A 144,179-nucleotide genomic window follows, 5' to 3' on the forward strand; every position below is an offset into this window, starting at 1 on the left:
TAGGTAAGCAGTAAATATAGTCCGAAAAGCAAGTATATTGGAAATTTGTACAAAATGAGCAGCATTCTGACTAAAGCTATAAATTTAAACGCAACAGTGGACATTCATGTCAAAAAAAATTAGTATTCTAAATTTTTTTAATTGCTTTAAGGCTGTATTGCAGACTGAATAACAAAACTGCAAAAATACTTAGTTTTCGATGTTTTAATTTATCTGAAATAGATCTAAAAAGTGATTATAAAGTCATAAAACAAAAAAAAATATATAAAATAACCGAACTACCAGAAAAAAATCAAAAAAAGTTACATACGAAAAATTCGATTAGTTACCTACCCCACGGCGGTCATTTTGACGTAGATCAGATGTTTTTTCAGATAGCTGTGATTTGATGTTGATTTGACAGGATAGTGAAGTGTTACCAACTTTCTATGACACAATTTCCCTGTTTATTAAGTTCTAATTGTATTTTATTTTATTAGTTGACTATAAAAATTACTAAAAATGCCGTCGACGTCTTCATGACTTTTATATTTTTTACAATGAACAATCTTTAGTAACCTTTTCAAGTTGGTGTCATAAATTTAAGGTTAGATTAAGTTACACAAAAGAATTAGGGCGAATTTCGTGGGGTAATTTGTTAAAATAAAAAGACGTTTATAAAAAAATGTATATTGTAATTATAGCCTTATTATTAAAAATAATTTTATAAAGTATTATAAAAAATATATAAATAATTGTTAATGTGTAATTCGTTGTATATACCTACTACAAAATCGATAAAGTACAGTCACTTTTTATACAGTATATTATTTAATTTAAGTGTTAATCTAAACATATTTCTATATACAAAATATTGTACAGTGTCAACTCAAAAGTAGTCCAAGTTTTAAATAACTGAATACTTTTGAAGAGCCCTGTAGCATCAATAATGTAGATTATAATCATATTATTTAAAAAAACTAGTTATAATGTGATTTTGGGGTAATTTCTTCATTATTTGGGAAAAAATTTACATCGTAATTAATAAAATTTATCAAAAATTTCCATATAATTATAAATTGGATAATTTCTTCAATTTTTTTATTACATAACAATATGTAAAAACGAAAGAAAAACCATTTAATATATCTTTTATTACCAAAAATATGGAAATAGAAAACTATAGAAAAAAATTACACTAAACGGTAAAATATTTTTACCCTGAGCACTCCTATAACAATATTAAGGCAATTTTTCGCGAGTTGTACCTTTAAATCTGACATATGATGCAAGAGAGGACAGAATTCAATGTATGTAATATTGACAAGCAGCCACTGAACACAATGTGAATATAGAAAGTGTAGGTAAAATCATTATTCGTATAAACCATTGACAGCCGTGTCATGTCGATCTTCGGTGTTGTCATATTTATTTCTTTGTCGGAATTTATAATTTTTTATGCTTCAAATTTAAATTCAGAATAAATAATTTTAATAATCCTCACTCGCGAAAATCACCTGTCATACGAAAAGTTGTCAATTATTATTTCGATAAAAGAAACAGGTAATTTGAAGACATCAGTCTCTTATAATTGTTCGTTTAGCTATTGTTGATTTGTTTTAATAATTGTATGGACCATATGCTGAACCTGTCGTGTAGTACGGTCCTGTATAAGGCTGTGGAACGGGATAACCTCCATAAGCGTACTGTTGTTTCTGAGGATACACTAAGGAAAGAAAATAATTCTTCAGTTAAATATATTTAAATAAAATCAATTTTTTTTTAAACCTTTTTAAATATTTTTCGTTATTATTCATTTCGACCTAGAATAAGTTTACAACTTTTAGGGAAATTACGTTGTAAACATTGGCAACCGTGCCGTATCGATATTCGTTGTTGTCAAATTCGTTGTAAAAATCAGTAAATTGTGTCAGAAAATAGATAATCAGTAATTTTCGTAACTATATTAATGGAATACTGTCTCAATGGATTCAAATTTGGAATTTTTTTTAAATAAATACCATTCACAAAATTCAACTTTTCATCGGTTGTATTAAATAAAATCGATTCATGTCATTCAATAATCGGAAACAAATTACAACGTGGCAACTGTGTAAAATATCTGTTTTATAGTCTCTAAAAGTGTGTGAGGTGGCGTGACACGACTCGTACACGTGATGCGCATATTGAAACACGCACTTTCAAATAGGAAACGGTGGGGTTTTAATTGGCATTTCGTAACTAGCCGACATTTTCGACAATTATTGTTATTATTGAACTCAAGTTCTGAATTGGAATCATTTGCAATATCCGTGTTTTTCTTAAAAAAATTAAGGAATTGCTTGATAGTCACCTAGACGTGTGGCACGGCAAACTGTGTCTGAACTACACGGGACATGTCCGTGAGCTCACGCGTGTCATGTCATGTATTACCTCACACGTGCTATACGTGTCTCAATCCCAATATCCACTCACTGATTTTAATAATTATTTTTTTCTTTTCACTCGAACAATAGATAAAAATTACATACCACTGGTTAATAAACAGAAAATTATTGTTATTTACAGGTGGGTTGTAAGGTAAGTAGTAAAAGTTATAACGTTGTTCAAGGCTTTCAACTAAATAATTAATTCAATTAATAAAAAGCAATTAGATAGTTCATAATAAAATAATTAGCATTATGTAATGTTCATAGCTATATACGATGTTTGTCAAGCCATTAAAAAAATAAACTTTTTCAATACGTATCAATAAAGAAGAATCATTCATAAAAGTAGTTGATAGGAACGCGGAACTTTTTGCATTGATGCACGCCATAGAACGAGTCTAAAAAACTAATAAAAACACTGACAGCTGATAAAAAAGAAGAAAACACTTTTATTCGACGTTGCCGGCTTTACAAAATAATACGTAGACAAAGGAAATGTGAAACAAATACTATGACTTGAATACGAATTCTAGTTAATTAATCAATTAATAAATGAGAAATATTAAAATTAATAATAAATTATATATTTTTTTAAAAAATGAGTATAAATTTGATTTGATTTTCAATGTATGTGAAAATTATGAGAAATAAACAGCCGTTACTAAAAGTTCTTAAAACTGCATGAGAGATAATTTACATAGTTGCCACGTTGTAATTTTTTTCCGATTGTTCAATGATATTGTGAATTGATTATATTCAATATAACCAACGGAAAGTTAAATTTTGTGAGTGGTATTTATTTAAAAATGTCCAAATTTGAAGCCATTGATTTATAAAACAAGATTCCATTGAAATAGTTACGAAAATTACTGATTATTTATTTTCTGACATAATTTACTTATTTTTACAATGAATTTGACAATAACGAATATCGATACAGCACGGTTGCCAATATTTACAACGTAATTTCCCCAAAAATTGTAAACTTGGCGTGAAATATTACGCTTTTATCGATAAATAGTATTAGGAGAATCAGTAAATAATAAAAAACTTTGAAAAATGTCATTTTTGACGTGCGTCAATTTTTTGAATTTATGACAGACGAACCATGTGTTGAAAAATGTTGTTCTAGCAACAAAGTTTGAAATTTGAGGTTAGTTTGAAGACAAAACTGTCATTTTTGACGTGCATCAAATTTTTGAAGCTATAATAGACGAACCGTGTTTGGAAAATTATTTACCAAAAAGAAAGTTTGAAATTTGAGGTTAGTTTGAGGAGAAAATTTGAACAGTCACCTTTTAGGTTCATAATACCTTTTTATGTACACTGAGAAATTAGAAATGTTAAATTTGATTAATTATTTAATAGTAAAAAAAGCAATAAAGCGTTTATTTCGGAAATATATTTACAAAAACGGAAAGTTATAATGAATAAGAGCTACTGAAACAAGATTTTTTTCTTTAAAAAATCAGATTTTTATACAATTATTAATATTTCTACTTTATTTGAATATATATATAACAGATAACGTGCAACTTTCATTTCAACTCGATGATTCTTCTTCTTTTTTATGACATTGGATATAAAAATAGTAAATAAACTATAAAATTTCGATGTTATTAATATGAATATTTTTTACGTATTTAGGGGCGATAGGGGTAAATGTGAACTTCAAATGTTTGTTATGGTATCAAAATATATTAAGTATTTAGGGGCGATAGGGTTAAATGAAAACTTCAAATATTTGTTATAGTATCGAATTATTTCACGTATTTAGGGTCGATCGGGGAAATGTAAATTTCACATGTTACTTTTTCGAAAAATTTTACGTATTTAGGGGCGATAGGGGTAAATGAAAACGTCAAATATTTGTTATTGTAACGAATTATTTCACGTATTTAGGGTCGATCGGGGAAATGTAAATTTCACATGTTACTTTTTCGAAAAATTTTACGTATTTAGGGGCGATAGGGGTAAATGAAAACTTCAAATATTTGTTATTGTAACGAAATATTTTACGTATTTAGGGTCGATCGGGGAAATGTAAATTTCACATGTTACTTTTTCGAAAAATTTTACGTATTTAAAGGCGATAGGGGTAAATGAAAACTTCAAATATTTGTTATCGTATCGAAATATTTTAAGTATGTAGGTCGATCGGAGTGAATTTAAACTTCAAATGTTTGTTATAGTATCCAAATATTTTCGTATTTAGGGTCGATCGGGGAAATGTAAATTTCACATGTTACTTTTTCGAAAAATTTTACGTATTTAGGAGCGATAGGGGTAAATGAAAACTTCAAATATTTGTTATTGTAACGAATTATTTCACGTATTTAGGGTCGATCGGGGAAATGTAAATTTCACATGTTACTTTTTCGAAAAATTTTACGTATTTAGGGGCGATAGGGGTAAATGAAAACTTCAAATATTTGTTATCGTATCGATTTATTTTAAGTATGTAGGGTCGATCGGAGTGAATTTAAACTTCAAATGTTTGTTATAGTATCCAAATATTTTACGTATTTAGGGTCGATCGGGGAAATGTAAATTTCACATGTTACTTTTTCGAAAAATTTTACGTATTTAAAGGCGATAGGGGTAAATGAAAACTTGAAATATTTGTTATCGTATCGAAATATTTCAAGTATGTAGGGTTGATCGGGGTAAATGTAAACTTCAAATATTTGTTATTGTAACGAAATATTTTATGTATTTAGGGTCGATCGGGGAAATGTAAATTTCACATGTTAGTTTTTCGAAAAATTTTACGTATTTAAAGGCGATAGGGGTAAATGAAAACTTGAAATATTTGTTATCGTATCGAAATATTTCAAGTATGTAGGGTTGATCGGGGTAAATGTAAACTTCAAATATTTGTTATTGTAACGAAATATTTTATGTATTTAGGGTCGATCGGGGAAATGTAAATTTCACATGTTAGTTTTTCGAAAAATTTTACGTATTTAAAGGCGATAGGGGTAAATGAAAACTTGAAATATTTGTTATCGTATCGAAATATTTCAAGTATGTAGGGTTGATCGGGGTAAATGTAAACTTCAAATATTTGTTATTGTAACGAAATATTTTATGTATTTAGGGTCGATCGGGGAAATGTAAATTTCACATGTTACTTTTTCGAAAAATTTTACGTATTTAAAGGCGATAGGGGTAAATGAAAACTTCAAATATTTGTTATCGTATCGAAATATTTCAAGTATGTAGGGTTGATCGGGGTAAATGTAAACTTCAAATATTTGTTATTGTAACGAAATATTTTACGTATTTAGGGGCGATAGGGGAAATGTTACTATTTCGAAAAAAAGCAATAAAGCGTTTATTTCGGAAATATATTTACAAAAAAGAAAAGTTATTATGAAGAAGAGCTACTGAAACAAGATTTCTTTAAAAAATCAGATTTTTACACAATTATTAATATTTCTACTTTATTTGAATATATATACAACAGAGAACGTGCAGCTTTCATTTCAATTCGATGATTCTTCTTCTTTTTTATGACATTGGATATAAAAATAGTCCAGGAATAATTATAGTACAGTAAATAAACTATAAAATTTCGCTGTTCTTAATATGAATATTTTTTTCAAAAAAAAAAAAATTATATAAAATCGTTTTTAATACTTAAATTATTATTTTTACCACATAACTTAACTTTTCCAATGAATTTTCGATGCTACAATAAAGATAAACCCTATTTTTTCGAAATTATTAAAAGTATCGAAGATTTCGTTACTTTTACTCGTTAACGAATGGCAGTGTTGCCAGTTTAGTAGTTTATCCGCAAAACTAATTATATTAAATAATTTAAAAAGGTTTTAATAAACTCGTATCAGTGCTCTTATGAAAAGAAAAATGATCCCATCGCCATATTAAGTTACCAGGCATTAGATACTGCATGTTGATAGCCTCCTCGCGTTCCCGTTCCCCTCGCAGGCACATGGCAGCTCCGGAAAATAAAATGGCCGCGACCAGCGACCACCCGACACCAACCCACGCTACCATATAACTCCAATCGTAGTTGACGCGCGTGTTGTCGCGCAAAACCTAGAATTTCAGAAAAAAAATTTGTTTTAAAACCAACCTGGCATTAGATATTGGATATTGTTGATATCTTCTTTTTCTTTTTCGTTGCCCAAGCAACAGGACGCGAAGAAGAAGAGTAGGGAAGCGCCCAAACAGCTGAAGACTCCCAACCAACTTAGAACGAAGCTCCAATCGTAATACACTTCCGTGTTTTCTTGAAGAATCTAGTTTTCGAAACAAAAAGTAAAAGAAAATAGAGGGAATGTGAAAGGGATCGGGTTAATATTGAAAAGCCAAAAAAATCGATTAAATATTACGTGCAAAATTACGTACTATAATTAAAATTCATGTTTATAATTGACGTTCATCATATTTGAGGTTAGGTTATAAATAATAATATATATAGTAACTCATTAATTATTTTTTTAGTGCGGGAATCGAAAAAACAAAAACTTACGCTATTCCACTGTTGGTAATATTCTTCCCCTACTTGTTTTTCCTTTTCGTAGTACTCAACACCGTGCCAAAGACCCATGGCACCGGCACTTAAAAGGCCTAAATGAAAAATTTATATCGAAATTAAAATATTTTCGTCGATTTATAAGGATTTCTCAAACCATTTATCACTTAAATAGATTATTTTATGCGTGGTTTTGAATCAATTTGCTTTTTTTTTTAATTTTTACATCACAGGAATATCTATTTTCGTCTTTTGAATTAATTTTCTAATTTATTGTTGAAAACTTTAAATTTGCCCCGATCGACCCTACTTTATACGTCACCGAACGTTCATTTTAGTCACAGTTCTAATTCTATCAGTATTATAATAGATAATCTTTTTTTTTATATTGTCTTTAATGTTTTTTTTAGATAATCTTTTTTTTTATATCGTCTGTAATGTTTTTTTACCAAAAATTTACTGCAAATATCACAAGAATGTTTTTAGAAACGTGAGTAGAAATTGTAGGATATGTATAGAAACGTCAAAGTACTGTATACTTGCTACCCGTCTAATGTCATAGAATATTTATATCATAATCGATACATTTCATTCGATATACTAAATATCGTTAAAACTCGAGTAAAAATAAAACGTAAAACTCCGAATTGTTAACGGAATATCGAAAATTTCGTCATTACACACACATATCTAACATATTATGTATATTTGCCTCTCAAATAAAGTCCCTATTTTATTTTATAATAATTTTTAAATTGTATTCGATTATGAGAAATCATTCGATTATGGCTACAAATTTCATAATGAACTGTCAATAAGTACAAAGAAATACAGAAATGTTTTTAACGATATTTCATGAAAGTGAGGTTAGTTTAAGATCAAAGAAAACATCGCTTGTTAAGACGAATTATTTTTAAATATAAAATGTGTTTTAGCATCCATTCCACCAAATGGTAAGTTATGCAACTTTTTAAGTATCATATTTAGTTTCAGCATCGATATTTTCGATACAGTTTTTCAATTTGTTATTTATGATAGTTGTTTTCAAGGTCAATAATTATAACTTATTCAAATTTCGATGGTTTGACATAAAAAAAATGATTGTTTTATTAGTATGGTAGAATCTGTGAATGAATAATTTTATGTTCTTGTAATGGCGGATAAACAAAACACTTAACGTCATGTCTCGTCGGTTCTCGCAGTGTTGCCGTCACGTTTCAACAATTTCGTAACCACACAACAATTTTTACAAAAAAGTAATCGAGTTAATTTTTGTTATTTTGTGTACTTACGCAAAAAAGAAAAAGTGTACCACACAATTATATACTTCAATAAATATGTTAATAATAGAGTGAATTATTGTTAGAAAGTAAACGATTCCTTTAATTATTGAATTTATTTGTCAATTATCCAGTTTGTGTTCAGTGGTTTCTTTACAAGAAAAAGTACTTTCGAACGACATATTTACTTACCATCAACTGGCTCTTTGGAAAATAATCATTCTTATATTTACTATTTTTTCAAATGTTTGATTTCGTAACAAAATATTTTATGTCTGTGGAGTCGATGTAAACTTCAAATGTTTGTTATAGTTTCGAAATATTTCAAGTTTGTAGGGTTGATCGGAGTAAATTTAAACTTCAAATGTTTGTTATAGTATCGAAATATTTCAAGTTTGTAGGGTTGATCGGAGTAAATTTAAGCTTCAAATGTTTGTTAAGTATCGAAATATTTTACGTATTTAGGGTCGATCGGGGAAAAGTAAATTTCAAATGTTACTATTTCGAAATATTTTACGTATGTAGGATTGATCGGGGTAAATGTAAACTTCAAATATTTGTTATTTATTGTATCGAAATATTTCAAGTTTGTAGGGTCGATCGGAGTAAATTTAAACTTCAAATGTTTGTTATTGTATCGAAATATTTGACGTATTTAGGGTCGATCGGTGAAAAGTAAACTTCAAATGTTACTATTTCGAAAAATTTTATGTATTTAGGGGCGATAGGGGTAAACGTAAACTTCAAATGTTTGTTGTTGTATCTAAATATTTTACGTATGTAGGGTTGATCGGGGTAAATGTAAACTTCAAATGTTTGTTATTGTATCGAAATATTTCAACTTTGTAGGGTTGATCGGAGTAAATTTAAATTTCAAATGTTTGTTATAGTATCGAAATATTTGACGTATTTAGGGTCGATCGGTGAAAAGTAAATTTCAAATGTTACTATTTCGAAAAATTTTATGTATTTAGGGGCGATAGGGGTAAACGTAAAGTTCAAATGTTTGTTATTGTATCTAAATATTTCAACTTTGTAGGGTTGATCGGAGTAAATTTAAACTTCAAATGTTTGTTATTGTATCGAAATATTTTACGTATGTAGGGTTGATCGGGGTAAATGTAAACTTCAAATATTTGTTATTTATTGTATCGAAATATTTCAAGTTTGTAGGGTCGATCGGAGTAAATTTAAACTTCAAATGTTTGTTATAGTATCGAAATATTTTACGTATTTAGGGTCGATCGGTGAAAAGTAAATTTCAAATGTTACTATTTCGAAAAATTTTATGTATTTAGGGGCGATAGGGGTAAACGTAAACTTCAAATGTTTGTTGTTGTATCTAAATATTTTACGTATGTAGGGTTGATCGGGGTAAATGTAAACTTCAAATGTTTGTTATTGTATCGAAATATTTCAACTTTGTAGGGTTGATCGGAGTAAATTTAAATTTCAAATGTTTGTTATAGTATCGAAATATTTGACGTATTTAGGGTCGATCGGTGAAAAGTAAATTTCAAATGTTACTATTTCGAAAAATTTTATGTATTTAGGGGCGATAGGGGTAAACGTAAAGTTCAAATGTTTGTTATTGTATCTAAATATTTCAACTTTGTAGGGTCGATCGGAGTAAATTTAAACTTCAAATGTTATAGTATCGAAATATTTGACGTATTTAGGGTCGATCGGTGAAAAGTAAACTTCAAATGTTACTATTTCGAAAAATTTTATGTATTTAGGGGCGATAGGGGTAAACGTAAACTTCAAATGTTTGTTGTTGTATCTAAATATTTTACGTATGTAGGGTTGATCGGGGTAAATGTAAACTTCAAATGTTTGTTATTGTATCGAAATATTTCAACTTTGTAGGGTTGATCGGAGTAAATTTAAATTTCAAATGTTTGTTATAGTATCGAAATATTTGACGTATTTAGGGTCGATCGGTGAAAAGTAAATTTCAAATGTTACTATTTCGAAAAATTTTATGTATTTAGGGGCGATAGGGGTAAACGTAAAGTTCAAATGTTTGTTATTGTATCTAAATATTTCAACTTTGTAGGGTTGATCGGAGTAAATTTAAACTTCAAATGTTTGTTATTGTATCGAAATATTTTACGTATGTAGGGTTGATCGGGGTAAATGTAAACTTCAAATATTTGTTATTTATTGTATCGAAATATTTCAAGTTTGTAGGGTCGATCGGAGTAAATTTAAACTTCAAATGTTTGTTATAGTATCGAAATATTTTACGTATTTAGGGTCGATCGGTGAAAAGTAAATTTCAAATGTTACTATTTCGAAAAATTTTATGTATTTAGGGGCGATAGGGGTAAACGTAAACTTCAAATGTTTGTTATTGTATCTAAATATTTTACGTATGTAGGGTCGATCGGGGGAAATGTAAACTTCAAATGTTTGTTATAGTATCGAAATATTTCAAGTTTGTAGGGTCGATCGGAGTAAATTTAAACTTCAAATGTTTGTTATAGTATCGAAATATTTTACGTATTTAGGGTCGATCGGTGAAAAGTAAATTTCAAATGTTACTATTTCGATAAATTTTATGTATTTAGGGGCGATAGGGGTAAACGTAAACTTCAAATGTTTGTTATTGTATCTAAATATTTTACGTATGTAGGGTCGATCGGTGAAAAGTAAATTTCAAATGTTACTATTTCGAAAAATTTTATGTATTTAGGGGCGATAGGGGTAAACGTAAACTTCAAATGTTTGTTATTGTATCTAAATATTTTACGTATGTAGGGTCGATCGGGGGAAATGTAAACTTCAAATGTTTGTTATAGTATCGAAATATTTCAAGTTTGTAGGGTCGATCGGAGTAAATTTAAACTTCAAATGTTTGTTATAGTATCGAAATATTTTACGTATTTAGGGTCGATCGGTGAAAAGTAAATTTCAAATGTTACTATTTCGATAAATTTTATGTATTTAGGGGCGATAGGGGTAAACGTAAACTTCAAATGTTTGTTATTGTATCTAAATATTTTACGTATGTAGGGTCGATCGGTGAAAAGTAAATTTCAAATGTTACTATTTCGAAAAATTTTATGTATTTAGGGGCGATAGGGGTAAACGTAAACTTCAAATGTTTGTTATTGTATCTAAATATTTTACGTATGTAGGGTCGATCGGGGGAAATGTAAACTTCAAATGTTTGTTATAGTATCGAAATATTTCAAGTTTGTAGGGTCGATCGGAGTAAATTTAAACTTCAAATGTTTGTTATAGTATCGAAATATTTTACGTATTTAGGGTCGATCGGGGAAAAGTAAATTTCAAATGTTACTATTTCGAAAATTTTTATGTATTTAGGGGCGATAGGGGTAAACGTAAACTTCAAATGTTTGTTATTGTATCTAAATATTTTACGTGTGTAGGGTCGATCGGGGTAAATGTAAATTGTAAAAGTTTTGTCGTTCATTTTTTTCGATTTTGTTTGATGATTTTACACGCAGCTCGGTAAATAAATAGTTTTTATATTACGGCGGCTGAAAACGAGGTTTAGTACGACTCAGTATCTTTTTTTCGAGTACATTTACCCCGATAATAATATTCCCAAGGTGATACGAAGTCGATCATTTTTGACAAAATAATAACGAAATACGTATCGGTATCTAATAATTCAAAAAAAGTATTTTTCGAGAAAAAATTGCTGAAAAAGTAAATTGTGTAAATAAATGTTTACTAATAATCGTTAGATAGTTAATATTTTATACATGTGTTCGTTTCTTCCTGCTCGAATTGAATTGTAAAAGACTGTACCAAAGGTCGACGAACCGAAAAATAAAACTGTTAATTCTCGTCAAGGTCGTATCAAGAAATTTTCCAAAGGAACACACTTTTAGCACAAAAATTTATCAATATTCCAAAACCAAAATTTGATTACAAATATTTTGATCGCATTTACACGTTTCGTCGACCAAATTACCACCTTCAGTCTCTCTATTTCAAATCATTTAATGATTTAATCGTACAGTTTAGATTTATGTATTTAAAAAGGGGTCATAACCTCAAACTTACACGCTAATAGCATGAGTATGGCAGTAGCCGTAATATTCCCGGGCGAACGTTTCCAACATCCCGTGACACCTGTACAAAAAGCCGCAAAAACTGCTACAAACGAAAGGATGAATAAAGCTATCATGGAACGACCCATATCTAGAAGAAAAATTAATAAATCACACTTACCAAACAGAAAAAAGAAGAAAATCGTCCACTAATATAGACCGTGAAGCCGGTACCGTTATAAAATCGAAACTGTTTCTAACAATGGATTTCTATGATTAAAATTACATGAGTTATCGGTACTTACGTAATCTAGTCCAAGCGTCTTCAGTAAAATCTCTCGTATCATTATTTTCATCGGGAATGTAGTAGTTAACATTATTGCAATGGGTTTCTAGCGGACTCAAATACGTTTTTACTGAAAATTATGATAAAAAAACGAATCAAAAAGATGTAGAAAAACACATAACATACTCCAAGAAGAAATACAAGCAAAGTGTTCAAATATTGTACAGACACCGATGATGGTGAACGTTCTGGTCGTCCAATTGAGGTGTTTGAGAAAGCCGTGGGTGCCGTGTTGATGATTCAGAACAGTTTTTCGCTCTGATTCATCAACTCTGGAATCGAAACGATCATGATCTGAGTGGACTGCAGTCGGTGAACCGGGTTCGAAGCCTCCAATTCGGCTGGGAAGGTTATGGCTTCGGTTTTTGCGATTTACATGAAATATTATTTATGTACTATCTCCAAAAGGTAGAGAATCGTTTGAATTCGGAAAACTGTTTCACCAATACCACGTACCTATTCACAAGTCGTTGGAAGTTATGGTTAAATTACACGAATTGATTTCTCGTCCACCGTATAGTCCAGATTCGGCTCGCAGTGACTACTGGCTATTCGCTGATTTCGAAAAAATGCCCGTGGATAAGAAATTCACCTCAAATGAAGAAGGAAACAAAAAACTATGAAAGTTTTAGGTTAGGTTAGTGATATTTTGCGCCGTAACTGCCGAAAAAATAGGTTTACGTAAAAAATGTATACGACCTTTTCAATAGAGTTTTTTATGAGCTTCATATTTTGTCCGAAACTTTTTTCTCTAAAATCAATATTTTCGGAGATATTTTCATTTCTCTTAAAAATTTTTCGATTAGTTTTGATTTTTGGATTTTTCGCTAAAAATATTTTTCGATAATTTTTTTAATCAATACCGCCTCATATGAGAATAATACAACTGCTAATCTTATTCAACCGGATGCTGGTACGACTTCAATCTTCAAACAGCGTAACGTGATCATTTTGTAATTACGTTTTGGAGTAACGATTACATTCTCTCTGCAATTTTACGTTGATTCATATATGAATTTATGTAACACTTCAATAAATTATCCGTGAATAAATCTGAACAAGAATTAGACCAAAAATGGCAAATCCAGTCCTGTAACAACTTTAACTCCAACAAACCTCTCTCTCTCTCTCTCTCTCTCTCTCCAATAGAACACACAATAAACAATATTGTAGGAAAAGAAATCGTTTCATAATTACACGTTGTCACATCTCTTAACTATATTTAAGACACGACAAGGTACCGTGAGACTTTTAGCATGTACACTGTATGCTAATTATTTCCTATTTCATTTGAAATTTTATTAATCTGTAAAAAAATTGTTTCATTTCTGATATTAATCTTGATTTGCAAACTCTCATCGCGATATACGAATTGGCGATATGGCAACACTGATTATGTCTACTCATCTTCAGTGGCGTAGGTAATAATATATTTAAAAATAAAATTAATACGTTCATACTTTTTTATATCAATCAATTAACTAATGTCTGTTATATAAATGTAAAATTATATGATTTTTCGTAGGAAAAACTAATTATTTATCTCATAAAACAATGTTTAAATACCAGTTTGTTAACACTCGGCGTTTATCTATGGTTTTATTAAATATATCATAACTATAATATTTTTGACAGCTGTCACTTGTCTTATGTACCAAATAAAAGTGTTTATTAATTGGTTACTCACCCAATGGTGGCCTCTCTTTTGGATAACATATCCTGAAAAGTCCTTTTGTTCTGGTGTAATAGAAATATTTGGAATTTACGCTTTCTAGAAGAGCTTGACTTTGAACATCTGAATGTTTACTCAGAAAAGCCTGCAAATAATTAAAAAAAGTAAATATATTGGTTTAATAGTGAAACTTAAATATCTTTACATTTTATAATATACCATAAGTAGATTTTTTCTTGAGATATTGATCAATTTCGATTCTAATAACTCTCAAAGAATGAAACGTGCGTCCAGCTTGCGTAATATCATTATAGTTTGAAGTACGTCAAAGCGATTAGTACTACGTGATATTAATCCGAATAAAACGAAAAAATTCTCACAGTATAAATACGATATTTTCACATTTTACACAATTCCTGTCATGAATATTAATATTTAAAACTTTCTATGTTTGTAAATGTTACGAAATATCTAGTGAAAATTGTATTTAATATGAATATTCACAATTTTTATCATGCTAATTTCAAATAGGAATTTCTAATTCAAAATGTACCTAAATAACTGTCAAATGTCAACCTTATAAACATTGACGGTAGCTTTATTCGAGTGTTGAATTCCAAATCACTTTAGGGTCCACACGCATGCGCGTTATCATATTACTGCTAGAGAAATAAAAGTTCATCAACATTCTAAATTTTTGGTCAAGCATGCGCATAAATTGTTACATTATATAGTTAACTGTAATTTTATCTTACCTGGAATAAATAATATAATAATTTAGTTGATATAAAACATTTTGTATATAAATATCCAATCAAAAAATTAGACGTACACTATTGACATTGAAATAATCAGACGTTCTCGCTAGCAAATGTTCAAGCGGGTTTGTCATCGAAAGGCGGGAAAGCATCCCAGTCGATCAACTTTATTTTTACAGAAGTGATAGGATAGAGTGGAGCATTTAAATAAATTTTTTTTAAGAAATATTAAATTCTATATTGAAGATAACAGTATTTTACTATTAAACGTTACAATTTTTATTAAAAATTCTTATTGACCTTATGGCTTGTTCGCATTCTTGATAAACTCAAACTATGCCAGGAGGTATATGCATAAATAATTTACGTGAACCGGTGTGGATTTAACCGCTATATAAGATAGTATCTTCAACATACGTTTTACATAACATACTTTATTTCCTTTACTGATAATTGTGTATCGATATCAATTAGAATAGGTTCTAAATATACAGAGTGACCAAAAAAAATTTATATTCATATTAATGACTAGGCAACATTCATTTTAAAGAAAAAGTCATATATACTCCAGAAACATTATTTGGACGTGATTAATGTGTTACAATAAAATAATTTTCATTAGAAAATCTAACTTTTGTTCCATATGAAAATGTATCGCTTAAAATTGATTAAATCGTGCAACACCGCTTAGTCATGTGTTTTCGTCTCTCTCGTTCGCGGAATTGTTCGAGTTTTTACTTCTTCTTTTTTGTAGACACGCGCGAATAAACTTTTGTTTCTACGTAATAAAAAAAAATAAACTCGTGATTTAACCCGACTTTTCTTTAAAATTACAAGAATATAAGCTTGTTGTACCCAAAAACGGAAAGGAATTAAACGACATAATACAGATGTCTAGTGTGGCGGGCGGAAGTTTCGTATTACAAATTTTTGTCTGGAACTTTTTAATATCTATCGTCAGTTGTTTAAAATATCATTTTTTTTTTCAAAATATATTTAAAAATTGATTTTCTGAACGGTTTTGATGATATTTGTACCGAACTTGATGCAAACGACGAAAAAATTATTATCAAATCTAATAGTCCAGTCAAAGTGGTTTACATATTTTTATTTATTGTATAATATTGAATTGGCGAGTAGAAATTGAAATGGGGTCGTTAAAATAGAGTAGGAATTTATTAATTTAAACAACGTCAAAGTATTTTAAATTTTTTTAAATAAATCAACAATGTAAACAAAGAAAAAACAATTCGATTGTTCAAATCAATCAAATTATTTTTATAAATTAAACTTGTTTTTCGTTTTCAAGGTTTCCTACTAATTGTTGTACGTATAAACACGTATTTTATTTGATAAAATAATATTTAAGTTTATAAACATCGAGGCGAAACAATGATCGGTGTCAGTGACCTAAATTTTTGAAATACGACGTTTTCATCTGAACAATCTCTTCTTCGACGCGATGAAAGTTATCGAATCGCTTTTCTCCCTTCCCAATTTTATAGTTTTTTTTTCAGTAATTTCCAACTATAATCATTGGCGTAACATAAAATTTTTTATACGATTTTTTTGGTATTAAAAAAATCATCGAATTGGGTACCAAACAAAATCCTTCAATTCCATGTTTTGATTGAACAAAAACTCGCATTTTTGTGGCGAAAAATCATTCGTCTGCTCCGATTGGTGTCCGGGACACATCTAGCAAACAAAATATTCAAAATGGACCGTCCCGCGTTGCTCTAATTGAACTGAGACGACGTGTCCATTAATTCGGAAAAACCAATTTGTTTCGAAAACCTTCTTATAAGCAAAATTTAAGACTTACCAACATTTATAAACCTCACACGGAACACTAGAGACATACAAACGCATTGGGGGTGCTATAAACTGATTTTAGAATGCTATAAGACGAAAAAATTTAAAAGAAACGAGGAAATTAACCCTGGAAAAGTCTAAATCTATTGTAGATAGTTTTTGTCGCGGAAAAAATCGCTCAGATACGAATTAGTCGCAATTTTTCAAACGCCCCCGGTATTTTCATTACTCCTCGTATATTTTAGAAAAAATTAAACACTTGTTAGTTTACGTAAGCTTCCTATTAGAAAAAATCGCGAAGGTCACTGTATATATACTAATACCACGCCTGTATATAACAGCATTCATTATACAGGGAGCGTCCATAATTTGGTATCATTTAAAATTTGTAACGGAAATTTTTCACATACGATAATAGTGTTTACGGTGTTATTATGAAACACCACCGACCAATCTTGATCGCAAGGGATGAATTTCGTCGAAAAATGATCGTCATGTGACATATACGAACGTTTGGCTGTCGAAACGGGTCGCGTGGTTTGGCAACGGCTCAAAAAAAGCTGGCGCTTCAAAATATTTCGCCGAAAAATCAAGTAAACCAATCGAAGAAGATAAATCATTATCCACCAGTTTTTGAACTGTCGAAACATCGAATTTAACGGTTAAAGGTTAAAGGTCTGGACTTTGCGTTAACCATAAATAAACCGCAAGGCCAGTCGTTGGAAGTTTGCGGAGTTTCCCTGTATCGCGCATGGACAATTTGTTTCAAGTTTATTTTATAAGAAAATTAAAGTCTTTTATTTACAGATTGAAACAGTACGAAGTCTACAGGGTTAGCCAGAATTTTATATAATTCAAAACTAAAATTATTACATGATATTGTAAAATTACAAATTTCTTGGTGATTATTTATTTTTTTTTTTTCATCGCTAGTTTTTGTAGTTTGAGTAATCGTGCCCGCTGAATGTAACGAAACTAAATATTTATTATACAGTTTTAACAACGTATCCTTGGCATGAATTACCAATTCGTCACGCCAAACATAAATAAGCAATAATTCGTTTTACATATAAACAGATAATAATTCACAGTTTCAATGATTAAATTCCTTAAGGAAGCTTGATGTTTAGCAAAAGTACCGTCGCCAGGTACACAGACCGTTCCGGGATGAATGATTTGGTCGGATCCAACTATTGACAAGTCATTATCAAGTTGGCAAGCCCACTTATAGAAAAAATCATTCCTTACTCGGACTAAACAGCAGGAGTCACTGCAAAGACAGAATTAGTTAAGGGCTCGATATTGTACAATGCAAAAAAAATGCACAATCATTTGCCAATTGAAATCAAATTGATATCAACTTTGTTGGGACTATGATTTAATAATTGAAATGTAAAGTTTTAATGTCAGAAATACATAAATCATGCACGATATGGAATTATTTTGTCGTAAACGAAGCTCAATTATTGTTAAAAGTTACAATGAAGTTAAAAAGTGTTTTATATTGCTTATTACGAACACGGAGCACGACTTTTACCTACTCACTCCACGTTCAGAATTAGTTAAGGGCTCGATATTGTACAATACAAAAAAAATGCATAATCATTTGCCAATTGTAATCAAATCGATATCAACTTTGTTGGGACTACGATTTAATAATTGAAATGTAAAGTTTTAGTGTCAAAAATACGTAAATCATGCACGATATGGAATTATTTTGTCGTAAAAGAAGCTCAATTATTGTTAAAAGTTACAATGAAGTTTAAAAGTGTTTTATATTGCTTATTACGAACTCGGAGCACGACCTTTACCTACCCACTCCACGTTCAGATTTAGTTAAGGGCTCGATATTGTACAATACAAAAAAAATGCACAATCATTTGCCAATTGAAATCAAATTGATATCAACTTTGTTGGGAGTATGATTTAATAATTGAAATGTAAAGTTTTAGTGTCAAAAATACATAAATCATGCACGATATGGAATTATTTTGTCGTAAAAGAAGCTCAATTATTGTTAAAAGTTACAATGAAGTTAAAAAGTGTTTTATATTGCTTATTACGAACACGGAGCACGACTTTTACCTACCCACTTCTCGTTTAGAATCAGTTAAGGGCTCGATATTGTACAATACAAAAAAAATGCATAATCATTTGCCAATTGTAATCAAATCGATATCAACTTTGTTGGGACTATGATTTAATAATTGAAATGTAAAGTTTTAGTGTCAAAAATACGTAAATCATGCACGATATGGAATTATTTTGTCGTAAACGAAGCTCAATTATTGTTAAAAGTTACAATGAAGTTAAAAAGTGTTTTATATTGCTTATTACGAACACGGAGCACGACTTTTACCTACTCACTCCACGTTCAGAATTAGTTAAGGGCTCGATATTGTACAATACAAAAAAAATGCATAATCATTTGCCAATTGTAATCAAATCGATATCAACTTTGTTGGAATTGTGATTTAATAATTGAAATGTAAAGTTTTAATGTCAGAAATACATGAATCATGCACGATATGGAATTATTTTGTCGTAAACGAAGCTCAATTATTGTTAAAAGTTACAATGAAGTTAAAAAGTGTTTTATATTGCTTATTACGAACACGGAGCACGACTTTTACCTACTCACTCCACGTTCAGAATTAGTTAAGGGCTCGATATTGTACAATACAAAAAAAATGCACAATCATTTGCCAATTGAAATCAAATTGATATCAACTTTGTTGGGACTATGATTTAATAATTGAAATGTAAAGTTTTAATGTCAGAAATACATAAATCATGCACGATATGGAATTATTTTGTCGTAAACGAAGCTCAATTATTGTTAAAAGTTACAATGAAGTTAAAAAGTGTTTTATATTGCTTATTACGAACACGGAGCACGACTTTTACCTACTCACTCCACGTTCAGAATTAGTTAAGGGCTCGATATTGTACAATACAAAAAAAATGCATAATCATTTGCCAATTGTAATCAAATCGATATCAACTTTGTTGGGACTACGATTTAATAATTGAAATGTAAAGTTTTAGTGTCAAAAATACGTAAATCATGCACGATATGGAATTATTTTGTCGTAAAAGAAGCTCAATTATTGTTAAAAGTTACAATGAAGTTTAAAAGTGTTTTATATTGCTTATTACGAACTCGGAGCACGACCTTTACCTACCCACTCCACGTTCAGATTTAGTTAAGGGCTCGATATTGTACAATACAAAAAAAATGCACAATCATTTGCCAATTGAAATCAAATTGATATCAACTTTGTTGGGAGTATGATTTAATAATTGAAATGTAAAGTTTTAGTGTCAAAAATACATAAATCATGCACGATATGGAATTATTTTGTCGTAAAAGAAGCTCAATTATTGTTAAAAGTTACAATGAAGTTAAAAAGTGTTTTATATTGCTTATTACGAACACGGAGCACGACTTTTACCTACCCACTTCTCGTTTAGAATCAGTTAAGGGCTCGATATTGTACAATACAAAAAAAATGCATAATCATTTGCCAATTGTAATCAAATCGATATCAACTTTGTTGGGACTATGATTTAATAATTGAAATGTAAAGTTTTAGTGTCAAAAATACGTAAATCATGCACGATATGGAATTATTTTGTCGTAAACGAAGCTCAATTATTGTTAAAAGTTACAATGAAGTTAAAAAGTGTTTTATATTGCTTATTACGAACACGGAGCACGACTTTTACCTACTCACTCCACGTTCAGAATTAGTTAAGGGCTCGATATTGTACAATACAAAAAAAATGCATAATCATTTGCCAATTGTAATCAAATCGATATCAACTTTGTTGGAATTGTGATTTAATAATTGAAATGTAAAGTTTTAATGTCAGAAATACATGAATCATGCACGATATGGAATTATTTTGTCGTAAACGAAGCTCAATTATTGTTAAAAGTTACAATGAAGTTAAAAAGTGTTTTATATTGCTTATTACGAACACGGAGCACGACTTTTACCTACTCACTCCACGTTCAGAATTAGTTAAGGGCTCGATATTGTACAATACAAAAAAAATGCACAATCATTTGCCAATTGAAATCAAATTGATATCAACTTTGTTGGGAGTATGATTTAATAATTGAAATGTAAAGTTTTAGTGTCAAAAATACGTAAATCATGTACGATATGGAATTATTTTGTCGTAAAAGAAGCTCAATTATTGTTAAAAGTTACAATGAAGTTTAAAAGTGTTTTATATTGCTTATTACGAACACGGAGCACGACTTTTACCTACCCACTTCTCGTTTAGAATCAGTTAAGGGCTCGATATTGTACAATACAAAAAAAATGCATAATCATTTGCCAATTGTAATCAAATCGATATCAACTTTGTTGGGACTATGATTTAATAATTGAAATGTAAAGTTTTAGTGTCAAAAATACGTAAATCATGCACGATATGGAATTATTTTGTCGTAAACGAAGCTCAATTATTGTTAAAAGTTACAATGAAGTTAAAAAGTGTTTTATATTGCTTATTACGAACACGGAGCACGACTTTTACCTACTCACTCCACGTTCAGAATTAGTTAAGGGCTCGATATTGTACAATACAAAAAAAATGCATAATCATTTGCCAATTGTAATCAAATCGATATCAACTTTGTTGGAATTGTGATTTAATAATTGAAATGTAAAGTTTTAATGTCAGAAATACATGAATCATGCACGATATGGAATTATTTTGTCGTAAACGAAGCTCAATTATTGTTAAAAGTTACAATGAAGTTAAAAAGTGTTTTATATTGCTTATTACGAACACGGAGCACGACTTTTACCTACTCACTCCACGTTCAGAATTAGTTAAGGGCTCGATATTGTACAATACAAAAAAAATGCACAATCATTTGCCAATTGAAATCAAATTGATATCAACTTTGTTGGGAGTATGATTTAATAATTGAAATGTAAAGTTTTAGTGTCAAAAATACGTAAATCATGTACGATATGGAATTATTTTGTCGTAAAAGAAGCTCAATTATTGTTAAAAGTTACAATGAAGTTTAAAAGTGTTTTATATTGCTTATTACGAACACGGAGCACGACTTTTACCTACCCACTTCTCGTTTAGAATCAGTTAAGGGCTCGATATTGTACAATACAAAAAAAATGCATAATCATTTGCCAATTGTAATCAAATCGATATCAACTTTGTTGGGACTATGATTTAATAATTGAAATGTAAAGTTTTAGTGTCAAAAATACGTAAATCATGCACGATATGGAATTATTTTGTCGTAAACGAAGCTCAATTATTGTTAAAAGTTACAATGAAGTTAAAAAGTGTTTTATATTGCTTATTACGAACACGGAGTACGACTTTTACCTACTCACTCCACGTTCAGAATTAGTTAAGGGCTCGATATTGTACAATGCAAAAAAAATGCACAATCATTTGCCAATTGTAATCAAATCGATATCAACTTTGTTGGGACTATGATTTAATAATTGCAATGTAAAGTTTTAGTGTCAAAAATACGTAAATCATGCACGATATGGAATTATTTTGTCGTAAACGAAGCTGAATTATCGTTAAAAGTTAACAATGAAGTTAAAAAGTGTTTTATATTGCTTATTACGAACTCGGAGCACGATTTTTACCTACCCACTCCACGTTCAGAATTAGTTAAGGGCTCGATATTGTACAATACAAAAAAATGCACAATCATTTGCCAGCGTTTTTTATTAATTATTTAGTTTAATTAATTTTATCACCAAATAATAAAATCTTGCTTTCATCTTCAATTTTATTTTATTTATGTCCTCACTTCCGATACCAATATCTTCACATAGCGATCGATGTAAAATAATGCGAAAAAGTTTGCAACGAAGAATGTTACTTTCAAATCCATGTTCGTATTCGTTGGGTAAAGTCGACATTCCTTTCTATTGAGCCACGAATGTGGCAATTACTCACAATAAAATCAGTAGCGTCTACGACGATAATAATAACAAGGTTGATAATATTAAAAAAAAAAAAATTCTAAAAATTGACCTAGAAATTGGAAACGTTAATGCTGCGCTTCCAATGGAATTCCCCGTAGAATTTAAGCCAATAACGATTGGCAAATCAAAGAAACTTCGCTGATTCGCGGGCTGCAGGTCACTGCAGTTGGATTACCGTACAGCACGTGCCGATTTACATCCATCAGGGGTTATTAGAGTTCAAGTTTAGCCCCAGCCATTGCCAAGGTCATGGAAAAAGTCGTTAACCAACAAACCAAACGGTTTAAAGCATAATGTCCAACGTAATCCCACCTAGAGTTAATTTATCGGAATTCCTTCCTTTGAAGTAGTGCCCGTCTTTCCCGGACATTACATGAAATTTAATATCTATACATTCATCGGAAAATGGGCTTAGCAGCTGTCCAGAAACTTCCACGAAGCTCCGATCGTTCCAACCGAGGGGCGTGGTGAATAATCGAGAAACAACGCAAGATGGCGCCGGTAGCTACTGTGTTATAATTCGACTCTTTGAATTTATTTCTGTGCCGACGCTGTTTAAATAAACAGTTTTATTTTAAGTAGGTGAAACAGTTACGTCGTCATATATTCACGAAGCATACTCCTTTTGTACTCGACCATTTTCGATTCAGTGGAAATGAGACTGTAATTATTAATTAGTTATATCGAAAAAAAAAAAAAAAATTACTTTACCTAATAAGTACGATAATCGAAAACTTTCTCTAATATTCGACTACAGAGTAATAAAACTTAATTTATAATGCAAAACTGCAAATACAGTCATTTTAACTAAAATATAATCAAGATATTTTCTAAAATTTTCATATAGATGGCGCTGTTGGAAAAGTACACGTTTCACGTCTGTCCCAATTAATTTCCATTTTATTTTGCGAGGCAAATAGTAAAAGTGAAACTTTCATATATCCCCTGTGATCTTTTAAAAAAACTACTGCGAATTTTGCCAATAATTGTCGATTTCACAGTAATTTCTTCAGGTATTGTCTTTTATAGTCGATTTCGCAACATCGCAAAATGTAGTGATGGTCGATTTTACTGTATTGTGATTTGGAATCTGTTCTTTGCGCTACTGTCAGTGATGGTCGATTTGAAATACCGTGATTTAATCACAGTTAGTTACTATCGCTTTTTAATACTGTCATTTTTAATAATTTCCACGGTATTGTCATTTGGAATTTGTTAGTGTTGGTCGACTTCAAACAACTGTGATTTAGACACTATTAGAGATGTTTCGATAAAAGTTTTAGTCGATTTTACGAGGGTGTTACGACTTTTTCACTTATTTTTTCTTATATAATCTATTATCTTATAATCTAAGTCGTATTCCTTGACATCCAAGTCTTTTTACGGAAATTTTAATTGACATAAACTTATTTTGAGGTTATTTCAAAATATTCCTATAGAAAGTAATTCATATTTCAAAAAATATCGATCTTCATAGCATTTGTTGTTAATTTATAATAAAATTAATAAACATACAGACTTCGGAATATTTCAGAATTTATTCAAACATTTCCTAAATTTCTTTTTGTTGCAAACACGTTCAAGGTCATCAAACGAAGACGAGAATAATAAAAGTTTTATCATATTTATATATAAAATTGACTAATAATCCTCACAATTTCAATTTCATAGTTTACAGAAAATATTGAGAGAGAAATAATTCAAAAAATAAACATTAAATTAAATTTCGATTAGACTAAACGAAAATTACCTGTATATTGGATCTTTTAACTTCGATATACAACCAATTATCCGTTGTAAAAGCAATCGCTAGAAGAGCTACGGCGATGATGGAGGTAATAGTAGCCAAACTGAGAGTAACAGCTGAACAAGGCATCGTTAAATATATTTTTCACTAAAAAAGTTCCACAAAAACACATAAAATTCAACACTGGCCACTCGGTTAAGTTTATTCGGGTGTCTGGTGACCCGGGGGCATGATATTCGACGGAGAAGAGGTCCACCAAATTATTTTTTTACCTACGAGAAGTATTCACGGTAGTGCTTGCCACGGAATGTTCGAAAGTAGTTCTTCGTATTTCAGATGACACTCCAAGTCGAGTCAAGGAAACCGAAGGCAGGGAACAGGTTTCTCGTTGTTGAGTACCTGCGCAAGACTCCGACAGGGTCGGTTAAATATTTATTTTCATATAATATACATTTGTAATATATTATTTTACAATAAATAATTAAAATGAAATATTTAACATCCGATATACAAATTATAATACATTTAATGAAATATTTCATATTATTATTTAAATTAAAATAAATTCAGTCGATTATAAATGTAAAAGTAATGAAATTTGTTTAATATTGATCAAATGTTATAAATAAAAAACAATAAACTATCGATTGTTATTTCTACTGATCTAAAAATTATTACTAATTTAGATTTCGTTATAACGAATACAAACTAACCTGGATACGGTCCTGTATACATAAATGTATAGAAAGTTGAAATGCATTGAAATTTAAATAATAGAAGTTTGTTCCCCACAATTCACATTCTTTAGTGTAATGATGGTTGTCTGCTACTATAAAATATTAATCACTCGATTTATAATCCAAGCAAAAATAACGTTAATTACATTAAAATATTCAGCTATTCAAATTTTTAGTTTCTTTTATACAAAAAATTAATAGTTACAAAAACGGTACCGGAATTTTAATCTATACAACCGACGCTTGTAAATCGAACCAGTTTTATGCGGCATTGCCAAGACTGAGATAGAATAATTGTAAAACTAACCTTGTTTTTATAATACACATACTTGATTCAATTATCAAAATTCCAATGTACTTATATAGAATACTTCATTTCATATGTTTCAAATTGACACAATTTTTTATTATATATAAATTTCCACTACTGCCAATCCGCAATGTCCATTTCTGTATTGATTCTATTTTATCGGGAAGTTTGGCAACGTATTAAAACGTACCACAAAGCAAAAGAAAATGTCGGACACGTTTGTCCACAGCTGAAAATTGTCGCGTAGTAACTCTTATATTTCGTATTGGAGTCGTATTTTAAAGGTGATAATTATAGAAAAAATGAACGGTGAAAGTGGCGAAGATAATTGGTTAACCAGTTGGGAACAACAGTGTGCGGATTCACTGGAAGAACAACCAAATTTCGAACAAAATCTAATATCCGAAACCAATAATTTTCAAACAAAAATATGGTCTTCCTTTCAAGATTCCGCGGCAGCCGTGGCCCAACTTTATCGAGGTACGTTTCATAAACGTGGGGTTGTATGAAAAAAAATTTAATTGTATTAAAAGGTGGGCGTTCTAATTATTTCTCCCGACATTTTGTTGACATTGCAATTATTTATCAAATTTTCCAATTTAGTCGGTAAATAAATTGAAATTCTTTTAATAAATATTCTGAAAAGTGATTATTGAATGTCTTGAAATAAATATGACATCGTAATTTATAATGCAGTAGTCTAAACGTGACCTTGTGTTGTAAAGGAAGTTCAAATAATTTTAAGGCTAATTTTTAAACTATAACATATAAATTAGATAATAGTTGATGTACCCTACGATATTAATTAAAATACGTGTTTTAATATTAACGAACACAAAGTTAAGTAATATATTGGTACAGATAAATTCGTATTCCTAGTTAGTTATATTCAAAATTGAATAATTCGTGTTCAAAATAATTTCTTATATATACAATAAATGTTATTATATTATTAATCTATTGTTAATATTATAATTAATATCATCATATATAATTTTTTATGGGTTCAATTTTTTTATAACGTTATTACGATTTTCCTAGTGGCGTAGATTGTTCTAAATGAATCCCGTGACGAAATTTGTTAGGGGGGTTTCTTAACTAAACTACAGAGAAGCTCAAATGAAGGGTAAATTTTTTTTTTCAAAGAAACAAAAGCACTGATATTGGATAATATAAAAACTTTGTCACTAAATTTCACTTTAGGAGGTATTTAGAAAAAGAATTGGAATCAAATAAACAATTAACTTCTTTTTATTTGTCGAATTTATTAATTGAATCATCATTAGCTTTAGGAAGATTCCAGTTTTTCAAGATGTTTGGTATCTATAGATAATAGGTAGAAATTTGGAATCAGTTTTTTTTGTTTTGATATAGCAAAACTTTTTTTAGCTCTTGTAGTTATGAAACCGGAAAGGTTAATATAGAAAAACCATTTTTACCTTAGAAACTTTTATTATTTAAGGATTTTAAGCATGGATTTTATGTTTGTTTTAAAATCGAGAGGTTTATGATTAATATAAATTTAAAATCATCCCCAACACAACCTCTAATTCATCGAGAACATATGGTTTGTAACCTAACCTAACCTAACCTAACCTGCATGCTTTATTAGTTTTTTTTTTTGATTTCTTATCAAAATCTTTTCTATATCGTGTAATATTGACTTCGATTATGAATTTTATCTTACATATAGGGCGCCTGTAATTCAAGGGCGCTGGAAATTGTTATGACACATGGTAGTAGTGCCACTAGGTTTGCCAATATCGGTTGTACCGATTTGAAACATTATTTCCTTTATAATAAAGTTAATTTTCAATTTTTGCATATTCTTTTTCACATTTTAATATATGTTGTAATATTTAACTGAGTTTAATAACAGTTTTAATCAGTTTTTATTAAATAAATGTTATAGAATCATATTACCTTGTTGGATATCCATATTCTTGTGCATATCTTGAAGTAAGCCGTTGTTGTTAATATAACTTCCAATATTGATTAATTTACTAGATTAAATTGAAATTAAAAAGTTTTTTTTCAAGTATTTAGACGGAAAAAGATGAATTATGTTTCCTGTAGCTAAATTATCTAAAATAGTTTGATGGAATATAGAAAAATCTGGTTTGTTTTTCAGATAGGTATTCGGGCGAACCAGCAGCTATATGGTTACAATTTCAAACAGCAGCCGGCACTGTTACATCCTTATATAGAGGTATAACTACCTAATTTCGTAACTAAATCATAATTTAACATCATATTTTAACAGATTCTAGCGAAAGTCTAAGAAGAACGGGAGAATTAGCTAAACAGAGCGGTTACCAGAAGAGGAATATCGAAATATTCAATTGGGCCAAAAGGAAAAAGCGTTTAATACGTAGGGAAGATCTGTTAGCATATTTAGCCGGAAAACATCCTCCGCCACCTAGTCGCCAACATCATCACCATTCTCATCACAGGTTATCGCCGAGGCCACGAAACTTATCACCACCTCCGAACGTTGCAAATCAAGATATTGTAGATCCGAATTTACGCACCTTTAGGGAAGCCTTAGTCACTTCCCCGTTGTGTGCCTTTATTACTGGAGAAATGGCGCGCCATACCAAGAGACCGGCGAGTCCTTCGGATGTCACCATGGGTAGTCCCACTCAAAAACGAGCTCGATTTATGTGAAAGTTAACGTTGGATTATTTTGATATTGTAAGGGGGACGTGCTCGTTGTCTTGCTCTTATGAGGTATTTAACATTTTCAAAATTAAATTTTATTATTTTTCTCTCAAGTCTTAAAGATCATGTTCCATTTCACAACATTGTAAAGTGTAGAGATGCTCGACTTTGCAATATTGTGATTTAATCACTGTTAGTTAAGTTTGATTTAAAAATACTGTTATTCAGTCACCATTTCACGTCATAGTCATTTGGTATTTGTTAGTGATGGTGGGCGTTACAATACTGTGATTTAATCACTCTTTATGATGGTCGACTTTATAACACTGTGATTTAATAACCGTTAGTGATTGGCAATATCGCGATACTGTGATTTTGTATCTGTTATTGATAGTCGATTTCGCAAAACTGTGATTTAATCACTGTTTATGATGGTCGATCCCGTAACATTGTGATTTAATCACTGTTAGTTTCGATCGATCTCGCAATACTGTTATTCGGTCACTATTTCACGATATTGTAATTTTTTAGTGATGATGGGCGTTACAATATTGTGACGTAACACTGTGATTTAATCACTGCCAGCGACGGTCGATTTCACGATTTTAAAATTGTTAGTGATGGGTGACTTTGTAATACTGTGATTTAATCACTGATTTCGTCATTTGGTCTTTATTGGTGATACTGGAGGTTACAATACTGTGATGTCGTCGTTGTAATATCATGATTATCAAACATCGATCTTTTTTTATATTTAATTCTCAATCTGGCATCACTGTGATATTCTGTTACTTGGTATTAGCAGAACATTACGTTACGTTCCTAAAATATCGACCCATCTCTAATTATCATAACCTCAATACTTGTATATAAAATCTGACAACTAGCACGTGTAATTTGTACATACTGTAATTGTTTTTGAATAATTTAAAACAAAGATTAATATTTGGTATAAGATTATTAAAAAAATGTGTACATAATCTTTCGTTTAATTTTACATACACATAATGGTTAAAGTTGAACAAAGTTCGAGGGTATGGATGTTGTTTTGTTATTACGGATTAGCATCCCTTCATCATCTCGCGACATTGGGTATTCTAATTATCAAAATACTAGAAATGATTCATTTGGAATAAAAAAAAACTCAAAAAGCCTGAAATTCTTGAAAAAAAGTGGCCAAAAATAAAAATCTGGAAACATTTGATGATCGAGTGATGCTTCGATTTAACCTACTTTTCATTGAACTTTGTTCAACTGATGCAAATAGTTGGGAATCGAAACTTTTTGATATTTATAAAATAATTATTGTTTCCCAAAGAAGAACGGTTTAGTAGTTTTCTTAATTTATATTTCGATATATCATATCTAACAGTCGATACTAGAATTTCACTAGCACCAACCACCCCACGAGACGTGTCTAATATATGTGCAAATGTTTTTCCATCCCACGTGGGACGATTCGAAATTTTCTGATATAACCTACACGAGTTAAGAAACTGTCTCAATGCTCCTCTTTTGCTTTTACGGAAGTACATATGATACCAACTAGGATCTGATTGTAGTTATGGAATTAATTCATGGAAATCATCATGTTTTTAACGACTTTTTTTGATTTTAGAAACTCAAAATCTTTTTCTATTGCTATGCAAAACCGTAGTTGCAGAAGCTCATTTTTCTAAATATTCTAGGTCTCCGTAACGTACTCAAAGCGTATTACAAAAGTGTACCACCTGAACCGATGTGTTGCTAGTGGGTGTCGATCTTTATCCTTTTTTCCACCTTTAGGTATGTTTTAAGTACTTATAACTTTCTACCATTTTTTTCCTAATTCGTTATCAAAATGTAAAATGTAAGAAATTTTTTAGTATCTAGGAAATAATGAGAATTGGCTGTTAGATTTGATCTGTAATTTCTTTGGCTCCAAAAATCGCTGTTGAAACTTATTTGTTTTCATTGTTGTAAATTTTTTGATAATTAGAACTATTTAAAATTTATAAATTATTAATCTAAAATAAACAATTATTTAAATTATAAAGTAGTGGTTTTATTTCAAATCAAGCACTTCGACAACTTTACCAAACTACACAGTTATATCTCGATGTAAGTTTCGACGAGATTTAGGTAAATAAGTAGCTCTAATTATGGTGCTAGTAGAATTTAGGTACTAAAATGGAATGGAATTTCGGGTAAAAATAAAAAATCTTGTATATGTTCATGTATCCTTTAAGGATTTTATTATTTCAAAACGAAAAAGTCATAAAGTCTTAATCACACAGCATGCATTTTACTTTCAGCTCATTTGCAGCCCCAAGTAAGCGACAAAGTGTTTATTAAAGAAGTAAAAATAAACAGTAAAAAAATAAATACTAGAAGATACAAAAAGACGTCAACAAATATAAATATGGCAAAAATAACTTAAACGCATCTTGTTGAAAAACAAAGTTTCCAACTGTGACATATCAAACTATAATTTTTACAAATATAACAAAACCCGAAAACCGTTCAATCTAATCACAGTTGGGAAACTTTCCGATAACTTTTACAACCATTGGTAGAGAACTTAACCCCAAAAAAATTACCCCAAATAAAGTTTTTGTTTAGAACAAAATCTTATCAATACATTTTATTTTAATTTAAGTACAATGCTTAAAATATCAAAAATTAATATAATTTGTCAAATTAATACAAAAAAAAATATATTTTCACCAAAAAATGTATTTACAACCCGCAATAACGAAACGAAAATATATAAATTCCAAAAACTTTTTATTAACAAAAAAAAATAATTTTTTTATACCAACCTAACAATTTTTCTTTAAAACAAATATTGTTAAATTATCGATAAAAATGCAATAAACGTTAAAATATTGTTTACAAGTACATTGTTGAGATATTTGGGGGGTTACTAGGAGCTAAACTCCTGGGGCTGTATGGGGTGTAAACGTCTATATCTCCCTAACTAAAGATCTTACAGAAAATTTGTAACTACATAATTTGTAGAAAATTGCATTTTCTATCATTTTGTTTATATAAATTTTTTTCATAAAATTAGAAATAAAGAAGATATTAACAAAAATAATTTTATTTTTTCATTTTACAATAAAACGATTGTAGTAAATTCAATTCTCTAGAAAGTATAAAAGTAATAACAAAAAATTTATTCAGTTTTTTATCTTTTCCTCCAACCCATGATGCAGCCCCTTTTCAACACTCTTCAATTGTATTACGATACTCAATCTGAAAACAACCCTGAAGATTGTTGTTAGATAAAGTATAAAAACATTTGAATGTCAATTCAAACCTGTAGCAACATCAAAATCAATGAAAAAAAAATGGATTAGAAGATGATCTACCAACCATGACTCTTATTTTAATTCCCATTGTATCTAAAACCTCCACTTTTGATACAGAATTAGATCCTGAACCGAAGCTGGGACCATCGAAGAATTAATCATTCAGTTGTTCGTGGATAAGGCCCTACAGAGATTACCTCAAGGGTAACGTGGGAAAGAGTCAATAAATAAGTTATAGCGTAGTTACTAGGGGTAGAAACATTTAATATGAAAATAAAGAAAAACACTTAATTTTCACTGTATACTTATGAATATTGATAAACTTTGGAACGCTCTAAATGTACAAAATATTCGTTAAAAGATCACATACAAAATTGGTTTGCAAAAGTTTATAACAAAAAAATTTCTCTTAATTTTGTTAATAAAATCTTTACTTTTGATTATATGGAAAAAATTTATATAAACATAATTGTAGACAATGCAATTTGCTGTAAATTATGTCCTATCAAAATTTCTGTGAGATTGTTAGTTACAGAGATATAACGAAAAAAGGGTTTGCACCCCGTTTTGCAAGATGGCTACCACGGGACAAGAATTATCATCCCAAAAACTTGAAAATTATCTTTTACTTAACCTTCTAAACCCAATAATAAAATTGCATCTTGACAAACACAAGAAAATAATCCAGAATCCTGCTCATTTTTCAGAAGTATATATACTTTTCAAACTGTATTTCCACCTCTAACTTTAGAGAAATTTCTTACTAATGCAAGTAATAAACCATTTCTCAATAAAACTTGAAATAATAAAGTCTGAAATCGAATAAATTAGTTCACAAACCACGAAGTATCTTAGGACAACTGTATTTGTTTACCGCATAGCGGCCATTTTTAAATGAGTGACTTTGTCATTTCGTTAGATTGCTTGGATGAAAATATAAACAACGTTAAACCACAGAATACGTGAGTTGGCGCTCCTTATGTCAATTCTTCTTTTTTATTTTCAGTCTTGATTTTGTATTTACATCAGCACAAGATTTGACAGTTGTAAGTTATTATTAACTGAATATTTCACTATATGAAGGTTGTATTGCATCTTCTTGCGTGTTTATACTTTTGTGGAACGAATTATTTATTAAAAATGGTTTCCGCACATTAATTTATTATCAAATTAGTATATTTCAGAATGGTATATATACAGGGTATGTTGGATAAAAACATATTTTTAATTTTTTCGATTTTTTTAGCGTAAATAACTAAAATGACTGTTTTAACGTTTATTTCATTTTTTTTTCGATACTAACAACCAAAATAAATTCCAAATAAGCGAACGCAATTTTTTTAAGATCCTTAATTTTTATAGAGATCATAACGAATCAGCCAATAGCAAAATCAGTACCAATACGCTTATATATACAACAAAAAAAAATTTAGTCGTTTATTATCGACCCCCCAGTACCTTAGTCATAAATTGAGGGAGAGGAATTTCGTGCTATTCTCCCACGGTATGTTTCCTAATTTAAACAAAATAATTTTTCGAATTAATATAATAAAAATAAGTGAAAATATAAATGACAAATGACACATGCTAGCAGGTGTGAGTTATTCTTCTGTTTTTTGTTGTTTCAAAATGGCCTCGATCTTCTAAGTTACACATACCTCGTCAGCCATAGTGTAATTTAATAGCTGTACAACCCACTAAACAACGGCTATAAACTTTTTGCATTGACTGATAATTATGACACTTTGTCGCCTACCATATTAACCAATAATGACGTCACTAAATGTTTCGAAATAAAAAGACAGGATCGTCGTTAAAAATTTATTTGAATAAATTTCTCCCGAGTCGCTCGAAATATGCAAAATAAAAAATAAAAAAAATAAATTTATATAATGGGAGATATTTCAAAACATACGACAGGAGAATAACACAGGAACTCAAAAACGTAACAAATAATTCAGCACCGCAAGCTGGTATTCAGTTCGAGAGGGAAAAAAAGAAAAAAAAAAAAAGAAAATTTTTTTTTTCAAAACAAAACATCGTAATCAAAATAATTGTACGTTTAAGTGAAATTTTTCCAAAAAAATAAACGAACCTATCGAATTTTTGACGTACACTGTATATAAGATTAAAAATGAATCGTTTAATGTTGAAATTACCAACGTTATAATATATTATACAGAAGATAAGTTTTAAGCCGGGTCTCTACCGTACGGCAATTGCCGGATAAAGTAAATAAAATATAACCTACGAATTTTTGACGCACACTGTATAAATTAATCGTCTAATGTGGGAATTATCTACATTTTAATATGGTAGTGTTAATTGTAGGTACAAAAATCTAAAGCCTGGTTTCTACCGTACGGCATTCGCCGGATAACAGCCACACAGAGCGAAAAAAAAAATCATTCCAATAGACTTTTTGGCATACACTGTACTATTAAGATCAAGAATCAATCGTTTAATGTGGGAATTAAAGGCATTACAATATATTACAGTTTACGATAAAAATAAATGTCTTAAGCCGGGTCTCTACCGTACGGCGTTCGCCGGAAAAGGTAAAAAGAATGGAATCTATTGAATTTTTGACGTACACTGTACTATTAAAACCAAGAATCAATCGTTTAATGTGGGAATTAAAGGCATTACAATATATTACAGTTTATGATGAAAATAAATGTCTTAAGCCGGGTCTCTACCGTACGGCGTTCGCCGGAAAAGGTAAAAAGAATGGAATCTATTGAATTTTTGACGTACACTGTACTATTAAAACCAAGAATCAATCGTTTAATGTGGGAATTAAAGGCATTACAATATATTACAGTTTATGATGAAAATAAATGTCTTAAGCCGGGTCTCTACCGTACGGCGTTCGCCGGAAAAGGTAAAAAGAATGGAATCTATCGAATTTTTGACGTACACTGTACTATTAAAACCAAGAATCAATCGTTTAATGTGGGAATTAAAGGCATTACAATATATTACAGTTTACGATAAAAATAAATGTCTTAAGCCGGGTCTCTACCGTACGGCGTTCGCCGGAAAAGGTAAAAAGAATGGAATCTATCGAATTTTTGACGTACACTGTACTATTAAAACCAAGAATCAATCGTTTAATGTGGGAATTAAAGGCATTACAATATATTACAGTTTACGATAAAAATAAATGTCTTAAGCCGGGTCTCTACCGTACGGCGTTCGCCGGAAAAGGTAAAAAGAATAGAATCTATCGAATTTTTGACGTACACTGTACTATTAAAACCAAAATCAATCGTTTAATGTGGGAATTAAAGGCATTACAATATATTACAGTTTACGATAAAAATAAATGTCTTAAGCCGGGTCTCTACCGTACGGCGTTCGCCGGAAAAGGTAAAAAGAATAGAATCTATCGAATTTTTGACGTACACTGTACTATTAAAACCAAAATCAATCGTTTAATGTGGGAATTAAAGGCATTACAATATATTACAGTTTACGATAAAAATAAATGTCTTAAGCCGGGTCTCTACCGTACGGCGTTCGCCGGAAAAGGTAAAAAGAATGGAATCTATCGAATTTTTGACGTACACTGTACTATTAAAACCAAGAATCAATCGTTTAATGTGGGAATTAAAGGCATTACAATATATTACAGTTTATGATGAAAATAAATGTCTTAAGCCGGGTCTCTACCGTACGGCGTTCGCCGGAAAAGGTAAAAAGAATAGAATCTATCGAATTTTTGACGTACACTGTACTATTAAAACCAAAATCAATCGTTTAATGTGGGAATTAAAGGCATTACAATATATTACAGTTTACGATAAAAATAAATGTCTTAAGCCGGGTCTCTACCGTACGGCGTTCGCCGGAAAAGGTAAAAAGAATAGAATCTATCGAATTTTTGACGTACACTGTACTATTAAAACCAAAATCAATCGTTTAATGTGGGAATTAAAGGCATTACAATATATTACAGTTTACGATAAAAATAAATGTCTTAAGCCGGGTCTCTACCGTACGGCGTTCGCCGGAAAAGGTAAAAAGAATGGAATCTATTGAATTTTTGACGTACACTGTACTATTAAAACCAAGAATCAATCGTTTAATGTGGGAATTAAAGGCATTACAATATATTACAGTTTATGATGAAAATAAATGTCTTAAGCCGGGTCTCTACCGTACGGCGTTCGCCGGAAAAGGTAAAAAGAATGGAATCTATCGAATTTTTGACGTACACTGTACTATTAAAACCAAGAATCAATCGTTTAATGTGGGAATTAAAGGCATTACAATATATTACAGTTTACGATAAAAATAAATGTCTTAAGCCGGGTCTCTACCGTACGGCGTTCGCCGGAAAAGGTAAAAAGAATGGAATCTATCGAATTTTTGACGTACACTGTACTATTAAAACCAAGAATCAATCGTTTAATGTGGGAATTAAAGGCATTACAATATATTACAGTTTATGATGAAAATAAATGTCTTAAGCCGGGTCTCTACCGTACGGCGTTCGCCGGAAAAGGTAAAAAGAATGGAATCTATTGAATTTTTGACGTACACTGTACTATTAAAACCAAGAATCAATCGTTTAATGTGGGAATTAAAGGCATTACAATATATTACAGTTTATGATGAAAATAAATGTCTTAAGCCGGGTCTCTACCGTACGGCGTTCGCCGGAAAAGGTAAAAAGAATGGAATCTATCGAATTTTTGACGTACACTGTACTATTAAAACCAAGAATCAATCGTTTAATGTGGGAATTAAAGGCATTACAATATATTACAGTTTACGATAAAAATAAATGTCTTAAGCCGGGTCTCTACCGTACGGCGTTCGCCGGAAAAGGTAAAAAGAATGGAATCTATCGAATTTTTGACGTACACTGTACTATTAAAACCAAGAATCAATCGTTTAATGTGGGAATTAAAGGCATTACAATATATTACAGTTTACGATAAAAATAAATGTCTTAAGCCGGGTCTCTACCGTACGGCGTTCGCCGGAAAAGGTAAAAAGAATGGAATCTATTGAATTTTTGACGTACACTGTACTATTAAAACCAAGAATCAATCGTTTAATGTGGGAATTAAAGGCATTACAATATATTACAGTTTACGATAAAAATAAATGTCTTAAGCCGGGTCTCTACCGTACGGCGTTCGCCGGAAAAGGTAAAAAGAATGGAATCTATTGAATTTTTGACGTACACTGTACTATTAAAACCAAGAATCAATCGTTTAATGTGGGAATTAAAGGCATTACAATATATTACAGTTTACGATAAAAATAAATGTCTTAAGCCGGGTCTCTACCGTACGGCGTTCGCCGGAAAAGGTAAAAAGAATGGAATCTATTGAATTTTTGACGTACACTGTACTATTAAAACCAAGAATCAATCGTTTAATGTGGGAATTAAAGGCATTACAATATATTACAGTTTACGATAAAAATAAATGTCTTAAGCCGGGTCTCTACCGTACGGCGTTCGCCGGAAAAGGTAAAAAGAATGGAATCTATTGAATTTTTGACGTACACTGTACTATTAAAACCAAGAATCAATCGTTTAATGTGGGAATTAAAGGCATTACAATATATTACAGTTTATGATGAAAATAAATGTCTTAAGCCGGGTCTCTACCGTACGGCGTTCGCCGGAAAAGGTAAAAAGAATAGAATCTATCGAATTTTTGACGTACACTGTACTATTAAAACCAAAATCAATCGTTTAATGTGGGAATTAAAGGCATTACAATATATTACAGTTTACGATAAAAATAAATGTCTTAAGCCGGGTCTCTACCGTACGGCGTTCGCCGGAAAAGGTAAAAAGAATGGAATCTATTGAATTTTTGACGTACACTGTACTATTAAAACCAAGAATCAATCGTTTAATGTGGGAATTAAAGGCATTACAATATATTACAGTTTATGATGAAAATAAATGTCTTAAGCCGGGTCTCTTAGCTAAAAAAATCTTTCTAATCGAATTTTTGACGTACACTGTACAATTAAAACCAAGAATCAATCGTTTAACGTAGGAATTAAAGGCATTACAATATATTACAGTTTATGATGAAAATAAATGTCTTAAGCCGGGTCTCTACCGTGCGGCGTTCGCCGGATTGGCTAAAAGAATCTTTCCAATCGAATTTTTGACATTTGTTTACGATGTTTTGTATACAATCAAATTATTTTTCAAACCGATGGGCATAAAAAACGAATTTGTTTACAGAAAATGGCGTATTTCGAAAATTCGTTCATCCAAAGTTCCAAGAAGAAGAAAAAAATGGCGCAAATCGCATACAAAAATGGATATTCCACAAAATTAAATAGAAAAATCTGTTTTTCGAGGTTAGAAACAAATACGCCATCTACTGTGAAGTGAAAAAACGAAAAAAAAGGTAATTGGGGGTGCGCCGAATCGGAGGACAGATTAATTAGGCTTCCGTAGAAGCGACAAGGGAATTTTTGGGCGTGTAGGCCGTAGCATTAGGATCGAGGTTCGACAAAGGACTTTCGGCTAAACGGACTCTGGAAATATTTGTAGCCGACGTCGGCGAACCGAATGTATCTGTAGGCATCACAGCCAATACTTGCGCTATCTTACTCTTCAGCTCTTCGATTTCTTTCTCGTGTGCTCGGTTAGCGTCTGAAAATCACACATTACCTAGTTACAGAGGGGCCTCACTTCATATAACTATACAAAAAAAATAAAACCAGCGACCGTCTTCTAATATCTACCGATACCTAATACGTAAACGTAATGGAAGATCAGAATGAGTACAGAAGCAGTATTCTTCTGGAATAACCAAAAAGACAACGTAGAAGACTAAAAAAAAACAATAACCTGGTACCGGAGGATATCCAAGACCATTATGAACGATACAAGATGGTGCTGAAGACCGAGCTCCTTATCTGGAACAATTATAGCAAGTTCCAGGTCAAATGGAACACAGTTGATCTACTGGAAAGATTTGGGGGCCCTTAAAGGTCGAGAAAGAAGAAGAAATAATGACGCAATCAACTCTATATATCAAGTAGTTTTGTATTTTTTAAAAGAAAATATTAGACGGGCCATTTTTGAATTCATTACATGAAGAAAATTTTTTGTTTCATTATTTTTTTTAATTCAATTAAAAGTTGGGTTGATTTTGAGTCACACTGTATAATAACAACATTTTTATACTCAATTAGTTGGCAAATGTAAGAAAAATTGAAAATAAAAGTGAAATTGTACGGGAAAATAACAAAATGAATCCACCATTATAGTTTTTTTACGAAATAATAGACAAAACGTTCAGAAAATTTCATAAATGAATCGAATATCCATTGATAATGTTGCCAGATTTAGCAAAATGTAGTAAAACTCTTGAAATTGAACAAACGACATAAACAAACAGTTACTACCACATTCTACCATCAAATTTCAGTTATTTTGAGATCACACCGTATATTAAAACATCATTTTACACTCAATTAGTTAAAAAACGCATTAATAACAAAAATAAAAATGAAATTGCACGAGAAATTGTTGTAATCAAAGAAATAATCATAAACACAAATGTTTCGAATTCAAATAGACAAATCGATAACAAAATTAATCCACTATTATAGTTTTAAAACAAAATCGTAGACAAAACGATCAGAAAATTTCATAAATGAATCGAATATCCATTGATAACGTTGCCAGATTTACCAAAACGTAGTAAAACTCTTGAAATTGAACAAACGACATAAACAAACAGTTACTACCACATTCTACCATCAAATTTCAGTTATTTTGAGATCACACCGTATATTAAAACATCATTTTACACTCAATTAGTTAAAAAACGCATTAATAACAAAAATAAAAATGAAATTGCACGAGAAATTGTTGTAATCAAAGAAATAATCATAAACACAAATGTTTCGAATTCAAATAGACAAATCGATAACAAAATTAATCCACTATTATAGTTTTAAAACAAAATCGTAGACAAAACGATCAAAAAATTTCATAAATGAATCGAATATCCATTGATAACGTTGCCAGATTTACCAAAACGTAGTAAAACTCTTGAAATTGAACAAACGACATAAACTAAAAGGTTTTACTTAGTTCTACCTTCTAAGGTCGGTTATTTTAAGATCACACTGTACAATAACAACATTATATACTTAATCAGTTAGTAAATGTACGAAAAAGTGAAAATAAAAATGTAATTGCACGAAAAATTGTTATAATCAAATAAAAAATCACCAAAAAGAATTTTTTTATGTCAAACACCCCCATCGTTCAAAAAATCGATCCTTCGTTATAGTTTTTCAACAAAATCATAGACAAAGCGTACAGAAAATTCCATAATTAGATCAAATATATAAAGATAATGTTGCCAGATTAACCAAAACTCTTGAGACCAAAGAAACTACACCATTAAAAGGGTTAATCTTTCCATATCGTTTCGACAACTCTCAGCAAAGGAAAATGACAATTAAAATCCACAGAAACAACCGAATTACCCCAAAAACAAAAATAATACAGTTTCCAGACCTTTTTTTTTTAAAAAAAACCAATAGAAACAATGTTCGATAACTTTTGTATAATTATTATAAAAACGAAACTCACTTTCTCTGATTTCGAGCTGCCTCTTGGCTTCACCCAAAGCGCTGAACAGATCCAATTTGATTCTATTCTCCGCCGAAAGTGAATTCTCCAAGTGGGTATTCTTTTCTTGCATGGCCGATAACGCAGACATCAATAAATCGGTATCGCGTATTTGTTCGCTCAACGCGCTACTTTCCCTTTCGAGCACCTGCAAACGATCCTCCTGCCAATGTTTGGAAGCTCGAAGATCCGCTATCTCCGATTCCAATTCTCGTCGACGGGCTTTACACGATTCAGTGCATTCACCACGTGACGATTGTTGAGCTGCCACCTGTTAGAATTTTAACATTTAGTTATCACCCTGTAAATATTTTTATAAGACCACTTGATTTGTTATATATATATATATATATATATATATATATATATATATATATATATATATATTTATGATAAACGAGTCAACTTTAATAGTAATAGTAGATTAGAATTAGAATTTGTAATGAAGAGTGAAAAGAAATTAAGGAAACTTTCGGTTGATATCAATTTAAATATGTATTTTCAAAATAATGTTATAAATTTGATATAATAATTATATATGAAAGTTTATAATGATATTCGATAGAATTTAGTTTAATATAAACTAGATAAGAGCTTCAGGAGACTGATTTTTGTCACTGAGTCATGTCAAATGTCAAGTTCATAAAGAACAAACCAACTTCCCCCTGTATGTCAATAAAAATACTATTTCTATAAAAAAGTCGTATTTTGATTGAAAATGTAAGATAAAAATATGAGAATTGAAAATTTTCAGTAGATATTTAACTAAAATATTAATTAAATACATTAATAAGTATATGCAGTTATCGTAAAGTTTTTGATTATTTTTATCAATACTTAGTCATTTATGTAAATTACTTTCACTTGTTGAAATAAATATTTGATTAAAATTATTTTTGTTTAATTAAATAATCTTTTCAAGTGTAAAAAAAACGATAATTATTGATTCCATTAAATTGTATATGAAATTTGTAGGTTATGTTGACGTACTTGTTAATACAAATGGTTTTTTATTGTATTTAAGTAAACTATTACACAAATTTAAATATTTTCACTTGTTTATTAATATAAAAATTAAGAAAATGATACTTATAATATATAAATGTGTGCAAAAAGAGTATATCAATTAACGTATAAATTTTTTCGTAATGTTGTTTAATCTTATACTGATAACTACCTTTTAGATTGTAATGAATGATTTTTTACTGCTTTTCATTGTATTTTTCAATAATTTCTATAATTATTGTACTAATATAATCAAAATACCTGCATTTGGTTATCAATAAAAAAGTTTAGCATATACATATTTATTCACCTTGATTTTTAATAAGAACAGTTCAAAAAAACACTGAGCTAAGGTATAGGTTTATAAACCTCTATAGGCATAGGAGAAATAACAATAAAAAGCACAAGAAAATCCACGAAAACGAAAGGATACAAAGTAAACAACACAAACATAACCTCAATACGAAATTCGACTGCCATCCTGAATTTAACCGATTTGCCATGTTGCCTATTTCAATTCTATGTCAGTGATGATTATATAATACAGTAAATATTGATTTCAACCTCGAAAAAATTGCTTTAAAATTATTTTGGAGGAATGAAACTGCTATTTTTGATCGAAATTATGGGTTTTTGGACTCGTTTGTACAAAAAGTATTGACATCACTTTTATAGATAATGAATATTTCCTAAGTGTTTGATTTCCAGGATATACGACAAAAAATATTTTTTTTTGTTTTTTGAACATTTTCAAATTTAAAAAAATGGGATTTGGTAATTAAAACTTTGTGAACGTTTAACAAGATTTCCTTAACTTAATCAAATTTCTGACCCTTATTTACAGGACTACATAAATATTATCATTAATTTGACGTTTTACGATGTTGCCTATATGCAAATCAGAGAAATTTATACATATTTCACAAGATTGAGATGAAATTGTTTCAATTGCAATTTTTAATGTATTTTTTTATAGATATAGAGCTCGAAAATTTTTTAGATTTTTGTTTCCTGGACTATATGAACGTCGCCATCAATTTAACGATTTGCAACGTTGCCTATTTTAACTGTAAATCGGAGATATTCATACATATTTTGGAAAATGAAAATAAAATGGTATTTTTTTTATATATTTTTAAATCTAGATACAAAAAAGGAGGGAAAATTCAATATTTCACTATAAATAAATCAAAAATTTTTAATAATAATTATGAAAGGGGATTATTTCTAAGAAATTAGGGATCAATTATTGAATTTATCAGAAAAAAAATACACTAATTAAAATTTCGCCTTACCTGCGCCGCTCTGGCTTCCTCTTGTTTCCTGTTCTTCCTTTCCTGGTTGAGTTGCGATTCCAGACTAGATCTGAGCCGTCTCTCTTCGGCCAAGCGTCGTTCTAAATTACTAATTGTTTGTTTATCGGAAGATTTTGTACTTTGGGCGCTCTGCAACCGTTGCTGCAATTCTTCTACCTCCCTTTGCAACAAAGATATCTCGCCTTTAGACACTTTTTCTGAAGTCGTCAAAGACGCCACCTGAATAAACGAAAAAAAGAAAAAATCAAATTAAACGTCAACACTAAATGAATAATATTTACCTGCAACCTCAGATCTTGTTCGCTAGCTCTGCTTAAATGCAAATCGGACCTCAACTTCTTACAGTCGGTCTCTAACCTTTGCAAATACTCCGCAGCTTCTCGTTCTTTATCCTGTTCTTTCTTTTCCCTCCTTCGCACCGGTTTCATTTCTGTCTCGTGTCCGTTTCCTTCTTCCATCGACGTATTTACCACCGAACCATTTGTGTGTGCGTGGTTCACTTTCTGTCGGTCTATATGTCGATCCGAATGTTTCCTAAAAATAATTATATGAAACAAAACTTCATTCGACTTACTATAAACTTACGTATTGTGATCGTTCCCGTGTTGATCTTGATCTTTACATTTCTCCACCGATTTTCTGTGATGTGATTTTGTATTATGTACGCCGTTGGCTATCGCCCCGTTCGGAATGTGGCCATTCTTCTCATGGGACTGCCTACTACAAAATAATAAACGCATTTACATCATCCCGAAGGACCAGACCAGAAAATTTTATAATTACCTGTTTTGTATTTTACTATGATTCAGCACGGGCTGAACAGGTACGACGGCATTTGAGACAGGTTCGACCTGCTCTGGCGCAACAGCGCACGTTTCTATCGGCAACGCCTGTTGCATCAGCTGCATATAAAACTGATTCTCTTTGGCCACTACTTGTTGTTTGCGCTGCCTCATCCTATACCCTACATAAGATTTGAAGCCGAAGCCCAAAGTTACCACGGGATAACCTATACAATGTGCTGCAAACGGTCTAAAATAATAAACGATAAGATTCCAAAATGTGAATGGTAAAATTGACAAATTCACCTGCACAGGTCCAAATGTCCTGGCATATGTTTGATATCCCTTAACCTGACAGCTGCCTCCAGATATACAAACAAAACCCAGAGGATGATCGTGGGGGCGCAGATACCTTTGTCTGTGTGCCAAACGTACTGCACCCATACGTAAGTACTTGCCGCGAAGAATAACCAGTGAACTGGTATGAAAAAATAGCACAGCATGTCTGAAGTTAACGCTATGCATACAAAGAATATCGAAAAGGCCAAGCCTTGATATTTGAATGAGTCGTAAACTGAACGTAGGAGTAAGTAGAATGGCCACAAGAATTCAAAACGGAATTCCAATATGAAGTCTGCCAATATTACCAAGACCCATAGAATTACAAATTTCAAATACAGAAGTGTGCTGGAATGAAAATCATACCTATTACATTAAAATAGGAAATTTCATCTTCTAAATTCAAAAATTAAAGGTTTTTATAATCAAATTTGACATTCGAATGTAGTTTACTTCAAAATATTTATTTATTTTTGAAATTGCTTCCATTTACTGATAATTTTGAAGCTTCCAGATAATAAAACACTCAAAAAAACTGAGTGGGTTTGGTTTTTGTATAATTATTATAAAATTACAATAATTTGATCTTTTATTATATCTAATTACATGAATAGAAATTATTTCTTTCTTGTGGGGTTGTTTAAGCACAAAAAACCCACTCTCAAACTGGGTTTTTGATTAAAACATGTCTATATATATATGCAAATCTTACCTATTACATTAAAAAACAAATTTCTTTGTTTAAATTCATTAAAAAAAGGTTTTTATTGGTATTCATATGTCGTATACATCAAAATATTAATTTTTTTTTCAAAATTAATTCTATTCATTGCAAATATTGGAGGTTCCAAATAATAAAACCCTTGGAAAAACCTAATATGGCTGGGTTTTTAAATAAATTTTAACAACTATTATTCCCCATCTCTACCACTATAGTCTACACTTTATCATAATATTTTAACTATTCAACTCTATCCCACATTATTATTCATCAACTATTTCTAGTTATTTTGATATAATTTTTGTTTGTCAACTTTCTTTCACATGTTAAATACTTTCCGAGATAAATACATGTGAATGAAACTTCTCTTCTTGTTGATTTACATTTCTATGTATTTATTTTTGAGTAAAAATGTTATCTCTGTACAATTCAGTAATTTAAATGAATTAATTAATGATAAACAATGACGCTACAATTTGTTATAATGCAGTTTTAATAACTTATAAGTCATGCAAAGCATCTAATATCAATATTATAGATGAAATGTAAGTATTTTAAGTAAAAATAAAGGAAATATAGTTTTTTCTATCGCTTTTTGATGTAAACGAAATAAATATCATTGAAAAATCTCAAGTACAGATAAGATTTTTCTATTTAAATAAATAGCAAAAATTTTTAATAAACTTAATTTCTTAGTAGCAATACAGGTTAAACTGTATAAAGCGTAGTTGCTTTGAATGTGCGTAGAGCTTTTCACATGTATACTGAATCTAGATATAACAAATTTATTCACGTGGTAGTAAAAAAAATGCAGGTTTTCCAAAAATAGTTCACTGAAAAACATTATCTTGATAAATTTCTAAAGAATTATAAAATATAAAGTTTCCAGTACAGTGTATTCAACCCTTGAAGATTACTAGTTGTTAATTACAAATGTGTGTCAATTAAGGTAAAAAAACGTGTTATTGAATACATTATACAGATATAAAAGTTAAAAATAAATTTTGTTTTGACAGTTGTAATTCTAACCTAGGATGTTAATAATATTTCATAATAATCCTTAAAAAATAATACAACATCCTAAATATGTTGTCATAAAAAATTATTATACCAGAAACTTTAAATATGAAGTAATGTTGAAGAAAATTAACATTTGTTTAGGGAAACCAGCCATTTTGAACCCACATATGGGATGAAAAAGTTTAGAATGTTATAATACCCGTTATGTACCTATCTATAGGTCACAATCTAAACACGGAAACGTACCTTCCGTAAAATCCTTCGGTAATTTTGTTCTTTTTCAAGGGTCTTCTCATTTTAGCGATCTCAGCATTTCGCCTCTTCATAATTTCACCCGAAACCTATACACTAAAATAATTATTTAGCTCACTCCACTCAAGGATTTAAATTTATACTTATTTCTCTCATGGATTTCTGGTCACAAAAACCTCACTTCTGTCGTAAAAATGTATTTGTTGTCAACTAGTTTGACTCCATACCGCTCGCTTAGAGGGCGCCACATTTCGCGCTTTTTCAAAAACCTCTTCGGATATTTATATAAAATTTTTGGAAATTAAAATGAATTAATTATTAGTTTTTTAAAAAATTCTTTCTATATAAGTTGTACTTACATAATAAGTATCTTGATATCTTATATAAAAGATTAGTGAAAATTATTTAATGTTTTAATATTGAATTAGGTTAAAAACTGTATCATCAAGTATGAATACAGTAAAAAACAGGTAGTAGCAATTTCTAAATATATTAGATAATAATTTAATTTTTCCATTTAAAATTTCAACTTGGAATATGTTATTAACGAGCCGAAAAAAAATTATCAACAAAATAAAGAAATACTGAATTGAGGTTAGATAATAATTTATTTTTTAATTGACATGATAAATACGATAATTTATGTAATTTTTAGTGAAGAAGAAGCATAAAAGTAGTAAATTAAATGATAAATTGATAGATACATGTAGATTAAAAAGTTGTTTTTATTTGCCTCAAACATGTTAAAGGAACAATGGTGTAATTTTACATTGACTTTAGAAAGACTATATTTTATTTTATGGTTAGTAAAGATGAAGCAGAAGGATTGTTTTTCTGGATATGTGATATAATTTTAAAGTAAAAAAAAAGAAGAATTGTCAAAAAAATATTATAGGCATAAGTTGATGGACACAAATTCTGAATTGAGGTTAAGGGTGAATGAGTTGAAATAATACGATGTTATAATTTGTCAGTTGAAGTAATAAATAAATTGTGATTTTAACTGAAGAACAAGCATGAAAGTAGTCAATTAAATAAAATTGAGTTGTTTTTATTTTGCTCAAAATATGTGAAAACGAAGATGTTACAATTTTTCGTTGACTTTGAAAATACTATACTTTTTTAATATTTGGTAAAGACGAAGCAAGAGTTCTGTGTGTTTTGGAATATGTGATATAATTTTATACAATAAGGGAAGAATTGATAAAGAAATATAAAGGTATATAAAATAAAACAAAATCTGAAATGAGGTTAAGGGTGAATATTAAAGGAAAAATAATTATATAACGTTTTAATTAAAGTTGTAAGTAAATTGTGATTTTTATTAAAGAAAAAGCATAAAATTAGTAAATTAATTGAAATTAATAGGCACATATAGATCAAAAGGATGTATTTAATTGATTAAAAGATGGTATAATTTCCCATTGACTTTAGAAATACTATATTTTGTTTGATGGTAAAGAGGAAGCAAAATGAATGTTTTCTTTTTAATATTAGACATGATTTTATGGAAATTGGGAAGAGTTAATAAAAACCAAATTATTTGAAGCGTATATTTATACTAAATTATAAAATATGTAGATATATATATATTCGATTATTTCATATATCATCACTATTTTCAAAGGCGTAACTATCTCTATGAACCAATCGAATATGGTGGTATAAACGACTTTTCCTAGAAAATTTCTTGGGGCACAATTCGCAGTTGTGTTTAATACCCGCATGTACATCCATGTGTATATTCAAATCTTGTTTCCGAGCAAACTCTCTAGAGCATATTTCACAGTTATAAGGTTTATAGCCAGTGTGGATCTTCTGGTGTTCCCTTAAATGACCTTTGTTATAATAAGTCTTGGCGCAAAATTCACACTGGAACGGTCTGATAGTGGAATGGATCTTCAAATGGTCTTTCAATCGAATCTTACTTGGAAATCCTTTACCGCATACTTGACAAATGAACGGCTTGGTGGAAGCATGCGAATCCATATGTAAATTCAAAGAGCTTCTCGAAGTAAAAGATTTCCAACAAGAAGAGCATTCGTAGGGTTTTATCCCGAAATGGGTCCTCAAATGTAGTTCGAGATTATATTTTTTGATGAATTTTTTTTCACAAACGTTACATTCGAACGGTCTTTCGTTGTTGTGAGCCATTACATGAGTGTCTCGAGATCTTTTGTGGACAAATTCTTCTAAACAAATCGGGCATTTGTAAGGCTTCTCTCCCGTGTGTACTCTGATATGAACTTTCAATGCACTCTTGTGATCCGCTTTTTTCGGGCAATAAGGACACTGGAATCGTTTTTCTCCTGTATGGATTCTAATATGAGACGTAAGGTTGCTATTTTTAGCGAACGATTTGTCGCACATAGCGCACTTGTAAGGCCTCTCTCCTGTATATTTACGATAATGGATTCTAAAATGACAGACATTATCGAACGTTAGCGGACAATTGGGGCACTTTATCCTAGTTTTAGAACGAATGTGGCGTTTTCTCTTTATATTCCTCGCAACTTCTTGCTGTCTAATAACTTCGGCCAACTTCATTTTTTCCAATTCCGTATCATATTTTTCTTCTTCTTTGAAACCTATGAAACCTCCTCCTTCTATAAGCGTCGGATCCTTTTTAATTGTATCTTCTTCGCATGTTTGTACGTGTTTAACCAAATCAGGTTTTGTTGAAAACGACTGTAAACAATTTGTGCAGTCAAACGGTTTTAAACCAATGTGTTTTTTAAGGTGCAAGGATAAATCGTTTACTGAAGAAAACGTTTTACAACACACTACACATTGGGAAGAATAGTACTTAACATCATCGTCTGTTCCTAGAGAATCTTCATCATCTCCAATTATTTCAAACCTGATGTGTTCTTCTTCCTCTTCATTACCTTCAAATATCAAATTTTCAGATACATTATAATCATCCAATTTCTCCACATTAAATTCAATAAAATTATCTTCATCTGCAGCTTCTAATTCTTCTATTTCATCTTTAATTTCTTGTTTAATCTCCGTGTCTTCAAAGGTTTCGTGCGTTTTCAAATGTTCTTGAAGCTGAATATTTTGGAAAAATAATTTCGAGCATATCGTACACCTAAACGATTTGAGTCCGACGTGAGTTCTCAAATGAGCGGTGAGATCAATTTTTGATTCAAAACTTTCGAAACACACTATACATTCCCACAAATTCAAATCTTCTTCTTCGTCCATATTAGTTTTACAGCACCTAAAACAAAGATGGAATATGAAATATCAATTAATTTTAATAAATAAATTTTTTTATTAGATGCAAGCTGGGTAAAATTGAACACGAATGTAATTAACAATGTGTCGATTATATTCTTATTCGAAATGAAGTTTTTTACTTACTTTTTATAATGATTAAAAAGGTATAAAATAGTATTTTGAAAATTTTCAAAACTTATAAAAGACCTCAACACGTTTGTCAGACAGCCAAGCTAAAGTCACAACGAAAGAAAAATGGATAATGGCTGCGTGGCTACATGCTGAAGTACTAAAGCTTTGTTTGCAATATTCTTCTTCTTTTTCATACGAGTATTAATTTGTCATAGAATAGCACGGTATTGGTCAATATCAATAGAGCTAACTGATTGGTCGTTATAATTTGCTAATAATTATATAAAGTAAAAAGACACCAATAAAACGAATCTAAAAAATAAAATTTATTGTTTTTACAGTTTTATCAAAAAGTAATAATAGTTTTAGATAGGTTAAATTAGTAGTGCAACATTGGTTAAAACAAGCTGATTGTCATAGACAAAAAAACGAATTGGCAACATTGCTTGAAACAAGCTGATTGTCAAAGTCAAAACAATTTCTTGAACTTTATAGTACGATAAAAAATTATAAAAAAAAAACAATAACAAATTAATATTTATTTCAAATGATTATCTAACTATCGCGTATATAGCTTAATAAAGTATTAAATCAGGGTACATAAATATGGAATCTCCTAAAGAATCTCTAGAAAACGATGTATCCCTTCCCGATTACTCGAATAGTGTCTTAAATAAAGAAATCAACGATATAGGTACTACGTGTACCGATTCAAATATTACTCTAAAAAATGCAACGAATTTTCATCCGTTAATGTCGCCGGTTACGCCAGATTTTCCAGATTTGATACCGAAACAGGTAAAACTACATAATGCTTACGAACATTTCAATCCTCATGCTCATAGTACCGTAATCGGATCACAGGAAACTGGAAATAAAGTTGACGAGCTCACAGGTAGTAAACGGATTCAATATAAATTGATAGACTATAGTTTTTAGATGTAATTTATAGTTAATTCATATAGTTTCAATCTATTGATATTGTATGTTAGATGGTTTTTAGTGTGTTATTTTAGATGTCTCAAATAGTCCTTCCGTTCTAAAAAAATCAATTTTGCCCGAGATTCCAGTCGAAATAACACAAGTTGATGTTACTAGTGATAATGAAAATGATAAATCCGTTTACGAAGCTCATCTCAGTTCTAATTTACAAAATGTATCTTTGAAATTGAACGAAAAAGAAGGTAATTTGAACTTTCTGGCCCACAACAAAAGAAGCAATAAATTGAGAAAAATAAAAGTTGTACAAACTCAGGCGAGTGATGATAGTGACATCTCTTCTGTGGATTCCAACACTGATAGTTTAAAGTCTGAAGATGTTTTTAATGGAGAATCAGAGGAATTTGCTAGAAAATTGGATGACGGTATTATAATAAATCATCATTTTACACTGTTTTCTTATTATTTTTTTTAGAAAACGCGACTCTTGAACCAATAGAACCTCTTAGTGCTGCCGATGAACGTTGTCACGCGAGATACTGGCAACGTATGGTACTACCGGGCGGTGAGCAACGTACTATCGACATGCGTGTAATAGAACCTTACAAAAGAGTATTGAGTCACGGCGGTTACCTCAGGGCTGGAGGAAATACGGCGATCGTGGTATTTTCGGCTTGCTACTTACCAGATAAATCGAGAGTCGATTATGTTTACGTCATGGATAATTTATTTTTGTAAGTAAACTAACAGGATTTATCACATTCGAATGTTTCTTCATCGTAGGTATGTACTGTGGACGTTGGAACGTTTGGTAACCGAAGATTACGTACTAATTTATCTTCATGGTGCTGCTAATAAACTTCCTTCGTTTGGATGGTTGAAAAGGTGTTACCAAATGGTTGGTAGAAAGTTGAGAAAAAACCTTTTCCACCTCTATTTGGTCCATCCGACGTTATGGATAAAAACAATGATGTTCATGGCCAAACCTTTCATTAGGTATGTACGTGTTGTCATATACCCCATTTCCTTGCCGAGGGGATACTGAACCCTACTACTCACAATTACACTGTCTGACGTTTAGGGCTAAATCTTGACCCCACTGTCCGAAGCGATTGGGACCACAACTTCTAGTGGGGTTACTCAACATAACAGGGCTAGAGTAGAGTCCCCTCAATTATCTCAAAAACAATTTGTTATTTTGGTTATTTTTTTATTAAATATTTTGTTGCAGTTCAAAATTCTACAGGAAAATAACATTTGTTAGTACTTTGAGGGAGCTTATGGTAAGAGTACCATTAGAAGCCGCTGCTATTCCAGATAAAGTTAAAGCTTTCGATACCTTACATTGCGCTATTTAATTCGTAGTATTACAAAATTTTTTTTGTATATTCGATTCATTCCTATAGAAAGTATTATTTAATCTTAATAGTTTGATAAAATTTTAATCACTGGTCCTTCGAGCCGGATGTGAATCATAATGTTGGCTCGAAGGACCAAATAGTGTGGTCAGTTCCTGAAAGATTTTGATTCGAATGTTACTGAAGTAAAGGAAGTTTTTGAATTGGTCTAGTCGTGTTATACATCGAATAAAACCTTTATTTACAAGTATTCTATTTATTTTATAACAATTTTCGTATTTAAAATGTCGGATAAAAACATTTTTGAAAAATTTTAGTGGGTAATAGATGTTCTGTTAACTTTTTAAAGGTTTTTGATTGTCGTGGTGTCTTAAAAAGGAGTTTCGGGTAGTTGAAATTCAAATTTAAAGAAAATAATTCAATATAAATAATTTTAAATGAAATATTTGTATTTATAAATAAAAATGTGTACATATTGAAGCCTAAATTGTCGCCAATGATGTACTTTTGTAAATCAATAATATATATGTTAAAATAATTAATTTGTACTCGATTTCAATTATTTATTGTGAATTTTTATTTATTTTTAGCAATAATAGCACTAATTTATTTATTTATTCAATTTAAAAATATATGTTTTCTTATAATCGAGAGAGTTTTAATCAAAATTTCACCTGAAACGAATTTAACCCTCAAAAAACTTGTAAAATCTCATATCTACTCATATTCAGATTCTATTGCTCTTCTTTCTACCTTTTCTTAAAACGTGAGACCCTACGGAACTCCAGAGCATTACAATTGGCACATTTCAAACTTTCTAAGAAGATTGGGGTCAATAAACCAGCTGGGGGTTAATCAAAAACGTGTAATTTTATACGATTAAACAACACGTTGGGCGCTGGGCCTTGACGTACGTTGAAAATACCAGGAATTTGAATAAATTAGTGTTAGTGATAAGTGAGTCGTTTTTTTATATTATCAAACTTGGGTGATTTGTATTTTGTTATTTGGGTAGGATACAAGGGACTCGAAGCAAAGGCGCAGAACATAAACTTTAATTAGAACGTTTTCAACTCTAAACAACAAAACAAACCTAATATTGAATTTTAACTTTTCAACTTGACAACTGAATTATAATCATTTTCATTAGTTACATTAATCTTAGTGAAACAAATTTTGGATTGATATTCTTTTATCGTTAGTTAACACTTCCAAAAAAGTATCTACTTTTGGCCATAGAACAAGGCTACAAAAAAAAAACAACAAATTAATGGATACATTCAATAAAAACGGGCAAATTTACCAATTGGATAAAGATTTCGTTTCCGGTTCGCAAAGATTCGAACTGATCATTTTCTGAATGATCCACTGTTCGTCCTCAGGATTTATTGAGTTCAATATTCCTTTTGGTATCGCTCCAATTTTCATAAGGCACAGCAGAATTATCCTACAAATAAAGGTAAGACCAAATCAAGATCGAAACATATTTCAAGAACCGTCAAGTTACAAAAAAGAAGAAAACAAATTATGATTATACTTTTGGTGCGGAGAACCGGCAACAAGGTCGAGGGCGGAACCAACGACGAGCCGTCAATATCGACGCGGGTAAGTGAGGTTAGGAATGACCGGCGGTAAACTAAACAAACTATTCCAGTTTGAGACAAAATAAATCGGGATTCCAACCGAAATGGAAACGTTTAGATTCATTAATTGAATAAAGAGAAGATCTAGAATACTATTTTCGTGGAACAAACAATTTATATACCGCATTTTAGCTTTCAAAGACGTTTCTTTAATTAAGGCGACGGGGATGTTCTTATCCGCGCTCCTGCAATCCAAACATGTGAATACAAAATTCGGATTGTCCGTAAAACAATCGTAGCACGGTGCGTGGAACGGTTGTTCGCATTGGGCGCAACGTATAATGGAAATGAATGCCGGAGCTTCTAATTTGCAGATGCAAGATATTCCTACGTTGCTTTCCATCGACGTTTCGACGCGATCTAAAAAAATAAATATCGTTAACTGTAACGAATCGAATAAATAAGACGATGAAGTTCACCTGATACGGTTATGTTGCTGTTATCGAATCTTTTCTTCGGACAAGCTTTTACTACTTCTTGTTGTTGTTGTTCTTCTTCTTCGCTATCGTCGAGTATATTAAGCACTTCATAATCTTTTCTATATTGTCCATAATTGACTAAAAAAAAATAATATTTAATTACTACCGATTCCTATTTCAGTTTTTGTACTTTGTATTCAAATTAGAATAGGAACTCGTTAGTTTAACGTTTCCTAAATTATAAAATCCATTTGCCGATGCTCCAGTAATACTTTTTCAACTAGATATATGATTTGAACGTTTTGAGGGACCTATAAAGCCACGATTGATGAAAATTTTCTGGGAAAAACATGAATTTTTATGAAAATAATTATTTGATAAATTACCTGTGCTATAAGCTGTATCGTATTGTTCCTGGGTATATATGACTTGGGAATTCTGAACCGATTCGATGTCCATATCGAAAGTATTTTCGTTTAGGTCTAGCGTAGTTTTCGATACTTTTTTGATACTTTCCAGAGGTAACTAAATCAGAAAAATAGTTTTTATTAAATAATAAGTACTCGATAATAAACCGCTACCCTTTGCCTTTACCAAAAGGGTCCTTAGGCCGGCCCTGTCGAGTTATAATGCAATATTAAAATTAGGCGAATTCGCGTGGCGCCTTTCATCTGTTTTTTTTATAACCGACGGACGCGCCTTTGATGTTTCTTTTTTAGTAGCAGGCGGTTTATTTACAGTTTTTCTTTTGAATAATATCTAGGAAAGTCTATTTATTGTATAAACGATTCTTGTAAACGCAATAAATAGTCGAATTAGAAAAATTATGGTAAGTGAATATCACCCTGCAGTTTTTTTTTAATTGCAAGAATATTTTGGTGTTTTATCGCCACAATCCCACAACTGTTATTCTTATATCTATGCAGGGATCGAATTCGAGTCTTCAGTGGCTCAAGTTACATACAGAAAACTTCGATCAGTGTCCTAAATTTGACAAATACCACAAAAATGAAAAAATACTGATTTTTTATTGTATTTAGCAGGGAAAAAGTTTTAATACAGACTCAATACAATACAAAAACTAATTTCTAGAATTTACTAAACAATACTTGCAATTAAAAAAAAATAGAAGGTGGTTTTGAGGCCTGATTCGTGTCCAGTATAATTTTTACTTATTTTAAAATCAACGGAAACTGTTTCTAATATAAAATCTAAAAATTCTTTCCCTATAAAGTTCAAATTAATAAAAATAGTTTAAATTTTTTCCCTTATTGAAATAAAAATGAACTCGTACCTTCAATCCGGAACATCTGGATGAAAATTTATGAAACCCTGTAGTAATTTGACCCAAAAAAGTATAATTTTGAATGGAGTTGTGGATCGGATTATCAGATTTATGAAAATATGGAGGTCGGTAATCGTCTGGACAATCTGTAATCAATAAAAATATTATTTATATGGAACTTGATAAGATTTTGTAATTTACCATTGGTAAGCAACATTTCGATATCAAGTTTTGTGGTTTCATCCAATTTATCCAAAGAACCCAATTTGTGAACACCTTTTAGAAAAAAAATAGTAGCAGTGAAAACTTCTTCTGGTGTTCTTTTATCTTCGGTTTTGTATGAAAAATTAGAATCTTTGTTATATTTCAAATCGAAGCGGTAAGTTTCTATTATGACACCTTCAGGAGTGAAGAGATATACATACATAGTTTTCAACTAAAATGAAAATAAATTTTTAATCAACACCATAAACCGCAGTTATCTTGAAATTAGTAAATAAAAATTTTTAAACCACTTATATACCCCTACCAATCCTTATTGGCAAAAACTACTCCTGAAATATGACAAGGTACCCTAGGAGGAAAAAAATTATTTTTGGACAATTATTCGTCAGCTTAGCACAATGATAGTTAAAAACAAGCTGATTAAATGCATCAATGCGCACAATACTACCCCCGAAGAGTTCAGTGTACCATAAGATAAGAGGATTTGGTCAGTTTTTTGTTTAGCAATGAACTAATTAAAATTCTCAATGAGTACGAAACCCCAAAACCTTCCCAACCCATCAAAACTACCCAGGAAATGTCCGAGAAACGAAATTGGTTTTGACCAAATGTTTGTAAACTTATCACAATGGTATTTCGAAATAAGCTGGTTAAAAGCCGCAATGGGCACAAACCTACCCCTAAAGACTTCAGGGTATCATAAAAGAAGAGGTTTTGCTGTGTTTTTGAACCTTGGCATTACGATAGTTTGAATAAAAGTCTCAATGGTGACGGAGCCCCAAAACCTCCCCAATTCAATCAAAACTACCCATAAATTGTCCGAAAGTACCATAAGAGAAAGGAAAATAGTACCAAATGAGAAGAGGATTCGTTAATTTTTTCTTAAATTGTAGATTTAGTAGAATAATAAAAATTATTTTACTTTTACATTATGTATTTATTTTCAATCTGATAAAAATTAATTAGCTTTGAAAAATGGGAAACGATGTTTAAAATTTAAACTGTATCGTTGAGAATCACAAAAATTACTATTATGAATAGAAAAATAAGTTATATCTTTATATAAATACCCTCGCTGAAAAATATGACATTCTGAAGTTTCAAAACTAAATTTTTCACTTAAACGTGAATAAAGAGCTATTTTTCTCATTATTGTGACATAATTTTAATTCTCTAAAGGTAAAATTCATTTTTAAACATGAGTAAATAAAATTTATATACCCTAATACTGTTTACACCTAGAAACCATTTTGAAGCACGATCGAAATTTTTAATAAAAGGATAATAAACACATTATATTGACGAATCAGCATTATAAAACACAATATTCACTAAAATGGTATTCACAAAAATAATTTTCAATGAAATTTGTACAATAATTATGAGAAAGAAACACATCACAACATCTACTACGACATGTAAACACAATAATTACAAATCAACAACCAGAACCATAGATAACGTTTAAATACCAAAAGTACTAATTCGCTAAATAAAATTTTATTGGGGCAAAATCAAATGAAACACTCGAAAAAAGAACCAGCAAAAAAACTAAATTTATTTAATTAAAATTTGGAACTTACGTAATTATTTTGTATGGAATCGTTAATGGCAGGCAACCAGCAGCAGTATGTTTGGAACCAATGATCACCCACTCCATGTCTGTTAGCACTTTTGTGCACAAAGTAAGGTACATCATGGTAATATTTTTTCAACACTTCTTTTGTACTTATTGGTAAGCGATGATATAAAATGTTGAACAACGACAGTTTTAATATTATCTGAACATAATGTTTAGATAAGGTATATGATTTGACGCTCGCTTCTGTAATCCCTGGGTTAATAGACTTTAAAACATTTAAATTAATTATAAACCTATGTTATTATCTTTAGGAGAAATATTTATCAAGTTATTTAATTACTTACCTCATTTAATCTTAGTTGCATTGCCATTTCCATTTTTAAACAAGTTCGAAAGTTAGAGTCAACTCAACACTATAACTTAAAGCAACTTTTTAAATATGGCGGCTGGATATAAAATGACTACATCTGTACTTGTGAATTATCTCTATCATTTAATATATAAAAGAAAGAGATGCGGCTATTCGCGCATTCTCTTTTAAACACAAGGCTACTTGATTTATTATCAAATTTGTGAACTAGCCATATTAGATTTTTATATACGATTATCTCTATCGTTCAGCATAGAAAAGAAAGAGATATATTGCATTTTTTAAAACCACTTGACTTGATTATTAACGGTCTAATATTAGTTTTTTTAAATATCAAATTGTGACACAATGTTGAAAAATAATAAATTAATTGAAACTTATATTAAATATTATGTCATATTTTTTGATTAGTATTAAGTAGTTTTATTACGTCACTGTAAAGTAATTGACGGAATCTAATTTAAATCAAAATATATAAAATCATTTTTGTATTACTTTGCGATGAACGATGATGATTCAATTAAATCGAACACAATAAATGTCTCGGAGAGATTGGAAAATTCTGTAAACACAGATATAATTCCGGATATACCACAAGATATAATATTCCCAAACGAATTGAATCACTACTTAAGGGAGCAATTAAGGGTTAATATTTTCAAAAAATTGATAATAGTTGTTACAAAGAAATGTTATTTTTAGTTTTACGTACAGAAAAATGGTTTATTACAACAAAATCTCGAAGATCTCGAAATTAGATACAGTCAAAGTAAAGAAAATTTGGAAAAATTAGTAGAAAAACTTAATAATTATGAAAAAGTTGCCGATAAAACGAAATTTGCTAATTCGTCTCAAGTAGCTACGTATAAAATAGTAGAATTAAGTAAAAAATTGAGGGAGAAAAATTCCGAAATGGAATCCCTAAAGACTAAATTTTCTAAAATGGAAAAATATGCTTTCGATTTAAAACAACAATTAGAAAATGAGTATCCAGTACAAGGTAAGTACATTTTCAAAATTTCCTCATTTTTTGAATAGAATTTCGAAATGTATCTTCATGTTATTTTAAAAGTAAAAGAAATAGCAAATCATGAAACGTCCCCCGGCACGACATCGGACGAAGAAATAAAGAAACTGAACGAAAAAATAACAACTCTCACGAATAAATTAGCAGAATCTAATAATTCGAATTTGCAACTAAAGAACGAAATTAAATTAGCCAAAAAGATTGTTCAACAAGAAACTGGTGATAATTTTGAAAATTTGCAAAGTTTAAATAACTCAAATGGTTGGAGGGGTCGCGCGCAAACAATTATAGATCTTCAACAAAAAAACGCAGAGTTAAAAGAAAAATTAAAAGTTGCTCAAGGTGAGTTTGTAATTCGTGCATATTTTGAATATAAATAATTTTTTTTCAATTATTAAATAAAAATGTATTCATAAAAACAACCCCCCCCCCCCGATTCAGAGTTATAATCTTGCAGCTAACAATCCGGTAGAAGTGATGCCAAATCTCCCCAATAAATCCGAGAATCTATTAATTGCTTTAACAAAAGAACACGATGAATTGAAATTAAAATACGAAGAAATAAAAAAGAAACACGACGTCTTAAAAGCCAGACATAAGGTGATCGATATTGATTACACATTGCTAAAATCTAAATCGGCAATGCTTAAAGAACAAGCTACTAGAGACCAAGAAATTATAACTTCACTTTTGGTAAGTTTATTAGATATTATATATCCCTACAAATTTGAATACGTGACAACGCTGTAATCGTTCTGACGATCCAGTTTCGGTAATAATCAGATCAATTTTAACGATTAGTTACTCTCTTTATCAAGTTCTCATCGTTTTCAATTTACTCTCTCTCTCTTAACAACATTTATTCCAAAAGCAGCGGTCATAGCCCACTGGATTTATCGGCACTAAAACGGTTGGAAACTACAAGACGATAAAAGCATTGGCGTCCATTTTCTCGTGTAATAAAAGCCGATTAGGTATAAATTATTAATGAAGTTATTAAGGTGTAATTTAATATGTAATGTTTTTTTACTCAACAATTATCGTATTTAGATGGTAATAAGTGCCGCGAGAAGTTCTCTTTGTATATAACAAATTGTGAATTTCATTTATGTTTATGTTGTTATCGTAAACCAGGCTACGAAAAAAAGTTTAAACCGTGTATCATGATAAAAAGTCTCGAATAAATGATTAAGGAATATAAAAATATTCCCTCAAATTATGCACTACTACTAGTTGTTGGAGAACGATTGGGGTTGGAATCACCAAAAATAAATCCATGAAAAAAACCGTAAGCATGTTAGGAAATAGTCCAACTTTTAGATTTTGTTTATATATCTGTATACTGAGTTAATTGCAATAGCTAGTAATTATTAAATTAGTAACGAATCATTAGTAATAAATATATATTTTATTGTTATAAATTCTATATAATAAGCACGAAAAACATCGAAAAAGCGATAATAATTATTGAGTTAAAGGTAGTAAAGTCAAGTCTGACTATATCACATAAAAGTTTTTTTTTCCAATGGAAGACTTAATTTATTTCAAATTTCACTTTCCCTCAACAGTCGTGATAGTTTTACATGGTATTTAAAAAGTTATAATCAGTTCAATGCCTTTTATAATTGAAAATATATATTTAACTTGGTAAAAATAGAAATAGAATTACAGTTAACTCGTTAATTCGAAATTTTTTAGAAAAAATAAATAAAACTTTGAATTAGGTATCAAGTGTTGATTAATTATCAATCAACTGCTATTATTTAACAATGACCAAAGTTTAGAGGTACATACATTCGTGTACATATACATAATTTTTTTGTGATGATTTATCTTGATTTGAAATTTATTTTGATAGAAAATCAGTTTAAAGTATCAAGTAAAAATTTGACGTTTCTACCTACAAATATAGACTACAGATAAAGACATTCAAATTATTTTCAGATACTTTAAACTTATTTTCTATGAATAGAAATCTAAAATCAAGACAAATCATCATGAAAAACATATAAAGGAGTAATGATTTTTCACGATAAAACTCAACAGTTGAAGAAAATCATATTCATAATGTGAATTGATAAATCTTTCGAAAGAAATCTGCTTTAATGGTTTACTTTAAAACGCATTGCTGCTGCTCAGTCTGTTCTATAATTTTTTTTGAGAGAAAAAGTGCCTGAAATGATTTTTCTTCACTTTGAAATATAACGTCTTTTGGATAATTCCTAGGTCCAATGGTTGCAATTTGGAAGTTGTTTTCAGTGGAAAGAAGTAGAGTTCTACGTTCTACAATGTAGAAGGGTAGTTGTGGATAATGCGATTATCTAAAAATAGTTTCAAGTCCCCATTTACTGTTGACAAGTTCTGTTGCCATCCAAGCAGCCAACTTCTCTTTACAACATTTTCTCCTTAACACTTGGTTTAAAAGTGAGAATGTTTTGTTAGTATTAAGAATGTCCCAACATCATAGTTTTTAATCAAAGTCTTGAATGGACCGTGCCAATTTGAGCAACTGCTTCATTAACACTTTTTACAAAGTTTTCATTTTTTTTTTGGAAATTTTTAAGTCATTCTTCACTTGCCACGAAGTTTTGATGCTTAGAGAAGATGTGAACTCTTTTTCCTTTAATAAGTATCCGCTATCTTAGACAAGTGACCAGGTTTTCTTCAAGACAAGGAAATTAATCCTCATTTAGTAGTTTTTTTCGTGCTCAAGCAGTTTGAACATCACTTTTTTATTAAATTCTTCCTTTCAGCAATTGTCAAGCATTTATACTTTTCAGTATAATATTTTCCATACCTACAACTCTTATTCGCTTTTTGAATTACACAAAGTGTTGAATTTATTATGATTTTAGTGGAAAATAGGTTATAACTTTTTAAATAACTTTTCTGTAAAAGGGAATTTTCAATAAAATATAACATCTCTATAATAAATACAATAAATAAATCACATCATATCGTTATCATTGATTTAGAGAAACTCCTTCTAACCTAATCAACACATCGACCATTTCAGGTCTGTCTTTCGCCCATCTCATCACGCACATTTTACCTATTTCCAAAATGCCCTTGAAACAATCATCATAATCCTTAACCCTTTTATCTTTAAGTTCTAATACGTCCCCCTGATAATTAACCACGTGATCTCTCAAAAACTTTTCTTCCCTATGTTCGGAATGCGGAGATAAAGCCGTGGCTATTTCAAATAATAAAACACCGAAACTATAAGTGTCTACTTTTGTAGAAAATTTTTTTGCTCTAAGAAACTCCTCCGGTAGGTACGGACGGGTTCCGTGTATTCTACTCACTTTAATGTAAGTGTAATGGCTCTGGGGACCTTCCCTGGCTAAACCAAAATCACCTATCCGTGGCTGGTTACAAGGATCTAGCAAAATGTTGGCGGATTTTATGTCTCCATGAACCAATGGTTTCCTGTTTATCATATTGGTGTGGAGGAACTGAAGACCTGTTGAGAGTTATATATAAATTGTATTGAGAGTTCCATAATCCAATTTGGATTAGCAATTAATATAGGCGCATATTTGGAAATTGTTTTCTTTAGAAGAAGCCATTACTGACTGCATGAGGTTAAATATTAGCATATGTGTTCATATTTATGATTAATTTGAAAATATGCTTCAAAAGAATTCCTGTGAGATTTAAAAAAGTTTTTCAAAATGATAATACACTAAACATCAAGAAAAAAAGTCTGTGCTTCACTAGATTTAAATTGCATACTTTGGCAGGACCATTGATGAAATATGTGATCTATATAACTCAAAAGAACTGCTGTAGAACCTAACCAAAGAGGTGATTAATCATTAAAATGAGAGTTTCTAAGCTATAATTGAAGAAAAAAATGTATGTGCTTCAATAGACGTTAACAGCATACTTTGATCTTTTAGAATAGTGAAAAACTTTATGAAGATCAATAAATTCTTGGAAAAAAATTTATTACATATTTTAAATAAAAATTGGGGAATTTATGGTTGTTGGATTTTTTATTGGCCAAAAAAAGATCTAAGGTATTACCTCTAGCTACTCCAATAGCTACATTCAATCTCTGAGGCCAGTTTAATAATTTTTCTGCATCTTTGGTTCTAAGACGATTATCCAATGAACCTCCTGCCATGTACTGGTATACCAAACAAGGGTGTGGTCCCCCTATGCTGTATCCATATAATGGAAGAATGTTATCATGTCTATAAGCATTTAAGCAATGCAATTCTGTTATGGATTGTTTTATTTGCTCTGTTTCGTATTCCTTTTGGTCTTTTTGATCTAAACGTTTAATAGCTACTTGTGTACATTTCCACGTTCCTAAATATATTCATAATTTAGTATTTATACAAATTTAATGGGGAATAATGTACTTACCTTTATAAACTTTTCCAAAACCACCTTTTCCCAGAACGGTTTTTTCGTCCCAATTGTTTGTGGACTTCTGGAGTTCCTCATAAGGAATAGAAGGTATTCCCCCTACAGATTCGGCTACAATAGATATATCTGATGCAGTTACTTTTGATCTACCAAAATTAACTGGTGACTTTGGTAAAGGAAAACGAATGCTTTCGTTATTTTCGTTGGTAACTATTTCCGGCAGTTGTGGCACGATTGGAGAATTTATAATTTTTTCAGAAAAACCTTCATAGTTATCGAGATTTATTTTATAATCTATATTTTTTGTTTTCTTAGTTTGCATAAGTTTCTGTCTCGTTAAAGGATCCAAATTACCTACACCGTCTTTAATTAAAACGTGATATTTTTTATCAACAAAGTTTTTGATTAATATCATTGATTGATATTGTTTCATACGATGAAGTAAAACAAACAATTCCAACACAGTATGATTCTGATGACCCCAAATGTTCAACAATTCCGATGTAGGTGAAGAACCTCCTTTACTGATTCTTTTTATTTCTTCCAAAGTTAAAATATCGTACTTCATATGAACTCCTCCAAGTTCTTGCCATTTATTATCTTTATCCATAAGTTGACACAATTTGTCTCTATCTGTGTAAGGTAAATCGTAAATATACATTTTTGTAATACACTCTAAGAGTAATGGATGCACAATAATAACTCGAAAAAAAATTCATCACAAATTAATTTGTGATGTCACCAACTGGAAAAACCGATATAGAGGACTTCCCATTTGTTTTTATACTTCCACCTACGCTTTGGGTTTTCTTCAACTTTATCTACCACTAGTTTTAAATGAATATAGCAATATAAATTCTTCTTCTCTTTTTGTAGCGTCATAGACATAATAAAACTAGAATGCGCAATTCCATTTACTTTATATATTTAAAAGTTCTGCCCATTTTATAAAAAAAATAGCCACTTTGTTGTGAGGTAAATGAGATAAAAGAATAGAGAAATAGAATGGTGGATGAAATACGATATGAGAACACTTTTAAAATAAAATATAGATAACACAAATTTCATGGAATGCACAGTCTAGTGTTATTATATCTATGGAAAATATAGTATAGGCGCTAGTTTTAAATTTGAAATATTCTAGGGACAACTAAATACTTCGAAAGAAATGAAAAATGATTTAGTTTCACAAAAGGAACGTACTATAACAAAACTTCAAACTGAGAAAAAAATACTGTTGCAAGAAATAGAAGAATATAAATCCGTGATTAAACAACATCAAGATAAACTTAAAGAAAAGGAAAATAAAATTTCTGAGCAAACTATCAATGATAAGGTACCTGTGTGTGACGAAAAACTTTTAGAATTTATTCAACAGTGTAATCAAAAATTGAAAGCCGAAAGAGAAGCTCACGCCAAAACTCAAAATTTATTGAAAATAGAAAAACAAAAAGTAGTGAAAGGTGAAGCAGCTCTAGCGAGATTGGAACTCGAAGTATCTACTAGGTACTTACTTATTATAACCGCTTATCACCTGTTTATTTATACATTTCCACAGATCTACCTACAGTTCAACTAGTACGCTGAGAGCTTTGGATACTAGCTTGAAGGATAAATTAGAATTGGCAGAAGAGCAGATAAAAGCGTTACAAACTAGATTGGAGATTGAACAAATGGAAAGAAAGAATGATTTACAACAATTTGGACAAATTTTGAAAAGTTACGAAACCAAAAATACCACTTCGGAATAATTTCTTGAATATAATTTTTTTCTCTTTTAAAAACTAAGTAAACCTTGTGAAAATAAAGTCATTTTTTGTGTTTTTGTTTTTATTTCTATACATTTACAGCCTACTTTTGGAGGAGTCTGCGTATTTTGAAAGCAGAACTATTAGATGTAGTCTTGTACAAAATATCTTTCAGGTATAGGTGGTGCAAAATGACCGTAAAGCCTTTATATGATTTATTTTATAGGTTATTTTCTATAGTAGGATGTACTTTTGGAGCTTTGTGCCTTTTAAGACCTCTAAACAGCTTTCTTTGAATAATCATTGTGTTACGTTTTAAAGAAATTGTCTAAAACCAATTCCCTTCCTCAAAGGGTACCTTCGAACGATCCAGGGGTAGTTTTTGTCAAGGTTCAGAAGAACTGATCGAAACTCTTCCTCTTATGATACCCTGGACTCTTCACGAATAATTTTGGGTGAGGGGTTTGTGCTTATGGAGACTTTTAATCAGCTTATTTCGAACTATCATTTCAGAAAAACTGACCGAAACCAATTTTCCCTTCTTCCCAGGATACCTTCGGACGTTCCAGGGGTAGTTTTCGCCAATTTTCAGAAAAATTGGACGAAACTCTTCCTCTTATAATACCCTGTACACTGCAGGGTCAGTTTGGGAAGGGGGTTGTGCATATTGAGGCTTTTAATCAGCTTATTTTGAACTAACATTGATCGAAACCCAATTTCCATAAAAATTGTGGGGGGCAGAGTACTGAGTCACCAACTTTGTACATATTCAACACACTTTTTAATTAATTTGATTAATAAAACAAAATTAATTATCAATACTTTTATTTAACACATTATAATAACTATGATTCACAAAATTAAAGCATTTAAAGGGGGGTATTTTAATAGAAATTTAGTAAATGTTAAACGAAATTTATTGGAAATAATGAAAATGGTGATGTACATAATGAAAATTGAAAAATTTAGTATGTATTTCCCGAATAGCATGCACCGAACTATGTTTATTAGTTTTATCCAATTTCCGGATGGAAATAATCCCATTTCTGATTCAATTAATTTTATCCGGGAATGTAATCATCGAAAAATGAAGAAAAGACCAAATTTTATTAATAAAAGAAAGCACCGAGTTTTTAATGAGAAAAATTTTTTTAACTATCCTATATATTATTGTAAAAGACATTTTTTTCTATATTAATTTATATTTTTTTTTTTTAAATAAAAGAAACATTAGTTTTGGCATTTAATTTTTTTTTAAATAGAGATTCCCTCGTTTATCTTTATTATTTGTTTATTAATAATTTTATAACCTAACTTTTTTTATAATCAGTATTTATTTATACATAAATACTAGCTTAAACATTAAAAGTTAATAACTAAAAATGATGTAAATTTTTATCGAAAATACTAATTCCAAATCTCAAAATGTATCAAAAATCACATTGGAAAAAAAATATCGGCAGACTTTTAGACACCTTGTATATGATATAACAATTATAACTATACAAACATTGTAAAGTTTAAAATTTTACTATAAGTTTTCAATCATTTTTGTTACATATTTCATTAACAAAAAAAAATGTAACAAATTTGATTTACCTCGTATAATAATTAACAATATATTGGGGTATTATTGGTTAAAAAGGCACAAACCATTGCTTACCTTAATATTGAGGAAAATAAATGCATATTGGAATGGAGTAGATAAATACACAAGGTAAAATAGAACGAATACAGGGTCATCCAAAATTAATACAATATATTCGTCCCCAGTAAAGTCCCAACTATTTTGAGTTCAATTATTTCACTATTCAATTCATTTTTTGATAACTTTAATCGTTATCAAGAAAATTACTGATCATAAGCAGCAAATTGAAAATAATTAATTATAATTTTATATATATATTTACTTTTTAATCTTGTCTGCAGTATATTTCAACCCGATAAAGTGAAAACTCATAAATTCAACCCGATAAAGTAAAACCGATGAGTTTAAATGGAAATTTGATTGTTTTCAGCCAGATTTGAACTAAAAATAATTGAAATTTCAACCATTATTTCGATATAGATGAAAATTTGACGATTTGACTGATGATGGGTGTTAATAAGGACAGAAACTATTGTTTTTACTGGAGTCGAAATTGTAAAACTAGGCCATATAATCAATTAGGAACATTATTTGGCAAAAATTAACGTTATTTGATCTTCCGTACGAACATGGTAACGCTTTCATAAAGCATAAAATAATCGACATTTCGATATATCGTTCTTCAACTTGGCAAGACAATTAAATGTACCAAAAGTTGTCGTATGGGGCATATCAGAGAAAAACGATGCTTCGAATGATTTAGGAAAGGTGTATAGAAATTGAAAGCAATAGTAATAAGTAGTAACAATGTTAAGAAAGATCATTTTCATCTGTTCTAGTCCATTTTTCTCTTTTTATCTACGCGAAAAGTTTTTATGTGTTGATAAGACCAAACTCCTCGATGAAAGAGGACTGTGCATATCTCACGTTCACCAACACAGCCTTATTCAATCCTGCCAACGTGTTGGGGCTATTGACAATGGAAAACCGGTATGTAGCACAGGACGAAAACATGAGAGATATGCTGAAAAGAACGATGGAGGACAGGTTTACAGAAGGAATGGTATGGGCACGTTAAAAGAATGGAAAAAAGGCAGGGCACGAGGAAAATCACAGAATGGAGACCGATCGAGCAAAGATTGGAAGATCAGATTGTGCAGGATATGGAAAATCTGGGAGTATGGGACCGGAACAAACTGATGTGACAAACTGTAATTAAATTACAGTTAGTCACATGTTGTTCTCCATTTTTGTCTATCCTGCATCGGTTTGTTCCGGTGGAAATTCGTTTTATTCTCTCATAACTACTCGTTAGATTACGTAGTTTTGAGGATATTAACCTAAATGGTGCAATTCTGAAATTATAATTTGGTAAAATCAAAAATTTATCGAAATACCGAGTTAAACATTCTTCAACTTGGCCACGATAATTAAAAAGCAAGGGTGTACCGAAACTTGAAACTTTTAGTTACATTGATACGTAACTAACAACCACCATAACAGAATTCACATCGTTTGGTCCTTCGAGCCTTGTATTATAGTTAATATCCGGCTCGAAGGACCAGACTGTGAGATTTTAGTGGTAGTAACGATCAAAGACAAAGGTAATCGACCTTTGATAATGTAAAATTACATAGTTTTGAGGGTATTAACCTGAATGGTGCAATTTTGAAATTATAAATCAAAAATTTTTCGATATTGTACCAGTTTTTTTTCAAAAAGATCTTTACAGATGTCCGTTTTCGAAAATGGCAAGTACTTTTAACGTTTTCCTTATAAATATAATTGATTTATACAAAATTTTGTAAAATATATAAATTAAGTTGAACTTTAGAATTGATTAAATCGAACAGCGGATAGTGCCTTGTTTATATAGACAAATTCTTTAGGATTTTACATTTTTTTGTTAGAAATGTTGAAATATTTCATATAATACTTGAGAATTGTCAAAAATTTCGAAAATAAAAACAAAATTTAGTGAAAATTGACGATGGAAAATTCATTTTCCTAATAAATTATTAAAATATTTCTATTATCAACTTCAGATAAAAATATATTAATAAAACGTTCTACACCTTCAAAAATGTGAAATGCAATCATCATTTATCGATTTAATTCAATGGTATACGAGGTTAGTCGAAAAGTATGAATTTTTTGATATTTTTTAATATTACTCCTTAATAAAAATTGGGATTTTTGAACGTACCCCGTATATAGCTGACAAATTTTTATAACTGATGGTTGTATTCTAGATTTTGAAACAAGCTGAACGTTTTATCAAGAATAACATTTTTCACTAAAATTGATAATAACAAAGTTTTCGCCACGGTTTCAACTTTTCTTTCAAAAACGGTTTTTCCTGACACGATTTTCTTTATTTAGTTCGAAATAATAAAATATTTTACCCTATAATCGAAAATTATTAAATGTAATTAACGATTTCGCAAATAAAATGAAAATTCGAAAGGAGATTTTCAAAGAAAAAATTTTTTTTTGAAAAACAAAAAGTTCAAGTTGAAAATTAGCGAAAACTTTTTTATTATTAATTTTAGGAAAAAAAGTTATTTTTAATAAAACGTTCTAAACCTTCAAAAATGTGAAATGCAATCATCAGTTATCGATTTAATTCAATGGTATACGAGGTTAGTCGAAAAGTATGAATTTTATTCAATATTAACATTTGTAATTGTTATTATTATGAAAAAATTATCAAAATTAAAAACCACGCTAAAATTTTAAACGAAATGCATTCAAATTCTAATTAGTTTTGATTTAATTGGAAATTTTTTGATATTTTTTAATATTACTCCTTAATAAAAATTGAGATTTTTGAACGTACCCCGTATATAGCTGACAAATTTTTATAACTGACGGTTGTATCCTAGATTTTGAAACAAGCTGAACGTTTTATCAAGAATAACTTTTTTCTCTAAAATTGATAATAACAAAGTTTTCGCCACGGTTTTTTCAACTTTTCTTTCAAAAACGGTTTTTCCTGAACGATTTTCTTTATTTAGTTCGAAATGATAAAATATTTTACCCTATAATCGAAAATTATTAAATGTAATTAACGATTTCGAAAATAAAATGAAAATTCGAAAGATTTTCAAAGAAAAAATTTTTTTTTGAAAAACAAAAAGTTCAAGTTGAAAATTAGCGAAAACTCTTTTATTATTAATTTAAGGAAAAAAGTTATTTTTAATAAAACGTTCTAAACCTTCAAAAATGTGAAATGCAATCATCAGTTATCGATTTATTTCAATGGTATACGAGGTTAGTCGAAAAGTATGAATTTTATTCATGATTAATATTTAACAATTTTTTTAATTGCTATTAATAAGAAAATATTGTAAATTTGTAATTAAATACATTTACATTCACCTTAGTTTTGACTGCCAAACAATTATTTCCATATTACTCATATTTTTCAACACACCTCGTATATGACTACAAAAATTCGATACTTTACGATTGTATTTCAAATTTTAAAACAAACACAACATTTTATTAAAAATAGATTTTTTTTCTAAAATTAATAATAGAAAAGTTTCAGTTCCGGAGAAAAAATTTTTTTTGAAAAACCGAAAAACTGGCAACATTGGGCACACTAACTCATTGTCAAATTTACGATTTAAAAAATTAAAGAGAAAATGATCATCACTGGTTTTCTTCTATATATGTACGTATAAAAAAAACTATGAATTAAATTTGCACCACTTTAAATTGTAATTAAATCAAATTCATAGTTTTTTTTTTAATATAAAAATGGTGAGAACAGTAAAATATCTTCAGATATTAACCATCTGAACGTAATTAGCAGGAAGCATTCCCACTTGTCCGGTACGTTGCACCTCCCCAGTCATCCATCCACTATCGATGCTCCTTACGTTTATTATTAAATCTCCATCTTGAAAACTGACTTCGTCGACATCTTGAGCTTCGTAATCGTACATAGCGCGGTATACACGACCCAACGAGCCATAATTATGGTTTACGGGATCCATATCATGAACAGAACCTAACAAAAGAAGATTACATAAGTCAAAAGTGGATTTTTTGTATCGAGCTTGGTTAAAACTTGACTTTTTTAAGATTATTTAGAGAAAAATTCCTTTTCTAAGTTCAATTTGATCATACGAGTCCCAATGGAGCGAAATTTTGGTTTACAGATTTCATATTGTGAACATAACCTAACAAAGTAAGTTTACATAAGTCAAAAATGGTTTTTCAAGATTCAACTTTTGTCTTTTGAAGTTTAATTCGACAAATTCTGACCAACTAGAGTTATGTGAGTCTAATTTGATGAAAAATTTAATTTTTTAAGGTTAATTTAGAGAAAAATTTGTTTCGTGTTTATAGTTTGTTTAAAATACCTATATGCCGTTGAGGTGGATTAGTTACGCTTCCGACATCCGATGAATAGATGAGCGTCTGTGAATTTCTCGAGGAATAAGGGCTCTGAAATTGTCCGGCTGATCCTTGAGGATCGTAATCGCTGATTTTGCCGACGCTATTCGGAACTGGAGCGGGTGTATTAGATGAAGAAGGCGGGGGGTTGTAAGCCGGCGGCGAGGGATGATTGGCGTTTTTAACATCGGGATCTTTGAAACCTGACAAACAAAAAATTACTATCAGTACTTATCTTATATTAGTTACATTAATTTATATCAGACACGGATATTTGTAAACAAGGATTAATTATTATTAAATAATCGTTGTTATGAGATACATCTGAGCCATTCCTGTCCTGTAGTTTGTGAAATTATGGCAAAAAAATGATTTTCTTAACCTAATTTTGACAAAAGTGTTCATTACCACTACACCAACATTCACGAAACACAAACTGATCCTTCGAGCCTTCCATAAATCGCTGTTATTTATTTAATTTGAATTTGTTCATGATAACTCATCATCACAAAAAATAACACAAACAAAACTTGATATATTTGATTGCTAATAATAATAAATGTTTGCAATGTGATTATAAATCATTACAATGAGTTAATTAGTTAAATTACCGTTTGAATTATCACCGATTTGCCTCTTCTGTTCCATCTCAGCTTTCCTTAAAAGATCACCATGATATGCTACGTTGCTAATTATCTTTGTATTTTGTTTGATTCTTAACATTTCCGGATCGTCCGCGACCTGCGTGAACTTGCCTTTACTCTTTTCAAAATCCGCATGATATTTTACATTGGATTGAAGTTTGGTATTTTCAGCTATACGTTTCAATTCGGGGGTTTCAGCCATCGTCGTTGCTTTTGCTTTTGGAATGTGACTAAAAAGAAAATTGGAACCATATTTGAACTACAGACCTTTCTATATGTTTTTCCAAATCATCTATTCTGATCTTAGGTCTCTTTTCACATAAAACAGGAAAAACTAGTCTGGTTTCTATCAATGACAAATCAAATTTTGATAAAAACCAATTTAGGTGGAAACCTCATATTTTTACCTGCGATTTTAAATTGATTATCTATGAAAAGAGACCTAAAATTAAGATAAATCATCACAAAAAACTATAAAAAAATCGTTCAGCTTCACTGATCTAATAAGATTGACTTCTAAGAGGTAATGAGATGCTCATTTTATAATTATTTCATAAAAAAAGTATAAAATTTTACGAAGATAATGTAGATATAGAATAAAAAGTCAATATTTGTGAAATCTCGCCATAAATCAAAAATACTTAATGTGATAAGCAAACTGGAAAATTACTTACGCCTCGCAATATGGTTCCTTGTTGAAACCCTTGTAGTTCCTCATGTTTAATGCCATTCCACAGTCCTTGCATTTGAAACATAGCTTATGCCAAACCTACAAACAAATAATCAGAAAAATATGGGGACACTTATAATAATCAAAGCAAAAATAACTTTTTATCTTACAAAACATTAAAAACTGAGTTTTTCTTTTGATTATAAACTAATAACAACGTGCATTTTTTTAAATTACAATTAATCTATAAACTATTTGAGTTATATTAACAAAATTTCCTACTGTCAAATATGTTCTTAAGAATACAGATAATGATAATCACCATACCAAATCAACCCAATTATAGATTAATGACACCTAATTGTGCTTAAGCTATGTATTCTTCAAAAAAGTTAACCTCATTAAAGGAAGTGCGGTTTAGTTAATTTAAGTGACTCATTTTTCTTCTAACAGCAGCCTTGAATTCATATGTTCAGTTAAAAAATTCCTTTTAAACTTATAAATATACTGTTGGAAGAATATTTATATCAATTCCAAATTAAAATATAATCCATTACAATTCGTTAAATAAAATTTAATGAAAAAAAAAACTTGTCCTACCTTGTCCAAGCACTTTAGTTCTTCTGTAGGATAAACGGTTTTTTCACACCTCGCACACTTTTTACTCATCTTTGTAATAATTAAATAAAAATCAATTTACATTAATTATTCGGTTAAGTAAATATTATTACTTCCATAAAATTTATCAACTCGTTAACTATAAAAACAAGAAACTGATTGACCAGTAACCCAACCCACTAAAATTTTGACATATCGTTGTTGACAGATGACATATAGGATGGATGACGTTTTGACAAGTAGAATAAGACATTTTTTCGCGATAATTTTTTTTTAAAAAGTCAAAGGTGAATAAAAAAAATATGAAAGTTTGTCATAAATATATTTGTTTAAACAGTATAGGATAAAATATTACAATAATACGATTGATCAAAGAAAATTTTAATTAATTTAAAAAGGACCCTTTAGTTTCAAGTGTTTCACCGTTCAATTATTACGCATTTTGAAAATGTGTACAATTAATAAAAAAATATAACCTTTATATTATTAGTGAGCCGCTAAAAAAATAAAAAAAATATATATATATAAAATCTTAAAGGAATGATTTGTGATAGTACAACTTTCAAGAATTCACTTTTTCTTTTTCTGTTGTTTAAGTTTTCTTTTTTCTTCTCTTCTTCGTTCCTTTTCCGTGAGAGAAGAATACAGTTTGTAGCCAAAAAATACTATAACAAAAAAATATATTTCAAAATCGGGAGTGTTTCCCTCAGAATATGATACCAAACCAATAAATAAAAATTCTCACCAATTATCATAAAAACAAGGGAAATCATTAAAAACAAAATTAACATTTGTCCACCATCACCACTGGCTACTTTTTCTGCGGTAGTTTTAGTCATCTCCTCAGCTTCTTTCAATAGGGCTCCATTTAAAATACTTTCTCTTAATTCCCGTTTATTTTCTTCACTTAAACCTTCCATACCTTCAATGGATGCTAGTAGTTCTTCTGTTGAAGGTATTTTATCCATTTTACCAACGTATTCATCAGCCATTAGACACTTTCAAAGTGGAGTAAATTTTTTGTATTGAAAAGTATTGACGTTGCTATTCAAATGTTGTGATGTGGCGCCAAATCATCACGTTGCATTCTAGTACTTGTTTATAGTCCGAGCACTTTTTATATTTTTTTGTTATAATTGTTTAAATACGTAAATTAATGAATAAAATTATCAAATTATATTATTAGTGAGACTATATAAGATACTTTCAAGAGCATTTGTATAAAAAAATCGAAGTAACGACCAGAAAACTTCTATTTTCACAGTTTTCATATCAAAAATTTACCACTATGTCTGGACTATTATATTTTTGATATAGGTTAACCTTATCTCTTTGAAATACTTGATATTTATTAACTTAATAATAAATACAAATTCAAATTACGATAATGAAAACAAATATACTATACAGGGCCGAACGTGCAAAAAATAAATTTTAACTAATGCCAAGGAAGGTGAAAAAGACGTCGATGACCATGAAAATTTCAGCTTAGAAGAGCAAACTTGCTTAATTAATTTGTTTATTGCTATTACTTTTCACAATATATACGTATGTCATGAACATATAAACAATTAAAAAAAACATGATATAATAGTTATTGATATAATTAAATATTATTTTTAAATATTCAATTCAATGAAGAAAATACTACCAATATTAATACATTAACGTTGAAAAATGTTCAATGCAAAATCTAATAAGAATGTGACAATATCTCAAGTTATTTTTATATAATTTTAAAGGGAGGAAAAATGTTAATACTTACCTGCTAATGAAATTATAACTACCCCAGGAATGATAAATACTGAGTTGGAAAAACCATGTTCAATAGGTCCGTCTTGTCCTCCACCTAAATCTACCATTGCACTACGACACTATTTATATTTCGTGAACGGTAAATTTGATTGTTGATTATTTATTTATTGTATTTGAGGCTATCAATGTGACACCTTGTTTTTATCTTCTTTTTATGAACAATCTGTCAAATAGCTAGGTTATGAGCGGAACAAGGCCAATAATGTCTAAAAAAAACAATAGTGCCTATTAAAAGATATGTTAACCGTTTTTTCTTATAATAAATACTTATATTATTAATCATACTTTGAAATTCCATATTATAAGATTAAATCAAAATATTTTTCTCAAATTCTTCTTTTTTAAGGTCGTTTCGTTAAATCGTGAAATGTCAATTTTAAGTTTAGTGCGGAAACCATATTTAAACGACATGTAGCTTAGTGTTTAATTTTTTTTTATTTATTTAATTGAAAAAGTTATATTAGAAAAATGAACGTTGAAAATAATGTGTGTGGCGATAAATTAACAGAAGAAAAGTGTATAAACCTCCAGTCAGCTTTAATATCCTTTTATTGTTATATTGTTTTCATTCGCTTCAATTTGAATTATTACAGCTTTCCTAGCCTTAGTATGTAGCTAATAAAAACATTTTTGATGTTATAAAAGTTGGTTTATCCCTTTAGAAGTTTCATATACAAATTAAGGCGATTTTCAATGATATTTTATAATGTTAATTTTCTTAATACATATCAGTAATTGAGAAGTTTTAAATTGTATTTTTCTTAATTAAATTCTTACAGTGGTTTATCTAGTGAGACAGGGAATCCCGAATTTTTAGAAAACATTAAAACTTGTATGGGTTTTATGTCGACATTTGATATTTCTGAAGTAGAACAACAGTTACTCCAATGGGTTTTACCAGTTTTAAAAAATACCCTACAAAAAGTATGATTAAATTAAATGTTAATAAAAAATGATTTAGTTTATATTTTTAGGCGTTTGATGACAATTTTTTGTTATCAGATACATGCGAAGATGATTTTGTTTTAAAAGAATTAAGTGGGAATTTAAAGGTTTATATATAATAAAAACATGATATAATTCGTTTTATTTCTATTTAATGCTTACAATTTTAGTTAATTTTACAATTATTGGAGATATTAAAAGAAATATTGGAGTTTATTGTTAAGAATTCTGAAATTCATTTACATAACGTTGAAAATGTAGTTGTAGTATCCGTTCAAGTTATATCGCTAACTTTTGATCATTATAGGAAAAGGTACGGTAAATAATTATAAAAAAAATGCTTTAAATGTTCAAATACGATCAATTTTAGTCCTGAATCGTTTAAGGAACATTTTAACCAAGATTTACTAGATATTTTCGATTTAATCCAAAACGTACATTCACTATATTTTCAATTTTTGGAACAATGCGAACTTCCAACTGACGAGAAAGATGTGGAAATTTTATTAGATGGTATTTAATATATATATTTTATTAATTTCTATTTCTGTATGTTCCGTTCATTTTAGTTTTGGATAATTTAGTCACAATAAGCGAAAACTTATTTTCTCTCAATTTGAAATCGTTGGTAATAAATTGGAAAGGATATGTGGGTGTAGCTATAAAATTTTCTGTTGTCCTGAAGGATAGAGTGGATTTGAAACGACCTACTTTGTATATAACTACCTTGATTTGTGATAGATTATTGTCTACAAAAAATCCGGTAAGTACCTAAATTTAGATTCAGTAGTTAACAAAGAAATCTAGGTGAACTTCCAGTTATCCAGAAGAGAGATTCAACTGGGGTTGAAGCAGCTTTCCATTGCTAGATCAGTAATGTTTAAAGTGGTCCAGGTTACCCTCCAGAAGGTTCGATAGGGGTCTATAAAGTTTCCATCATTAGATGAATGGTTCGTGAAAGTATCCAAGTGGATTTTAACAAAACCAGGAGAGGTATTCAACAGGGGTTGAAGCAGCTTTCTATTGTTAGATCAGTTATGCTACAAGTGGTCCAGGTGAACTTCCAGAAGGTTCGATAGGGGTTTATACAACATTCTTAATATTTGCTTCTATTACAATAAGAATATACTCCTTCAAATCGGGGTCAAACATCAATTTTTGTTTCTTAAATAATTTTGATCCTTTCATGGTGGGTTATTTTTGAGTAATTTTTTATATTTTAGTATCCCATGCAACTGTCGAACACACAAATAATTCAGATTTCGGGATTTTTGGTGAAAGTTGCTTTGAAATTGTTCGAAACTTTTTGGGATAATAGAAATAATTTTATGAACGATATCATGGAGTTTTGCTGCTCTGTTTATAGGTAATAAATTTCGATTTTACCATAATTATTAATACAAAACCCATAGAAAACGATAAGAAAGATTTTAGTGTAGCCTTATTTATAATTTACAAAAAAAAATGATTAAACAATATGTTTTCCATGGTTGTTTATTTCAAAAAAAGCATATAATTAAATTATTGATGGGAATAACCTCAAATTTTGATAGCTATGTCTCTGATTTTCACTTAGGGGTTCTTCATCAAGAGTTTTTCCATATTTTCTGGTTTAACCGTCTCTTTAGGACGTCTTGATCAATGGGCATCAACAGTGATTGTGAATTGATGTTTAAATTCCACAAATCAGTCAATGATGTTTGATTTTTTTAGCGAAGAGTTACCATAATACATTTCGATGTACGGTTTAGACCTCATGGTATTTTTCTGGTTAAAAACGTTGGTTAAACATTTTTTCATGGCTGTTTGATCTAAAAAAATTCTAATAATTAAAATATTGGAGGTTTTATCCCCAATGATACTTTTCTGGTTAAAAACTGATGGTTAAACAACATATTTTCATGGTTGTTTATCAAAAACGCTCTAAAAATTAAACTATTAGAGATATTGAGCTCAAAATTTAACAGCTATATCTCTTAATTGTATTTTGAGGTTTTCCATCAAGATTTTCATTAGTTTCTCCATATTTTTCATGGTATTTACTTTTTTTGGATGCTTAAATTCCATAAATCAGTTAATGGTGTTTGATTTTTTTAGCGAAGAGTCACCATAATACATTTCGATAAACAGTTTAGATCCAATGGTAGTTAAAAACAATGCTTTTCATGGTTATTTATTAAAAAAATTATTTAATAATTAAATTATTTAAAACAAATAACCTCAAATTTTGTTAGCTATGTCTCTCGATTCTATTCTGTAGTTTTTCCATATTTTCCATTGAAATTGCCCCTTTTGGATGCTCAAACTTCACAAACGGTTACCATAAGGCTCTTCGATGGAATTTTTAGCCTCACTGGTATCGTTTTGTTCAAGAAAAAATGTTTTTATTAAAAAAACTTTGAATAAACAAACTTTTCGACGAAATAATTTCAAAATTTGATATCTATCATTTCAAATATGGTACAAAATATAAAAATGTGGCTATTGACGACCCTTATCTGTTATACTGGGTGATATTTTCTTGGAAAACCATTTTATAAAATTATTTCATTCAATTTCTGTACGATCTGTTATACACCACGATTGAAATCCAAATTTGGAGGTTATGTTAATTCCATATTCATCCGCGAAGGTGAAATTTAATGATTCGTTAAATGCTTTCACCGATACACCGAAATCAATCGTCTGTTGTCTTGGGATCTACGACCGTGAAATTTTTGTTCGATCTGGCGAATCGTTGAGCAAAAATTTCACGGCCAATGAACCCCGCAAACCAGATCGTACCGATAATTGTTCAATCACAATATTCTAAATTGAAAAATTAATTAAAAACAAACTCTACATTGTTATTAAATAAATTGTCGTAGGTTGCACTTCCTTTAAAAAAAATTCAACTAATGGTCAAATTTTTTCATAAAGGAAAATTTATTTGTCTGTAGTTAGTGGAGTACCAGTACTGGACCCCTATCTGTAACTAGAAGTCAATGCTATAAGCGGTTTATGCAGATAACATTAAATTGTTTTAAAAATTGGGCCCTTTGCCAATATATTGAAAAAAATCACAATTAAGGCCGATTCATAAACTTGACGTTATTGCCGTTGACGTTTCTCTTGTGCAGTTGACGTTTCGCTTGTCATTGCCGTTGACGTTTCGCTTGTGCAGTTGACGTATCGCTTGTCACTGCAGTTGACGTTACGTTTGTCATTGCCGTTGACGTTTCGCTTGTGCAGTTGACGTATCGCTTGTCACTGCAGTTGACGTTACGTTTCGCTTGTGCAGTTGACGTATCGCTTGTCACTGCGTTTCACATTGCCGTTGACGTTAAGTTTGTCATTGCTGTTGACATTTCGCTTGTCATTGCAGTTGACGTTACGTTTGTCATTGCAGTTGACGTTACGTTTGTCATTGTCGTTGACGTTTCGCTTGTCATTGCAGTTGACGTTACGTTTGTCATTGCAGTTGACGTTTCGTTTGTCATTGCAGTTGACGTTACGTTTGTCATTGCAGTTGACGTTACGTTTGTCATTGTCGTTGACGTTTCGCTTGTCATTGCAGTTGACGTTACGTTTGTCATTGTCGTTGACGTTTCGCTTGTCATTGCAGTTGACGTTTCGCTTGTCATTGTCGTTGACGTTATGTTTGTCATTGCAGTTGACGTTTCGCTTGTCATTGCAGTTGACGTTTCGCTTGTCATTGCAGTTGACGTTTCGCTTGTCATTGCAGTTGACGTTACGTTTGTCATTGTCGTTGACGTTTCGCTTGTCATTGCAGTTGACGTTACGTTTGTCATTGCAGTTGACGTTACGTTTGTCATTGTCGTTGACGTTTCGCTTGTCATTGCAGTTGACGTTTCGCTTGTCATTGCAGTTGACGTTACGTTTGTCATTGCAGTTGACGTTTCGCTTGTCATTGCAGTTGACGTTACGTTTGTCATTGCAGTTGACGTTACGTTTGTCATTGTCGTTGACGTTTCGCTTGTCATTGCAGTTGACGTTACGTTTGTCATTGTCGTTGACGTTTCGCTTGTCATTGCAGTTGACGTTACGTTTGTCATTGTCGTTGACGTTACGTTTGTCATTGCAGTTGACGTTTCGCTTGTCATTGCAGTTGACGTTACGTTTGTCATTGTCATTGACGTTTCCTGTGACGTTACGTGATTTTGACGTATGACTTTAGAGCGTGATGTTGAGGTTATTTATCTCTCTGTTCGATTGTTTATGGTCGTATTTTGGTTTCGATTGTTTTCTTTTCGTTATTTTCCATAATATCGTCCATAAATAGCGAATTACAAACAAAAATATCACGAATTTGTCATAAACGTCAAACGTCACCTGTCAACGGCAACGGTAAACGGAAAGTCAAGTTTATGAATCGCCTTTTACCTTGTTTTTATCGATGAAACCCCATAAAACATGTTTCCCTCGTCTATCTAACCTAACTTAACCTAAAAATCGTGGTTTTTTCGATGAAACCCCATAAAACATGTTTCCCCTATCTCCAATTCTACCTAACAAAATAGTTTCCAGGTGGAGAAACATTTTTTTGGAACAATTTTTGCCGGGAGCGTCAATTTTTTAAAATAATTTCCGATTTTACGTTTCAGTTTTATTCCAAAAAAATTTTCAACCACGGAATTTCCCGTGGAGACCTCGAAATTAATAGAAGATATGATATTCGTACACACGAAGCCGTTCATTCGGATACTCCTCCTCGACGATTTCCTACCGAAGGTAATACGAGGGTTAGTGATGAAATAATGAAATAAAAATTTTTTCAACAATTTTTTTTTTCGGATTTTGAGTAAATATTTGATTTTTTCCGTTCAGTTTTTGGTGGTTTTCTATTTTAGTTTGTTTTTAGGCTATTGTCGATAAAAAATTTATTTCGGGGAAATATTGTTTCGGATTTTTGAATATATTGAATACTTGCGTCGAAATTTTAATATCGGATCAGAATTGCGGAAAAAATTATTTGGAAACGTTAATTCGGTCGATATTTCAGTGCATCAACACTTGTAAGTGAAACATAATTTATATATCATACTGTATAATATTTATTTATCGAAATTTTCCATTTTTATCCTAATTATAGAAAAATTCGATTTATTTCAGAGTGAAATCCATTGTTCGATGCTTTGAAACATTTTTAACTAACCGAAATTTTTCGCAGGTATTTTCAGAATATCCCCCGTACTCATTTCTTACAATCTTTTCCCTCGTAGTCGCCAGAATCTTCCACGCTATTTTCAAAATCTCCCTCGTAATCATTGGAATCTAGTTCGGAGTCATTAGAATCTTCCTAAGCATTTTCAGAATCTCCCTCGTAGTCATTAGAATCACTTTCGTAGGTATTAGAATCTCCCTCGTAGTATTCATTATTTTTCAAGACATTTTCAGAATCTCCCTCGTAGTCACCTATATTAAAAACATTTTCAGAATCTCCCTCGTAGTCATTAGAATCACTTTCTTATGTATTAGAATCTCCCTCGTAGTCTTTATTAGTTTCCTAGACATTTTCAGAATCTCCCTCGTAGTCACCTATATTAACTCAAACATTTTCAGAATCTCCCTCGTAGTCACCTATATTAAAAACATTTTCAGAATCTCCCTCGTAGTCATTAGAATCACTTTCTTATGTATTAGAATCTCCCTCGTAGTCTTTATTAGTTTCCTAGACATTTTCAGAATCTCCCTCGTAGTCACCTATATTAACTCAAACATTTTCAGAATCTCCCTCGTAGTCATTAGAATCACTTTCTTAGGTATTAGAATCTCCCTCGTAGTCTTTATTAGTTTCCTAGACATTTTCAGAATCTCCCTCGTAGTCATTAGAATCACTTTCTTATGTATTAGAATCTCCCTCGTAGTCTTTATTAGTTTCCTAGACATTTTCAGAATCTCCCTCGTAGTCACCTATATTAACTCAAACATTTTCAGAATCTCCCTCGTAGTCATTAGAATCACTTTCTTAGGTATTAGAATCTCCCTCGTAGTCTTTATTAGTTTCCTAGACATTTTCAGAATCTCCCTCGTAGTCACCTATATTAACTCAAACATTTTCAGAATCTCCCTCGTAGTCAGTTATATTAACTCAAACATTTTCAGAATCTCCCCCGTAATCATTAGTATCTTTTTCTCGTAGTCACTTTTCAGAAAGTCCCTCGTAGTTAATCTTTTCCGGTAAATACGGAATGTTTTTAGGTTACGAAGAATTTTTTTGGCCGATAAACATTTTCGACGATTTGGTCATAAATATTTCGGCTGCCGTTATGATTCACGATGATAGTTACGAAAAAATAGAAATCATTTTATTAGAAAATATCTTGCAAGAAGAAATTATAAATTATTTATTAGCTACTGAAATATGGTGTCTTTTATTGAGGTAACATTTACAATTGATAGTAAAATTTGGGGTCGATTCTCTATTCACTTCGTGTTGTACATTTTAACTGGAATATGCAACGTGTTATTTGATACGAATAAATTCAATCCGCGATATATATACATCTTTTTCTAGCCAATGGTTTTATATGTGTAAGAAAAAGATGAATTAAATCTATCTAAAAAGAGAATCTTATTTATTAGAAATGAGTGCGAGAGAGATGCATATTGTCGTGTATGATTCAGAATCAGCTCGAGGTGCGATCGGTTCTTAATTATTAATAACAGTTCCAAATTAACGTGTTTTTGATTCCGTATCAGTTTAAATGTTTAGTACGGGCGATTATACCAAAATATGTTTGGAAATTTGAGGGTTTCGAATTGGGAGATGATATACGAGGGGTGGTTCATAAATAATTTTTTTAATTTTAGAAATTCTAAACCTCATTTTCGCGTCGATGTTTTTACTAATTTAATAAAAATATATTCCCAATTAGATTTCGGTAAAAACACTCATCGATTAGAAAACGTTTATCTGTTGTCTTTTATACGAAGGGCGTTTGAAATTTTACCGGATTATTTAAAGTGTCAAATAGTTCAAAGTGTTGATATTGGAAAAGATGTTTGGAAACGTATCGGTTTCAAATATTTTCCCAAACAATTGGCATCTATTATTGAATGTGTGTATTCGGAAACGTTGGAACTGATTGAAAAATTGAATAATGGCGATTTTGGATGCATGGAATTAGTTTTTTTGGTAAGTAACGTTTGGTTGAATATTTTTTTTGATATTTCGATAAAAAAATGTTTTTTTATTATTATTTTTTTATATATAAAACGACGTTTTAAAAAAAATTTAGCGTTTTAAAGAATCCATTGAACAGAACCGGACTTGGCTCGAATTGTATGTTTTAAAAAAATTTGAAATCAAATAATTGAAAAAAATTCAGTTTTTATTGGATCATTACATTAAAATTTGAAGAAAAAAAATAATTTTTTGATAAAATCAAGTAAAATCGAAAAAAAAAGTTTAAAACATAATTTTTTCCCAAATAAGATGGTCAAATGAAAAATTTTTCAACGTATCTCGTCCCTTCAGACGGTCCTGGATTTGAAATTTACTTTTCTGATTCCATTCGATTCGTTTTCCCAACAATCGATTTAATTTCATGCATTCCTATTCTCGATTCCTCAAAAACAAAATTGGTTTCGATTCATTCGAGTGTCATATTGTGTTCAAGTCGATTGTCATATTTTGACGTTTAGGACTAAAAAATTTTAGATTCGTTTCGATTCAGTTTCTCAAAAATCGATTCATCTTATTATCGATTCTTTACAACGAATGATTCTTCTAAAACATCGATTCAAATTCGTGCTTTCTTATTCTCGATTTTTCAAAAATAATCGAAATTATTTTCGATTCGAGTGTAATTTTATTTTGAATCGATTAACGTCGTGACGATTTTCGATTAGTTTTCTCAAAATGGTGTATCCGATTTTCCAAAAATCGATTCAATTTCATCCATTCCTATTCTCGATTCTTCAAAAACAAAATTGGTTTCGATTCATTCGAGTATCATATTGTGTTCAAATCGATTGTCATATTTTGACGTTTAGGACTAAAAAATTTTAGATTCGTTTCGATTCAGTTTCTCAAAAATCGATTCATCCTATAATCGATTCTTTACAAAGAATGATTCTTCTAAAACATCGATTCAAATTCGTGCTTTTTTATTCTCGATTCTTCAAAAACAATCGAAATTATTTTCGATTCGAGTGTAATTTTATTTTGAATCGATTAACGTCGTGACGATTTTCGATTAGTTTTCTTAGAATTGGGTATCTGATTTTCCAAAAATCGATTCAATTTCATTCATTCCTATTCTCGATTCTTCAAAAACAAAATTGGTTTCGATTCATTCGAGTGTCATATTGTGTTCAAATCGATTGTCATATTTTGACGTTTAGGACTAAAAAATTTTAGATTCGTTTCGATTCAGTTTCCGAAAAATCGATTCATCTTATTATCGATTCTTTACAACGAATGATTTTTCTAAAATACTTTCGATTCGACTATCGTATTATTTTCAAATCGATTGTCGTATTTTTATCAAATCTGTAATCGTATTTTGACGTTTAGGACTAATACATTTTTCGATTCTTGTAAAATAATCGATTCTTTTGGAGTTAATGACGTATAGAATCGTTCGCGTTCGATTCGTTCCTTTAGAGGGTGATTGCGTCTAGATATCGAATAATGGACAGGACCGGCTCAAACTTTTTCTAGCGACGTTTCCTAGAAATGTCATGTACGGGGGAGAGTTGTGATTATTAACTTTCTTTTAGGCGGAAAATTTTAATAGTTTATCGACGGTGAAATACGAGGAAACGAATATACCACGCGCGAATTTATTAAATGCGATCGACAATGTTTGGAAATTGGAATTCACCGATACGACTAATAATTTATTCAAATATTTTATCGTATCGTTTTTTAAAATAACGACCAATTTTCTTTTGGAATTCAACAACAAACAATTATATTCGGTGAGTCACAATATTATCTATCGTTGTTTGAATAATTTTTTTATTTAAATTAATCCTTATGACGTATTATTATTTTTTTTTTATTACGAATGATTGAGGTATGCAAAATGTATTGTGACTTTAAAAATGCGAATGTGTCATAAAAAAAATACTTTAAACTTTGTTTTGAACTGTTCGTTTTTCGATATTAATATGAACAAAACAATTTTTTAATACATTTTCAGCTTGTTTACCATCCCTTTCGATTCCTGGTTATCCTCAACCTTCTTTTCCTAGTTTTTTCACCCCCAATCTTTCAAAATTCATCTGTACGTCATTTAATCATCTCGATCTTCTTTTTTTTTGTATCCACCATCATTTCAGTCTTCGTTTTCATCCATTTTCATCCTGTTTACCATCCCTTTCGATTCCTGGTTATCCTCAACCTTCTTTTCCTAGTTTTTTCACCCCCAATCTTTCAAAATTCATCTGTACGTCATTTAATCATCTCGATCTTCTTTTTTTTTGTATCCACCATCATTTCAGTCTTCGTTTTCATCCATTTTCAGCTTGTTTACCATCCCTTTCGATTCCTGGTTATCCTCAACCTTCTTTTCCTAGTTTTTTCACCCCCAATCTTTCAAAATTCATCTGTACGTCATTTAATCATCTCGATCTTCTTTTTTTTTGTATCCACCATCATTTCAGTCTTCGTTTTCATCCATTTTCAGCTTGTTTACCATCCCTTTCGATTCCTGGTTATCCTCAACCTTCTTTTCCTAGTTTTTTCACCCCCAATCTTTCAAAATTCATCTGTACGTCATTTAATCATCTCGATCTTCTTTTTTTTTTGTATCCACCATCATTTCAGTCTTCGTTTTCATCCATTTTCAGCTTGTTTACCATCCCTTTCGATTCCTGGTTATCCTCAACCTTCTTTTCCTAGTTTTTTTCACCCCCAATCTTTCAAAATTCATCTGTACGTCATTTAATCATCTCGATCTTCTTTTTTTTTGTATCCACCATCATTTCAGTCTTCGTTTTCATCCATTTTCAGCTTGTTTACCATCCCTTTCGATTCCTGGTTATCCTCAACCTTCTTTTCCTAGTTTTTTTCACCCCCAATCTTTCAAAATTCATCTGTACGTCATTTAATCATCTCGATCTTCTTTTTTTTTGTATCCACCATCATTTCAGTCTTCGTTTTCATCCATTTTCATCCTGTTTACCATCCCTTTCGATTCCTGGTTATCCTCAACCTTCTTTTCCTAGTTTTTTCACCCCCAATCTTTCAAAATTCATCTGTACGTCATTTAATCATCTCGATCTTCTTTTTTTTTGTATCCACCATCATTTCAGTCTTCGTTTTCATCCATTTTCAGCTTGTTTACCATCCCTTTCGATTCCTGGTTATCCTCAACCTTCTTTTCCTAGTTTTTTCACCCCCAATCTTTCAAAATTCATCTGTACGTCATTTAATCATCTCGATCTTCTTTTTTTTTTGTATCCACCATCATTTCAGTCTTCGTTTTCATCCATTTTCAGCTTGTTTACCATCCCTTTCGATTCCTGGTTATCCTCAACCTTCTTTTCCTAGTTTTTTTCACCCCCAATCTTTCAAAATTCATCTGTACGTCATTTAATCATCTCGATCTTCTTTTTTTTTGTATCCACCATCATTTCAGTCTTCGTTTTCATCCATTTTCAGCTTGTTTACCATCCCTTTCGATTCCTGGTTATCCTCAACCTTCTTTTCCTAGTTTTTTTCACCCCCAATCTTTCAAAATTCATCTGTACGTCATTTAATCATCTCGATCTTCTTTTTTTTTGTATCCACCATCATTTCAGTCTTCGTTTTCATCCATTTTCATACTGTTTACCATCCCTTTCGATTCCTGGTTATCCTCAACCTTCTTTTCCTAGTTTTTTCACCCCCAATCTTTCAAAATTCATCTGTACGTCATTTAATCATCTCGATCTTCTTTTTTTTTGTATCCACCATCATTTCAGTCTTCGTTTTCATCCATTTTCATACTGTTTACCATCCCTTTCGATTCCTGGTTATCCTCAACCTTCTTTTCCTAGTTTTTTCACCCCCAATCTTTCAAAATTCATCTGTACGTCATTTAATCATCTCGATCTTCTTTTTTTTTGTATCCACCATCATTTCAGTCTTCGTTTTCATCCATTTTCAGCTTGTTTACCATCCCTTTCGATTCCTGGTTATCCTCAACCTTCTTTTCCTAGTTTTTTCACCCCCAATCTTTCAAAATTCATCTGTACGTCATTTAATCATCTCGATCTTCTTTTTTTTTGTATCCACCATCATTTCAGTCTTCGTTTTCATCCATTTTCAGCTTGTTTACCATCCCTTTCGATTCCTGGTTATCCTCAACCTTCTTTTCCTAGTTTTTTCACCCCCAATCTTTCAAAATTCATCTGTACGTCATTTAATCATCTCGATCTTCTTTTTTTTTGTATCCACCATCATTTCAGTCTTCGTTTTCATCCATTTTCATCCTGTTTACCATCCCTTTCGATTCCTGGTTATCCTCAACCTTCTTTTCCTAGTTTTTTCACCCCCAATCTTTCAAAATTCATCTGTACGTCATTTAATCATCTCGATCTTCTTTTTTTTTGTATCCACCATCATTTCAGTCTTCGTTTTCATCCATTTTCAGCTTGTTTACCATCCCTTTCGATTCCTGGTTATCCTCAACCTTCTTTTCCTAGTTTTTTCACCCCCAATCTTTCAAAATTCATCTGTACGTCATTTAATCATCTCGATCTTCTTTTTTTTTGTATCCACCATCATTTCAGTCTTCGTTTTCATCCATTTTCAGCTTGTTTACCATCCCTTTCGATTCCTGGTTATCCTCAACCTTCTTTTCCTAGTTTTTTCACCCCCAATCTTTCAAAATTCATCTGTACGTCATTTAATCATCTCGATCTTCTTTTTTTTTTGTATCCACCATCATTTCAGTCTTCGTTTTCATCCATTTTCAGCTTGTTTACCATCCCTTTCGATTCCTGGTTATCCTCAACCTTCTTTTCCTAGTTTTTTTCACCCCCAATCTTTCAAAATTCATCTGTACGTCATTTAATCATCTCGATCTTCTTTTTTTTTGTATCCACCATCATTTCAGTCTTCGTTTTCATCCATTTTCAGCTTGTTTACCATCCCTTTCGATTCCTGGTTATCCTCAACCTTCTTTTCCTAGTTTTTTTCACCCCCAATCTTTCAAAATTCATCTGTACGTCATTTAATCATCTCGATCTTCTTTTTTTTTGTATCCACCATCATTTCAGTCTTCGTTTTCATCCATTTTCATCCTGTTTACCATCCCTTTCGATTCCTGGTTATCCTCAACCTTCTTTTCCTAGTTTTTTCACCCCCAATCTTTCAAAATTCATCTGTACGTCATTTAATCATCTCGATCTTCTTTTTTTTTGTATCCACCATCATTTCAGTCTTCGTTTTCATCCATTTTCAGCTTGTTTACCATCCCTTTCGATTCCTGGTTATCCTCAACCTTCTTTTCCTAGTTTTTTCACCCCCAATCTTTCAAAATTCATCTGTACGTCATTTAATCATCTCGATCTTCTTTTTTTTTTGTATCCACCATCATTTCAGTCTTCGTTTTCATCCATTTTCAGCTTGTTTACCATCCCTTTCGATTCCTGGTTATCCTCAACCTTCTTTTCCTAGTTTTTTTCACCCCCAATCTTTCAAAATTCATCTGTACGTCATTTAATCATCTCGATCTTCTTTTTTTTTGTATCCACCATCATTTCAGTCTTCGTTTTCATCCATTTTCAGCTTGTTTACCATCCCTTTCGATTCCTGGTTATCCTCAACCTTCTTTTCCTAGTTTTTTTCACCCCCAATCTTTCAAAATTCATCTGTACGTCATTTAATCATCTCGATCTTCTTTTTTTTTGTATCCACCATCATTTCAGTCTTCGTTTTCATCCATTTTCATACTGTTTACCATCCCTTTCGATTCCTGGTTATCCTCAACCTTCTTTTCCTAGTTTTTTCACCCCCAATCTTTCAAAATTCATCTGTACGTCATTTAATCATCTCGATCTTCTTTTTTTTTGTATCCACCATCATTTCAGTCTTCGTTTTCATCCATTTTCATACTGTTTACCATCCCTTTCGATTCCTGGTTATCCTCAACCTTCTTTTCCTAGTTTTTTCACCCCCAATCTTTCAAAATTCATCTGTACGTCATTTAATCATCTCGATCTTCTTTTTTTTTGTATCCACCATCATTTCAGTCTTCGTTTTCATCCATTTTCAGCTTGTTTACCATCCCTTTCGATTCCTGGTTATCCTCAACCTTCTTTTCCTAGTTTTTTCACCCCCAATCTTTCAAAATTCATCTGTACGTCATTTAATCATCTCGATCTTCTTTTTTTTTGTATCCACCATCATTTCAGTCTTCGTTTTCATCCATTTTCAGCTTGTTTACCATCCCTTTCGATTCCTGGTTATCCTCAACCTTCTTTTCCTAGTTTTTTCACCCCCAATCTTTCAAAATTCATCTGTACGTCATTTAATCATCTCGATCTTCTTTTTTTTTGTATCCACCATCATTTCAGTCTTCGTTTTCATCCATTTTCATCCTGTTTACCATCCCTTTCGATTCCTGGTTATCCTCAACCTTCTTTTCCTAGTTTTTTCACCCCCAATCTTTCAAAATTCATCTGTACGTCATTTAATCATCTCGATCTTCTTTTTTTTTGTATCCACCATCATTTCAGTCTTCGTTTTCATCCATTTTCAGCTTGTTTACCATCCCTTTCGATTCCTGGTTATCCTCAACCTTCTTTTCCTAGTTTTTTCACCCCCAATCTTTCAAAATTCATCTGTACGTCATTTAATCATCTCGATCTTCTTTTTTTTTGTATCCACCATCATTTCAGTCTTCGTTTTCATCCATTTTCAGCTTGTTTACCATCCCTTTCGATTCCTGGTTATCCTCAACCTTCTTTTCCTAGTTTTTTCACCCCCAATCTTTCAAAATTCATCTGTACGTCATTTAATCATCTCGATCTTCTTTTTTTTTGTATCCACCATCATTTCAGTCTTCGTTTTCATCCATTTTCAGCTTGTTTACCATCCCTTTCGATTCCTGGTTATCCTCAACCTTCTTTTCCTAGTTTTTTCACCCCCAATCTTTCAAAATTCATCTGTACGTCATTTAATCATCTCGATCTTCTTTTTTTTTGTATCCACCATCATTTCAGTCTTCGTTTTCATCCATTTTCATACTGTTTACCATCCCTTTCGATTCCTGGTTATCCTCAACCTTCATTTCCTAGTTTTTTCACCCCCAATCTTTCAAAATTCATCTGTACGTCATTTAATCATCTCGATCTTCTTTTTTTTTGTATCCACCATCATTTCAGTCTTCGTTTTCATCCATTTTCATACTGTTTACCATCCCTTTCGATTCCTGGTTATCCTCAACCTTCATTTCCTAGTTTTTTCACCCCCAATCTTTCAAAATTCATCTGTACGTCATTTAATCATCTCGATCTTCTTTTTTTTTGTATCCACCATCATTTCAGTCTTCGTTTTCATCCATTTTCATCCTGTTTACCATCCCTTTCGATTCCTGGTTATCCTCAACCTTCTTTTCCTAGTTTTTTCACCCCCAATCTTTCAAAATTCATCTGTACGTCATTTAATCATCTCGATCTTCTTTTTTTTTGTATCCACCATCATTTCAGTCTTCGTTTTCATCCATTTTCAGCTTGTTTACCATCCCTTTCGATTCCTGGTTATCCTCAACCTTCTTTTCCTAGTTTTTTCACCCCCAATCTTTCAAAATTCATCTGTACGTCATTTAATCATCTCGATCTTCTTTTTTTTTTGTATCCACCATCATTTCAGTCTTCGTTTTCATCCATTTTCATCCTGTTTACCATCCCTTTCGATTCCTGGTTATCCTCAACCTTCTTTTCCTAGTTTTTTCACCCCCAATCTTTCAAAATTCATCTGTACGTCATTTAATCATCTCGATCTTCTTTTTTTTGTATCCACCATCATTTCAGTCTTCGTTTTCATCCATTTTCATCCTGTTTACCATCCCTTTCGATTCCTGGTTATCCTCAACCTTCTTTTCCTAGTTTTTTCACCCCCAATCTTTCAAAATTCATCTGTACGTCATTTAATCATCTCGATCTTCTTTTTTTTTGTATCCACCATCATTTCAGTCTTCGTTTTCATCCATTTTCATCCTGTTTACCATCCCTTTCGATTCCTGGTTATCCTCAACCTTCTTTTCCTAGTTTTTTCACCCCCAATCTTTCAAAATTCATCTGTACGTCATTTAATCATCTCGATCTTCTTTTTTTTTTGTATCCACCATCATTTCAGTCTTCGTTTTCATCCATTTTCATCCTGTTTACCATCCCTTTCGATTCCTGGTTATCCTCAACCTTCTTTTCCTAGTTTTTTCACCCCCAATCTTTCAAAATTCATCTGTACGTCATTTAATCATCTCGATCTTCTTTTTTTTTGTATCCACCATCATTTCAGTCTTCGTTTTCATCCATTTTCATCCTGTTTACCATCCCTTTCGATTCCTGGTTATCCTCAACCTTCTTTTCCTAGTTTTTTCACCCCCAATCTTTCAAAATTCATCTGTACGTCATTTAATCATCTCGATCTTCTTTTTTTTTGTATCCACCATCATTTCAGTCTTCGTTTTCATCCATTTTCATCCTGTTTACCATCCCTTTCGATTCCTGGTTATCCTCAACCTTCTTTTCCTAGTTTTTTCACCCCCAATCTTTCAAAATTCATCTGTACGTCATTTAATCATCTCGATCTTCTTTTTTTTGTATCCACCATCATTTCAGTCTTCGTTTTCATCCATTTTCATCCTGTTTACCATCCCTTTCGATTCCTGGTTATCCTCAACCTTCTTTTCCTAGTTTTTTCACCCCCAATCTTTCAAAATTCATCTGTACGTCATTTAATCATCTCGATCTTCTTTTTTTTTGTATCCACCATCATTTCAGTCTTCGTTTTCATCCATTTTCATCCTGTTTACCATCCCTTTCGATTCCTGGTTATCCTCAACCTTCTTTTCCTAGTTTTTTCACCCCCAATCTTTCAAAATTCATCTGTACGTCATTTAATCATCTCGATCTTCTTTTTTTTTGTATCCACCATCATTTCAGTCTTCGTTTTCATCCATTTTCATCCTGTTTACCATCCCTTTCGATTCCTGGTTATCCTCAACCTTCTTTTCCTAGTTTTTTCACCCCCAATCTTTCAAAATTCATCTGTACGTCATTTAATCATCTCGATCTTCTTTTTTTTTGTATCCACCATCATTTCAGTCTTCGTTTTCATCCATTTTCATCCTGTTTACCATCCCTTTCGATTCCTGGTTATCCTCAACCTTCTTTTCCTAGTTTTTTCACCCCCAATCTTTCAAAATTCATCTGTACGTCATTTAATCATCTCGATCTTCTTTTTTTTTGTATCCACCATCATTTCAGTCTTCGTTTTCATCCATTTTCATCCTGTTTACCATCCCTTTCGATTCCTGGTTATCCTCAACCTTCTTTTCCTAGTTTTTTCACCCCCAATCTTTCAAAATTCATCTGTACGTCATTTAATCATCTCGATCTTCTTTTTTTTTGTATCCACCATCATTTCAGTCTTCGTTTTCATCCATTTTCATCCTGTTTACCATCCCTTTCGATTCCTGGTTATCCTCAACCTTCTTTTCCTAGTTTTTTCACCCCCAATCTTTCAAAATTCATCTGTACGTCATTTAATCATCTCGATCTTCTTTTTTTTTGTATCCACCATCATTTCAGTCTTCGTTTTCATCCATTTTCATCCTGTTTACCATCCCTTTCGATTCCTGGTTATCCTCAACCTTCTTTTCCTAGTTTTTTCACTTCCAATCTTTCAAAATCTGTTCTGTGTACGCCATTTTGTTGTGGATTTGTGTTGTAATCAATTACGGTCTTCCATTACAGGTATTGAACCACCTGACACGTCTTTCCACTATCGACTATCTCAAATTGCACATTTGTTTCATGTTGAAACTTTTTTGCGAGTTAGACGAAAACAAATTGGGTCAAGACGGTTGCGTCATGTACAAAATTTTTTCCAACGTTTTATCCAATATTTTGCTCACCTCCGGTAACATAATCAAACAGGAAGTTTTGGAAATTTTGGAAATATTGTCGAAAAAGGGTAAATTTGACGTGGTGAGAGACGTTTTGACCGCTTGTGCTAACGACAGACCCCTGCGAGATACGATATCGGATTTTTTGCGAAAAAAAATCGATAAACCGACGAATTACGAAAAATATTTGAAAAATCTCGCGGGATCGAAGCAAAAACACGCTTGCGTCGAGTGGAAAACCCCAAACGTCGGCGGGAAGAAAATAAAATTGGATATCGTCGATACCGATCCGAATGCGGCGAATAGAACGAAAGGAAAATTGAATAGTTTTCGGTTTAAAACTAAAAAAACCCCCGAGGAGGAAAAACCGAAAGAAAAATCTACAAAAACCGATGATTTCGACGATAATATCGATGAGGTTATATCGAGGTTGAAGGGAGAAGTGAAATGTCTATTGAAGGTTTCGAAAACCGATAAACTGACTCCCAAAAACGCGTCCGATTTGAAAATACTCGCGAATCAATTGTTGTCGTTGCTCTAAGATATTTTTCTGTATTTTTAATAAATTTTTTTCGATATTTTTATTCGTTTTTTCATTTGATAAATTCCTGTCCTTCGTTAACTTCGTTTTTTTCGAAGAATCGATTTTTAATCGATTCTCATTAATTTAGAACTTGCGTGTGAATACTCTTTGAAAATCGGTGATGTACAGAGTGGTTGACGCTTAACGAGACGAAATCCAATGATAAAATGACTAAATTTCAAACTCCTTTGGTATTTAATCTATTGAATATATACAGAATGTCATAAATCGAAAGAAAATAAATTTCGATGGGACAATCTATATAATATATTGTAGAATTGAAAAAAATACACCAACAGTCGCAGTTTATTGGAGAAAACTTTCGCTTTTTATCAATAAATTACGATATATTTGAATATTTTTAATGGAACACCCTGTATTATATCGTAGAATCAGTTACGTAAAAAAATCGACAGTTTTTTGAGGAATTCTGACGCCTATTATCGATAAATTTCGATTTATTTGATTATTTTCGCAAAAACTATAAGAAAAAATAATTTTTTTTCAAAAAATTATATATACAGGGTGAATCACGCTCAACGGTATGGAACCTAATGATAAAATGACTAAATTTCAAACTTCTTTGATCGAAATACGTTCTAAGAAAGCGATTTTGATCTAAAATCTGTTAGATATATACAGAATGTCTTAAATAGAAAAGAAATTGTATAATTTTCAATGGAACACCCTGTATTATAGCGTAGAATTAATTATGTGAAAAAAATCGGCAGTTTTTTGAGGAATTCCAACGCCTTTTAACGATAAATTTCGATTTATTTGATTATTTTCGTCAAAACTATTAGAAAAAATAATTTTTTTCCAAAAAATTCCATATACAGGGTGAATCACGCTCAACGGTATGGAACCTAATGATAAAATGACTAAATTTCAAACTTCTTTGATCGAAATACGTTCTAAGAAAGCGATTTTGATCTAAAATCTGTTAGATATATACAGAATGTCTTAAATAGAAAAGAAATTGTATAATTTTCAATGGAACACCCTGTATTATATGGTAGAATTAATTATGTGAAAAAAATCGACAGTTTTTTGAGGAATTCTGACGCCTTTTAACGATAAATTTCGATTTCTTTGATTATTTTCGCAAAAACTATTAGAAAAAATAATTTTTTTCCAAAAAATTCTATATACAGGGTGAATCACGCTCAACGGTATGGAACCTAATGATAAAATGACTAAATTTCAAACTTCTTTGATCGAAATACGTTCTAAGAAAGCGATTTTGATCTAAAATCTGTTAGATATATACAGAATGTCTTAAATAGAAAAGAAATTGTATAATTTTCAATGGAACACCCTGTATTATATGGTAGAATTAATTATGTGAAAAAAATCGACAGTTTTTTGAGGAATTCTGACGCCTTTTAACGATAAATTTCGATTTCTTTGATTATTTTCGCAAAAACTATTAGAAAAAATAATTTTTTTCCAAAAAATTCTATATACAGGGTGAATCACGCTCAACGATATGGAACCTAATGATAAAATGACTAAATTTCAAACTTCTTTGATCGAAATATGTTCTAAGAAAGCGATTTTGATCTAAAATCTGTTAGATATATACAGAATGTCTTAAATAGAAAAGAAAATGTATAATTTTCAATGGAACACCCTGTATTATATCGTAGAATTAATTATGTGAAAAAAATCGACAGTTTTTTGAGGAATTCCAACGCCTTTTACCAATAAATTTCGATTTATTTGATTATTTTCGCAAAAACTATTAGAAAAAATAATTTTTTTCCAAAAAATTCCATATACAGGGTGAATCACGCTCAACGGTATGGAACCTAATGATAAAATGACTAAATTTCAAACTTCTTTGATCGAAATACGTTCTAAGAAAGCGATTTTGATCTAAAATCTGTTAGATATATACAGAATGTCTTAAATAGAAAAGAAAATGTATAATTTTCAATGGAACACCCTGTATTATATGGTAGAATTAATTATGTGAAAAAAATCGACAGTTTTTTGAGGAATTCCAACGCCTTTTAACGATAAATTTCGATTTATTTGATTATTTTCGTCAAAACTATTAGAAAAAATAATTTTTTTCCAAAAAATTCCATATACAGGGTGAATCACGCTCAACGGTATGGAACCTAATGATAAAATGACTAAATTTCAAACTTCTTTGATCGAAATACGTTCTAAGAAAGCGATTTTGATCTAAAATCTGTTAGATATATACAGAATGTCTTAAATAGAAAAGAAAATGTATAATTTTCAATGGAACACCCTGTATTATATGGTAGAATTAATTATGTGAAAAAAATCGACAGTTTTTTGAGGAATTCCAACGCCTTTTAACGATAAATTTCGATTTATTTGATTATTTTCGTCAAAACTATTAGAAAAAATAATTTTTTTCCAAAAAATTCCATATACAGGGTGAATCACGCTCAACGATATGGAACCTAATGATAAAATGACTAAATTTCAAACTTCTTTGATCGAAATATGTTCTAAGAAAGCGATTTTGATCTAAAATCTGTTAGATATATACAGAATGTCTTAAATAGAAAAGAAATTGTATAATTTTCAATGGAACACCCTGTATTATAGCGTAGAATTAATTATGTGAAAAAAATCGGCAGTTTTTTGAGGAATTCCAACGCCTTTTAACGATAAATTTCGATTTATTTGATTATTTTCGTCAAAACTATTAGAAAAAATAATTTTTTTCCAAAAAATTCCATATACAGGGTGAATCACGCTCAACGGTATGGAACCTAATGATAAAATGACTAAATTTCAAACTTCTTTGATCGAAATATGTTCTAAGAAAGCGATTTTGATCTAAAATCTGTTAGATATATACAGAATGTCTTAAATAGAAAAGAAAATGTATAATTTTCAATGGAACACCCTGTATTATATCGTAGAATTAATTATGTGAAAAAAATCGGCAGTTTTTTGAGGAATTCCAACGCCTTTTAACGATAAATTTCGATTTATTTGATTATTTTCGCAAAAACTATTAGAAAAAATAATTTTTTTCCAAAAAATTCCATATACAGGGTGAATCACGCTCAACGGTATGGAACCTAATGATAAAATGACTAAATTTCAAACTTCTTTGATCGAAATATGTTCTAAGAAAGCGATTTTGATCTAAAATCTGTTAGATATATACAGAATGTCTTAAATAGAAAAGAAAATGTATAATTTTCAATGGAACACCCTGTATTATATCGTAGAATTAATTATGTGAAAAAAATCGGCAGTTTTTTGAGGAATTCCAACGCCTTTTAACGATAAATTTCGATTTATTTGATTATTTTCGTCAAAACTATTAGAAAAAATAATTTTTTTCCAAAAAATTCAATATACAGGGTGAATCACGCTCAACGATATGGAACCTAATGATAAAATGACTAAATTTCAAACTTCTTTGATCGAAATATGTTCTAAGAAAGCGATTTTGATCTAAAATCTGTTAGATATATACAGAATGTCTTAAATAGAAAAGAAAATGTATAATTTTCAATGGAACACCCTGTATTATATCGTATAATTAATTATGTGAAAAAAATCGGCAGTTTTTTGAGGAATTCCAACGCCTTTTAACGATAAATTTCGATTTATTTGATTATTTTCGTCAAAACTATTAGAAAAAATAATTTTTTTCCAAAAAATTCAATATACAGGGTGAATCACGCTCAACGGTATGGAACCTAATGATAAAATGACTAAATTTCAAACTTCTTTGATCGAAATATGTTCTAAGAAAGCGATTTTGATCTAAAATCTGTTAGATATATACAGAATGTCTTAAATAGAAAAGAAAATGTATAATTTTCAATGGAACACCCTGTATTATATCGTATAATTAATTATGTGAAAAAAATCGGCAGTTTTTTGAGGAATTCCAACGCCTTTTAACGATAAATTTCGATTTATTTGATTATTTTCGTCAAAACTATTAGAAAAAATAATTTTTTTCCAAAAAATTCCATATACAGGGTGAATCACGCTCAACGGTATGGAACCTAATGATAAAATGACTAAATTTCAAACTTCTTTGATCGAAATACGTTCTAAGAATGCGATTTTGATCTAAAATCTGTTGGATATATACAGAATGTCTTAAATAGAAAAGAAATTGTATAATTTTCAATGGAACACCCTGTATTATATCGTAGAATTAATTATGTGAAAAAAATCGGCAGTTTTTTGAGGAATTCCAACTCCTTTTAACGATAAATTTCGATTTATTTGATTATTTTCGAGAAAACTATTAGAAAAAATAATTTTTTTCCAAAAAATTCCATATACAGGGTGAATCACGCTCAACGGTATGGAACCTAATGATAAAATGACTAAATTTCAAACTTCTTTGATCGAAATACGTTCTAAGAATGCGATTTTGATCTAAAATCTGTTGGATATATACAGAATGTCTTAAATAGAAAAGAAATTGTATAATTTTCAATGGAACACCCTGTATTATATCGTAGAATTAATTATGTGAAAAAAATCGGCAGTTTTTTGAGGAATTCCAACTCCTTTTAACGATAAATTTCGATTTATTTGATTATTTTCGTCAAAACTATTAGAAAAAATAATTTTTTTCCAAAAAATTCAATATACAGGGTGAATCACGCTCAACGATATGGAACCTAATGATAAAATGACTAAATTTCAAACTTCTTTGATCGAAATATGTTCTAAGAAAGCGATTTTGATCTAAAATCTGTTAGATATATACAGAATGTCTTAAATAGAAAAGAAAATGTATAATTTTCAATGGAACACCCTGTATTATATCGTATAATTAATTATGTGAAAAAAATCGGCAGTTTTTTGAGGAATTCCAACGCCTTTTAACGATAAATTTCGATTTATTTGATTATTTTCGTCAAAACTATTAGAAAAAATAATTTTTTTCCAAAAAATTCAATATACAGGGTGAATCACGCTCAACGGTATGGAACCTAATGATAAAATGACTAAATTTCAAACTTCTTTGATCGAAATATGTTCTAAGAAAGCGATTTTGATCTAAAATCTGTTAGATATATACAGAATGTCTTAAATAGAAAAGAAAATGTATAATTTTCAATGGAACACCCTGTATTATATCGTATAATTAATTATGTGAAAAAAATCGGCAGTTTTTTGAGGAATTCCAACGCCTTTTAACGATAAATTTCGATTTATTTGATTATTTTCGTCAAAACTATTAGAAAAAATAATTTTTTTCCAAAAAATTCCATATACAGGGTGAATCACGCTCAACGGTATGGAACCTAATGATAAAATGACTAAATTTCAAACTTCTTTGATCGAAATACGTTCTAAGAATGCGATTTTGATCTAAAATCTGTTGGATATATACAGAATGTCTTAAATAGAAAAGAAATTGTATAATTTTCAATGGAACACCCTGTATTATATCGTAGAATTAATTATGTGAAAAAAATCGGCAGTTTTTTGAGGAATTCCAACTCCTTTTAACGATAAATTTCGATTTATTTGATTATTTTCGAGAAAACTATTAGAAAAAATAATTTTTTTCCAAAAAATTCCATATACAGGGTGAATCACGCTCAACGGTATGGAACCTAATGATAAAATGACTAAATTTCAAACTTCTTTGATCGAAATACGTTCTAAGAATGCGATTTTGATCTAAAATCTGTTGGATATATACAGAATGTCTTAAATAGAAAAGAAATTGTATAATTTTCAATGGAACACCCTGTATTATATCGTAGAATTAATTATGTGAAAAAAATCGGCAGTTTTTTGAGGAATTCCAACTCCTTTTAACGATAAATTTCGATTTATTTGATTATTTTCGTCAAAACTATTAGAAAAAATAATTTTTTTCCAAAAAATTCCATATACAGGGTGAATCACGCTCAACGGTATGGAACCTAATGATAAAATGACTAAATTTCAAACTTTTTGGATCGAAATACATTCTAAGAAAGCGATTTTGATCTAAAATCTGTTAGATATATACAGAATGTCTTAAATAGAAAAGAAATTGTACAATTTTCAATGGAACACCCTGTATTATATCGTAGAATTAATTATGTGAAAAAAATCGGCAGTTTTTTGAGGAATTCCAACGCCTTTTAACGGCAAATTTCGATTTATTTGATTATTTACGCAAAAACTATTAGAAATAATAATTTTTTTCGAAAAATTCCATATACAGGGTGAATCACGCTTAACGGGATGCAACTTAAAGATAAAATGACTGAATTTCAAACTTTTTGGATCGAAATACGTTCTAAGAAAGCAAATTTGATCTAAAATTTGTTAGATAGATATACAGAACGTCTCAAATAGATATACAGAACGTCTCAAATAGAGAAGACAATCTACGATCTAGAATTACGCGCAAAGTTTCCGAACTCAACCTAAAGATGTCAGCAGTCATCAATATAAACCTGCAAGTTTTATTTTCTCGCCAAAATTTCAATCGAAAATGAAAAAAATTGAGGATCTAGCCGCAAAAAAAAAACAAATTTCTTCTTTCTATGTTGGCGACGAAAAAACTTTTCATGTACTAGAAAACTAAATTCTTCTTTATTAAACAATAATTTTTTTTCACAATTCTCGGTTTTCAAAATTTCCACGGTAATAAAAACTTCGAAATTAGTTCGACACAGCTGGAGATTAAAATTTAATTTAATTGTTATAAAAATAACAATTGAACACGACGTAGTTTTTTTGATGGCCTATATAAATATCGTAATTCGATTAATTTCAATATCAATTTACTTGAATGACGGAATAGATACGGGCCTCTAGATACTCCCATCTAAACTATCAAACTCGTAAAAAAAATTCTAATTTGGAGTTAATTCTTCACAATATCGCGTTCTTCTTCTTTCCCGACAAGTTTTTCACATATTTGCCTCATGTATACACCAACACTTACACTAATTAACCACTAACACTAAACACTTCAACTAATTTATTTATACATTATCATTACAGTCTAGAAACTTCGATTTCCCGGAAATCTCATATTAGAATCGACTAAAAACTCATGTAATGTAATTCTTTATCGTGTACAGGGTGTTTCGGGACTTGATACTTGGAATTCGTGTGTGAAATTATGACGTGGTATGAAAGAAGTTTTTCGTACGATCCTCGTTTTTGAGTTATAGGCTTTTAAAGTTTCGAAATATGAATTTTCAATTTGTTCCGATACTTTTTCTCGAATTTTGGCATGTTTTTTGATTATTACGTTAATTTAAAATGTAATAACAAGTTTATTAGAATTGTTTATCAAATTAAAACTGATTAAAAATCCCGTAGGATATGTTCGACCGAAAATCTACCACTTCCACCATTTTGTTTTTTATCAATGTATTTAAAACTTTTTAATATCGAAGCCGGACGTACTAATAACATCCTGTACATTTCTTATAATTTTATACAGTAAAAGAATTTGTTAATTCATAATTATTTGAAGTTTTATTTTATTTTCTGGGAAAAAAATATTTTTTTAAAGTTATAATGAGGGCGAGATGAAAATGTCAAAATAATTTTTTCGTTTTTTCATTTTTTTTGGTTTCGATGTTTTATATTTTACGTCATTTTGGGTTTTATCCATATTTCGATTGGAAACTTTTAAATTATTAAAAAAAAAATACGTCAACGAATTTTGTTTATATAATTTATTTCAAAGTCGTATAATTTCTGTCTGTTGGGACAATCTGTACAACAAAATCTATAAAATTAGTTGTAAATGCAAATCCAATACACGTCTTTGTCTAATAATAATTTCGTAAAATGTAAACTTACGTCAAATATTCATAATTTGTCATAATTTTTAGTGTAGTTGAGAAAAAATAATTATTTGGTATCATAAAAACTGAAATCTGTATCAATCATGTACAAATAGTGAATAAAAATAAAATCATATTGATTTCTGATTGGGTTTTTTTCATTTAAAAAAACGTATTTTCAAAATCAATTACGTATTACCAAATTTAGTGGACATCCAGTATATCAAAATCTATAAATTCAGTTTTAAATATAATCAAAATTGATCCTGACTGTATATTATATACAAATCATGTTCTGGTTAGTTTTTTTCATTTAAAAAAACGTATTTTCAAAATTAATTACGTATTACCAAATTTGGTGGACATCCAGTATATCAAAATCTATAAATTCAGTTTTAAATATAATCAAAATTGAACTTGACTCTGTATTTTATATACAAATCAATTTCTGATTAGTTTTTTTCATTTAAAAAAACGTATTTTCAAAATTAATTACTTTTAACAAAATTTAGTGGACATCCAGTATATCAAAATCTATAAATTCAAATTAAAATATAATAAAAATTGAACTTGACTGTGTATTTTATATACAAATCAATTTCTGATTAGTTTTTTTCATTTATAAAAACGTATTTTCAAAATTAATTACGTATTACCAAATTTAGTGGACATCCAGTATATCAAAATCTATAAATTCAGTTTTAAATATAATCAAAATTGATCCTGACTGTATATTTTATATACAAATCAATTTCTGGTTAGTTTTTTTCATTTAAAAACGTATTTTCAAAATTAATTACGTATAACAAAATTTAGTGGACATCCAGTATATCAAAATCTATAAATTGAAATTTAAATACAATAAAAATTGAACTCGACTGTGTATATTAAATACAAATCAATTTCTGGTTAGTTTTTTTCATTAAAAAAAAACGTATTTTCAAAATCAATTACGTATTACCAAATTTAGTGGACATCCAGTATATCAAAATCTATAAATTCAGTTTTAAATATAATCAAAATTGATCCTGACTGTATATTATATACAAATCAAGTTCTGGTTAGTTTTTTTCATTTAAAAAAACGTATTTTCAAAATTAATTACTTATAACAAAATTTAGTGGACATCCAGTATATCAAAATCTATAAATTCAGTTTTAAATATAATCAAAATTGATCCTGACTGTATATTATATACAAATCAAGTTCTGGTTAGTTTTTTTCATTTAAAAAAACGTATTTTCAAAATTAATTACTTATAACAAAATTTAGTGGACATCCAGTATATCAAAATCTATAAATTCAAATTCAAATATAATAAAAATTGAACTTGACTGTGTATTTTATATACAAATCAATTTCTGATTAGTTTTTTTCATTTATAAAAACGTATTTTCAAAATCAATTACGTATTACCAAATTTAGTGGACATCCAGTATATCAAAATCTATAAATTCAGTTTTAAATATAATCAAAATTGATCCTGACTGTATATTATATACAAATCAAGTTCTGGTTAGTTTTTTTCATTTATAAAAACGTATTTTCAAAATTAATTACGTATTACCAAATTTAGTGGACATTCAGTATATCAAAATCTATAAATTCAGTTTTAAATATAATCAAAATTGATCCTGACTGTATATTTTATATAGAAATCAATTTCTGGTTAGTTTTTTTCATTTATAAAAACGTATTTTCAAAATTAATTACGTATTACCAAATTTAGTGGACATCCAGTATATCAAAATCTATAAATTCAGTTTTAAATATAATCAAAATTGATCCTGACTGTATATTTTATATAGAAATCAATTTCTGGTTAGTTTTTTTCATTTATAAAAACGTATTTTCAAAATCAATTACGTATTACCAAATTTAGTGGACATCCAGTATATCAAAATCTATAAATTCAGTTTTAAATATAATCAAAATTGATCCTGACTGTATATTTTATATAGAAATCAATTTCTGGTTAGTTTTTTTCATTTAAAAAAACGTATTTTCAAAATCAATTACGTATTACCAAATTTAGTGGACATCCAGTATATCAAAATCTATTAATTCAGTTTTAAATATAATCAAAATTGATCCTGACTGTATATTTTATATAGAAATCAATTTCTGGTTAGTTTTTTTCATTTATAAAAACGTATTTTCAAAATTAATTACGTATTACCAAATTTAGTGGACATCCAGTATATCAAAATCTATAAATTGAAATTTAAATACAATAAAAATTGAACTTGACTGTGTATATTAAATACAAATCAATTTCTGGTTAGTTTTTTTCATTTAAAAACGTATTTTCAAAATTAATTACGTATTACCAAATTTAGTGGACATCCAGTATATCAAAATCTATAAATTGAAATTTAAATACAATAAAAATTGAACTTGACTGTGTATTTTATATACAAATCAATTTCTGATTAGTTTTTTTCATTTATAAAAACGTATTTTCAAAATTAATTACGTATTACCAAATTTAGTGGACATCCAGTATATCAAAATCTATAAATTCAGTTTTAAATATAATCAAAATTGATCCTGACTGTATATTATATACAAATCAAGTTCTGGTTAGTTTTTTTCATTTAAAAAAACGTATTTTCAAAATTAATTACTTATAACAAAATTTAGTGGACATCCAGTATATCAAAATCTATAAATTCAGTTTTAAATATAATCAAAATTGATCCTGACTGTATATTATATACAAATCAAGTTCTGGTTAGTTTTTTTCATTTAAAAAAACGTATTTTCAAAATTAATTACTTATAACAAAATTTAGTGGACATCCAGTATATCAAAATCTATAAATTCAAATTCAAATATAATAAAAATTGAACTTGACTGTGTATTTTATATACAAATCAATTTCTGATTAGTTTTTTTCATTTATAAAAACGTATTTTCAAAATCAATTACGTATTACCAAATTTAGTGGACATCCAGTATATCAAAATCTATAAATTCAGTTTTAAATATAATCAAAATTGATCCTGACTGTATATTATATACAAATCAAGTTCTGGTTAGTTTTTTTCATTTATAAAAACGTATTTTCAAAATTAATTACGTATTACCAAATTTAGTGGACATTCAGTATATCAAAATCTATAAATTCAGTTTTAAATATAATCAAAATTGATCCTGACTGTATATTTTATATAGAAATCAATTTCTGGTTAGTTTTTTTCATTTATAAAAACGTATTTTCAAAATTAATTACGTATTACCAAATTTAGTGGACATCCAGTATATCAAAATCTATAAATTCAGTTTTAAATATAATCAAAATTGATCCTGACTGTATATTTTATATAGAAATCAATTTCTGGTTAGTTTTTTTCATTTATAAAAACGTATTTTCAAAATCAATTACGTATTACCAAATTTAGTGGACATCCAGTATATCAAAATCTATAAATTCAGTTTTAAATATAATCAAAATTGATCCTGACTGTATATTTTATATAGAAATCAATTTCTGGTTAGTTTTTTTCATTTAAAAAAACGTATTTTCAAAATCAATTACGTATTACCAAATTTAGTGGACATCCAGTATATCAAAATCTATTAATTCAGTTTTAAATATAATCAAAATTGATCCTGACTGTATATTTTATATAGAAATCAATTTCTGGTTAGTTTTTTTCATTTATAAAAACGTATTTTCAAAATTAATTACGTATTACCAAATTTAGTGGACATCCAGTATATCAAAATCTATAAATTGAAATTTAAATACAATAAAAATTGAACTTGACTGTGTATATTAAATACAAATCAATTTCTGGTTAGTTTTTTTCATTTAAAAACGTATTTTCAAAATTAATTACGTATTACCAAATTTAGTGGACATCCAGTATATCAAAATCTATAAATTGAAATTTAAATACAATAAAAATTGAACTTGACTGTGTATTTTATATACAAATCAATTTCTGATTAGTTTTTTTCATTTATAAAAACGTATTTTCAAAATTAATTACGTATTACCAAATTTAGTGGACATCCAGTATATCAAAATCTATAAATTGAAATTTAAATACAATAAAAATTGAACTTGATTATGTATTTTATATACAAATCAATTTCTGATTAGTTTTTTTCATTTATAAAAACATATTTTCAAAATTAATTACTTTTAACAAAATTTAGTGGACATCCAGTATATCAAAATCTATAAATTGAAATTTAAATACAATAAAAATTGAACTTGATTATGTATTTTATATACAAATCAATTTCTGATTAGTTTTTTTCATTTATAAAAACATATTTTCAAAATTAATTACTTTTAACAAAATTTAGTGGACATCCAGTATATCAAAATCTATAAATTGAAATTTAAATACAATAAAAATTGAACTTGACTGTGTATATTAAATACAAATCAATTTCTGATTAGTTTTCTTCATTAAAAAAAACATATTTTCAAAATTAATTACTTTTAACAAAATTTAGTGGACATCCATTATATCAAAATCTATAAATTCAGTTTTAAATACGAAAAAAAAAACAATATATAATAAAAATTCAACTTAATTGTGTAAATTATAAACAAATTTAAATTTAAAAACAGTAACTAGTATGTGTGTGATTGGTAACATTATTTAATTAGGCACTTAAAGTTTATTTTTTGTTAAAAACTGTTTATAACCTCATTAACACACTAGCGGTAATAACAAGCATTCCAAAATTGACGAAAATCGTGGCACTACCTGCTTTATGTCCATCTGGATCATTGGCCTTGGGCGAAGAAGGAACCGCGGTCGTAGATTTAGTTGTTTTAATTTCGGGTTTAGTAGTTTCTTCTTTAACCTTTTCCGTATTAACTTCTTCTGTTTTATCGTCTACCGGAACGGTTATATGAGAAGTAACATCCAAAATGTCCGGTTTCGTTGTTGCTTTAGGAATTACGTCGATTGGAGATACAGAAACCGATTGCGAATAAACTGAATTTTGTACCAAAATCAGGCACGCCACACTTAAAACAATCAAAGACGCCGAACTAGACATGGTTATTTCTCAAGTTGACGCGGCCCAATGAAGCTTACTTGGTCTACTGGAGATCGTCGACTGGTCCGGACACCTGGCCAACTACACGACTAGACTGTATATGCGTATATGGGTTCTGATAAAAAAGTTTTTGTGAGTCACTATGGCGATATTAGTTCGACGATTTCTCAACGGAAAATCGCAAAGGACCAGTAAAAATTCCCAGAAGGGTCCGGACTGGGCGGTTATAAAAGTTATTGTGCCACGTGAACGCATTCTTTAACATTATACGAGGCGAATCGAAATTGAAAAAATTCGGTAATGAATAGATAACTTGATTATATTTATATTTATTTTCTAAATTATACATTCGACTATTATTAATTTTTAATTGATTATTACGTATTCCAATGTCCAATAGATACTTCTACACTACTACTTGAATGGGCAGTGGCGGCTCTAGCCCAATGGTTAACAATCTGTAATTCGTTTTTTGGTTGTAGAAAATCGAAAAATCATCCGATTTCGATGAATTTTTTTTTAAAATCTTCGTTTTCACGGCGGATTTATGAAAAAAAATATGGAAAATATCTCACCTGGAGATTTTATATAGTTTTATGATTTTAAATGTGATTATAAACGCACTTCTTCGCATATAATCGTTCATAACTTTTTTACCAAGCATCAAATGCAGTTGATATATTTTTTTTGTTAATCTACACAAAAAAACGAACATTTTAGACAAAAAAAAAATTGAAAAATGTTTGTTTAATCGCTTTTTATCTCAATTAAAGATTTCATATGGTTTTTATGAAATTTTTCAAAGTTAACTTTACAATAACTGATTTTAAGATGTTTTTGTTCATATAATTTTAATTATTACTTAATAAAAAATTGTTATATGTGAGAAAATGTCAATTTTAAGAGTAACTGTTATTATATTTAATTATATAAACATGATAAATCAACATTTTTTTATAAATTTTTTTTTCAATTTGCTTATTTTTTTGTGTAGATTATGAAAAAAAATATTACAACTTCATTTGACTATTTGGAAAAAAGTTATCAACAATTATACGTGAATTAGTGCATTTTCATCAACATTTAAAGCCCTGAAATCAATATAAGTTTTAATTTTTTTATATTTCCATACTTTTTTTCGTAAATCCGCTGTAAAAACGAATATTTTGAAAAAAAAATTCATCGAAATCGGACGATTTTTCCATTATCTAGAGCCTAAAAACGAGGGAACCGCGAAAGTATAAAATTATCCAATCCGTAACTTCCAAAGAGACAACCTGTATCATCTGAAAATAGCAAAAATGGATTTCCCAATCGATTTTTCAAAAAAAAGGTACTCTTAGTTCAACTCGATAAAATTTGTGGTTTAGGAGATATTTAGATTTTTATTAATTCGCCATAAAGAAATATTCTGAAAAAAATTATCATAAATTGTGATTATTTATAGAAAATACTTTCTGGAGGTATCAAAACATGATAAAACATTTCTAATTTAACTAAATAGATGTAAAATACGAAAATAAAAACAAATTTCGAAACCATTTCGTTTCAAATTTAAAGTAGAGACAAAATCGATTAATAAATAAGACACGTGATAAGCTGATGATTAATTTTTCGTTCAAATTATGACAAAAAACTCATTTTTTACTATCTTGTAAATAAACACGTGTTGTGAGCTAATCATTATCGTACCTGTACATGTTGTACTTCACATTTTTTACAAAAAGTTTTAAATCAAAACAAAAACGTGTTTAATGTTTTTTTTATCGTTCCGTTTTTACAAAATTCAATCGATCCATTTCTCTATTCAAGAATTACACAATTAATAATAAGATTTTTGATAAAATTAATAATATTTTGACTTTTTATTTATTTAGAAACTAATTTTTATATTTAAGTTTAATATCTAGTTGCAAATTCGATTGAATTAACGAACCGACCGCAGAATCAATCCTCGTTGTCTAATGTCATATGTCATATGTCATTTTGTAATGACAGAAATGTCATTTTGACTTTGTAAATAATATAGACGTCGAAATATTAAACTAGATTGAAATATAATATTAAAAAAAGATGTCAAATGAAAAATTGTATCTTGGAAAACAACCCATCAAAATCAGTGCCGATATATTCGCCAAAGAATGCGATCCGAATTTGGAATACATCCATCACAAACCTTCGAGGGCTACGGAAACCAAAGTGACAATGGTAAGGTTCGATAAAGACATAATTAGAGAGCTAGTGGTACCGGATAAAGAACCCATCGAGTACCCGGCCGTTTTATCCAAAGGAGAATATGAAAGGTTGAAGAAACAAGCGAAACCAGTGAGTTTGGAGGAAAAGATGCGAAAGATCCGAGAAGCCGAACAGCAGAAAATGAAAATCCAACAGGAAAGTTTGGATAGAAAGGAACGTTTAATGGCGACGCAGAAAACCCAACAGGCTTTACCCGGCACCAAATTGAACGCCGTCGAATCGGAAGCCGCCAAAAATAATTTATATTTGAAACAAAGATCCGAGGAATTGATGATCGAACAAGACGACAAAGTGAAACAAATCAGCAAAATAATATTAGCGGCCAAATGTCGCGCTATCAGAAACGCCCAAATAGCCGAAAAGAAATTAATAGAAAAGCAGCTGCGAGAAGAAAACGAACGCTTAGATAAAATGGCGGAGCAAACGCGACAAAAAAATATCCGATCCGAAGAGAAACGCCGAGCGGAAGCCGAAATAAAAAGACAAAGATACGTGAAAGAAGTGCAAGAACAAGTGCAAGAAAACGAAATGAATCAACTACTGGAAGCCGAAAAGATCGAAGAAGAAAGCAGAATGATCAACAGAGCGCTGATAGCTTGGCAAAAAGAAGAAGAACTGAAAGCCGTCGAAAAGAAAAACGTGCAATCGCGATTAAAGAAAGAATTAGACCGGGCCAACGAAGAAGCCGAATACTACAAAGCGTTACGAGGAGAAGAAGACAGAATAGCCGACATGAGGATAATGGAATTCATAAAATCCAAACAGCGGCGCGAAGAAGCGCTAGAAAGGGAAAAAACTCTGATGAAACAGACGAAGGAAAGAGAGATAGCGCGAATGGTGGAAAGTCAGGGGAAATCGCAGGATTTGAAAGCTCTGATGGACGAATTGAACGCGGCCAGAGCGCAAGAGGCCAAAGAAAAGGAATGGCGGGAAAAAGAGAAACAAGAAGCGATGAAGAAGCAACGAGTGGTGGAGGATCTGAAGAAATCCAGAGCCGAGCAGATAGAGTACATCAGGAAAGCTCAGGCTGTGGCGTTAGCTAGGGACGAAGAAGCATTCAGGAAAGTGGTTGCGACGCAAAAGCAATTGCACGATGTCGACGTGAAAAAGCAACGGAAACGGATAGAGGATACGGAAAAACACAGAAAATTCCTCTTGAAGCAAATAAACGAGAAAGAAAAGGAGAGAATCAAGTATCGACAAGAGAAATTCGAAGACGGGAAAGCCCAGAGACAAGAATACATGGTGAAAAATAGGCGTATCGAGGAGTATTTACAACAGAAAATCGATCGATTGAAACAATCCAATTTACCTGAAAGTTACGTCAAGGAAATTGAGAGGCAAATGAAATTCGTAAAATAGAATTTACAATTTTTTATATTTTTATCACAATATATATGATTCGTAGTACCAACTCACTAATTTCTTGTTTAGTTTGTTAAACTACGAGATTAAATTTGGTTTTAGTACGGGAGATTAAGCAGAATATCAACACTACAAAACGAGGCTGACTAATTTCGTGTTTAGTTTGTTACACTACGAGATTAAATTTGGTTTTAGTACGGGAGATTAAGCAGAATATCAACACTACAAAACGAGGCTGACTAATTTCGTGTTTAGTTTGTTAGACTACGAGATTAAATTTGGTTTTAGTACGGGAGATTAAGCAGAATATCAACACTACAAAACGAGGCTGACTAATTTCGTGTTTAGTTTGTTAAACTACGAGATTAAATTTGGTTTTAGTACGGGAGATTAAGCAGAATATCTACACTACAAAACGAGGCTGACTAATTTCGTGTTTAGTTTGTTACACTACGAGATTAAATTTGGTTTTAGTACGGGAGATTAAGCAGAATATCAACACTACAAAACGAGGCTGACTAATTTCGTGTTTAGTTTGTTAGACTACGAGATTAAATTTGGTTTTAGTACGGGAGATTAAGCAGAATATCAACACTACAAAACGAGGCTGACTAATTTCGTGTTTAGTTTGTTAAACTACGAGATTAAATTTGGTTTTAGTACGGGAGATTAAGCAGAATATCTACACTACAAAACTAGGCTGACTAATTTCGTGTTTAGTTTGTTAGACTACGAAATTAAATTTGGTTTTAGTACGGGAGATTAAGCAGAATATCAACACTACAAAACGAGGCTGACTAATTTCGTGTTTAGTTTGTTAGACTACGAGATTAAATTTGGTTTTAGTACGGGAGATTAAGCAGAATATCAACACTACAAAACGAGGCTGACTAATTTCGTGTTTAGTTTGTTAGACTACGAGATTAAATTTGGTTTTAGTACGGGAGATTAAGCAGATTATCAACACTACTAAACGAGGCTGACTAATTTCGTGTTTAGTTTGTTAGACTACGAGATTAAATTTGGTTTTAGTACGGGAGATTAAGCAGAATATCAACACAATAAAATAAAATCGCTAAAAACTCACTATAGGGGAAAATTAAGTTAGGTTGGGAAATATTTTGAGTCATAATAACCAAGTTAAGGTGAAAAACACATTCCACCTTTCTTATAGAACTTTTCAAGAGCTCCAATTTTTGCCTCAAACTTTTTTTCTAAAATCAATATTAAGGGGAATATTTACTTAGATCAAGTTAGGTTGTGTCAGTCGGCGTTGTGCTACAGTCACGTAAACTTGTCCGCCATTCTTGATACTCCCGCCAAGTGTGAATTGAAATCCATCGGAGAATGAGTCAAGTATGGGGAAAATTTCATGAGTGATGGTGTTGTGCGTGCATGGTGTCGAAAGTTTAAAGATGGCTGAATGCATTAAAATAGAAAATACCAGGTGGTTCTATTTCAAAAAATAAAGAAATTCGATATTTATGAAGTTAAACTTTGAACATTTTTTATACACACCCTGTATAAAATGAAAAATTTTTCAACATAGATTCAAATACGTCTGACCTTGCTTAAAGTAACCGAATAAAAACGATTTTCATATCTCTAAGGATATCCTCGCAAAAAAATAATTTATAAGCGTCTGCAACGGTAAAATTTTTTATAAAAAAATTAATAACTCAAAAAGTATGCATTTTTCGAAAAAAGTTTGTAGACCAAAGTATACTAAAATTTTACGTAGTTTTCAAAAATGTATTAATATATAGGGTGTTCTATTCAAAATAACAAAGTTACAATCAACTTCCGGTAGAACCGGAAGTCGGCCATCTTTGAAAATATTTTAGTTAAAAAGATCGTATCCGAAAACCCAAACGTAGAAACTTTCATGATTCTACTATAAGTATTTTGCTATATACAGATAGTTTTAACTCGTCGTGGGACACCCTGTATAATGATCTATTAGTTCTAATTTGAAGTAAATACATTGTAGTACCGTTAAGTTTTAAATATGTAATATAATATGGCCGTTATAATGTTTATACGTATAATATGACTGATGATTGTTGAGTCTAGATTTTCAAGAGGCTATTTCTTATGCCTTTCTCACAATCATTCAACGTCACTTAGACACACATTTTTTCACACTGCAATGAATTATTTGATGCGTTCATATTTCAACGGTACACAGAAATAACATTATGATTCAATAAATATTATTTGAAGACTTTGTTGAATGTTTTGAAGAATGTCAAAATTGGAGTTTGTGTGATTCGATGAAAATGAAATGTTATTTTGTGTACAGTTTGTAAGAATATAATTAATGTAAACAATTTAATCTTTACGTACCCAAATTTTAAATTGAAATGGTATAGCTGACCATGAACGTTTTACAAAGACACGTCGTCAATTTTCACCAGTTGGTTTAAAAATAAAATTATAAAAAAAAAACAATTTTACCAATGACGTTATTTAAATATTTAATCGCAAATATTAATATACAGTGTGTCCCGTATAAGAAACAACACTAAGCAGAGGCGTAGCGGGCCCAAAATTTCGAAAAAAAAATATTTCAATTTAAAAATACCAAATTTGATACAATTTGAAAGTTTTCAGGGTTTAAAAATTTTAATTTCATACCGTGGTTGTGGATTTTATATACAATTTGTAAGAATATAATTAATGTAAATAATTTAATCTTTACGTACCCAAATTTTAAATTGAAATGGTATAGCTGACCATGAACGTTTTACAAAGACACGTCGTCAATTTTTACCAGTTGATATGAAATAAATTTGAAAATAAACAATTTTACCAATGACGTTATTTAAATATCTAGTCGCGAATATTAATATACAGTGTGTCCCGTATAAGAAACAACACTGAGCAGAGGCGTAGCGAGCCCAAAATTTCGAAAAAAAAAACAAATTTTACCAATGACGTTATTTGAATATTTAGTCGCGATTATTAATATACAGTGTGTCCCGTATAAGAAACAACACTAAGCAGAGGCGTATTGGGCCCAAATTTTCGAAAAAAAAAAACAAAGTTTACCAATGACGTTATTTGAATATTTAGTCGCGATTATTAATATACAGTGTGTCCCGTATAAGAAACAACACTGAGCAGAGGCGTAGCGGGCCCAAAATTTCGAAAAAAAAAACAAATTTTACCAATGACGTTATTTGAATATTTAGTCGCGATTATTAATATACAGTGTGTCCCGTATAAGAAACAACACTGAGCAGAGGCGTAGCGAGCCCAAAATTTCGAAAAAAAAAAAACAAAGTTTACCAATGACGTTATTTGAATATTTAGTCGCAAATATTAATATACAGTGTGTCCCGTATAAGAAACAACACTAAGCAGAGGCGTAGCGGGCCCAAAATTTCGAAAAAAATTTGGTACAAATTAAAAGCTTCAAGACCTTTGAGTAATAATTATTCCAAGGGGTTAATTAGGGGTGATCTAACCTCGAAATTTTTTTCTATCTATCAATTGATTTAAAAACCGTTTTTGTACTTTATATAAATAATTACATAAACTCTACCCTCAGATAATTATATTCCATAAAGAAAATGAATTGAAAAAAACCTTGTACTGGATTCTAAATTATTTGGAGACGCACCCCATTGACTCACACCCTTTTTTTTCATGGCGTTTTTTTTTTGTACCAAACATATCGATAGTTCGAGTGACGTACACTAGGTGGGCTCTCGCTAATTTTCCTAATGGATCCCACCTAGTTTATAATAAAAATAAAAACAAAACAGAACCGGCTTCAGATAAATTGTTTCCATCGTTGAACGACCCTGTATCGCACAGCTTCTTCTATAATCCTTAAAAATAGTAAAACAACTTTCACCAGTCGAAAATTATTCTAGAAAATCGACTCATAACATTACGAACAAATAAATAATCTAAATATCGAATACTAGCCCCGAAATATAAAATTTCAACTCTGAATTCCCATACTTTTGATTGTTTTTCTAGGAAAAATGATACCACGTGACCTTTAAAACGCTTTTCCTCAATCCTGACCGACAAAAACACAAAACAGAACACCAGATATGCTCAAACGCCCCGCCTGGGCTCTTATATAGGAAAAAAAGAAGGTAGAAGGTAAAAGGTTTTTCCCAAAGTCAGGTTTAATCGAATGATACTCGAATATTAAGAATTTACGACACTTTTGGAATGATATTCGATTTAAATGAATAATCGAGTTGAAATAAACAATTTATTTATTATAATGAGCGATTTGAGTTGCTTAAATCCGGTGATTTAACTTGTTCTGATCCGGTGGTGCTCGCGATCATACGAATGGCATCAAAACTTGTAATATAAAAACAAAATGGATAAATAAACAAAAAAAAAAGATGGTATATGGTTCGTTGCCCCCCATATGGCTGGGGAAACGGTAGAGTAGCTACTAGATGATCGCAAATCAGAACTAGTCGGTGTTTACATTCCATCGAGAAAGATACTCAAACAAAAACTGTTTTAAAATTAACGCGATAAATTTAAAAGAACAAAAAAACGCGAAGTTTTCCACGGATTTTTCTATTTAGTAAGTAATTTTTATAATAAATAAGAAATATCCTTTTTTTTTCATTAAATAACATCGTAAAAACTGTTGAAAGGACGTGCTTAAAAAAGGATCAACTCTAAAATCAAATACCATTTTTGTACTGTAATGTTTTTAATTTAAAAAGTACTCTGTACATTTCAAACGGATTTCTGCTATTGCGAAAATCTGCGTCGTGATCGTCCTGGTCACAAAAATCGATAGGATTAAGGTCAGGACGATGTGAAAGCTAATTCGTTCTATTTTTTTTGTTATTTCAAATAGTTTTTGCGTAGTTTCGACAAAAGCTTGTCCAGAACGTACTGATTTGTTTAAAATACATTCAAATTTCACTAGATTTCCTCGTAAACGTACCAAAACCATCACCGAGTCTTTGCCGTGTTTTACAGTCAAAAAGGTATAGCTGACCATGAACGTTTTACGTCGTCAATTTTCATCAGTTGGTTTGAAAATGAAATTATGAAAAAACAATTCTACCAATGACGTTATTTAAATATTAAGTCGCAAATATTAATATACAGTGTGTCCCGTATAAGAAACAACACTGAACAGAGGCGTAGTGGGCCCAAAATTTCGAAAAAAACAAGATTTCAACTAAAAAATATCAAATTTGATACATTCGAAAGTTTTAAGGGTTTAAAAATTTTAATTTCATACCGTGGGTATGGATTTTATATACAATTTGTAAGAATATAATTAATATAAACAATTTAATCTTTACGTACCCAAATTTCAGTTTGAATTGGTATAGCTGACCATGAACGTTTTACAAAAACACGTCGTCAATTTTCATCAGTTGGTTTGAAAATGAAATTATGAAAAAACAATTCTACCAATGACGTTATTTAAATATTTAGTCGCAAATATTAATATACAGTGTGTCCCGTATAAGAAACAACACTGAACAGAGGCGTAGCGGGCCCAAAATTTCGAAAAAAACAAGATTTTAACTTAAAAATATCAAATTTGATACATTCGAAAGTTTTCAGGGTTTAAAAATTTTAATTTCATACCGTGGGTATGGATTTTATATACAATTTGTAAGAATATAATTAATATAAACAATTTAATCTTTACGTACCCAAATTTCAGTTTGAATTGGTATAGCTGACCATGAACGTTTTACAAAAACACGTCGTCAATTTTCATCAGTTGGTTTGAAAATGAAATTATGAAAAAACAATTCTACCAATGACGTTATTTAAATATTTAGTCGCAAATATTAATATACAGTGTGTCCCGTATAAGAAACAACACTGAACAGAGGCGTAGTGGGCCCAAAATTTCGAAAAAAACAAGATTTTAACTTAAAAATATCAAATTTGATACATTCGAAAGTTTTCAGGGTTTAAAAATTTTAATTTCATACCGTGGGTATGGATTTTATATACAATTTGTAAGAATATAATTAATATAAACAATTTAATCTTTACGTACCCAAATTTCAGTTTGAAATGGTATAGCTGACCATGAACGTTTTACAAAGACACGTCGTCAATTTTCATCAGTTGGTTTGAAAATGAAATTATGAAAAAACAATTCTACCAATGACGTTATTTAAATATTTAGTCGTAAATATTAATATACAGTGTGTCCCGTATAAGAAACAACACTGAACAGAGGCGTAGCGAGCCCAAAATTTCGAAAAAAACAAGATTCCAACTAAAAAATATCAAATTTGATACATTCGAAAGTTTCAAGGGTTTAAAAATTTTAATTTCATACCGTGGGTATGGATTTTATATACAATTTGTAAGAATATAATTAATATAAACAATTTAATCTTTACGTACCCAAATTTCAGTTTGAAATGGTATAGCTGACCATGAACGTTTTACAAAAACACGTCGTCAATTTTCATCAGTTGGTTTAAAAATGAAATTATGAAAAAACAATTTTACCAATGACGTTATTTAAATATTAAGTCGCAAATATTAATATACAGTGTGTCCCGTATAAGAAACAACACTGAACAGAGGCGTAGTGGGCCCAAAATTTCGAAAAAAACAAGATTTCAACTTAAAAATATCAAACTTGATACATTCGAAAGTTTCAAGGGTTTAAAAATTTTATTTTCATACCGTGGGTATGGATTTTATATACAATTTGTAAGAATATAATTAATATAAACAATTTAATCTTTACGTACCCAAATTTCAGTTTGAAATGGTATAGCTGACCATGAACGTTTTACAAAAACACGTCGTCAATTTTCATCAGTTGGTTTAAAAATGAAATTATGAAAAAACAATTTTACCAATGACGTTATTTAAATATTAAGTCGCAAATATTAATATACAGTGTGTCCCGTATAAGAAACAACACTGAACAGAGGCGTAGTGGGCCCAAAATTTCGAAAAAAACAAGATTTCAACTTAAAAATATCAAACTTGATACATTCGAAAGTTTCAAGGGTTTAAAAATTTTATTTTCATACCGTGGGTATGGATTTTATATACAATTTGTAAGAATATAATTAATATAAACAATTTAATCTTTACGTACCCAAATTTCAGTTTGAAATGGTATAGCTGACCATGAACGTTTTACAAAAACACGTCGTCAATTTTCATCAGTTGGTTTAAAAATGAAATTATGAAAAAACAATTTTACCAATGACGTTATTTAAATATTAAGTCGCAAATATTAATATACAGTGTGTCCCGTATAAGAAACAACACAGGGCAGAGGCGTAGCGGGCCCAAAATTTCGAAAAAAACAAGATTTCAACTAAAAAATATCAAATTTGATACATTCGAAAGTTTTAAGGGTTTAAAAATTTTAATTTCATACCGTGGGTATGGATTTTATATACAATTTGTAAGAATATAATTAATATAAACAATTTAATCTTTACGTACCCAAATTTCAGTTTGAATTGGTATAGCTGACCATGAACGTTTTACAAAAACACGTCGTCAATTTTCATCAGTTGGTTTGAAAATGAAATTATGAAAAAACAATTCTACCAATGACGTTATTTAAATATTTAGTCGCAAATATTAATATACAGTGTGTCCCGTATAAGAAACAACACTGAACAGAGGCGTAGTGGGCCCAAAATTTCGAAAAAAACAAGATTTTAACTTAAAAATATCAAATTTGATACATTCGAAAGTTTTCAGGGTTTAAAAATTTTAATTTCATACCGTGGGTATGGATTTTATATACAATTTGTAAGAATATAATTAATATAAACAATTTAATCTTTACGTACCCAAATTTCAGTTTGAAATGGTATAGCTGACCATGAACGTTTTACAAAAACACGTCGTCAATTTTCATCAGTTGGTTTGAAAATGAAATTATGAAAAAACAATTCTACCAATAACGTTATTTAAATATTTAGTCGTAAATATTAATATACAGTGTGTCCCGTATAAGAAACAACACTGAGCAGAGGCGTAGCGGGCCCAAAATTTCGAAAAAAACAAGATTTCAACTAAAAAATACCAAATTTGTTACATTCGAAAGTTTCAAGGGTTTAAAAATTTTAATTTCATACCGTGGTTGTGGATTTTATATACAATTTGTAAGAATATAATTAATATAAACAATTTAATCTTTACGTACCCAAATTTCGCATTGAAATGGTATAGCTGACCATGAACGTTTTACAAAAACACGTCGTCAATTTTCATCAGTTGGTTTAAAAATGAAATTATGAAAAAACAATTTTACCAATGACGTTATTTAAATATTTAGTCGCAAATATTAATATACAGTGTGTCCCGTATAAGAAACAACACTGAACAGAGGCGTAGTGGGCCCAAAATTTCGAAAAAAAAATATTTCAATTTAAAAATACCAAATTTGATACAATTTGAAAGTTTTAATTTGTTCAAATTCCTATCAATTTTCACCAGATCTACTAGTAAACACACCAAAACCATCACCGAGTCTTTGCTGTGTTGTACAATCGAAATTAACACCCGTTTTTCCTTTGACCCGCGCGTAAATTCTTTTCTATTACCCAAAAACCCCAAACGTTGATTCATCACTCCAGAAAACCCTGTTCTAGACGCGTCTACAACCCAAATTTCCTTTCTCCATTCCCACCGTACCAAAATAACGATTTTCTCGATCTTTTTTCCACTATGGAAGATCCCTGGATTCATCGATATGATTTACCATCTCCGGCGTCGTGAGTTGTCGACCTGATCTCTCTAAATTGGTTTTAGGGCTCTGTTAGTGATTCTTTCCGAATGTAGAGCCTTCCAGTATCCACCTCCGGGTCCCAATGAACTACCAAGGTGCATCAACGAAACCGCTGGTGTTGTTTCCGCTGACACATCTCCACAATTGAATTTTGTACATTCTATTCTATCTAATATCTAGCGTATAGTATCCCCTTTGTACATTTGCGGGATTAACACGTACCAATTTTATATTGTTCAAACTTATCCTCCATTTTTTAGTCCAATAATGATGCTTCTCTTTCGCGGGAACCGTCTACGGTCAAAATGTGGTTTATACAAGGGGTTTGTTCGGTGTTTATTTGACCCCAACCCTTCTCAGAACCCTCAGCTTGACAATACGGATCAGAAATTTGTTAAATTGTACCAACGTCGTAGTTAAGCGATTCCAAATGTCCCGGTGTGTTCTTAATAGTTTCGACTTCCAATTAGTACAATAATCAGATTATTGAAATGACTTTATAAATATTAAAAGCGATTTTATTATTGAACGGACCCTGTATATTCGTATAAATTAAATATCATTGAGGTTTCACGTTGGAAACATTTCTATTAAATTTTTTAATGTCGCTAATCAGTTTAATCAACTGTAAGGTATACAGACCCGACCCGCAACGAATTAATTTCCTACAATTAAAAATTATCGTTCAATTAATTTAACGCTATTTACCATAACAATTGAATTGTTTGTTAAATCTCAATGGCGTTTCATTCGCCATAGAAAAAAATTCAGATAAATATCATTTATTATAATTTATTTCGTCGGTTCGATTCTAGATGCTAAAAAGTTAAAAATTTAGTGTTATACACAAATTTATTTCGTGTGAAACCGTTAACGTGGTTTTACTGTGTATCTACGCGATATTAGCAAAAAATATACAGTGTGTCCCTGTAAACATGAAACAATTATAAGATATAAAATATTTTCGATTCAAATTGTCGTTTTTCAGAGTCCAACCCTGTTTTATACAGAAATTTATTTCGTGTGAAACCGTTAACGTGGTTTTACTGTGTATCTACGCGATATTAGCAAAAAATATACAGTGTGTCCCTGTAAACATGAAACAATTATAAGATATAAAATATTTTCGATTCAAATTGTCGTTTTTCATAGTCCAGCCCTGTTTTATACAGAAATTTATTTCGTGTGAAACCGTTAACGTGGTTTTACTGTGTATCTACGCGATATTAGCAAAAAATATACAGTGTGTCCCTGTAAACATGAAACAATTATAAGATATAAAATATTTTCGATTCAAATTGTCGTTTTTCAGAGTCCAAACCTGTTTTATACAGAAATTTACTTCGTGTGAAACCGTTAACGTGGTATTACTGTGTATCTACGCGATATTAGCAAAAAATATACAGTGTGTCCCTGTAAACATGAAACAATTATAAGATATAAAATATTTTCGATTCAAATTGTCGTTTTTCAGAGTCCAAACCTGTTTTATACAGAAATTTACTTCGTGTGAAACCGTTAACGTGGTATTACTGTGTATCTACGCGATATTAGCAAAAAATATACAGTGTGTCCCTGTAAACATGAAACAATTATAAGATATAAAATATTTTCGATTCAAATTGTCGTTTTTCAGAGCCAACCCTGTTTTATACAGAAATTTACTTCGTGTGATACCGTTAACGTGGTTTTACTGTGTATATACGCGATATTAGCAAAAAATATACAGTGTGTCCCTGTAAACATGAAACAATTATAAGATATAAAATATTTTCGATTCAAACTTTCGTTTTTCAGAGTCCAAACCTGTTTTATACAGAAATTTACTTCGTGTGAAACCGTTAACGTGGTTTTACTGTGTATATACGCGATATTAGCAAAAAATATACAGTGTGTCCCTGTAAACATGAAACAATTATGAGATATAAAATATTTTCGATTCAAATTGTCGTTTTTCAGAGTCCAGCCCTGTTTTATACAGAAATTTACTTCGTGTGAAACCGTTAACGTGGTTTTACTGTGTATATACGCGATATTAGCAAAAAATATACAGTGTGTCCCTGTAAACATGAAACAATTATGAGATATAAAATATTTTCGATTCAAATTGTCGTTTTTCAGAGTCCAGCCCTGTTTTATACAGAAATTTACTTCGTGTGAAACCGTTAACGTGGTTTTACTGTGTATCTACGCGATATTAGCAAAAAATATACAGTGTGTCCCTGTAAACATGAAACAATTATGAGATATAAAATATTTTCGATTCAAATTATCGTTTTTCAGAGTCCAGCCCTGTTTTATACAGAAATTTACTTCGTGTGAAACCGTTAACGTGGTTTTACTGTGTATCTACGCGATATTAGCAAAAAATATACAGTGTGTCCCTGTAAACATGAAACAATTATGAGATATAAAATATTTTCGATTCAAATTGTCGTTTTTCAGAGTCCAGCCCTGTTTTATACAGAAATTTACTTCGTGTGAAACCGTTAACGTGGTTTTACTGTGTATCTACGCGATATTAGCAAAAAATATACAGTGTGTCCCTGTAAACATGAAACAATTATGAGATATAAAATATTTTCGATTCAAATTGTCGTTTTTCAGAGTCCAGCCCTGTTTTATACAGAAATTTACTTCGTGTGAAACCGTTAACGTGGTTTTACTGTGTATCTACGCGATATTAGCAAAAAATATACAGTGTGTCCCTGTAAACATGAAACAATTATAAGATATAAAATATTTTCGATTCAAATTGTCGTTTTTCAGAGTCCAACCCTGTTTTATACAGAAATTTACTTCGTGTGAAACCTTTAACGTGGTTTTACTGCGTATCTACGCGATATTAGCAAAAAATATACAGTGTGTCCCTGTAAACATGAAACAATTATAAGATATAAAATATTTTCGATTCAAATTGTCGTTTTTCAGAGTCCAAACCTGTTTTATACACAAATTTACTTCGTGTGAAACTGTTAACGTGGTTTTACTGTGTATCTACGCGATATTAGCAAAAAATATACAGTGTGTCCCTGTAAACATGAAACAATTATAAGATATAAAATATTTTCGATTCAAATTGTCGTTTTTCAGAGTCCAACCCTGTTTTATACAGAAATTTACTTCGTGTGAAACCTTTAACGTGGTTTTACTGCGTATCTACGCGATATTAGCAAAAAATATACAGTGTGTCCCTGTAAACATGAAACAATTATAAGATATAAAATATTTTCGATTCAAATTGTCGTTTTTCAGAGTCCAACCCTGTTTTATACAGAAATTTACTTCGTGTGAAACCTTTAACGTGGTTTTACTGTGTATCTACGCGATATTAGCAAAAAATATACAGTGTGTCCCTGTAAACATGAAACAATTATAAGATATAAAATATTTTCGATTCAAATTGTCGTTTTTCAGAGTCCAAACCTGTTTTATACACAAATTTACTTCGTGTGAAACTGTTAACGTGGTTTTACTGTGTATCTACGCGATATTAGCAAAAAATATACAGTGTGTCCCTGTAAACATGAAACAATTATAAGATATAAAATATTTTCGATTCAAATTGTCGTTTTTCAGAGTCCAAACCTGTTTTATACAGAAATTTACTTCGTGTGAAACCGTTAACGTGGTATTACTGTGTATCTACGCGATATTAGCAAAAAATATACAGTGTGTCCCTGTAAACATGAAACAATTATAAGATATAAAATATTTTCGATTCAAATTGTCGTTTTTCAGAGCCAACCCTGTTTTATACAGAAATTTACTTCGTGTGATACCGTTAACGTGGTTTTACTGTGTATATACGCGATATTAGCAAAAAATATACAGTGTGTCCCTGTAAACATGAAACAATTATAAGATATAAAATATTTTCGATTCAAACTTTCGTTTTTCAGAGTCCAAACCTGTTTTATACAGAAATTTACTTCGTGTGAAACCGTTAACGTGGTTTTACTGTGTATATACGCGATATTAGCAAAAAATATACAGTGTGTCCCTGTAAACATGAAACAATTATGAGATATAAAATATTTTCGATTCAAATTGTCGTTTTTCAGAGTCCAGCCCTGTTTTATACAGAAATTTACTTCGTGTGAAACCGTTAACGTGGTTTTACTGTGTATATACGCGATATTAGCAAAAAATATACAGTGTGTCCCTGTAAACATGAAACAATTATGAGATATAAAATATTTTCGATTCAAATTGTCGTTTTTCAGAGTCCAGCCCTGTTTTATACAGAAATTTACTTCGTGTGAAACCGTTAACGTGGTTTTACTGTGTATATACGCGATATTAGCAAAAAATATACAGTGTGTCCCTGTAAACATGAAACAATTATAAGATATAAAATATTTTCGATTCAAACTTTCGTTTTTCAGAGTCCAAACCTGTTTTATACAGAAATTTACTTCGTGTGAAACCGTTAACGTGGTTTTACTGTGTATATACGCGATATTAGCAAAAAATATACAGTGTGTCCCTGTAAACATGAAACAATTATGAGATATAAAATATTTTCGATTCAAATTGTCGTTTTTCAGAGTCCAGCCCTGTTTTATACAGAAATTTACTTCGTGTGAAACCGTTAACGTGGTTTTACTGTGTATATACGCGATATTAGCAAAAAATATACAGTGTGTCCCTGTAAACATGAAACAATTATGAGATATAAAATATTTTCGATTCAAATTGTCGTTTTTCAGAGTCCAGCCCTGTTTTATACAGAAATTTACTTCGTGTGAAACCGTTAACGTGGTTTTACTGTGTATCTACGCGATATTAGCAAAAAATATACAGTGTGTCCCTGTAAACATGAAACAATTATGAGATATAAAATATTTTCGATTCAAATTATCGTTTTTCAGAGTCCAGCCCTGTTTTATACAGAAATTTACTTCGTGTGAAACCGTTAACGTGGTTTTACTGTGTATCTACGCGATATTAGCAAAAAATATACAGTGTGTCCCTGTAAACATGAAACAATTATGAGATATAAAATATTTTCGATTCAAATTGTCGTTTTTCAGAGTCCAGCCCTGTTTTATACAGAAATTTACTTCGTGTGAAACCGTTAACGTGGTTTTACTGTGTATCTACGCGATATTAGCAAAAAATATACAGTGTGTCCCTGTAAACATGAAACAATTATGAGATATAAAATATTTTCGATTCAAATTGTCGTTTTTCAGAGTCCAGCCCTGTTTTATACAGAAATTTACTTCGTGTGAAACCGTTAACGTGGTTTTACTGTGTATCTACGCGATATTAGCAAAAAATATACAGTGTGTCCCTGTAAACATGAAACAATTATAAGATATAAAATATTTTCGATTCAAATTGTCGTTTTTCAGAGTCCAACCCTGTTTTATACAGAAATTTACTTCGTGTGAAACCTTTAACGTGGTTTTACTGCGTATCTACGCGATATTAGCAAAAAATATACAGTGTGTCCCTGTAAACATGAAACAATTATAAGATATAAAATATTTTCGATTCAAATTGTCGTTTTTCAGAGTCCAAACCTGTTTTATACACAAATTTACTTCGTGTGAAACTGTTAACGTGGTTTTACTGTGTATTTATGCGATAATAGCAAAAAATATACAGTGTGTCCCTGTAAACATGAAACAATTATAAGATATAAAATATTTTCGATTCAAATTATCGTTTTTCAAAGTCCAACCCTGTTTTATACAGAAATTTACTTCGTGTGAAACCTTTAACGTGGTTTTACTGTGTATCTACGCGATATTAGCAAAAAATATACAGTGTGTCCCTGTAAACATGAAACAATTATAAGATATAAAATATTTTCGATTCAAATTGTCGTTTTTCAGAGTCCAGCCCTGTTTTATACAGAAATTTACTTCGTGTGAAACTATTAACGTGGTTTTACTGTGTATCTACGCGATATTAGCAAAAAATATACAGTGTGTCCCTGTAAACATGAAACAATTATAAGATATAAAATATTTTCGATTCAAATTGTCGTTTTTCAGAGTCCAGCCCTGTTTTATACACAAATTTACTTCGTGTGAAACTATTAACGTGGTTTTACTGTGTATCTACGCGATATTAGCAAAAAATATACAGTGTGTCCCTGTAAACATGAAACAATTATAAGATATAAAATATTTTCGATTCAAATTGTCGTTTTTCAGAGTCCAACCCTGTTTTATACAGAAATTTACTTCGCGTGAAACCGTTAACGTGGTTTTACTGTGTATATACGCGATATTAGCAAAAAATATACAGTGTGTCCCTGTAAACATGAAACAATTATAAGATATAAAATATTTTCGATTCAAATTGTCGTTTTTCAGAGTCCAACCCTGTTTTATACAGAAATTTACTTCGTGTGAAACCTTTAACGTGGTTTTACTGCGTATCTACGCGATATTAGCAAAAAATATACAGTGTGTCCCTGTAAACATGAAACAATTATAAGATATAAAATATTTTCGATTCAAATTGTCGTTTTTCAGAGTCCAAACCTGTTTTATACACAAATTTACTTCGTGTGAAACTGTTAACGTGGTTTTACTGTGTATTTATGCGATAATAGCAAAAAATATACAGTGTGTCCCTGTAAACATGAAACAATTATAAGATATAAAATATTTTCGATTCAAATTATCGTTTTTCAAAGTCCAACCCTGTTTTATACAGAAATTTACTTCGTGTGAAACCTTTAACGTGGTTTTACTGTGTATCTACGCGATATTAGCAAAAAATATACAGTGTGTCCCTGTAAACATGAAACAATTATAAGATATAAAATATTTTCGATTCAAACTTTCGTTTTTCAGAGTCCAAACCTGTTTTATACAGAAATTTACTTCGTGTGAAACTATTAACGTGGTTTTACTGTGTATCTACGCGATATTAGCAAAAAATATACAGTGTGTCCCTGTAAACATGAAACAATTATAAGATATAAAATATTTTCGATTCAAATTGTCGTTTTTCAGAGTCCAACCCTGTTTTATACACAAATTTACTTCGTGTGAAACTATTAACGTGGTTTTACTGTGTATCTACGCGATATTAGCAAAAAATATACAGTGTGTCCCTGTAAACATGAAACAATTATAAGATATAAAATATTTTCGATTCAAATTGTCGTTTTTCAGAGTCCAACCCTGTTTTATACAGAAATTTATTTCGTGTGAAACCGTTGACGTGGTTTTACTGTATATCTACGCGATATTAGCAAAAAATATACAGTGTGTCCCTGTAAACATGAAACAATTATAAGATATAAAATATTTTCGATTCAAACTTTCGTTTTTCAGAGTCCAAACCTGTTTTATACAGAAATTTACTTCGTGTGAAACTATTAACGTGGTTTTACTGTGTATCTACGCGATATTAGCAAAAAATATACAGTGTGTCCCTGTAAACATGAAACAATTATAAGATATAAAATATTTTCGATTCAAATTGTCGTTTTTCAGAGTCCAACCCTGTTTTATACACAAATTTACTTCGTGTGAAACTATTAACGTGGTTTTACTGTGTATCTACGCGATATTAGCAAAAAATATACAGTGTGTCCCTGTAAACATGAAACAATTATAAGATATAAAATATTTTCGATTCAAATTGTCGTTTTTCAGAGTCCAGCCCTGTTTTATACAGAAATTTACTTCGTGTGAAACTATTAACGTGGTTTTACTGTGTATCTACGCGATATTAGCAAAAAATATACAGTGTGTCCCTGTAAACATGAAACAACTATAAGATATAAAATATTTTCGATTCAAATTGTCGTTTTTCAGAGTCCAACCCTGTTTTATACAGAAATTTACTTCGTGTGAAACCGTTAACGTGGTTTTACTTAGTATCTATGCGATATTAGCAAAAATAATTTGCCTACCTGTATATTAGTCCACCGTACGCCACTGCCTTGACGTATACAGAGGTGTAATCAGTTAAGAAATTAAGTTGCTGTATTATTTTCTGTGTTTAACATTGACAATAGCTCAATTACGAATAGTTTGCAATACCTATATAAACTTACGTGTACGAAACAGTCTAATTAACAAAAAAATAGTTAATTAAATACGAAATAACTTCGAGATAATATTATGTTACGAAAAGACTTTTAGTACGTAATATAATTATTTAAATATTTCTCTTTGTGTACCAAGGTTAGTTGAACATATGAGGTTCTAGTTCATGACATATATTCTCAATTCATAAATTAGATTTATCAAGTTCCTCATCGTGTACGGTTTTTAATAGGAATTTTCGGTCATGGCAAATTAATCATCATTCGAACGTGTGATTAAAAACAATGATAATCGAAAAAAATTAACACTCCACATAAAATCAGAATAATAAACAATTTCCGATAAAAAAATATTTTACTAACTGTTTTCATTTCATAAAAATTGATCAACAACTATACATGTTATCCGAAAAACTGTCATGAATGTCATTTGTCAAATCCATTCTTCTCCAATTTGACAGAACTGCAGCGAAAAGATTTTGCGATGTAAAGTCTATTAGAAGTTAGTAAATGCAAAAGATATTTGAGTAATTTCGGTTATTATGACCTTCAACTTTAAACAAAGGACAAAATATTTCGTTCTCACAGTCCTTGAATGACCTTTCTTCATTTATATATTTGAAAGACCTAAACACAAACTGATTCCACTTAATTATGAACCTTATATTCTGAAAGTAATTACAAAATGTTTCTGATACCGATCTGGATTAATACTAATTGTGAAATAATGTTCAAGGACGTTAATATGTGAAATAGTGACACGACACGTAAATTTCACCATCCCTAAAATCGATTTTTCATAAGGTGTAGTTCATCCAGTTTTTTTTTTCGATTACTATAACTAACAATTTAAAAAAAACTGAATGAAATGCATGTAAAAACGATTAATTTAAATCCTGACAGGTTTTTTTATATGAATAAATTGGTTCAAAGCTTCGGAACGCACACCAATATTAAAAATATCTATTCATAACACTATATTCGAAGTAAAAAGACTTGACAACAACGTCAATACTACCATAACTAAAAACATTAGACCGAATATCAACGATCAACGATCTAGAACGTTCTAATCAATATAAAATTAAAATTATGGAATTTTAGAGCTAAACATTCACAAAAACAGATATACTTCTTCTTTTTTTTTATTTTTCTGGTCTCCACCTCGGAAATCCTTGTTCAGAATCTCATTTTCATTATTCATAATTTAATACATTCATTATTTCGCCATTCTTGTGCCTGTGAATAATTGTTAAGATTTATTGTAAACGCTGAAAGCTGCAAAACATCTACAAGGACTAATCGTAAGATTCAAAAGATGCATATTTGAAACTCTAAGATGAAGCTAAAGTTTTTTCAGCAACAAACAAATTGTTTTTTGTTATTATCAAAAAAAAATCATGTCCTAAAAGTGAAAATAAAAAATAATAATTTGTTTTACACTTAATTAAATATATTTTATTTGGAGGTTTCCAACCATCCTGTTTATATTTACATTGTTTTGATAAACAACTTGATTAACGTACTATAAAAAGTAATTTATATGAATTATCGAAATATTCAATTAACAACTTCCCCGATTGAAAATAAAAATACGGTTAGCGACTGTCAGATGTTTAGCACGAAGTCTGCGCTTTCGAACGCGATGTCTACGTGTCCACGTGTACCATTAGAACAGTTCCTATTTGTGGAAAGTGTTCAGACAAGTGAAACAAATAGTGTATCGTCTCTCTCTCTCTCTCTCTTTCTCCTCGGAACGCTTCAGTTAGTTCTGCGAATTTTATACGCGCATGAAGCATGCGCAGTATAGATAAAATGAATACGACGCAGACGTTGAGGATGATTCATGTTCAAGGATGAAAATATAAAAAAAAAGTCGGTAGAACCGGAAGTCGACTGTAACTTTGCTATTTCTAGGACTACTGTTACAAGAACCGTGCATAGCCGGAGATTGCGCAGAAAATATTATTTAAACCTTTTCAATAACCGTTGAACGGTCCATATATCAACCTACTGATCTAACAAAATCGAATATCGCGTGTACTTCCAATGGTTTATGAAATAATTTGGGATAACCCCGTACATATATTTCTATAACGTGTTCATTGAATTGTGTAGGAGGTTAATAATTCATTAACCAAAGTGGTTTTGTGCTTTCGCCTTTCCCTTTCATATTAAAAAAATGAAATGTGTAAATATCATTGAATAATGTGACCGGAACGCGCCCAACTGGTTCCCAAGTTGACCGTTTTTGTCATTTTATACTATATAGTCCGGGAGCTAGTTGAAAATTCGGTCAAATATTTCCTTTCGAAAGATAATTGGTGAGATGCATCAGAGAGTTATGTAATAGAACCTAGTGAACGTCAGCTGCGGCGCGGTGGGTGGGATAAGCGGCAGTAGCCTCCCACGTACGATAAAAATAGAAATTCTGAAATTTCCTCCCAGCTGAAAATTTATAAGCAGATTGTTAATATACTGCTGTGATATATAAAAAAAATCAGCTAGTAGTGAAGCAGTGAAAAATAATTAGTTAACTTATAGTAGATACGTGAAACTTCAAAAAACCAAACGTAGAAATGTTCATTTTCAATAAAATTTGTATTTGAGAGGAAATCACTGGAAATATAAATTTTTTTTTCCATGTTAGAGACCGCATCTGACGTTCACGAGGCTTTATTATACAACTTTCTGACGCATTCTACTAATTACCTTTCAAGAGGAACTTGGTCGTGTATTTCTATTGCTAGCTCCCGGACTAATAGTTGTTTATATTGCTGTGGAATAACTGTACATGTGACTAAACAGGATCGTATTTGAGGTTACTTTGGTACTTGTCTTTACCAAATAGAAATTTTTTATGTAGTCGTTCACTTCGGAAATAATTAGAAATAGTGTTAAAAGTCTAAAAACTATATAGAAATGTGAAATTGACTACAGATGATGCAACGTGTCAGAAAACATTAAAAACAACGCGATCTAATGACTGATTTTTACGTTACTTTTTATATAGTGACAAGAACAATTTTAATTATTGTTCATTTAGGTTAAAAATTAAATGTAGACGGTATCAACGGTCAAGATGAAATTTCTTTAACTAATCATAAACATAAAGTGGAAGCTGTACCGATTACGGAAGACAAAATGGCAACTGCGCACTCTCAAGCATGCGCAGTTGCATAGAGACGTGTCTTCCCATACCAACAGGCTTCTAGCTTGTCAAGATGTTTATAACTAACAAGGTTTAAATAATATTAATAATGAAGCGTCTTCTTGAAATTAGTTATATAATATAATAAAAGTTGTTTGCCATTTAAAAATTTATGTAATTTATTGGTAGCGTTGGTTTCACAATTTTCAATAATGACAAAGCGATTATGACTAATAATAGAATGTAATAAATGAATTCTTCTTCCAGATTCGGCTCAGCCAAATGATGCAGATTGAAATCAAGTTTTTTCAAAAAGATGGTTTGAACAAATTTATATTTATAAGAAAAAACTTGTGATAGGTAAATGGGGAAATTCACGTGTTCAAGGTCATGCGGGGTACTTTAAACTGTTTATTGACAATTTGTTTGCTTGTTCATTTAGGATTTTCTAATGAGGTAAGTACAAACTTATTTATTTTAGTTTTAAGAACTCATTCAAAGCCATATATACACGACGAGTTAAAACTAACTGTCTATGGCAAAATACTTATAGGAAAATAATGAAAATTTCTACGTTTGGGTTTTCGGATACGATCTTTTTAAATAAATTATTTTCAAAGATGGCCGACTTCCGGTTCTACCAGAAGTCGACTGTAACTTTGTTATTTTAAATAGAATACCCTGTATATTAATACATTTTTGAAATCTCAGTAAAATTTTAGTATAATTTTGTCTAAAAACTTTTTTCGAAAAATGCAAACTTTTTGAGTTATTAATAATTTTGTAAAAAATTTGACAGTTGCAGACCCTTATAAATTATTTTTTTACGAGGATACCCTTGAAGATATGAAAATGTTTTCTATTCGGTTACTTTTAGCAAGGTTAGACGTATTTGAATCTATGACGAAATTTTTTTCATTTTATACAGGGTGTGTATAAAACGTGTCCAAAGTTTAACTTCATAAATATCAAATTTCTTTATTTTTTCAAATAGAACCACCCGGTTTTTTCTATTTTAATGCATTCAGGGGTAAAAAATAAGGCAAATATATGCATTAAAATAGAAAAAAGCGGGTGGTTCCATTTGAAAAAATGAAGAAATTTGATATTTATGTTAAGTTAAATTTTGAACACTTTTTATACACACCCTGTATAAAATCAAAAAAATTTCAAAATAGATTAATATACGTCTGACCTTGATAAAGCAACCGAGTAAAAACCATTTTCATATCTTTAAGGATATTCTCATAAAAAAATAATTTATAAGGGTCTGCAATGTTCAAATTTTTTATAATAACTCAAAAAGTATGCATTTTTCGAAAAAAATTTTCAGACAAAATTATACTAAAATTTCACGTAGATTTCAAAACTGTATTAATATACAGGGTGTTTACTTGAAAATAACAAAGTTACAGTCGTCTTCCGGTAGAACCGGAAGTCGGTCATCTTTGAAAATATTTTATTTAAAAATATCGTATCCGAAAACCCAAATTTAGAAATTTTCATGATTCTACTATAAGTATTTCGCCATAAATAGTCAACCCCACGCCACGCCACCCCATGCTACGCCACGCCACGCCATCCCAAGTAGGACGATTCAAAATTCTCAGGTGTAAACGACGTTTGCTAAGACGTGTGATTGCCCCTCTCTTGAAAAGCACCACGTTTTTTACGATATTTGTTGATTTTATTGACTCAAAATCTTCTTTTTCTCTTGCTGAGCAAAACCACAGCCGAAACATCAAATTCTTCCACATTCCACAACCTAATCAAAGCTACTAAAGATTTTTCTTTTTAAAATTATTTATTACAACAATGTACAACATAAAATGACGTCGTGTGGCGTGGCGTGGCGTGTTGCTAGTGGATTTCGATCTTAATTCTCGGTAACTGACGTGGTAAATAAAAAATTACAAAATATTTTGTCTTTTCTACAGCTTTTATCATATTATTATATGGCCTTCGAACATTGAATCAACAATGTAAGTCAATAACCTACTGATCTAGCAAAACTATAAAACGACGTTCTGAAATACCTCAGACAGTGTGACATTAACATTTACTCGATTTTTTCTCGCATTAAAAGAATAGATAAAAGGTAATACGACGTCTGCATCCATTGTACTAGAATGTACCGAAACGTTAACGAGTCGTAACGCAGATCCGGTTCTAATAAATTTCAATTGCACATATCAACAAACAGACTTCTTCGTATTACATATAAATATACCGTAATACCTAAAAGGAAGATAATATTCCAAGAAAAAAAACGTTTGAAGTAACTTTTGTATCACCCTGTATTTTAAAAATGGTTGTACGTATAAAAAAACGTTTAAAGAAACTTCTAACCATGTTGTATAATATGTACCCGTCTTTTGTATCACCCTGTATATTAAAAATGGTTGTAAGAATGTACAAAAAACGTTTACCGTAACTTATGACCCTGTTGGATAATATATACCCGACTTTTGTATCACCCTGTATCTTAAAAACGGTTGTACGTATAAAAAAACGTTTAAAGAAACTTCTAGCCATGTTGTATAATATGTACCAGACTTTCGTATCACTCTGTATCACAAAAACGGTTGTACGAATAAATAAAAACGTTTAAGGTAACTTCTGACCCTGTTGGATAATATATACCCGACTTTTGTATCACCCTGTATTTTAAAAACGGTTGTTGACCTTGAATATATCACGAAGCTAATATAAGCACATTTAAGAACATGAATGAAGATGGGCACAAGTTCGATAAATTTACCACATAAATGACCAGTTTAATATGCAACTAGGATACAAATAAAGTAACTGGAGTGTCATTTTTTATTTTATTCGATCTTCGTCGCTGTTTATAACAAGAAAAAAATCATTACGTGATATAAATATTTTTTGACAAATAGTTATTTGAATACGTGTTAAAGTACAAGTGACAATTCCCATCTCTATACTTATAATCTATTGTGGTGCTCCATATAATATTAACTATTATATTAAATTTGTGTCGATAGACTAAACTTTTTTTCAAATTATATAACGTTCACGAATATTTTCAATGATGAGGTATTTCTTGAAATAATTTTTCATTTGCTTAGATATTTATTTCTATGATTTTTGAGGTTACAAATGACAAATCATTTTTTTGTGATCTACGAGAACTTGTATGTGAAGTGTGCATGAATATTTAAGCTGGCTTACTAATAATTAAGTATTAATTACTTTTTTGAGTAGAATTCGAGCAGGTTTATGAACGAAAAGCATTAATTTGCAGTGTTCCAATTTTAGTTACTGAAAGAATTTACCGTGTAGTAGCACTGATGAACGTTCCTAATAAACCAAATTGACGTTTGACACCAACAGTGCTAGTTTGTCGTTGTCGTCCGCCACTGCTTATCAATATTTCTGCGTAGGATAAATAATGAACTTGTTTTATTTTTATTAATCGTTTGAGGGGATTAAGAGAAAATCGAATAAAAGTGGCTGAAAATAATACGTGTTTTGAAACGTGATTTCAATCTTAATTATGTATGATTTGCAATTCGATTTAAATTGCTCGTAATGCAGAATATTCACACACAGAAACACCTAACACGTCGAATTATCGACGTTGCAAACAGTTGTTTAGTTGATAGTCACGTTGTGTGAACATCAATTATTTTGAAATAAGAGAAAATTAAATTCAGGTGACACTAATAAAGCGGACGGAACATTGTCAACAACTTTATGATATTATCGTTTGTTTCATTAACATTGTTTTACTTTTTTCTATCGCCACTTCATTTATAAAATGTACATCTAAATATTTTGCAAATCGACCTCGTTTCTTGTCTTCTCGTCCTGATTGCTGGCAATACGTAAGAAATTCGATATAAAAAAGTTTCAACACAAAGTAGCGTTGAAGTATTCGCGAAAATCGTAACCGTTCGAACTTTTGGATGACAATGGAAGGTGTTGACCTTGGTAATTAACGATTTCGGCATATTCGGACACCGATAGCAATAGCTATTATTCGTAATCATCTACCGAGTACTACGGGTAAGTATGAAAAACTAAATTTATATCGATACCAAAATTTCAATGAGTACTCGTATATTTTATACATTTCCTATGAATATTCGTTGTAAATACACGATTTACATTTTAACGAATATTATTTATATTTGATTTCAATACTGTGTAAACTCGTAGCATTTCCAAGGACGTCTTATCACCGTTTCCGTACCTATATTTAGAACTCGCGCTGTTTACATTATACTATTTGCACCCCTTAAATTCAGTGGCGTATATAATTTGGCATTTAATCATTTCAGCTTGATTTTTTCTTTTCTTTCTTAATGTAAACACGTTTACTTTTATGTTAGGTTAAAGGCATTATCCTTGACGGATTTATTTGTTATCATACCATTTGAGATACGAGGTTTTTCCACGGGAAATGGTAGTAATCGAAAAAGGAAAATGAACCTTATATTACGTTTGTTATTGGACCAATATTACTTCTTGTCTTACCCACAGCTTTTTTTTAATAATCAACACAATACCACATTATTTTTAATGTGTAAATAGTTTTATAGTGTTAAATTTAAGTTAATTGAATTTTAGATGATTATATGCTTAATTGTACTACATATAAATGTCCGAGTATAATTAAATCGATGAGGTTTGTGAGCACAAAAAACTTAGAAATTATATTTAATATCAACCTTCATGACGAAAAGTATTATCTTGTCAAATGCACTACTGATTCATTTAATAAAAATAAACATCTTAAGGTGAGATAAATTTTATTGTCATATAATAACAGTTTTTTTAAGAACAATATAATATACTGTTAAGTATTTCCGCTTTTTTAGAATAAACTCAAGTAAATTGAACAACAATAAATGACACAACATTCAAAACAATGTTACAACATAATTGCCAAACCTTCAAAATTCCCCAAATTTGACATATAGATTTTGAAGTACGAACTCACATTTGAACAACGTTACCAAACTTTAAAATTAAGATTAAGATCGAAAAAATTCCAAAACTAAATATTTAAATAATTTGGTATATTATTAACACTAACTCCTAGAGTATATTGTCACTCAAACCACTGATCATCGTTTCACTGCCATTTCGCCCCGTTGGAGTACGAAAAGAACATCTCGATCTTCTAGGTAGGCAACACATATTACTACTACGTATTAAATTGAAATAGACTTCAATACAAGTTTATATTCGGCTATGTAAAACTGTTAACTTTGAATGTATGGTACCGTTCGGCAATTCACTTTTTTCTATATCAGTATCGGATCGTGTTCAATTATATCAATTTTTGAATACTCTGAGAAAGATTTCTTTGCTCCGAATCTAAAAAGAGAGTTCTCACGTTTGTTTTGACTTTTGACGTTTGACATTTCAATGGTATCATTTGTTGTGTATTTGTTTTGTATATTTAAAATAAATATTAAAAGACTTTTCCTATCCTATATATCACGAACTGATAACCGGCTTCGATACGAATTGGTTCTCTAGTAAGCATTCAAAAAGTCAATAAAATTTCCATACTTTACTAGTTATTGTTCTGATCAGCTGACTTCAATTATTGTAGGTTAAGCTTTTATTTCGTTATTCGTTTACTGTTCGTTTATTACCTCAATTAATATGTACAACCAATGCCATTTTTTCTATACATTATGGAAATTTTAATGTACGTTGAAAATTGATTATCACTTTGCATTATAGAATACAAACAATACATTTTGCGTGTGTCCAACAAAGTAAATATAAGTATCGATAGCGAGGTTACAAAAATAAAAGGGTGTGTAGAAAGAACAATATTTCCAATGATTGTTATCTTATTTTTTTTTTCAATAAACAGACTAAGCTCACGTGACGACAATGAAAACAAAAACAACTATCAAGTTTCACTGTTTTATTACATGTATGTACAGGATGTGCAAATGAAACAGATACAACATATTCAATGTTCGTAGATTTTCACATAAGTAATTTTTCTATTGTTGTTTCTATATATTGATTAAGAGAAAAGTACAAATGTGTGCCATCCAACATTCACTCTTTATATACATAACTGTTTGCTTTTAATCAAAGTATAGTATGCACAAAGTACTCATTTGGTTATACTTTATTTGGTTCCAGATTACAAAAGAAAAACTAAAAGACTTACTTACCCCTTTAGAATGGTCATCTTTATTACAAAATTCAGGTGAGATTTAAGTATATTTACGAAAACTAAATCATTATAATTAATGGAATGTAATGGAACTTAAAATCAGTGTAGAAGCCACTTCTCTGTTAGTGTGAATTTTTATTAGTATAAATAATGACTGGACCGTCAAAAAGGGTGTTTTACAACTTTGAACAACTTTTTTTACCATTCATATTTTGATAAAAGAGTGAGGTTATATAAGGTTGAATGCTCTTCTTTTTTTAGGTCAAAATTACTACATAATATACCCGTCAATTCACGTTTACGACGATAATTTAATATCGCCAGAAAACAAAAGCAATAAAGTTCAATCGAAATTTCATCGAATCCAAATCGAATCGAGAGATCTAGGAAAAAAATTCGATATCGATTTAAAACTGAGAAATAATAACCTGATGACAGAAGATGTTTTATTTTTAGAAACATTCGCTAATAGATCTCGTCGTTTAGACGTGGATGAAAACGACAAAAATTGTTATTTTAGAAACGAGAACGCAGCTCTGAGTTTGTGTCAAGGAATTGTAAGTAAAATTTATATGAATTTTGATATAATAAAAATTATCACAATGTATTTAACTCAGTCAATAAAGTCTAGATACATATATTATTCCGATACAGTTGGCAATCTTGTTGTCAATGTCAACTGTCATATTATACTTAACTTCGTTTTTTAACGAGGTTGACTCCACGGCCGCCATTTTGACAATGAAAAAATTATTGCAAAAGTCAATTTTGAATATTGAATATTATACAAATATTTTTTTTCTAGCGAGGAATTTTATACAGCAACGAAAAAGAATATTTTCTAATACACCCGTTGCCAGATAGATTCCACAATGAAACGAAGAATCCTCATCTTTTAATTAAAAAAACTCCTACAACTTCACAAGTACCAGATCAGTCTTGCGTCCACGGTAACTTGACACAAACTAATTTGAACATAACCAAAGATTTTAGTAAGATTAATAAAAATGTATCGGTACAAAAACAATCGTTTTCATCGAAAAATGGTAAAGAAAACGGTAAAGTTAGAAAAAAGAGAGATGTTTTTCCTGACGGAGCCCCAGCTTTCGTAGAAACAGCCGTTTTTGTCGACAGAGACCTATTTGAACATATGAAATCAAACTTTCCCCATGAAACCGAAAGAGAAGTTATTAGATTTGTACTTGCAATGATCAACGCTGTAAGTACATCTTTCAAATAAACACACACTTTAAAATATCGTGATTTAATCACAGTTAGTTCACTGTTATGGTTAATTCTAAAGCACTATGACATTCAATTTAATAGTATTGTGAACTACTAGTGATGGTTGACTGTTATTTAGTCACAGTTAAAGATGACTGGCCTCGTTACGACGTGATTTAATCACTGTCAGTGATGATCGCTTTGAAATACCGTGATTTAATCACAGTTAGTTACTCTCGCTTTGCAATACTGTCATTTTTAATAATTTCCACGGAATTGTGATTTGGAATTTGTTAGTGTTGGTAGACTCCAAACAACTGTGATTTAGACACTGCTAGAGATGGATAACGTCGCCATAAAGTGATTTAATCACTTTTATTAGTAGTCACTCTGTGGTACTCGATTTAATCACTAGTTAGTGATAATCGATTTCGAGATAATGCCATTTGGAATATGTTGGTGATGGTCTCTTTAAAATATCGTGATTTAATCACAGTTAGTTCACTGTGATGGTAATTCTAAAGCATTATGACAGTCAATTTAACAGTATTGTGAACTACTAGTGATGGTTAACAGTTATTTAGTCACAGTTAAAGATGACTGGCCTCTTTACGACGTTATTTAATCACTGTAAGTGATGTTGGCTTTGAAATACCGTGATTTAATCACAGTTAGTTATGTTCGCTTTACTGTAAAGTGATTTTATCACTGTGATGATTAATTCTAAAGCATTATGACAGTCAATTTAACAGTATTGTGAACTACTAGTGATGGTTAACAGTTATTTAGTCACAGATAAATATGACTGGCCTCGTTACGACGTGATTTAATCACTGTAAGTGATGTTGGCTTTGAAATACCGTGATTTAATCACAGTTAGTTATGTTCGCTTTACTGTAAGGTGATTTTATCACTGTGGCGGTTAATTCTAAAGCATTATGACAGTCAATTTAACAGTATTGTGAACTACTAGTGATGGTTAACAGTTATTTAGTCACAGTTAAAGATGACTGGCCTCGTTACGACGTTATTTAATCACTGTAAGTGATGTTGGCTTTGAAATACTGTGATTTAATCACAGTTAGTTATAGTCGGTTTACTGTAAGGTGATTTTATCACTGTGATGATTAATTCTAAAGCATTATGACAGTCAATTTAACAGTATTGTGAACTACTAGTGATGGTTAACAGTTATTTAGTCACAGTTAAAGATGACTGGCCTCGTTACGACGTTATTTAATCACTGTAAGTGATGTGGGCTTTGAAATACCGTGATTTAATCACAGTTAGTTATAGTCGGTTTACTGTAAAGTGATTTTATCACTGTGATGGTTAATTCTAAAGCATTATGACAGTCAATTTAACAGTATTGTGAACTACTAGTGATGGTTAACAGTTATTTAGTCACAGTTAAAGATGACTGGCCTCGTTACGACGTTATTTAATCACTGTAAGTGATGTGGGCTTTGAAATACTGTGATTTAATCACAGTTAGTTATAGTCGCTTTACTGTAAAGTGATTTTATCACTGTGGCGGTTAATTCTAAAGCATTATGACAGTCAATTTAACAGTATTGTGAACTACTAGTGATGGTTAACAGTTATTTAGTCACAGTTAAAGATGACTGGCCTCGTTACGACGTTATTTAATCACTGTAAGTGATGTTGGCTTTGAAATACTGTGATTTAATCACAGTTAGTTATAGTCGGTTTACTGTAAGGTGATTTTATCACTGTGATGATTAATTCTAAAGCATTATGACAGTCAATTTAACAGTATTGTGAACTACTAGTGATGGTTAACAGTTATTTAGTCACAGTTAAAGATGACTGGCCTCGTTACGACGTTATTTAATCACTGTAAGTGATGTGGGCTTTGAAATACTGTGATTTAATCACAGTTAGTTATAGTCGCTTTACTGTAAAGTGATTTTATCACTGTGGCGGTTAATTCTAAAGCATTATGACAGTCAATTTAACAGTATTGTGAACTACTAGTGATGGTTAACAGTTATTTAGTCACAGTTAAAGATGACTGGCCTCGTTACGACGTTATTTAATCACTGTAAGTGATGTTGGCTTTGAAATACTGTGATTTAATCACAGTTAGTTATAGTCGGTTTACTGTAAGGTGATTTTATCACTGTGATGATTAATTCTAAAGCATTATGACAGTCAATTTAACAGTATTGTGAACTACTAGTGATGGTTAACAGTTATTTAGTCACAGTTAAAGATGACTGGCCTCGTTACGACGTTATTTAATCACTGTAAGTGATGTTGGCTTTGAAATACTGTGATTTAATCACAGTTAGTTATAGTCGGTTTACTGTAAAGTGATTTTATCACTGTGATGGTTAATTCTAAAGCATTATGACAGTCAATTTAACAGTATTGTGAACTACTAGTGATGGTTAACAGTTATTTAGTCACAGTTAAAGATGACTGGCCTCGTTACGACGTTATTTAATCACTGTAAGTGATGTTGGCTTTGAAATACCGTGATTTAATCACAGTTAGTTATAGTCGCTTTACTGTAAAGTGATTTTATCACTGTGGCGGTTAATTCTAAAGCATTATGACAGTCAATTTAACAGTATTGTGAACTACTAGTGATGGTTAACAGTTATTTAGTCACAGTTAAAGATGACTGGCCTCGTTACGACGTTATTTAATCACTGTAAGTGATGTTGGCTTTGAAATACCGTGATTTAATCACAGTTAGTTATAGTCGGTTTACTGTAAGGTGATTTTATCACTGTGATGATTAATTCTAAAGCATTATGACAGTCAATTTAACAGTATTGTGAACTACTAGTGATGGTTAACAGTTATTTAGTCACAGTTAAAGATGACTGGCCTCGTTACGACGTTATTTAATCACTTTAAGTGATGTGGGCTTTGAAATACCGTGATTTAATCACAGTTAGTTATGTTCGCTTTACTGTAAGGTGATTTTATCACTGTGGCGGTTAATTCTAAAGCATTATGACAGTCAATTTAACAGTATTGTGAACTACTAGTGATGGTTAACAGTTATTTAGTCACAGTTAAAGATGACTGGCCTCGTTACGACGTTATTTAATCACTGTAAGTGATGTTGGCTTTGAAATACCGTGATTTAATCACAGTTAGTTATGTTCGCTTTACTGTAAGGTGATTTTATCACTGTGGCGGTTAATTCTAAACCATTATGACAGTCAATTTAACAGTATTGTGAACTACTAGTGATGGTTAACAGTTATTTAGTCACAGTTAAAGATGACTGGCCTCGTTACGACGTTATTTAATCACTGTAAGTGATGTGGGCTTTGAAATACCGTGATTTAATCACAGTTAGTTATAGTCGGTTTACTGTAAAGTGATTTTATCACTGTGATGGTTAATTCTAAAGCATTATGACAGTCAATTTAACAGTATTGTGAACTACTAGTGATGGTTAACAGTTATTTAGTCACAGTTAAAGCTGACTGGCCTCGTTACGACGTTATAAAATCACTGTAAGTGATGTTGGCTTTGAAATACCGTGATTTAATCACAGTTAGTTATGTTCGCTTTACTGTAAAGTGATTTTATCACTGTGATGATTAATTCTAAAGCATTATGACAGTCAATTTAACAGTATTGTGAACTACTAGTGATGGTTAACAGTTATTTAGTCACAGTTAAAGATGACTGGCCTCGTTACGACGTTATTTAATCACTGTAAGTGATGTGGGCTTTGAAATACCGTGATTTAATCACAGTTAGTTATAGTCGGTTTACTGTAAAGTGATTTTATCACTGTGATGGTTAATTCTAAAGCATTATGACAGTCAATTTAACAGTATTGTGAACTACTAGTGATGGTTAACAGTTATTTAGTCACAGTTAAAGATGACTGGCCTCGTTACGACGTTATTTAATCACTGTAAGTGATGTGGGCTTTGAAATACCGTGATTTAATCACAGTTAGTTATAGTCGGTTTACTGTAAAGTGATTTTATCACTGTGATGGTTAATTCTAAAGCATTATGACAGTCAATTTAACAGTATTGTGAACTACTAGTGATGGTTAACAGTTATTTAGTCACAGTTAAAGATGACTGGCCTCGTTACGACGTTATTTAATCACTGTAAGTGATGTTGGCTTTGAAATACTGTGATTTAATCACAGTTAGTTATAGTCGGTTTACTGTAAGGTGATTTTATCACTGTGATGATTAATTCTAAAGCATTATGACAGTCAATTTAACAGTATTGTGAACTACTAGTGATGGTTAACAGTTATTTAGTCACAGTTAAAGATGACTGGCCTCGTTACGACGTTATTTAATCACTTTAAGTGATGTGGGCTTTGAAATACCGTGATTTAATCACAGTTAGTTATGTTCGCTTTACTGTAAGGTGATTTTATCACTGTGGCGGTTAATTCTAAAGCATTATGACAGTCAATTTAACAGTATTGTGAACTACTAGTGATGGTTAACAGTTATTTAGTCACAGTTAAAGATGACTGGCCTCGTTACGACGTTATTTAATCACTGTAGGTGATGTTGGCTTTGAAATACCGTGATTTAATCACAGTTAGTTATAGTCGGTTTACTGTAAGGTGATTTTATCATTGTGGCGGTTAATTTGCGCAACATTATGAAGTGTCGTAACAGTCAACACTATGTCATCGCATATATCTTCCATTACAGGTACAGTTATTGTATCACGACCCTAGTTTAGGACGACCGGTAAATTTCGTTTTAAAACGTTTAGAAATTTTAAAAGAAGACGTACCCGGTCTAATCAGACCACCGGATATCGACAGATTCCTTTCGAATTTCTGCAATTGGCAGAGAACCAAAAATCCAGCAGGCGACAGCCAACCGTTGCACTGGGATCACGCCCTTATTTTAACCGGACTGGATCTATACGTTCGAGGAAAACATGGAAAGATATCCAATCAAGTAGTCGGTGAGTTTTACACACCGCCGATCGCTAGAAAAAGTTTTTCGCGCCACCGATAGATGGCACAGACGTTCAATCAACACCTAACCTCAAATTTTCAATTCAATAACATCCAGTTCGGATTTTGTAATAATTTAAATGTGATAAGTTATAAAATCGTGTACTTACGGATTTTTTTTTTGAAATCAATTAACAAATTAAAAAAATTCGGTGATATTTTGAGGTTAGGTCGCTTTTAGATCGATAACTTAATGCCCTCAATACTCTCATGCAGTGTACCGAGTTTTTAAGTTGAAGGGTTTGCGATGCGTCTAAGAAAAAGTCTATAGATGTTAAATCGGTACGGTGTAGTGGCCACTTCTCTTGGGGATCGATTTCCACGAGAACGAATCTTCGTAATTCGACTTTCTGTGAATTGTAGGCTTGGCTCCGGTTGCTGGGATGTGTACAGCCACCAGTAGCTGTACAGTAAACGAAGGGAGACATTTCGAGAGCGTTTATGTTGTAGCGCACGAAATTGGACATAAGTAAGATATTTTCGATACGGAAATAGTGTCATAACGTGAAACGTCGGATGTGTTTTAGTTTGGGAATGAGGCACGACGGTCCTCTGGCCGAGAACGATTGCGATCCTAGTACTTATATAATGTCTCCTACATTGGGAAGTGGTAAAATCACGTGGTCCGCCTGCAGCAGACGATATTTGCAAAAATTTTTGGAGTGAGTGGATTATTTAACGAAAAACATTGTTATTTGTATGGAAATATTTGTTTGCAGTACTCCACAATCCAGATGTCTATTGGATCATAGTAGTTCAGCCGGTAAACTTGATCATAGTGCGGAAGGGGCGCTTCCTGGGGAAAGATTCGATGCGAATCATCAATGTGAGTAGTTTGAGTTTACTAGGATTTTAGTTGGAACGATTTTCTTTAGTAAAAAGTAGCGGAAATTACATGGATAATATTGATTAATTACATAACCTATAAATTGATTGAAGCGTTTTATTTTTGCGTTTGTAAAACTAAATTTCCCTAAATTTTGGTTGGAAAAATGACAGGGATCGGAATATTTCATTATAAATTTATTTATTTTTGTTTGTTTTTAAAAAATGATTTCGATACCGGGGTTATGAAGAAAGTTATAAGAGAAAATTTATTTCGAAATGAAACCGATTCAATTTGAAATTCGTCCGTTTCGAAATATGATAAATGAACGACTCATATTGTATTCGGATACTACGAAAATCCATTTTTGATTAAATAAAATAATATACAGGGGTTATGAAGAAAGTTATACGAGAAAATCTATTTCGAAATGAAACCGATTCAATTTGAAATTCGTCCGTTTCGAAATATGATAAATGAACGACTCAAATTGTATTCGGATACTACGAAAATCCATTTTTGATTAAATAAAATAATATACAGGGGTTATGAAGAAAGTTATACGAGAAAATCTATTTCGTAATGAAACCGATTCAATTTGAAAATCGTCCGTTTCGAAATATGATAAATGAACGACTCAAATTGTATTCGGATACTACGAAAATCCATTTTTGATTAAATAAAATAATATACAGGGGTTATGAAGAAAGTTATACGAGAAAATCAATTTCGTAATGAAACCGATTCAATTTGAAATTCGTCCGTCTCGAAATATGATAAATGAACGACTCATATTGTATTCGGATACTACGAAAATCCATTTTTGATTAAATAAAATAATATACAGGGGTTATGAAGAAAGTTATACGAGAAAATCTATTTCGAAATGAAACCGATTCAATTTGAAATTCGTCCGTTTCGAAATATGATAAATGAACGACTCATATTGTATTGAGATACTACGAAACTTCATTTTTGATTAAATAAAATTATATACCGGGGTTATGAAGAAAGTTATACGAGAAAATCTATTTCGAAATAAAACCGATTCAATTTAAAATTCGTCCGTTTCGAAATATGATAAATGAACGACTCAAATTGTATTGAGATACTACGAAACTTCATTTTTGATTAAATAAAATAATATACCGGGGTTATGAAGAAAGTTATACGAGAAAATCTATTTCGAAATGAAACCGATTCAATTTGAAATTCGTCCGTTTCGAAATATGATAAATGAACGACTCAAATTGTATTGAGATACTACGAAACTTCATTTTTGATTAAATAAAATTATATACCGGGGTTATGAAGAAAGTTATACGAGAAAATCTATTTCGAAATGAAACCGATTCAATTTGAAATTCGTCCGTTTCGAAATATGATAAATGAACGACTCAAATTGTATTGAGATACTACGAAACTTCATTTTTGATTAAATAAAATTATATACCGGGGTTATGAAGAAAGTTATACGAGAAAATCTATTTCGAAATGAAACCGATTCAATTTGAAATTCGTCCGTTTCGAAATATGATAAATGAACGACTCAAATTGTATTGAGATACTACGAAAATCCATTTTTGATTAAATAAAATTATATACCGGGGTTATGAAGAAAGTTATACGAGAAAATCAATTTCGTAATGAAACCGATTCAATTTGAAATTCGTCCGTTTCGAAATATGATAAATGAACGACTCAAATTGTATTGAGATACTACGAAACTTCATTTTTGATTAAATAAAATAATATACCGGGGTTATGAAGAAAGTTATACGAGAAAATCTATTTCGAAATGAAACCGATTCAATTTGAAATTCGTCCGTTTCGAAATATGATAAATGAACGACTCAAATTGTATTTAGATACTACGAAAATCCATTTTTGATTAAATAAAATTATATACCGGGGTTATGAAGAAAGTTATACGAGAAAATCAATTTCGTAATGAAACCGATTCAATTTGAAATTCGTCCGTTTCGAAATATGATAAATGAACGACTCAAATTGTATTCAGATACTACGAAAATCCATTTTTGATTAAATAAAATTATATACCGGGGTTATGAAGAAAGTTATACGAGAAAATCTATTTCGTAATGAAACCGATTCAATTTGAAATTCGTCCGTTTCGAAATATGATAAATGAACGACTCAAATTGTATTCAGATACTACGAAAATCCATTTTTGATTAAATAAAATTATATACCGGGGTTATGAAGAAAGTTATACGAGAAAATCAATTTCGTAATGAAACCGATTCAATTTGAAATTCGTCCGTCTCGAAATATGATAAATGAACGACTCATATTG

At 30.5% G+C, this 144,179-nt stretch overlaps 13 protein-coding genes across 17 annotated transcripts in view; 6 read left to right on the forward strand and 7 right to left on the reverse strand.

Moving 5' to 3' along the window:
- Window positions 1-648: 648 nt before the first annotated feature.
- Window positions 649-25,441, reverse strand: LOC130443562 (uncharacterized). 2 transcript variants are annotated; one of them, XM_056778297.1, is made up of 8 exons: window positions 25,265-25,441; window positions 24,555-24,950; window positions 14,254-14,383; window positions 12,526-12,636; window positions 12,234-12,371; window positions 6,910-7,007; window positions 6,308-6,473; window positions 649-1,705 (listed from the first exon to the last, which is right to left on the reverse strand). In XM_056778297.1, the coding sequence occupies exons 2-8, from the start codon at window positions 24,678-24,680 to the stop codon at window positions 1,599-1,601; spliced, it is 876 nt and encodes a 291-aa protein (XP_056634275.1). In that variant the 5' UTR covers window positions 24,681-24,950; window positions 25,265-25,441; the 3' UTR covers window positions 649-1,598. The 2 variants fall into 2 exon arrangements, with proteins under 2 accessions (XP_056634275.1, XP_056634276.1); XM_056778298.1 differs by lacking the exon at window positions 6,308-6,473 and adding an exon at window positions 6,511-6,676.
- Window positions 25,442-25,745: 304 nt separating this feature from the next.
- Window positions 25,746-30,294, forward strand: LOC130443563 (HUWE1-associated protein modifying stress responses). Its single transcript, XM_056778299.1, has 3 exons — window positions 25,746-26,078; window positions 27,730-27,807; window positions 27,862-30,294. Exons 1-3 carry the CDS (start codon window positions 25,901-25,903, stop codon window positions 28,263-28,265), a joined length of 660 nt encoding a protein of 219 aa, XP_056634277.1. The 5' UTR covers window positions 25,746-25,900; the 3' UTR covers window positions 28,266-30,294.
- Window positions 30,295-34,837: 4,543 nt separating this feature from the next.
- LOC130443561 (macoilin) lies at window positions 34,838-45,837 on the reverse strand. Of its 2 annotated transcripts, XM_056778296.1 has the most exons (9): window positions 45,769-45,786; window positions 45,620-45,714; window positions 43,600-43,980; window positions 43,295-43,543; window positions 43,097-43,231; window positions 42,793-43,045; window positions 42,491-42,730; window positions 40,152-40,461; window positions 34,838-38,192 (listed from the first exon to the last, which is right to left on the reverse strand). In XM_056778296.1, the coding sequence occupies exons 2-9, from the start codon at window positions 45,697-45,699 to the stop codon at window positions 37,981-37,983; spliced, it is 1,860 nt and encodes a 619-aa protein (XP_056634274.1). In that variant the 5' UTR covers window positions 45,700-45,714; window positions 45,769-45,786; the 3' UTR covers window positions 34,838-37,980. The 2 variants fall into 2 exon arrangements, with proteins under 2 accessions (XP_056634274.1, XP_056634273.1); XM_056778295.1 differs by having other exon boundaries at window positions 45,620-45,837.
- A 1,323-nt stretch (window positions 45,838-47,160) lies between these two features.
- LOC130442665 (zinc finger protein 26-like) lies at window positions 47,161-49,158 on the reverse strand. Its single transcript, XM_056776980.1, has 2 exons — window positions 48,995-49,158; window positions 47,161-48,851 (listed from the first exon to the last, which is right to left on the reverse strand). Exon 2 carries the CDS (start codon window positions 48,833-48,835, stop codon window positions 47,228-47,230), a length of 1,608 nt encoding a protein of 535 aa, XP_056632958.1. The 5' UTR covers window positions 48,836-48,851; window positions 48,995-49,158; the 3' UTR covers window positions 47,161-47,227.
- A 282-nt stretch (window positions 49,159-49,440) lies between these two features.
- Window positions 49,441-51,927, forward strand: LOC130442594 (protein prune homolog 2). The gene is made up of 5 exons (XM_056776860.1): window positions 49,441-49,877; window positions 49,999-50,346; window positions 50,397-50,655; window positions 50,705-50,917; window positions 51,153-51,927. Exons 1-5 carry the CDS (start codon window positions 49,589-49,591, stop codon window positions 51,277-51,279), a joined length of 1,236 nt encoding a protein of 411 aa, XP_056632838.1. The 5' UTR covers window positions 49,441-49,588; the 3' UTR covers window positions 51,280-51,927.
- Window positions 51,928-52,320: 393 nt separating this feature from the next.
- LOC130442878 (uncharacterized) lies at window positions 52,321-56,902 on the reverse strand. Of its 2 annotated transcripts, XM_056777265.1 has the most exons (9): window positions 56,778-56,902; window positions 56,435-56,698; window positions 54,828-55,062; window positions 54,636-54,772; window positions 53,728-53,866; window positions 53,342-53,479; window positions 53,045-53,282; window positions 52,583-52,726; window positions 52,327-52,525 (listed from the first exon to the last, which is right to left on the reverse strand). In XM_056777265.1, the coding sequence occupies exons 1-9, from the start codon at window positions 56,808-56,810 to the stop codon at window positions 52,441-52,443; spliced, it is 1,413 nt and encodes a 470-aa protein (XP_056633243.1). In that variant the 5' UTR covers window positions 56,811-56,902; the 3' UTR covers window positions 52,327-52,440. The 2 variants fall into 2 exon arrangements, with proteins under 2 accessions (XP_056633244.1, XP_056633243.1); XM_056777266.1 differs by lacking the exon at window positions 56,778-56,902 and having other exon boundaries at window positions 52,321-52,525; window positions 54,828-55,295; window positions 55,526-56,503.
- Window positions 56,903-57,254: 352 nt separating this feature from the next.
- LOC130442881 (centrosomal protein of 290 kDa-like) lies at window positions 57,255-65,198 on the forward strand. The gene is made up of 5 exons (XM_056777268.1): window positions 57,255-57,803; window positions 57,876-58,172; window positions 58,288-58,523; window positions 63,355-63,716; window positions 63,769-65,198. The coding sequence occupies exons 1-5, from the start codon at window positions 57,716-57,718 to the stop codon at window positions 63,959-63,961; spliced, it is 1,176 nt and encodes a 391-aa protein (XP_056633246.1). The 5' UTR covers window positions 57,255-57,715; the 3' UTR covers window positions 63,962-65,198.
- On the reverse strand, window positions 59,152-63,049 carry LOC130442879 (serine/threonine-protein kinase pelle-like). Its single transcript, XM_056777267.1, has 3 exons — window positions 62,208-63,049; window positions 61,863-62,150; window positions 59,152-61,296 (listed from the first exon to the last, which is right to left on the reverse strand). The coding sequence occupies exons 1-3, from the start codon at window positions 62,869-62,871 to the stop codon at window positions 60,794-60,796; spliced, it is 1,455 nt and encodes a 484-aa protein (XP_056633245.1). The 5' UTR covers window positions 62,872-63,049; the 3' UTR covers window positions 59,152-60,793.
- A 3,137-nt stretch (window positions 65,199-68,335) lies between the features above and the next one.
- On the reverse strand, window positions 68,336-72,080 carry LOC130442709 (LIM and SH3 domain protein Lasp). Its single transcript, XM_056777045.1, has 5 exons — window positions 71,868-72,080; window positions 71,272-71,366; window positions 70,565-70,827; window positions 69,920-70,156; window positions 68,336-69,564 (listed from the first exon to the last, which is right to left on the reverse strand). The coding sequence occupies exons 1-5, from the start codon at window positions 71,934-71,936 to the stop codon at window positions 69,335-69,337; spliced, it is 894 nt and encodes a 297-aa protein (XP_056633023.1). The 5' UTR covers window positions 71,937-72,080; the 3' UTR covers window positions 68,336-69,334.
- A 110-nt stretch (window positions 72,081-72,190) lies between these two features.
- LOC130442955 (uncharacterized) lies at window positions 72,191-73,167 on the reverse strand. The gene is made up of 2 exons (XM_056777372.1): window positions 72,631-73,167; window positions 72,191-72,550 (listed from the first exon to the last, which is right to left on the reverse strand). The coding sequence occupies exons 1-2, from the start codon at window positions 72,875-72,877 to the stop codon at window positions 72,456-72,458; spliced, it is 342 nt and encodes a 113-aa protein (XP_056633350.1). The 5' UTR covers window positions 72,878-73,167; the 3' UTR covers window positions 72,191-72,455.
- Window positions 73,168-73,936: 769 nt separating this feature from the next.
- Window positions 73,937-92,301, forward strand: LOC130442957 (uncharacterized). The gene is made up of 13 exons (XM_056777373.1): window positions 73,937-74,240; window positions 74,478-74,624; window positions 74,675-74,752; window positions 74,816-74,958; window positions 75,016-75,158; window positions 75,215-75,408; window positions 75,869-76,011; window positions 79,250-79,376; window positions 79,507-79,660; window positions 80,847-81,027; window positions 81,459-81,783; window positions 83,373-83,573; window positions 91,566-92,301. The coding sequence occupies exons 1-13, from the start codon at window positions 74,169-74,171 to the stop codon at window positions 92,256-92,258; spliced, it is 2,601 nt and encodes an 866-aa protein (XP_056633351.1). The 5' UTR covers window positions 73,937-74,168; the 3' UTR covers window positions 92,259-92,301.
- Window positions 92,302-107,179: 14,878 nt separating this feature from the next.
- LOC130442936 (cilia- and flagella-associated protein 45-like) lies at window positions 107,180-108,724 on the forward strand. The gene has a single exon (XM_056777346.1). It carries the CDS (start codon window positions 107,180-107,182, stop codon window positions 108,722-108,724), a length of 1,545 nt encoding a protein of 514 aa, XP_056633324.1.
- A 4,460-nt stretch (window positions 108,725-113,184) lies between these two features.
- Window positions 113,185-144,179, forward strand: part of LOC130442958 (A disintegrin and metalloproteinase with thrombospondin motifs adt-1-like) — a 43,173-nt gene continuing 12,178 nt past the window's right edge. Inside the window, exons 1-9 of one of the 2 annotated variants that reach the window (XM_056777374.1) lie at window positions 113,185-113,291; window positions 128,909-129,097; window positions 134,783-134,849; window positions 135,078-135,373; window positions 135,622-136,035; window positions 140,723-140,984; window positions 141,400-141,505; window positions 141,564-141,698; window positions 141,756-141,862. In XM_056777374.1, coding sequence (XP_056633352.1) covers window positions 129,032-129,097; window positions 134,783-134,849; window positions 135,078-135,373; window positions 135,622-136,035; window positions 140,723-140,984; window positions 141,400-141,505; window positions 141,564-141,698; window positions 141,756-141,862 — 1,453 coding nt within the window. In that variant the 5' untranslated portion in view covers window positions 113,185-113,291; window positions 128,909-129,031. Of the gene's footprint in view, window positions 113,292-128,908; window positions 129,098-134,235; window positions 134,331-134,782; window positions 134,850-135,077; window positions 135,374-135,621; window positions 136,036-140,722; window positions 140,985-141,399; window positions 141,506-141,563; window positions 141,699-141,755; window positions 141,863-144,179 lie in introns of those variants that run through there. The other variant, XM_056777375.1, reaches the window with a different exon arrangement.

This window comes from Diorhabda sublineata, chromosome 4 (genome assembly GCF_026230105.1).
Source record: "Diorhabda sublineata isolate icDioSubl1.1 chromosome 4, icDioSubl1.1, whole genome shotgun sequence".
Classification (NCBI taxonomy): Eukaryota; Metazoa; Arthropoda; class Insecta; order Coleoptera; family Chrysomelidae; genus Diorhabda; species Diorhabda sublineata.

Bases quoted from the DNA above. Each gene is read 5' to 3' on its own strand.
- LOC130443562 (XM_056778297.1), bottom strand. From the start codon at position 24,680: ATGCCTTGTTCAGCTGTTACTCTCAGTTTGGCTACTATTACCTCCATC. The intron at 14,384-24,554 runs GTAATTTTCGTT...AATTATTTGCAG, and splicing joins TTAAAAGATCCAATATACAG to GCTTTTCTGAGTAAACATTC. The intron at 1,706-6,307 runs GTAACTTAATAT...TTCTTTCCTTAG, and splicing joins CATGCAGTATCTAATGCCTG to TGTATCCTCAGAAACAACAG.
- LOC130443563 (XM_056778299.1), top strand. From the start codon at position 25,901: ATGAACGGTGAAAGTGGCGAAGATAATTGGTTAACCAGTTGGGAACAA. The intron at 26,079-27,729 runs GTACGTTTCATA...TTTGTTTTTCAG, and splicing joins CGTGGCCCAACTTTATCGAG to ATAGGTATTCGGGCGAACCA. The intron at 27,808-27,861 runs GTATAACTACCT...ATATTTTAACAG, and splicing joins TGTTACATCCTTATATAGAG to ATTCTAGCGAAAGTCTAAGA.
- LOC130443561 (XM_056778295.1), bottom strand. From the start codon at position 45,699: ATGAAGAGGCGAAATGCTGAGATCGCTAAAATGAGAAGACCCTTGAAA. The intron at 43,232-43,294 runs GTAATTATAAAA...ATTATTTTGTAG, and splicing joins CATAGTAAAATACAAAACAG to TAGGCAGTCCCATGAGAAGA. The intron at 38,193-40,151 runs GTGAGTTTCGTT...TGTGATTTTCAG, and splicing joins GCAGCTCGAAATCAGAGAAA to ACGCTAACCGAGCACACGAG.
- LOC130442665 (XM_056776980.1), bottom strand. From the start codon at position 48,835: ATGGACGAAGAAGAAGATTTGAATTTGTGGGAATGTATAGTGTGTTTC.
- LOC130442594 (XM_056776860.1), top strand. From the start codon at position 49,589: ATGGAATCTCCTAAAGAATCTCTAGAAAACGATGTATCCCTTCCCGAT. The intron at 50,347-50,396 runs GTATTATAATAA...TATTTTTTTTAG, and splicing joins TGCTAGAAAATTGGATGACG to AAAACGCGACTCTTGAACCA. The intron at 50,918-51,152 runs GTATGTACGTGT...ATTTTGTTGCAG, and splicing joins ATGGCCAAACCTTTCATTAG to TTCAAAATTCTACAGGAAAA.
- LOC130442878 (XM_056777265.1), bottom strand. From the start codon at position 56,810: ATGGAAATGGCAATGCAACTAAGATTAAATGAG. The intron at 53,867-54,635 runs GTACGAGTTCAT...TTTCTGATTTAG, and splicing joins CCAGATGTTCCGGATTGAAG to TTACCTCTGGAAAGTATCAA. The intron at 53,480-53,727 runs GTAATTTATCAA...ATTTTTTTTTAG, and splicing joins CGATACAGCTTATAGCACAG to TCAATTATGGACAATATAGA.
- LOC130442881 (XM_056777268.1), top strand. From the start codon at position 57,716: ATGGAATCCCTAAAGACTAAATTTTCTAAAATGGAAAAATATGCTTTC. The intron at 57,804-57,875 runs GTAAGTACATTT...TTATTTTAAAAG, and splicing joins AAATGAGTATCCAGTACAAG to TAAAAGAAATAGCAAATCAT. The intron at 58,173-58,287 runs GTGAGTTTGTAA...ATAATCTTGCAG, and splicing joins AAAATTAAAAGTTGCTCAAG to CTAACAATCCGGTAGAAGTG.
- LOC130442879 (XM_056777267.1), bottom strand. From the start codon at position 62,871: ATGTATATTTACGATTTACCTTACACAGATAGAGACAAATTGTGTCAA. The intron at 62,151-62,207 runs GTAAGTACATTA...GAATATATTTAG, and splicing joins TTTTGGAAAAGTTTATAAAG to GAACGTGGAAATGTACACAA. The intron at 61,297-61,862 runs GTAATACCTTAG...AACTCTCAACAG, and splicing joins AGCTATTGGAGTAGCTAGAG to GTCTTCAGTTCCTCCACACC.
- LOC130442709 (XM_056777045.1), bottom strand. From the start codon at position 71,936: ATGAGTAAAAAGTGTGCGAGGTGTGAAAAAACCGTTTATCCTACAGAA. The intron at 70,828-71,271 runs GTAAGTAATTTT...TTTTCTTTTTAG, and splicing joins AAGGAACCATATTGCGAGGC to TCACATTCCAAAAGCAAAAG. The intron at 69,565-69,919 runs GTATTTTAAACA...TTCTTTTGTTAG, and splicing joins TCCACCTCAACGGCATATAG to GTTCTGTTCATGATATGGAT.
- LOC130442955 (XM_056777372.1), bottom strand. From the start codon at position 72,877: ATGGCTGATGAATACGTTGGTAAAATGGATAAAATACCTTCAACAGAA. The intron at 72,551-72,630 runs GTGAGAATTTTT...TTTTTGTTATAG, and splicing joins CCTTGTTTTTATGATAATTG to TATTTTTTGGCTACAAACTG.
- LOC130442957 (XM_056777373.1), top strand. From the start codon at position 74,169: ATGAACGTTGAAAATAATGTGTGTGGCGATAAATTAACAGAAGAAAAG. The intron at 74,625-74,674 runs GTATGATTAAAT...TTATATTTTTAG, and splicing joins TAAAAAATACCCTACAAAAA to GCGTTTGATGACAATTTTTT. The intron at 76,012-79,249 runs GTAATAAATTTC...TTTACGTTTCAG, and splicing joins TTTTGCTGCTCTGTTTATAG to TTTTATTCCAAAAAAATTTT.
- LOC130442936 (XM_056777346.1), top strand. From the start codon at position 107,180: ATGTCAAATGAAAAATTGTATCTTGGAAAACAACCCATCAAAATCAGT.